Below are 125,569 nucleotides of genomic sequence, written 5' to 3'. Positions count from 1 at the left end.
AGTCAGAGGTTTCTTGGGACGTTTGAATTACATCTCCCGATTCATATCTCATATGACTGCAACCTGCGGGCCGATCTTCAAGCTACTTAGAAAGAACCAGCCTGTTGTATGGAATGATGAATGCCAAGAAGCTTTTGATAGCATCAAGAATTACCTGCTGGAACCACCTATCCTTGTCCCACCCGTGGAAGGAAGGCCTTTGATTATGTATTTGGCAGTGTTTGATGAATCCATGGGATGCGTGCTTGGTCAACAAGATGAAACTGGAAAGAAAGAGCATGCTATCTACTATCTAAGCAAGAAGTTCACCGATTGTGAAACTCGGTATACAATGCTTGAGAAGACTTGTTGTGCCCTAGCTTGGGCTGCTAAACGCCTGCGTCATTACTTGGTGAATCATACAACTTGGCTGATATCCAGAATGAATCCGATAAAGTATATCTTTGAGAAAGCGGCCGTTACTGGAAAGATTGCACGATGGCAGATGCTTTTGTCTGAATATGATATTGTGTTCAAAACTCAAAAGGCAATCAAAGGTAGCATTCTTGCCGATCATCTTGCTTACCAACCTCTTGATGATTATCAACCAATTGAGTTCGACTTCCCCGATGAAGAGATCATGTATTTGAAATCCAAAGACTGCGACGAACCGTTGATTGAGGAAGGTCCAGATCCCAATAGCAAGTGGGGTTTAGTCTTTGATGGTGCTGTCAATGCTTATGGTAAAGGAATTGGGGCAGTCATTGTATCCCCACAGGGGCATCACATTCCTTTTACCGCCAGAATTCTGTTCGAATGTACCAACAACATGGCTGAGTATGAAGCATGTATTTTTGGGATCGAGGAAGCAATTGACATGAGAATCAAACACCTCGACATCTATGGAGATTCTGCGCTCGTCATCAATCAGATAAAGGGTGAATGGGAGACCCACCATGCTAATTTGATTCCTTATCGTGATTATGCGAGACGTTTGCTGACATATTTTACAAAGGTTGAGCTGCACCATATTCCTCGTGATGAGAACCAAATGGCTGATGCTCTTGCTACTCTATCTTCCATGTTTCGAGTAAACCATTGGAATGACGTGCCATTAATCAAAGTGCAACGCCTTGAAAGACCTTCGCATGTGTTTGCTATTGGGGATGTGATCGATCAGGCTGGTGAAAATGTGGTTGACTATAAACCCTGGTACTATGACATCAAACAGTTCTTGCTAAGCCGTGAGTATCCGCCGGGTGCTTCCAAACAAGACAAGAAGACCTTGAGAAGATTGGCCGGCAGATTCCTGTTAGATGGAGATATTCTGTACAAGAGAAACTATGACATGGTATTGTTAAGATGTGTTGATGAACATGAAGCAGAGCAGTTAATGCATGATGTACACGACGGTACCTTCGGGACCCATGCTACAGGGCATACTATGTCAAGAAAGTTGTTACGAGCAGGTTATTACTGGATGGCCATGGAGCATGATTGCTACCAATACGCCAGAAAGTGCCACAAATGTCAAATCTATGCTGATAAGATCCATGTGCCTCCGCATGCTCTCAATGTTATGTCATCCCCATGGCCGTTCTCAATGTGGGGCATTGACATGATTGGAAGAATTGAACCGAAGGCTTCAAATGGTCATCGTTTCATCTTAGTGGCAATTGACTACTTCACCAAGTGGGTTGAAGCAGCATCTTATACCAATGTGACCAAGCAAGTGGTAGCTAAGTTCATCAAGAACAACATCATCTGTCGATATGGTGTTCCCAGCAAGATTATTACTGACAATGGTACCAACCTGAACAACAATGTGGTGCAAGCTCTTTGTGAAGAATTCAAAATTGAGCACCATAACTCTTCTCCCTATAGACCTCAGATGAATGGTGCAGTTGAGGCCGCCAACAAGAATATCAAAAGAATTGTCCAGAAGATGGTAACCACTTACAAGGACTGGCATGAGATGTTACCCTATGCTCTGCATGGCTACCGTACTACTGTGCGCAGTTCAACAGGGGCAACCCCTTTCTCTCTTGTATATGGTATGGAAGCAGTTCTTCCTTTGGAAGTGGAGATCCCGTCTCTCCGTGTGATCATGGAAGCAAAGTTATCTGAGGCTGAATGGTGCCAAAGCCGGTATGATCAGTTAAATTTGATTGAGGAAAAACGTATGGATGCCATGGCTCGCGGACAGTCATATCAAGCAAGAATGAAGACTGCTTTTGACAAGAAAGTCCATCCTCGAGAATTCAAGGTAGGGGAACTTGTATTGAAAAGGAGGATAAGCCAGCAACCCGACCCAAGGGGCAAGTGGACGCCTAACTATGAAGGTCCTTATGTTGTCAAGAAGGCCTTCTCCGGTGGTGCTTTAATCCTTACACACATGGATGGTGTAGAACTTCCAAATCCAGTGAATGCCGATATAGTCAAGAAATACTTTGCCTAGAAATGTGAAAAGAACAGCGTGGTAGGTCGAAAACCCGAAAGGGCGGCCTAGGCAAAAATGCGCTTCCCGGTGGATCGAAAACCCGAAAGGGCGGTCCAGGCAAAAATAAGGGACAAAAAAAAACAAATATGAAAAGCTCGCTGAGATTGTACACAACTCAGGCAAGAATGAGCGTCTCGATGAGCCGAAAACCCGGAAGGGCGGTTCATGCAAAAATGAGATTGAAACAAAAGGCAAGTAACTATATCTGGCCAACCACCGTCCCCCTTGGGGCATCTGCAGCTGTCAATGCCTATCTTCATCAAAAGCTTCTGTACTTGTGAATTCAAAGTTTCTAAGAACTGTCATGATTACTGTGTTCAATGTACCACCAACCAATAAAATTACCATTTTCCAAGCTTTGTAAATCCGTGGAGTCACGCCTTCGGCTGACCACCACTCTTATACATCAATTTGAGCCTGTGCTTTTGTTTGAAACTCTGTTTTCTTTTTACTTTCAAAGCTATGTACAAAAACATTTTCTTTCTATTTTGATAATGACAATGCTTGAAACAAACATTTTGAAAATTGAAAACTTTTTGTCTATTTTGAAAAGCAAACCTGAGCAACAGGGTACATTCAAATGAAACATGCATGAGTGAGAGTATGTTGATGTCTATTTCAATAGGTGTTACAAGCAGGTTCTCCTCCAGGATAGTCTATGGTCAATGGCAAGAATGAAAAAACAGAATGAAAATGCATGAAAATGAAAAGGCTCGCTAAGTTGAAAACCCGGAAGGGCGGCTTAGGCAAGAATGAGCACCCCGCTGGATTGAAAACCCGAAAGGGCAGTTCAGGCAAAAATGGGGCATTGAAAAAAACTTATTTCCCCGGTGGATCGAAAACCCGAAAGGGCGATCCAGGCAAAAATGGGATGCAAAAAATGAATGAATGAAAATTGAGAATATAGCATGCAAAAAGCATTGACCACAGATGCAATGTTTACAACTTACCCAGTACTGAAATGCCCAGCACAACGGCGTTTTCCCCAGTGGAGCCTCTCAAGATTCTATCTCCAGCAAGTTGCATATCTCCCTGCCCTCAGCTATGGTTCCGACACGTCTCCCAACGACGTCATCTCCAAAGAGGATTTCCAAGAATGTGTAATATAGCACGAGCCACTACGTGCCCAATACTCTAATGTCTTGTCTTCCCCGTAAAGTCGTGCCTACAAACTGCCAACAGTCATGCATTACAAGCATTCATACATGCATAATCATGCATAATACGTGCCCATGCATTTAATAAAACTGTTATATCATCCATGCATATCGCATTTCCAATATCAATATCAGTCTCAATTCAAAACTCATGACAGGTCCTTTGTCAAAACCTTGTGAGCCAATAATATCGGTCAATTTCTACCTTTCAAATCAAATCGACGTCAAGTCAATCTCAATCTATATTTTGTCAAACAAACTAATCCCCAGTGAATATGTTTCTGTTTGGTCAAGTGGCTAGTTCAAGTCCAAGAACAGCTGGTACCTATCGATTTGCTTATGTTATCGGTCAAGTGTCCAGCTCAATCCAAGAGCAGCTTGTACCTGTCAATATGTTTCCGTTCAGTCAAGTGACTAGCTCAATCCAAGAGCAGCTTGTACCCGTCTATCTGTTTCTGTTCGCTCAAGTGGCTAGCTCGATCCAAGAGCAGCTTGCGCCTGTCTATTTTGTATTTGTCTCCAGTGGAGTAACCAGTTCGCATCCAAGAACAAGCTCGCACCTGTCTATTTGCCTTGCTTTCAGTCGAGTAACTAGTTCGAATCCCTAAGAACAACTCGTACCTGCCAATTTTACATGTTTTCAGTCGAGTCACCAGTTCGAATCCGTAAGAACAACTCGTATTTGTCAATTTTCTCTTTTTTCCAGTCGGGTCACCAGTTCGAATCCATAAGAACAACTCGCACTTTCCAATATCCCCAAGTGAGTCACCAGTTCGAATCCATAAGAACAACTCATGTTTGTCCAGTAACCTCTATCCCCTGCGAAGTGACCAGTTCGAATCCATAAGAACAACTCGCAGTTGTCTGTTTGTTTCATCCCCGGTCAAGTGGCTAGTTTGAATCCAAGAACAGCTTGTACCTGTCCAACTTGTTTCTAGTTTCCCGTTACTCTGCTATTCACTATCTTTGTCAATGTCTACCAGTCCCGCAATGGATACGACATATTTTGTTGATTCCAACCCCCATGAGGTCTTGTATTCATAATCCAAATGATGCATGGCATGCATATTATTTGAATATGGGTAGGCGTATTTTTACGTCCAAACACAGTGCAAATGCTAATATTTAAGTATCTTCGTCCTGTCAAGCCAAAGACTCCGTCTCTTGACTCTCCAGACAAAGAAACTTAAATAGGGGCAGCTGTTATACCCTGTTTTTGGACCTAAAAATACTGGGTCCAATTTCATTTCAAACTTTGTCAATTGTCAAATTTCAACTGCACAGTTCAAATTGTCTCTGCCTCGCAGTATTTTCAATCACAATTTTACCTATGTTTTTCTTGCATAAAACCTTTTGAAATGTCTTTACTTGTCTTGTAAGTCATTCGAAAGTGTCTCTGAATCATTGCGTTGCTTTTTCTACAGTTTATTTCAAAATTTGCAAAAAGTCATACAGAAGGGTATTTTGGTCATTTCCTGCAGTGGGACCCATTTTCATCCTTGTGACTGTCTCTGAGTCTTTTCAGATTATGTTTTAACATTTCAGCAGTAAACCTTGCTAATTTCATTTCAAACTTGCGTCTGAGTCAGTGTCAAGTCTGTTTGAGTCAGTTTAGGTCGTTTTTAGCCCTAAGGGCATTTTGGTCATTTCACACGAAATTTTGGCATGGGGAGGTTACTTTGAAGTACCTCATTTAGGCCATTGGTTCGTTTTAGTCCGTTTTGTCAGTTTTATTTGTTGTTTCACTTTACGTTTGGTCAAATTACGTTTTTTATTCAAATTTTATTTTATTGCATTTTGGTCCCTCAATTGAGGTCCCAAAATTGCATTTTTGTCCAAACTTTTTTTATTTCATTTCAAGCTTTTTTTAATTTTGCAGTTTAGTCCTCAATTTCTCTGTTTTTGCAGAAAGGTCCAGAATCCATTTTAAGTCCAAGCTGCGCCATTTTCATACAAATCCAGGTGTCACTATCCTATTGGTTCCAATGCACACATGTCAAGCTATAAAAGGTGTACAGTGCCACACGTTTTTCCATTCATCACACGCCAACTCATAAACACAAATTCAATTTTCTGTTTCCAGTAACTGAATCAAAACAGAAAAAGTTTCTCAGATTCACCAAGAACAAAACCCTAACCGTTTTCCAGAAACCAAAAAAAATCATCAAAATTCATTGAATTTTCCATTGATTCTCAGAGATTCCTGAGGAATCAGCATCATAGAACCAATTCCTCTGCAATTCAAGCGCAGCTCCGTCACCGTTTGGCAACGAATCCAGGCGCGATCACAGAGATAACAGCGAGAAGAAGAGGGAAAGAAAACGAAGAAGATTGAACCGGTGGAGAAGAAGAAGAAGGTGAATCAGTGAAGAAACACCGTGTGGTTTCCAGTTTCAAAGCAACAAAGTCACAAAAGAACCAGATCAAAGTTTCCAGAAGCTCTTCCTACAGAGTCTCCGAATCGAAAATCACAGGTAAACAACTTCAACATCATTTTCTTTGAAAAAGCATGAATCAGTGAAGTAAAACAAACCGAATCCAAAGATTTCCAGAATTCAAAGCCAAGGCCGTAACCGTAAACACAAAACCTAGATCCATAAGGATCTAAGTTTTGAAAACAAGAACAAGCTCTAGAGAGGCAATGAACGACGAAACGATGTAGATCCGTAAAGATCTAAACGTTTTCTTTCAAAAAAGATCAAAATCAGTTTCAAAACCGTACGGAGTTTTTTTCCGATCTACGTCGTTTCAAGATTCGTTTGAAAAAACCAGTGCCAGAATCATACTTAGAATAAGAAGACGAATCAGAAAATGTAGGAATCTTAGAATTCTGGAAATTTCTTTGCCGGAACCCTAGGAGGTTCATCGGAGAAGATGAAGTTTCCGGTCACCTTCATCTTCTCCGGCGACATAGCCAGAAACCGGTGAAGGTGAGAGAAGAGAGAAGAGTGAGTTTAGAGAGAGAAGCTCTGAGAGAAGAGAGAGAAAGAATTTGTAAAAAATGAAAAAACCGGTGCTAGCATGTTTATATAGGCAACTGAACCGGACCGGTTCAAGACCGGTCCAATCCCTTCAATCCTGAGCGTTGGATCTAGGGCTTCCCCCTCTGGATCAATCCAACGCTCCCTGTGCATCCGGATCTTTTGGTTTTTTGGGCTTGGGCTTTATTTCTTTGCTTTTTACGTTTTTGTTTATTTTTTTGCTATTTGCACCACTTTTCTTTGCTGATTGAACCCCTGTATGCTTAAAATTTTCTCTAAAAAAAATCTCCAAAAATTGTCACATGTTTCTTGATATTTCCTTAGGGTTTTTATGACATTTTTGCACATTAAGGATCTACGAAATTTTTGTATAATTAATTCATAGCATTTTAATTCTCTTTGAATTATTTGTTATGGATTCTTCTTCACACATTTGTCCTTGATGTGAGAATATGTGATAAAAGCTACTTGATGTGTTAATATGAGAGATTTGTGCCTATAATTTCATGATTGATTTGTTGTTTTGATTTGGTTCATAAGTTCTTGATTTTATGAACAAAATATGCATATTTTGAAAGATATAAAATACCAAGTTTATTCTAGAAAATATGGCATGAAACCATGCTTGCATGTTTCCAATAATTCCATGCTATAACTTGAGATAAAGAAAACTCTTTCAAAATTTGTTAAAGCATGAGAATTAGAGGCCAAGAATGCTTTAGGTTTCATACCTAAATTTTTAGGGTTTAATGTCATTTTGTTAACTTTTTGTGCCATCTTGCATGCTTTTATTTCTTAGTACTTGTTATGTTTTTTTCTTTTCACTAACAAGTTTATTTCCATGTTTCATGCATCTCATTTAGCATTCCCTCCACCTTCTTTAGCCTAGCATTTATTTTTGCAAGTTTTAATTCATTTTAGAGATGTAATTTGTCATCATTGTTTTGTAGCTTGGCAAAGGGGCCATAGAATGTATTTAGGCAATTTTTGTAATATGGACTATGGACACTATGACGCACCGACACGCACACACTCACCCTGGATGTATGCTTAGGATTGTATGCATAGATGTATGCTTAGGATTGTATGCATAGATGTATGGCTAGGATTGCATGATTAGATGAACGCTTAGTTTCGAACACTTAGATAAAAAATCAACTTTTTTCTAAAACATGCAAATAACACTTGAAAACCTTTTTGAAAATAAAATGGAGTCAAAACTCCTTATTTCCCCTTTATTTTCTTAAGTAAAATCTTCAATCAATCTTAATCCTCCTTGGACTTTATTTTTTGCAAAATGACTAATTCTACCTCACGCTTTCTAAATCTTATGCCCTTGAGGCCTCTCATTTCCTTTCTTCAAAATCTCTTTTCAAACTTAAAATCAACCAACAAAAGCAAAAAAAACCATTTTTGAGAATGAACTACGAACGGTTTTGATCCCTTAAAAGGGTACGTAGGCAATGAGTCAAAACTCATCCAAGCCGAAATAAAAATCAAATTCTACTTCTTCTCACCCCCATTCTTCACTAATCATACATTCCTTTTTACAAATAAGCAATAAAACTAAAAGCGTAGAAATAAACTTAGGATAGCGGTTCTTATGGAATACCATAATCGCTCCGGGTGCCTAACACCTTCCCGTAGCGAAAACGACCCCCGAATCTAGAAACTTTTTTAAGGGTTTTTCTCCTTTTACCCTTCCCAAGAAAAAAGAGAGATATCAACGGTCGAAAGGTTCAAGTCCAATTAGTGGCTTGGCACCCAAAAACCATGATAACAACTACCAAATCAGAAAGAAGGTAAACTTAACGGGTAAAATCATACAAAACAAAATAGGGAAGCTAAAGTCGCACAATTGAAAAATTTAAGGGGTTAAAAGTGCAACTAAGACAAACATATATGGTAAAGTAGATATCATGATTAGTAAATATGAGACGTAAAGTTTAAGCATATTTTTTAACATAAACGAACCATCTAATTGTGACTATTGATTTTGAAAATTATTCCATTTTAAGTTTTAACGCAATTGAGTTAGTATGATGTTGGCCTTAGATCTTGGAGTATACTCCTCTGAAAGTCTTAAACTCGAATCTCTTTGATGACAATTTCAATGAACTGCCTTAATTTATTGAAAAAAAAACATTATTCCATTTTTTTAATATCTTTCATTGTCACTAATAACTAATTTTGAACATTTTTATTATTGTTTTAAAAACTTCAATAGATAAAAAGAGTTTCGAGCTATAAAATTAGGAGACATGGCAGATGCTTGTGTGATAACTGATAAGTGAGTTTTTTTTTGGTGTAATGATAAGTGAGTTGTTCATCCGTATCATTATCAAATTATATTTTTATAGTTGGTTAGAGATCACAATGATACTACATTTAAAGAGTCCTTAAATGAGTTTCATATGTACATACTTTATTGATTAGAGATCACAATGATACTACACTTAAAGAGTCCTTAAATAAGTTTCATATGTACATACTTTATTGATTACTATATTACTCTAATGGTAATATACTAAAAATAGTTGTTAAATAACTCTCACCAAATGTACTTTAATGTGTGTATTTAAAAACCAAAAATAAAATTGAAGAGAGCAAAAATCACATGAGTATGCGATGATGAGATAAACTTTTATCTATTTTTTATTTTTTTTAATTTTAATTGTTGAACTCATTAGTTGTTGAAGAGAGAGTAAATCTTTATATATGTGATAGTAATTAATAGGTACCTATTTTTTTCGTTCCCCATTGGGAATTCTTAATAGGATGAAGTCATTGTTAGATATGGATGGATCCGGCATCAAGCATGGTTGGCTATATCTACACCAAATTTTCCCCTTTTTTTACATATGAAAGATGTTTATAAAACTGAAATGTTAAAGAAATCTGACGACTTATTTTGTTCCAATTAGCAATTATTAGGGTTACAAATGAACTTAGATTAATAAAACTACTAAAACTATTATTTTGGGTGAAATATTACATAATATTTAATTTTATTGGTCAAAATTTTTGACACTATTATTTACACCACGCCAAAAGATTAGTCTTAATCCCTAAAAAAAAGATTAGTCTTAAATCCATTTCTTCTATTAAGTCAAAAAGTTTTCATCGGAGATGCTCTTATATTTTTAAACCACAAACTGATTTCATGACTTAGATAATACACAAATGGTTTTAATTCAATTAGACAATGTTAGTAATCCACTTGTCAATGGCGTAACTAATAGTGAACTATTTCAAAAAAAACTTTTTTTTGACGGGTCACAGATGTAATTTTCTTTTAAATAAACAAAATAACAATTGTTATTGAAAACTCACACATATAAATAGAGAAGGGGTGTTCGAACTCCAATCTAAACATCTAACTTAACAATTTTGGTATCTACCCATTGGGTTAAGATTTGTTGAAAAAAAAAACATTGTCTTAATTACTTTAATAATCACAAAAAAAAAAATTCAAGTATAAGAAGGGTATCTGTTTACTCTAAAATGGGGACAAAAAAGTCTTTGTATCGTAAAAAAAAATAAACATTTGGTTGGTAGTATATATAAATGAAAAAAAATAAAAAATAAAATAGTTGATCCCTAAATACACAATACGAAGAGGGCGAAGAACGAAAGAAGGGTTTAGTTTTGTCTCTGGAGCACGAGAGAGTCCGTACGTAAACCCGTTTTGTAAAATTAGTTTTTTGGTGACGTTGTGAGCGTGAGATCAAGGAATTAGTTAAGAGAATTTGAAATATTGGTTAAAGAAAATACGAAAACGACACCGTTACGCGCCATATCAATGGAAGAAAAGGAACAACAACACACAAAAACACTCATTTCTGCTCTCAATTTTCTCTCTCGCGACGTTCCTCTTCCCTCTCACCTTCTCGATTCCGTTTCTTCCATCTATCGTCTCAACAACAATGTCAATGTAATGCTCCTCTTTTTCTCTTCTTGATTCTATCGATTTAACTCTCTTCAATTTCGACGAGTTCTGTTAGATTTTACTGTTTCTATGGTGAAGTGTTTTCTTGCGATTTTTAGTGCTATGGATGAAATTTAATGTGCAATTGCTCTATCGCATGCTGAAATTCGGTTGAATTTTGATGAGAGAAAGTTTCTCTGTCAGTGTAGTCTTTTGATTACAGATTTTCCACGGTTCTTGAGTTTGATTAACTAAAAAAATTATATGAAATTCGACTTGGATCTGAATCAGTTCGATTTTTTTGTTTATTGTTTTGAACTGATTTTTGTGTAAATTGAATTGACCTAGAAAGTTATGTAGAAAGATATTCTGGCATTTTATCTGTTCATTATTATAGCTTCACTCCTATCGCTTTGTTTTGCACACTCCTAGTACAGTTCTTTTATTCATAAGTTGTGTGGCGCGGTTTATGTTGGTTAGAGTTTAGAAAGTTTTGATGAGAATTATACAACAATGTTTCTGTTTTTCGTGAATCCAGGGCGATGTAGAGAGTTCCGGAGATGATTTAATAACAGATCTTGAAGATGCATTATCGAAACAACGCCCGAAATGTGCATCAGGTTTCAAGTTGGAGGAAGCAGTGGAAAGCCGTCATCAAAACCAGATTCGGCATCGGTTAAATGAGCTTCAAGGTCAATGATTTTAGTAAAAAAGAATTACCTTTATTGCATATATATTTGCTTGTTTCTATATCCACTAAATGAAAGTGATATCTTATTAAGAATCTTTACAATTTTACTGAAGAACTGTACTACTGTTTCAAACCAGAATTGCCTTCAAGCAGGGGAGAGGACCTGCAGACAAAGTGCCTGCTTGAACTTTATGGACTGAAGGTAAATATTATTCTTGAACCTTTCTTCAATGCTTAGTGTACTGTGAGTCATGTCTAACCTTGATGTTTTTCTACTCTAAATCACGTGTAACTTCCTGTTGTAGTCCATCCCACATAGTGGGAAGAGGCTTGACAGTGATTGTTGTCGTCTATCTTCCACGAATTGATAGCTGAAATTCCTTATAGTATGTCACTTAATTGTCCTTCACTTATTATAAGCTATGGCATTGTTAAGTGTACTTTTGGTAATAAGTTCTGTAATGTTATTAGAGTCCATACAAATTAGTTTCGGTTAACAAAAATACAAAACAGATAACTGTTGTCATTCTGTTTTCTTCAATTGCCTCTAAAATACGACTTAGCTTGAGTAGTATAAGTAAATGCAACACCTTTATAGCTTACTCATCATTATGTAGGGCACAGCTTAATAATTTCGGGTGGGGAAATTAGTTAATTTAAAACACAGTTTTGGTCCTTACTTTTGGCAAAACTGATTTCTTCACTTTAGATATTACCTTTTTAATCCTTCAATTTTGTGGATTTTTGCCACCAAAATTCCTCTAAATTGAGGGATAAAAAAATATAATTTAAAAAGTAATATAAAGGGGTCAAATTTGTGAAATATATAAAACAGGGAGACCAAAATAGTGAATTTGAAAAAATAGAGTTACCAAAAATTTATTTAAGCCTTAATTTTTATATTTTCTCTATTTCAACTATAACCGAGAAATGACAAGAAACATGTCCTTGTTGGCAAGGACTTCTCTTCCGGCAGTTAGCAGAGTTGCAATCAAAGGTTCGGTCTGATGTGAGTTCTGAATACTGGCTCAATGTTGAATGTGCATATCCTGACCGGAGATTGTTTGATTGGGGCATGATGAGATTACGCCGTCCATTGTATGGAGTTGGAGATCCATTTGCCATGGATGCTGATAATCAATTGAGGAAGAGGCGGGATTCTGAGGTGATTTTCTATTTTTAAACCAGAATTGCCTCCCCTCCCCACTTTTGGATTTGAACTTTGCTTTTCATAGAACATATATCATAGATTATAGTTCATATCTATAGATGCTCAGGCTTCATTGTTGCAATCAGTTTTTATCCCCTTACTGGTCAACTCCTTTAATTGATCTTAGACTTCTACATTTTTTTTATACACTCTGGCTTGAAAAATTCGATATTATCTTACTGTAAATCTAGGATCATAAACATTGTCGCAATTTGAGTGTTATTTATCAATTCTTTCTACAAATAAAGAAAAAAAAAAGGTGGCTGGTTGAAAAACACGGGCAGATAGACACATGCAAACCCATTCATACATGCATACAATTATGTAGGAACAAGGAAATGTAATTTTATACTAGTTAAGTATACACGACTTAGTGTGTAGTGGTTTAGTTTATTTTTTCCTGATACATGCATGAAGTTTATTTTTTCCTGATACATGCATGATTTTCCAATATCTGAGCATGGAATGGAATTAGTCTATACCGCCTATCTCAAATAGATCCTGAAATGCAGAGACTGTCAAGATTAGAAGAGGTGGAGAAAAATAATATAGAGACTACAAAAAGAAGGTTTTTTGCAGAAATACTAAATTCTGTCCGCGAGCTCCAGTTACAAATTCAAGCTTCTCTGAAGCGGAGAAAACAGAGGAATGATGGTATCCAGGTACTCTTCCTCTTATCTTTCATTTCGTATTGTAAAAGATGCAATCAGGGTTTTGCAAGTGTTTGTCTTGAAGTCACAACTGATCTGTTTATATACATAACAGCTAACATCAACATAGTAATTTTACACTACTCTTTATGTCTAGACTTCTATTTTAACTCTACTCTTTTGAATAATTTATTTATTATTTATGTAATTAACTTAAATTGTAACACAACTCTGACCTATCATGAACATGTGATGAGAGACTAGTTAAAGAGAGATCTCAAAGAGGAAACAAGGTGCACATCGAACATTTATACCAAGTTGTGGTTTGGACATAATGATACTAATTAGTTAAAAAATGCTAGTGATAGTGTGTATGAAGAATTTTAAGGGGAAGGTGTTAGGAAATGGAAATAGAAAAGGTGCAAGTGAGTGTTGTAGAAATAAATTTCAAGTGTGTTAATGATATGTCTAAGTTCTTTCATTAACATAGGTTATATAGAGGGTGTATGGAAGAACTTTTTTGGGCTCATTGTATGACGTAAACACTTGTGTGTGTATTTGTAAGTGTCTATGGAAATATCTTATGATAATGATATGCCCATATGTTGTTTTCAGCTTATTATCATAAGCCCCCCAAAATAGCATATAAAGACAGATTATTCAAAGCTTATAAAAAAACTTCCCTCATTTCTTCTTCGATTTTAGAAACAAATTATATATATACGATAAGCACTCTCTTAATCAATAAGCACTTAATTAAGTTGTCTACCCAAACATCTTTGTATATGGTAATGATTAATGCTGGTACTGGTAACATTGTGAAGCTCTTCCTTCTCCCCGTGGGAGTTTTTTTAATTTCCAAAATATGTTGGAGAATTTAGAAATAGATAGTGCCTCTTTCATTCCTGGACAGTTATATGTAATTTTTCATGACATTTTTTCTCTTCTTTGCTGTTTGAAAGCTAATTTGTCATTAATTGAACATTATGGATTACCATAATTTTTTTGCAGGCATGGCATGGAAGGCAAAGACAAAGGGCAACCCGGGCAGAGAAATTGAGATTTCAAGCCTTGAAGGCTGATGATCAAGAAGCTTACATGAGAATGGTGAAGGAGAGTAAGAATGAAAGATTAACTGTGCTTCTTGAAGAAACAAATAAACTACTTGTAAATTTAGGAGCAGCTGTTCAACGTCAAAAGGACTTCAAACATTCAGATGGCATTGAACCCTTGGAAGATTCCGAAGCTGATTTACCTGAGTCAGATGCTTCAAAGAATGGAATTTATAAGGAATCACCTGTTGATGATGATATAGATGCGATAGATTCTGATCACAATGATGGTGACTCTAATGATTTACTTGAAGGTCAGCGCCAATACAATTCTGCCATACATTCAATTCAGGAAAAGGTAAAGCATTTGTGAATCACTTTATTTCTTGTTATGGACAGAAATGCAATGAAGTTTGTTTCCACAATTTGTTTTCTTCTTAGATGTTTGCCATTACAGCTGTTTGGGATAGATTTAGGTATTTGGCTTATATTTGGTGTAATGCATATTGTCTTTTTAAGTGGGGTTTCCTTTACGGTAATGGTGAAGGATTGACGGTCATTCGTTATTGATACTTTTTGTTTTCTTCGTTGTTTTGCTCTAATGTATACGAGGATTCCTTATCCTTCTAATTCATTGTGGTCTTTTTGCTGTCTTTATGTGTTTCTTCTTTACTTAAGAAAAAGAAAGTAAAGAAGTTATTTTTTTCAATTGTTTCTAGATAAAAGTTGTGGTACATTGGAAATATAATAAACTTAATTGTGTACAGGTAACTGAGCAACCGTCTATACTTCAAGGTGGAGAATTAAGATCATATCAGATAGAGGGGCTCCAATGGATGCTTTCTTTGTTTAATAACAACTTAAATGGGATTTTGGCTGATGAAATGGGGCTTGGGAAAACAATTCAAACGATTTCTCTCATAGCACATCTTTTCGAATACAAAGGTGTGACTGGTCCCCACTTGATTGTTGCTCCAAAGGCAGTTCTGCCAAACTGGATCATTGAATTCTCAACGTGGGCTCCTAGGTATGTCTAGCCAGAAATTGTAAATTATTTCTTTCCCTGCTCTCCTTGTGGGGAGAAGGGATAGAAGTTAGAACTATCTCTCTGTCAATTGTGCACATCATATATGCTTTCAAATCACTTGTGCCTTTTCTTTCTGATACAGCATTAAAACTATTCTTTATGATGGACGGATGGATGAGAGAAAAGCAATAAAGGAAGAATATTCAGGAGAGGGGAAATTTAATGTTATGATTACACATTATGATCTTATAATGAGAGACAAAGCGTTTCTCAAGAAAATTAAATGGATCTACTTAATTGTAGATGAAGGTCATCGATTGAAGAATCACGAGTCTGTTCTAGCAAAAACCTTGGACAATAGGTACAATTCTACATGATGAATATTGATGATATTGATTAATATTTTTTTATAAAATAATTAATATGTTCAATTCCCCTGTAGTCTTGGTTAGATATCCTTAAGTTTATATGCAATAATGCTAAATAACCTGTGCGTACCGAACTAAAGACAAAAGGCGATGAAAGTACTGTGGGATAGCTTTCAAAACCTTGCATAGCGCAGTCAAAGTATTCAAGGCTCTGCTCAATTTATTAGCTGACCGATAGGGTGGTATTACCTTTCAGATGGTTTAGCTCTTCTCTAATTTTTGGATTTTATTCGTGTGCAGCTATCACATCCAACGAAGACTTTTGTTGACTGGTACCCCAATTCAGAACAGTTTGCAGGAATTGTGGTCCCTGCTTAATTTTCTACTTCCAAACATTTTCAACTCCGTTCAAAATTTCGAGGACTGGTTCAATGCCCCCTTTGCAGACCGAGTTGATGTCTCTCTATCAGATGAAGAACAACTATTAATCATTCGGCGTCTACATCAAGTGTGTTTCTTTCTTCTAACTTCTAAATTTCTTCCTATTTCAACATTTATTGACTTGTTTCATTCACTCTTAGGTAATCAGGCCCTTCATATTAAGAAGGAAAAAAAATGAGGTGGAAAAATTTCTTCCTGGGAAATCTCAGGTCATACTCAAATGTGATATGTCAGCCTGGCAGAAGGTTTATTATCAACAAGTTACTGACGTAGGCAGAGTTGGTTTGGACAACGGTCTGTATCTATCTTTTATTTTTTTTTGTTACCCACTTCTCCTTTTAAACTCAATCAAATGCAACTTCCCCTCAAATACTTTTTGAATATCGGAATGCCAGATGTATTTGTTTATTCTCATCGCAATCTACTTGTTCCTTTGGTGGTTAGTTTTCAAAACCCATGAAGTTTAGTTATGTTTATTACTACAGTCTAGGACTCTATATAAAAGTGGTTTCAATAAATTATGTTCAAATAATTACGACTACAAATGGACTGAAATAAATACAAATCAAATCGTACTAAAATTATATAGAAATAAGTATGATAAAATAAAATCAAGGAGAATAAAATTATATCTCTACCGTTTCTCCTACAAATATTCTTGTCAGTTGCAACTTTTTTATGAATTAGTGAACTATGCTTGTTAATTCAACATAAATTTGGTTTGCAATCACTTTTTTTTGTATCTTGCTGTCTTCACTTTGTGCCAAAAAACTACCCATATAACATTTGTTGATTTCAAGATCCTTTTATGTTAGCCTGATACATTAGAACCTGCATTAAAAACTTTTTCCTAAATTTGTATCAATTTGTAGGTACTGGAAAATCAAAAAGTCTACAGAACTTAACAATGCAACTCAGAAAGTGTTGTAACCATCCTTACCTCTTTGTGGGAGACTATGATATGTATAAATGTAAGGAGGAGATTGTCAGAGCATCAGGTAAGTTTGAACTTCTTGACCGTTTGCTCCCAAAACTTCGCAGAGCTGGTCACCGAGTCCTCCTTTTCTCACAAATGACTCGACTCATGGACACTCTCGAAGTTTATTTACGACTTCATGATTTCAAGTATCTTAGACTTGATGGCTCAACAAAAACTGAAGAAAGAGGCTCTCTACTACGGAAATTTAATGCTCCTGACTCCCCATACTTTATGTTTCTCTTAAGCACCCGGGCAGGCGGTCTTGGTTTGAACTTACAAACAGCAGATACTGTTATAATCTTCGACAGCGATTGGAACCCACAAATGGATCAACAAGCCGAGGACCGAGCACATCGTATTGGACAAAAAAAGGAAGTTCGGGTTTTCGTGTTGGTTAGTGTGGGGTCAGTTGAAGAGGTGATTTTAGAACGTGCAAAACAAAAGATGGGTATAGACGCCAAAGTCATTCAGGCAGGACTTTTCAATACAACTTCGACAGGTTTGTAGTTCTTGATACTTGCTATATCCTGGTGATATCTATCAACAGTTACTTTTTGGCTAAAGTTGGAAATAGTTTCTTTTGCAAGTGAAAACTAAGAGAGGAAGGAAGTGGGTAGGTTTATTTTATTAGTTGCTTCAAATACAAAATGAACTACCTTTTTAATTTGTATGCGATTGCTAAAGTAATATATATTTGGGATGAAGGGAGTATCATGCTGAAGTATGAAGGGAGTGGGTAGGTTTATTTTATTAGTTGCTTCAAATACAAAATTAACTACCTTTTTAATTTGTATGCAATTGCTAAAGTAATATATATTTGGGATGAAGGGAGTATCATGCTGAAGTATGATTAATCATTTTTACCAAGTTCTCCTCACAGAAACTATTGATTCTTTCTCTGATCAAATACTCTCACACTTTACTTTCCCTCACTTTCTCTCAATTCAAACAAATCAAAGGTGGGGAAAGTTTTAAACTTTTATGCGACTCTAAATTATTCATTGTAATGTGCGGATCCACCATGTCAGTGCTCCTTAGGTCATATTGCTAAATGATGAAAACTATTTGAACATGTGGTGTTCTTATTTGTGCAGCCCAGGACAGAAGAGAAATGTTGGAGGTGATTATGCGTCGAGGTTCAAGCTCACTTGGGGCAGATGTGCCTAGCGAGAGAGAAATTAACCGCCTTGCTGCTCGATCAGATGAGGAATTTTGGCTGTTCGAGAAAATGGATGAAGAGAGAAGACAAAAGGAAAACTACAGATCACGTCTCATGGAAGAGCATGAATTGCCAGAATGGGTGTATGCTCCAATTAAAAAGGATGACAAAGCCAAAGATTTCAACAGTGGTGTTACTGGAAAGCGGAAAAGAAAAGATGTGATATATGCTGATACATTGAGTGAGCTACAATGGATGCAGGCTATGGAGAATGGTGGGGACATGTCAAAGCTTTCAGCTAAAGGGAAAAGAAGAGAGTCAAGAGACCACCTCTCATCTGACAGCATAGCACAAGCCAGTGATGATACAGGGGCAGATGAAAGCATATTACAGTCGAGGGCAAAAATTGTCCCTACAGAAAACGACAGAACTTGGGAAGATAGTTTCCATGTCACTCCTTCCTCAAAGAGATTCAAGCCTGAAGGAACAAATTTCCAGAAACATGCACACGAGGATGTCAGTGGAAGTGGATTGGACCAGCCTGTTTTCTCCTGGAATATTCACAAAAAGAAGAGATCAAGCCATCTTGGTCAGGGTTCAGCATCTGAGAGTAGAGGGCATAATTCAAATGGAAGAGCAAACTGGAACTGATCTGAGTTTAAAATTATTCATGGCTGCCAGAATTTCCCACAACTATTGAACGTGAAGTTCTTGTAGTGAAAATGATGAGAAACTTGTATTATGTAATAGTTTGTTCTTCATGTATACAACATTCATAGCAACTTGAATTAATTTTAGCGAGAATATTCATTACAAATTAAATAATTGCTAGACAGATTTAATATTTTTTTTTAAATCAATTGTGATGGAAAAAAAAATCTAACAAAGTGTTTGAATTCAAGTGGTTAGTAAACTTCGGTTAAAGACAAAAGAAAAAGAGAACTAACGTGGCAACTGCCAAGGTTATTCTCCACTAAGGGATTTCTGAAAAATATGCGAGTGTTGAAAATACAAGTAATGGTTTTTATTGTTAATTGTCAAGAAGTGCATATGACTATATGAGTTATTGTTTTTATTGTTAATTGTCATTGGCTTACCGTTTTTGAAAAGAAAAATGTGCCAAAACCATTGTTTTTTGGTCATGGCCGGGGTTTGAATCCCGAATCTTTCATATTTTATGCATTGTCCCAACCAACTGAGCTAAGCTCACAAGGATGATTGTTTAATTACCGTTTCTAACACTGGAATATTTTCTTATTTAAATTTTGAACAATGTTAAAACATCCTCTCAAAAAGATGTTAGTAAAACACGACCTTTGTATTTGCTTTATATATTAAAAGTAAATCGACAACACAATGCGGTGAACACTACAATGTCAGATAGTTTTGCTTGGAGGGTATTGGTACCCAACAAAACTCAAAAATACCAACAAAAAAAAAATCAATTCATTTTTATTGTCTGTATTTTTCAATACATTTTTATTTTTATTGTAAATACAACAATAAGAACTAAGTCTTATTCCCCTGTGTAAGGTCGGCTACATAAATTAAATTATGCCATAATGTTATGACTTTATTGAAAATAATAGAATAAAATTAAACATATTCTAATCAGTTTTGGAGTATCTATTAGAATAGCTCCAATACTCGTCACAGCGATCATGTAAATTGACCAACATAACACTGAATCTGATGATAACCAGGTGTTAATACACTAATGACGACAAGATTACGATATCTAGTCCAGAGATACCCACAATGGTTAGACCACCAAAATTAAAGTATCACCAAGATACGCATAATGATTCAATATTTTGGTGAAATGATGCATCTTGACGGTTACATATGATTCTGTGAATGAATAAACTGATACTAATGTCATAAGAGTTACTTCTGCAGTAGAACCAGTAAGCTACTAACAGTTACAATTCAATCAACTACAAGGTTCTTCATTTTGGATTCCAGTGCATCCTCCACACCACCCTCTTCGTCAGATTCTTCATCACCGTCTTTTCCATCAGGGTCATTTTCATCTAATGGACCAAGCTTGTCCGGAGATTTTTCAAATATAACCATTAACTCTTTAATACCTTCATCAGAAATGAAGTTTCCGTCAATGTCCAGACGTTCAAAATCAACCTTCTGCAACACAGTGAGAGCCAATTGTTGAGCCCCGTCTCTGGTTATTCTGTTGCAACTTAGATCGATTTCCTTTAATTGTGAAAGGCCTTCTAAAGCCTTACTTATCTGGATGGCACCTTCATCTTTGAGTTCATTCTCAGAGAGGTTCAACTTGGCAAGAAACTGCTTGGCTGCAAGGCAGTTTGCTATAGCAGGAGCAGCATCAACTGTAATATTGTTTCCACTCATCTCGAGAACTTCAAGGCGAGGAGCTGATGCCTTAAGAGCATTAGCTATAGCAATTGCTCCTTCGTCTTCCAAGTTCAGGAAGCTCAGGTATATCTCTCTTAACTCTGCATTCTTGGCAAGAGCTTTACTCAGGGAAACCCCACCCTCTACACCTAACATGTTGTCTCGCAAATCAAGCTTCCTCAAATGGGTGCAATCCCCCAAAGCATCAGATAAGGCAACTCCACCTTCATCGCCTATCCTTGTGGAGGAACAACGAAAATCCTCCAAGCAAGAAGAACGCTTCACAACCTCAGCTATAGCACGTGCTCCTTCATCTCCAGTCATATTATTATGAAAATGGAGAACTTTGAGCTTCTCTGTGGAAGGAATCAACTCAGAAACTGCTTGAGCAGCTTCTTCTGAAATTCCATCATTCATAAGATAAAGCTCCTCCAAACAGCTTTGTGATTTCAAGAGAGTTCCAAATGCTCTAACACCTTTCTCACCTAAAGCATTGTCAGAAAGGTTTAAATACTTCAAGACACTGCCTTCTAGAGTAGCCGAGAATATCCTCATGACATCAAGTGCTTCTGCTTCTGGTCTTCCAGCAATAAAATCTGACAGGTCTACTTCTTTCAACTGGTCCTTGAGGGATATGAAAATCGGCTTAGCGACTTCTGCTGCTCCTAATCCAAAACTTCTGTTGCTGAAGCATATTTTAGTGAAAGAATTACCCGGCTCCTTCAGTGGACTCAAAAGTTCTTGAGCCTCCTCTGCTTCAATGAAAGCCCTTTGGCCTTTAGATATATCAAAAACAGATTCACGAGGGACAGCAGCAGCATCAGAAATCACCGCTTCTTTGACACTGTTCTTACTAGGACCCATTTTAAGAAGTTCTAGGAGGAGCTTACTGCATTCTTTGGCATAAAGCTGGACTGCAGAACCTCCATCACCATCTGGCTCTTTCTCGTAATGTAGGTTTGCCGTGGCAAAAGCCTTGTCCTCAATTCTTTTAGCATTTTCTTCAGCCTGTTTCGGGTGCAAGGTTTCATACTTTTGAGTGAAAATGGATTTCGTAGTAAGATTGTTGGTCATCTTCTCCACAAGCGTCTGTCTAGTGTTCTGACTAGGAGGCCATAATTTGATTGAGAACGGCCTGTTCTGCGAATTCAGCTCCATATCAATCAAACCTGCAAAAACGATTCATGTAAAGTTATAAGTCATCATGATTATAAGTCACACACTAAAAATAAGTCACACGCTGAAAAAGTATCTGAAAAAATACGACACATTTTCGAAGCCCTTGCCCACTTTAGATATCAAACTGAAAATGTATCTAAATTCTGAAAGGTTATCAGTCATCATGACTATAAGTAACACACCAAGAATAAGTCACACTGAAAATGTATCTAAAAAAACAAGACACATTTTCGTCACTTGTTAAGTCATCATGATTATAAGTCACATATGTAAAATGCAGCTATGGGAGGTTAGTGTTAAGGACATAATACACAGATAACAAAAATTAATTTACGAATTGGATATAAAAAACTGCTCTGAAAAGTAGCTCAAGAAATAGGAGCAACGACTATAAAAACCCATCAAATAAGTAATTGAAATAATAATTAACAGATATCATACTGTATAGGCTGAATTGATTGCAATAATAAAGTAGGGCCTGTTTTTATTTCTCAATCATAATCCGTTGTTGTTCATGTGATAATCATAGCTAAATGAAACTAAGCAAAACAACAAATAAAATATGATGGTGGAAATTGGCATAGTCACACTTCAAGATGGTGGAAAGATATTATGACCATTGATGATGGTGATGGGATGAATTGGTTTAATACGGAATTGGCTAGGAAAGTTCATAATGGTTTAGATACTTATTTTTGGAAGACTAAGTGGAGGGGTGAGGTGGCTTTTTGTAACAAATATCCAAGGCTCTTTGCTATTTCAAACCTTAAAGATGCTAAGGTAGGGGAGATAGGAGTGTTGTCCGGCACGGGATTAGATTGGCTTTTCACTTGGAGGCGAAGGTTGTTTGTTTGGGAGGAAGACCTTCTTGCAAATTTATTACTCGATCTTCAAGGTTTTGTGACTTCAAATGGGACGGATGAGTGGTGGTGGAAGCTTGAAGAGGATGGTAGGTTTTCCGTGAGTTCTTTGTATAAGAAGCTAGAGGTGGTGGCGGGTATTGAGAATGAGTGGGGGTTAGAGGAGAAACATGTCTTTAGCCAAGTTTGGAAGAGCCCGGCTCCTTCTAAGGTGGTGGCGCTCTCTTGGAGATCTTTGCTTAATCGTATACCGACCCGTTTGAATCTTCTTTATCATCATGCTCTACCTCCAAATTTAAGTTTGCATTGTGTTTTGTGTGATTTGGAGGAGGAATCCACCAACCATTTGTTCTTGCATTGCAATGTAGTTAGCTCGGTTTGGGAGAAAGTCAAAAGGTGGTTTGAGATTGAATTCATTACACCGCCCAATTTGTTCGTTCATTGGCTTTGTTGGAATGCGGGGAGGACGACTAGTAAATTGTTTCAAATGGGTAGGCGTCTTGTTTGGCATACCACCTTGTGGGTTATTTGGAGGGCTAGGAATAACCGTATTTTTAACAATGTGGTAAGTTTAGCGGAGGAATTCTATTGTTAGTTGGATTACTATATTCGTAGTTTAAACTCTGACCATCACAAAAAAAAAAAAAAACATTAATCACATGAGAAATTTAATATTATGATTAACATACTCCCTCCAGAATAAATATAAACAAAAACAAAAGGTAGTTAGAAAATTGATATATGTGGATTAAAATTTTGCCACACACATTAATTTTTCAACCATCATTTTTGTTTATATTAATTCATTTTAAAAAAAGAGTTGATTTATTGTCAAAATAGGTTGGAGTGTCTCTAATATTTATGTCTTTACTTAATTCATTTTCTTTTCTTTTATGTTGTTGATAAATTTACTGAATTGATCGTCTATAAATCATGTATTTTGAATTTCTAGAAATCGTAATGCGATTGTGTGGTCACAATGGAATCATTTAAGTATGTGCTTGTTTGACATTTCACCACTGCTACCGTGTGTTTGAGAGCCTTGGAAATTGATAATAGAGAAGCTACAAATTGTATGATCTCTCGAAACGCACTTTTACAACAAATCCATCCTCAATACAAACATAGGCTTAAAATTGCACCAGAAAGTAGAATGGCTGATTGAAACGATAATTTAAACATACTTTAAACTTTCACCATTCTGGAGAAAGAGTGCACAAGGAGGGAGTTCTAATCAGAATGCTAAAGTGATTGGCCACAAAAATGGATTTGACACTGCATTTTTAAAAAAACTATAAGAAGGCATTTAGCACATGAGTATCAAATGCTTATATTATCTCATTTTCTTTTCTGTTGTTGATAATTTTACTAAGAGCACTGCTAAATACAGAAAAAAATGACCACGAAGGTGTCCCGAATAAATTGTCATGTTAAAAAATTTACAAATTAAATGGTCGTGATGCATTCACGAAACATTTTCTTGGGAGAAACAACATTAGCCTTTTTCTGAATTTATGTCTTTCACAACTCCATACTTACATTGTATATCATCGGTAGACATGACAACAAAACTCGCCCCCGCCAAACCCGATCGTCCCCGTCCCAAATTTAACGGGGAAAACCGATTTAACTAGATGCGGGTGTGAGAGAAATTTAGTTTTCAGTACGTAGGCGGCGCCGGGGGCGGGGGATGCTTACACCCGCCCCACACCCGTTTTTTAAAATTTACTTTATTAAGTTTTATAATCTTATTTCCATAAGCACCAACCAATTTTAATATATCATTACTCTTTAGAAACATATTTACTATAATTATTTTGCTCTTTTAAATTTTTTTTATTAAATATTTAATTATTAATATAGTTATTATTTTTTGTTGTTATGAAAAAATATGCATTTTTTTAAATATTTTATAAAAAATAGAGTTTTTGCGGGTGGAGCGGGGCAGAGAGACCTGTCTCCATTGGGGGCGGGGTTGGGTGTTCAATTTTTACCCGTTATGGTTTGGGGATGGGGGCGGGTGCATGGAAGTGGGGACAGGGACGAGGATGCGTAAACCAGCCCCCGATCCGCCCCATTGTCATGTCTAATCATCGGATAGAACTTGTGTGCTATTGAAATACCAATGTTATATAACATTGGCCAATGATGGCATGCCACATAACCGATGTAAGAAATGACTAAAGAGGAAAGAGAAAAGATATACATGTGAAGTGCTACGTGGCACACCCTCATTGGCCAATGTTATATAACATTGATATCCCAGTGATACACAAGTGTTATCCGTATATCACCGTGACAAAGGCCAAATTTTAGGCTATCATCCAAGCATTGCCATACTTCTTAGCGCTTACATCATTGCCACCCTTCTTAATTTAATTGAGACTTTCAGATAAGAGAAAGTCTTGCACGAACATAAGCTTTTGGACACACCACACATAAAAATATATTTTATTTTATTTTTTTGATAAGAAAAATACATTTTATTTAATTATTTAAAAAATAAATATGATCTAATTATTTTCTCTTTCTCTATCTTTTCTCAATTATGTATGTGTGCCTAAATTTAGTGACCAAACACTTGTGCCTAAACAAGTATTTTCCTTCAGATAAATAAGTGGTGTGGTTCACTTTCCGGTGGCATTTAGTATGGGAAAAGGGAGTTGTTTCCCACCATAGGAAAGTTGATTATGTCCATTGGATTAAATGAGTAACAAATCTTTATCCTACTCTCTCATACACTATATCGTTGTTTTACACTATCTTCCACCATCTCTCTTTCTTGTTTTTTGAATTCAGAATCATAAAATAACTTCTCAAATCCTTCTCCTAAGCTCATTAACACAAGCTTTAAAATTCTCGCCCAAAAGAATTAAGAGTTGCAACTTAATTTTAAAAATCAAAACTGCAACTACAGCGTTGTCTCAGGCGGTGGAGGAAAGACCATTGGTCCTATCCTAAATATATACCTGCTTCTTAGTTTGATTGCCTTTTTTAAGCTTTGACTCGACAAAATCTAAGCATCACACTTTTAGCATGGAGTTACCACTGATTATGGTAGATTAAAAGAATGAATTTCATCATTTTTATTAAACAAAAGCTTAAAAAGAGCTAGAGTGTCTTTGGATAAATAGCCTAATTAAGCACTTATAATATCTGAGTTTTCCAGCAGCAACATGGTGGTGTGTGGTGGTTGCTGTATCTGATATAGTGGTGGTTGTGGTATGAGTGTGTGGGACATGAAAGAGAGATGGTGGAAGATAGTGTAAAACAATAATCTAGTGTTGAGAGAGTAGGATAAGGATTTGTTTCTCATTTAATCTAATGGACATAATCAACTTTCCCATTGTGGGAAACAACTCCCCTTTTCCAGGCTAAACCCCACCTCACTTTCCTATTCGTATACTATTCAAACAACTTTCATCCCCACGAGGCCATGCTTCAGTTCTCATAACCCATGAGAGATTGTAAATAAGAGAAGGTAAAATGAAATAAAAGGATTGTACCAAAAAAATGAAAATAGATACTAAACCTGTGACGAATGAAAAAATTGATGTGATAAAAAAATGATGAAAAGTTGGCTGCTTTCACTGCAGACCAACCTCTTGTCTGGTGGGACGTTTCATTTTATTTTTGTCACAATTCTAACATTATTTATAGGAATCCCTTTTAAGAATTCTCAATGATTTACCAAATTTCTCAAACTCTAGTACAGTCCAAACTCCAAACCACAAGGCTGTGGAATCACATGCCCACAAAAAAACATATTCTAATCTCAATTACAGAAGAATACAAATTTGTGACTAAATTAACTTTTTTTTTATTACACTATAATAAAAATAGTAAGTACACCAATATCATGATTGTCGTGATTGCAGTATAAAAGACAAATATGAAATTCATTGAATTGAATATCCCATATAAACAAAACAGGATAATTAAAATTGATCATGAATTCAGCAACCCCATCTCCAATTTATTACAAAAATCAACAATAAAATTACCTAATGACCCTCTTCAAATCAAACAAGAAAAGAAGCAATACGTTTGACCATATCAATAGAACTCTGAGTTTCAGGATGATAAATCTGAAAACAATGTTCTTCACCTTCAACATGAACAAGTTCCACATCACCTTTCCAACCACTTTTCTTAACAGCATCATAGTACCAAATCCCTCTGTCTCTTAAATCATCATTCCCAGCAACAAAAATCAATATCTTAGGACAACCAATAATATCCAAACTTGGAGCATCAATAGCCAAAGGATTGATCAAAGGGTTATCAATCCCACCAGGTGCATCAGGATACACAAAATTCCATACTTTCATAGGTGAACTTTGTTCATGCCCTTCAACTGATTCTGACAAAACCGGCTTCGAACTCCAAAACAAAGGAAAAGCAAGTAATGCTCCTCTAATTTTCACATCACCAGGTAAAGTTTCAACACCATTACCAACACGAAGAAGTGCATTATGTGCAATATTTGCACCTGAAGTATCACCACCAATGTAAAAACGGTCAAAATCACCGTATTTGATTAACCATGGTTCAGCGTTATTGATGTTGTTGATGGAATGAGAAGTGATCCATTTGAGAGAAAACCAACCATCATCATATGCAGCAGGAAGAGGGTGTTCTGGTGCAAGTCTATATTCAACAGAAACAACAAGAACATTTGCTTGTGAAGCAATGATGTTAAGGTAACGTTGGTGAAGAAAAGAGAAAGCTGATTCAAGACAAAAAGCACCACCATGATAGTAAACTAAGATTGGAAGCTTTTGAGTTTGGTTGGTGAGTTTTGGAAGATGAATACGTGCAGAGATTAATGGGTTTTGTGAAAAGGTTATGTCTTTTGATGAGACACCTGTTTCAGGATCAAGAGGGATTGGTGGTACGATTTTAGAGCCTAAGAAACGTTCAACTGTTCCATCTTTGTAGACACGGAGAAGAGGTGGAAGTTCTCTGTCTATCTCTTTGGTTGAAGAAGCCATTGATGAAGGGAAGTGAAGAGAGTAGAACAGAGAAGGTTAATAGGTTACAGTGAGTAAGCTTAATATAAGTAAGACACAAGATGGTTCTTTTCAAAAGTCAAAGTTTGACAATATGGTCAAATGTGTCACCTTAATAACAATATTGTTATGGAACAGACTTGGTTGCTTCCTCGTGCAGGCCTACCTACCTACCCCATAATAATTTTAACTGAAAATTCATAAAATACTTTCTAGTATATTACATCAACCTATACATATATGTCTAATGTTATTTTAACCCATCATTATTAGCCTCTTTAACCTCTTGCAGACGTCGCAAGATATACTAAGGTTTTGATCTTTTGAGTGAGACTAAGTGGGTAGCAGAAATCAAACTTTGAATTTTTTTGTTTTCCTAGCCAAAAATTACATTACCTACTCGTCCAAAACACGGAATTGATAAAAGTATGGTCTTAATTTAAAACATTATCATAATTTGAATTTAGTTTTGATAACACCGTATTCGCTCCTAATATTTCTATATGCATCCTTATTGCTAGTATGGATCTCGCAATGGAAATATGATATGTTTTAATTCATGATCTTTGTAATTGTATCATCATCTGATGTGTTTGTTTCATGTTATTTTTGTAGATTCTTTAGAATAAAATGATGGAAATATCTATTCTAATATTTATTATAAGTTTATAAACATTTATTCCTGTATAAAATGTTCACTTGATTGTATTGAACATATTTTGACAAGTTATATGATATAAGATCTCTTCTTTAAAAAAAAAATCCTGTATAAAATGTTTATTGGAATAGAAAAAGTTTCTCAAAGAAAATGGTGGAAAATAAAATTCCTAAGAATATGAGAATAATTTTTAGTCTAACTACCTATTAACCTATCTATTATAATGGGTCATGTTCGAACCATTGTATTCTTTCTCACTTGGCTTCTTTGAAGCACAACTTTAAAAACTTAAAACTTCAACTGCAAACTCATTATGAATATTTTTGGTTGGGAGATTTAACTAAAATCAGAGAATCAAAGTTATTCAAAAGTAAATAAATTAGAGTATAAATTTGTAATTAAATTAATTGTGTTTTTAAAAAGCTTTTATCAATTGAATTGTAAAAGAAAAAAAAAGCTTTCATCAATTGGTTTTGTAAGTCTCATATTTGAACGATATGACATGAATACATGTTTATAAGTGGGGCAGTCCACATCTTATAGATTGTTTTAGTAAGATTATGTTAGACTCAACTATAAAGTCTAAGATGATATTAGAGTCTATCTGATATTTGTTAGGCCACTCGAATCACGCTTCAGATGTTAAGTTTCGGGCGTGAGTGAGACGTGTTAAAGAATCTCACATTAGAGTGTTTATAAGTGAGAACAATCCTCACATTATAACCTGATTTTGTATATCATAGTCTACATAAGATTTGTTGGACCATTTGCTATCAAATCTTTGCTATCGGTCACTCAGGTCACGCTCCAGGTGTCCACTTTTGAACAGTTGACAAAACAATTTTTTTGAGGGGAAGTGGGAGCAATCTTTGAACCCGATTTTATAAGGTTGAGTTAGATCCAACCCAAAATTTTATTAGTGCTATATTAATTTGTTATATCGTCTTATTAAATAAAAGTCTTGCTAACCGGTGCTCCAGAAACACTTGTTAAGGAATCCAAGAGTAAAATATAAACTGTTACGTTTGATCAAGTGAAGATTACGTAACTTTTTAATAAAAACTCACTTTTTCTAGTTTTTTAGCCGATACCCATTTGACATCGTTTAACCTTCCTATAAACTAACAAAATTCACATTAGTAGGTGACTGAGCGGATACCAATTTTTTTTTTTTTTTAAATAGCAACATTTATGTGGAGTGCAGCGCAAGTTATACTCTTGAAATTATCCTGAAAAACTGGATCAGTGATCGTATTTAAATTTATGATGAATCAAATTGATTTGATAATAAAATAAGATTATTTTTTTAATAAATAACATAAGAAATTATTTGTTAGTTTTTTAAATTAAAACAGGGTTAACGTGTAAATCCAAAAAAAAAAAAAAAAAAAAAAGGGTTAACGTGTTTGGTATTTTCCGTTGCTTATATATAGCAGTAATACTAGTACTGAGATTCAACACGCAACACGTATATTTTAGCTCAGTTAACTCTGCCGCCGCAACTCAACTCTGCAGCAAATCCAATGGTATGAGCCTTCTTCAATTATTATTTTTTCCTTCACTTTTATATTTTGGTTTTGTTTTGAATTGGATTGAATATGGCAACACATGCATGGTGTAATATACTAATTAAACTCCAGAATTAATCTGATTATTACTCTCTTAATAAATTAAGTTCTCTTGGCAATGCAGGATAAAGATGGTGATGCAGGTCAGAAACTATTAACCATGGAAGAAGCAATAGCGTTTGTAAGTGATGTAAAAGTTAAGTTTCAAGACAAGAGGGAAAAGTATAATGAATTTTTGAAAATCCTAGGTGATTACAGGGCTCAAATAATTGATATAGAAGGTGTCACAACAAGAATAGAGGATCTGTTTAAAGGGCATTCAGATTTAATTTTAAAATTCAAATACTTTTTGCCAAACCGATCTGGAATCAGTGATGACACCGAAGAAAAGGAAGAAGACTCTGAACAAAACCCACCTGATAGATTAGGGTCGCCAACTCAAGAAGTTAAACTTCTGTCTCAAAAGACTGATACAATATGAGGGAATTTGGAGGAGAAGAAGCAAGTATAACTTAGGATTCATATGCTGTCAATGTATTTCAAAAAAAGTGATTTGTTTATACCTTCAATTAAATAATTCGAAGAATATTTTTTATATACTACATCTAGGTTGAGTAAGTTTATTTTTTTTTATGTGTTACTAATTGAATGTTTTTTCTAGGATATTTGGAAAAACGACCGAGGTATTATTGGACCGAGAGGTTTAGATATGTTAGAGAAATGATATTTCTATAATCAATTTGTGATAACTATTGTGGCAACTATGTTTTTCATACTCACATCATGTTTTTATTTTCTCTATATATTGTTTTGATTTTCGTGTCGATATTTTTTTTTTTTTTTTTTGTAAACCTATGGTTGTCGTTGTCACATAAGTTATCATAAGAATGATTATTCAAATAACACATATATATAATGTTGTCTTAGTTTGAAATAATGGTTATTTATTCATTCGTCTAGGTTTGCATCCAAGACCTTCTGATGATGTATCCGACCCCAACACTTTTTAAATTATTGAAAAAATTGATTGTGGTAAATTATCTGGTAAGTTGTTGTGTTTGTTCCAAGTAAAATAAAAATTTGGTCAGAACCATCCAAAAACAATAGTGTAACAAGGAGTAACAGTAGGTTTGTTTTGGTTTTGAAGAGAGTAAAATGTGTACCAATAAAAACAGTTTGAAATAAAATAAATAATTGTAATGTAAAATATAATTATTTGGTTTGATTTTTGGATGATCAGTTATGAATGACATGAAATTGACCCAATAGATATCAGTTTTAATTAGTTTGCCTCTTTGAATTACTTCTGTTGCCGAATCCAAAGTAATTCTAGGGCAAAATCCATACCAACATTTTCCCAGTAGCTTCACATGGCATATATAACTTTGTTGACTATAAGTTCTAGTGACTTGTATCCTTTTTTTTTTTTTTTTTTTTTTTTCTTCCTTCATTGAGTTCACCGGGTTGTAGAGGTACCAACTCGATTTTAACTTGATCTTTCACTTAAATGTGAGTATTCGCATGACTGTCGTATAAGGCATGGAGATCATATTGCCAAGGTCTTACAAAAAAAAAGGTGGCAAACATCCATAAGAGTAACATCACACCAAACTTTGCGATCATAGAGATCATATAGCTTTTGTCGATGGAAAAGATACAAGCCAATTTTGAGATACTATTACTCCATTCCCTTTGTTGTTGACCCGTTGTAGCCCTTATGAATGTGGGTGGTCCAACTTTAATTTCTCTACTATATAGTTTGACACAACATTTTTACAACTTTCCACTAACGATGATTACATCACAAAAACCTTGCCTTTGCAAAGTGTAGCGAGTGTGGAAGATATCGTGTCTTAACGATGGTTCTTCTTTGATAGATTGTTGAGCGTAAGCTACTTCTAACTACCAATGATTCACCATAGTTCGTAGGAACGTAATCGTTAACATAAATTGGTTCTTCCATTTCATCTTCTTCTTCTTTAACAAAAATATAGGGGATATATGATCACCTTGCCAAATTCCTCTAGAAGCATGTAAAGTATTCATGCAAGACTTGTTCCAATTGATGGCCATACAAGTCAAATCAATGCAGTATCTGACCAAGAAAATAATATCATCTACTACTCAATGTGATCATAAAAACTTTCTCAAGATCCAAATATAAAACCATATAAGATGTCTTTCCTTTCATATAGTTAAGTGAGTAAAATGTTTTCTGAAGGATCATAATATCATCCAAAGTAGATCTTCCAGGAATAAATCTACTTTGATTTTGAGAGATAACGTACGACATAGTAAATAGTAATACAACGTCTTTGAGCCACTATCTTCAAGACAATTTTGTAACAAACATTGCAGAAAGCGATAGGGTTGAATGGGTTAACATTAGTTTCATTTTTTTGAAATAGTAATTAGTTGATGAAATTTTTAGTGAAATAATGTTTTTTTTTTTTTTTTTTGTGGTGGTCGAGGTTTGAATCCGGACCTGCATCTAAGCTCACGAGGACAGTGAAATAAATCAATTCAAATTTTAGTGAAATAATTTTAAAACAACTAAATCAATTCAAATTGTGAAACAAATGAAAAATGGTTTGAAAGGCTTAATTAAAACAATAAAAAAACCCAAAAGAAAAATTAATTAAAAATTTGAGGAACAAAAACTATGGGACCAAATTTGGTTTTGGTTAAGTAGCCCAGTGCTTGGAGTTCACACATTTTAATTGTGGAGAAACGGGGTGTCTGTGTTTCGAACTCCAATACCTATATATAATATACAAATTTCCTACCAACGAGGTAAGTTCACGCAAACTTATGGGACCAAAATTGCACATAGCTAAAACTAGATACCAAAATTTTAATTAATATTTTTTAGCGTTATCAATTGGTTTTGGATTATGTTTATTTTATTTTATTATGTCCTCTTGTATAACAAAAAGTAGCAACAACTATGTGGAATGTATCTCTTCAAAAAAAAAAAAAAAACTATGTGGAGTGGAGCGCAAGTTGTTATAATAATAAATAAATAAATTAATACTAACAAAATAAGAAAAATAGTTTCTTTCGTTACCCAGTAATTAGGGCACAACAAACTCAACATCAACACATCCAAAACCCTAGCACAGGCTCACTTTACCTCTGCCGACGCAAATCAACTTTGCGACAAATCCAATGGTATGCTGATCATTAATTATTTTTGTTTTCATTTAAATTTATTTTCTGTTTTGAATTTATTTTCTTATTAATTAACTTTCTTTGTGACCGATGAAGGTTTACGGTGGTGATGCTGGTCAAAAAATACTAAGCATGGAGGAAGCATCAGCTGTGTTTCAAGAGAAGATGGAAAAGTATGATGAGTTTTTGAAAGTTGTTGTTCGCGGATGACAGAAGGATCACAACCTGCAAAACAAGAAAGTAAAGAGTAAAATTTGAGGCGTGACTATGTCACAGAACTAAGGAAATATCCGCAGAATTGCGCAACTTCCTCAACAAGTTATTCTCAGGGGTAAGTGTACCGAGGCTATCAGGATACGAAAAATACACATTCTCAGATGACTCAGACACTTGGTATTTTTGTAAGAAAATTGAATGAAGAAAGGAAGAGCTTTTTTTTTTTTTTTTTTTTCCGTTGGTTAACGTTTCTTCTCCATAAAAGGCAATATATGGGTGTGTTTGGTAACCCAAAAAAGCTAGCTTATAGTTTGTTGGATTAGCTTATAAGCTCGTTAGATGAAAACGTGGTGTGTTTGGTAACAAACTATTTTCATGAGCTTATAGCGTTTTTTGAAAAGCTATTTCAAGTAGCTTTTTAGCTTATAGCTGGTAGCTTTTTATATTTTCTTCCAACTTTAACCCTATTAATTTAAATTAATTATTTTCTTAATTAAACAACTATCCATGTTCATCTTTATAACCGCCCCATTTTTTCCCTTAAAAAAAATGCCACATTGTTTTATTTTTATTTTTAAGGAGCACTTTATATATATATATATGTATTTTTTTAAGGAAATGCTTTATATTTTGCTATAACTAACCTGCTGTACACCACACAAAAAATAACTAGCCTATTTTTTTTAAAGGAAAAAATAACTAGTCTTTTGTACGTTATAAATTTTTATATATTCTGGTTCACATTTTGTTTCCACCTTTCTCTTATTTTTGGGATTCATAAAGCAGAGATCAAAATTGTCGGTGAATTTTTTTTTAGGATTAAAGGTCGAAGAATTTTTTTATGGAGACTAAGGCCAAAAGTTTGAATATTTATAGGGACCAAAAACATATTTAACTATAATTAAAAATATTAAAAAATAAACACATTACAAAAAAATGTGTGTGTCTATATGTATATTAAAAATAAAATAAAAAACATGTCCTTTTATGTCATTTTATACTTATCATCCACTTCAATAGCTAATTTTACCAAACACATTATTTTTAATAAGCAAGCTTTTCAACTATCAGCTATCAGCTAGCTTATAACTTATTTTTACCAAACAGAGCCTATATATTTATTAAATGTGAGAAAATTATTTTCAAAGATTGAGCACTCATTCAGATTTTCCACAACAGAATTACACATGTGTGTACACCAAGTCAATTTCATTTAGCACATTTAAAAGCACATTGAAAAACCAATTAAGTTTAACAAATAAAAGAAGTTTACACGAATTTTGCAAAAGAGAAACGTGATGACATTGAAGAAGTCAACAAATTTAATTTCCAAATAAAATTAATTAAATCAATTAGAATAAAATAAATAAATAAATATAAATAACTTTTGAAATATCTAAAATATACAACAATTCCCCACATATTTTAAAAGTTTTAAATTAAGAAAATAATTAGCCTGAGTCACCTTTGAGTGTAATGTATCAAACAGTGTAGCAAGTTATGGAACCTGTCCTAGACTAATTGGTTTAGCAAGCTATGGAACCCAATACACTTGATGTATGTTAGAGGTCTCATAATCACATTACACCCCCCACAATTCTTGTGTCATCGCTGTGTTGCGCATTTAGGCCGTGCGGGCGTGCGCGTGTCTGGTTTTCATGAGTGCTCTAGAGACCTGCCACGGTCTCATGCAAGCGGCCCTACTTCACACTCATATAGGTGATTCCATCTAGTGCATGCTACAACCACACACCACCCTAAAGGCTTATGGTAACCATTAAAGGCATTAAAAGCCTAACCCTCAAATTTTAATTTAATTAGCACTTCTCATTTCATTGTCATAACACTATAGGAAAAGGATAAAACAATTTAGTGCTAACATAACTAACAAGTGACTTGTTTTTTCCATTGAACCTTTTTCATGGGATCTCCAATCATAAAGATTGGGTTCCCATCACTCTAATCATAAGACGTCTCATAATCAATTAATCTCATATTTCGTCGAATCTATAAAAATAAACTCGATTTTCACAATAAATTTATACAAATTTGCTTATACGAAGTAAGCAACAACAAATTCATCAATAAAATAAAATAAATCTATTTATTTTATTGGTTAAAACTCAATTATCATCATTGTATTATTTGAATGCAATGGTTTATCCTCTCTAAATAATATCACATATGCTGTCAAATCAATTTTCCTAATATGGTTTATCAAGTCTACCCCAAGCAGTGACAACATCTCCACAAAAGAAAAACTAAATCTAAAGATAAAGTTACTATCCAAGTCTACTTAGAAAATGTTCAAACAACAAACCCCCCACATTGGATTAATATAATGCAATGTGTAAATTTATTGAACAGATTAACTTGAATGATTAGTGACAACACTCTAACAATGGAGAAAACAAATTCCCATAAATATAAATTTATATATAAACAAATTTTAATAAAAATAATTTTTGTGGTATCTCACAAATATCTCATGATTAATTCAAATAGCATCATTACAAAATCTTATTTGTACATCACATTTAAAAACTACATAGAAATGATCATATTTAGTATAGAACTTTGCCACATCCTTCTCATACAAGGATAATAAAAACAAGATAAATCAAGTTCATCATTGTTGCCATTTAAATATGTTAATGTTCAGTTCATTCCAATTTTAAACAATATCTCATGCATTCCTAGAATTAAAGCGACACTTTCTCAAATCACAAAAACTGATACCTTCACAACCATTACAAAGAAAGTCCACTTAAACGATGCATACTATGACAACCTTCCATTAATTCACATATACTTCAAAATTTTCACAAAATTTATACGTACATATGTCATTGAGGTGATATTAAAATATATCATTATCATATGGATAGAGTAATTCATTTTAAGCGCTTCGACGTCGTCTAATTATTATATCTCAATACCATAATATATATTTTAAAATAGTCACTGAAATCATATACACCAAAAGAGAGAATCAAATTCTGAGCTCAAGAAAAATTAACATGACATCACATATGATCAAATGAGCATTAAATCAAAGATTTATTACAATCAATAAAATCAAAATAGAAACAGCTCCATCACTTAAAACTCCATTCTGTATTTTTTTTTTCCAGTTCAATTTGTTAACACATGAATAAAAAATATTTCAATCACTAGACACAAACTATATTTGGTTGCATCGCAAACAACTTAAACTTAGCCATTATAATAATCTCAATTAAAAATAAATAAATCAAATGGAAGATTAGAATATCATCGTAATCCAAACAGATTCAACATATATACAATCATGATTTCAACACAAAAAATCAATACTGATTGGGAGGTTGAAAGCTTAGAATATGTACCTGATTCTTGTGAATGGTTTAAGAGAAGAATGGTTTGAATTACCGATGAATTCCACAACATAGATTGCACTGTTTCAAGTCCTATTTATCCATTCAGTGCAGTCACAAAGACATTGCAATCCCTGACTCCTTTAGCAGGCAAACTTGTTTGCACAATTATAATCGTCTCCAGCCATAATTCCTTAGATTGTTGTTCGCGGATGACTGAAGGATCACAACCTGCAAAACAAGAAAATAAAAAGTAAAACCTGCGTGACTATGTCACCGAACTAAGGAATTATCCGCAAAATTGCGCAATTCCCCAAGAGTACAACATGTTCTTCTCGGCGGTAAGCGTACCCGAGCTATCAGGACACGAAAAATACACAGGCTCAGATGACTCAGACACTTAGTATTTTTGTAAGAAAATTGAATGAAGAAAGGAAGAGCAAAGTATTTTTCTTTTCTATGTTAAAATGAAAAGCAACGTTTTTTATAATATATAGAAAGAATATATTTTTCCGTTGGATAACCGTTTCTCCTCCATAAAAGGCAATATAATATATTTATTAAATATGAGAAAATTATTTTTAAAATTGAGCACACGTTCAGATTTTCCACAACAGAATTACACATGTGTGTACACCAAGTCAATTTCATTTAGCACATTAAAAAACCAATTAAGCTTAACAAATATCGCCTATTAAATAGGTAGATTATTTCAAAAGAAGTTTACACAAATTTTGCAAAAGAGAAACGTGTTAACATTGAAGAAGTCAACAAATTTAGTTTCCAAATAAAATTAATTAAATCGATTAGAAAAAAAAATAATTTTTTTTTTTTTTGAAATATCTAAAATATACAAATTGTATGATTTCAAGGCTCTAAGAATTGATCAAGAAAGTGCCACATCAAAAATGGAGAAATTGTTTGAAGGACATTCGGATTTAATTTTGAAATTAAACACCTTGATGTTAAAAGAGATAAGAGATCTCTAATGACTAACGATTCTAAAGAAAAACATAAGATCAAACCGGATCGATTCAAGTTGGAGTTAATTGACCAACTTAATCAAATGCACGACAAACTTGAGAAATTTGAGTCGAAAGTGATGGGCAAAACTCAATCAAATAGGGTCAAGGGCTCAACATTTGACTAAAGCAATATTAGACATTGTGGAGTACATGAAGAAGCAAGGCCTGACAAACTTGAGTAAAAAGTGATTGGCAAACTTATCAAATAGGGTTGAGGGTTCAACATTCGTCTAAAACAACATTAGACATTGCGTAGAACATGAAGAAGCAAGTATAAACCTATTTAAGTTAGATTTCCGGACAATATGCTATGAACGAATGGTTTTTAATAAAGTGCCTACTTTCGATTGCCATAACACTAAGTTTTTTTAGTTCTATATATAGTGTGAGTAAGTAAGTATATTTGTGCACGGGTACTATGGTGGATTTTCCATAATCATGGTTAGCCCCCGTGATTTTATCAAGCTATTGTGATACTAAATATATGTTTGGTTTCACTTTTAGAGAGATTATAATTTATTGTGGAGGTGTAGAATTGATTTTGACATGTTTTGTTGTTGTCGAGTAGAATTGATTCTGCTTCTATAATTGATTATACTTGAAGCTAGAATTTGCAGTTTTAATTCTAGAATTGATTTTCATACACAAATTTATAGTTCAATTCACTTTTACATGAATATGAATGAATGTATCCAAACACTAATCACTTTTAATCAAAATCAATTCTCCTTATAGCACAACCTAACACACACTTATAAATGTGTAATTAGAATAGAGGTATCGTGGTTTTGAGTTTGGTTTGAAAAGAAGGTGACTGATCCGGCACAACTGTCCAAATTATTCAATTGGTGTTTCACATTTGTGAAAATTGGTTCCAGTAAATTTCAGTGTTTGTCCCAAGTAAGTTTGAGGTAATAGCACAAAGAAACCAGTTTGTCCTAAGTCCTAACTATCCACTTCCACTACAGGTCTGCCGCTCCAAACCCTAACAATGGTTTGTGCCTTCTTCACTCAATCTTCTTTTCATTTTCATGTAGTTATTTTCTGTTTTGTTTTAATTCAGAGTTAAACTCATCATGAACTATTTTTATTATTTTCTTAATAATGAATTATCTTGGCGATGAAGGATTACGCGGGTGGTTCTGGTCGGAGTGAAAAGAATGATGGATTTTTTAGAAATATTGAAGCTTTTCAAAGCTGTAAGAGTTGGAACAGGTGAAGCTGACACAGAAAGATCGAAGAAGCTGGAACAATTGGAGAATAATTATAATAATGTGAGGAATTTGTTTATGATTTATGTGAATTTGCTTTCTATGTGTAATACAGTTGGTCATGCTTTGATTACAAATAGAGAAATCAAAGTTATTTTAAATTTAGCAGTAGTTAGTTAATGTTGTGAGATTGTCTTTTAACCTTGATTTTTACTTGGTAGCAGCTAACTTTCGTTTTTTTGGTATATAACTTGATTAAAAATGAGTTTATGGCTTCAATTATTTGTGAATGAGATTTGAAGGTAAAGTGGTTTTTGTGTAGGACTTGGTGGCTTGTTTAGGTTGACTAATTTACGTAATAGTGAGCTCAACAATGAATTTGAGTGTGAAAATCACGTAAAACCTATCTTCAAGTTAGAATCATTTTTTAATGCAAAATCAGTTCTACAATAGAACATCCAAACATAGCTAACTCAATTCTACATCTCCTTAATAAATTTTTCCTCATCCAAAAGTGGAACAAATCATACACTTAATATGTATATTATATAGATAGATACATTAGATCTTGTGATTACTACTAAATGTTATCAGTTTGGTATATGGATTAAACAGGGAACTTTATATAGATAGTGATTACTTATAGATCTGTGGCAACAAGAAAAAATCATATCCTTTGTTGAATGTGATTCTGCTTCTAGCTAGTTCTTCAAGAAAAAATCATAAGCATGAATATCAATATCAATTGATACAATTGATATTGAGTTGTGCTATGACAATTAAGTAAGACAGGGATTACAGATTTCTGGTTAAGCAACTTTTTTGTACTTAAATGGGAGTTGTGCTATGAATATCAATTGATACAATTCTACGTACTTGTTGTATACACACTACTTGCTGTAGGTATCAGGTCAACCAATCATATCCATTTTTTAACAACTATTGAATGTGATTCATTCTGTTTCCAAATCTTATAGTGAAAATTATAAACATCTTTCCTGTATTATTTAAGACAGAAAGATCGAAAATTTCAAGATGAGTTGTGCTATGAAAATACCATCTGATTCAATCTCTATGCACTTGATGTAAAGTGTATAGTTTAAAGAATTCGCACTCAACAAAGTATACAATGGAAGAAAAAAAAAATACTGTGAAATTGACACATAACAGATAGATCAAACTAGGAATTTTAAAGATCAAACTAGGAATTGCTACATGCAGGATTGTAGTCAAACTTGTTATTGTTCGTCATCTTTCTCTTCATCTTTGAGTGCCGCTGCCGCTTCATCAACTTGAAGTTCATATTTCAACTCTAATCCATCATCACCTTGTTGTTCATCACCATCCAATGGAAGTGAGATTTTGTGTCCCTCTGGCAACCAAGTGTTGAGTCCCAAAAGTAAATCTTTATGGTCTTTAAACAACTCCATCAGTCCTTCTTTGAAAACTCTCATATCAATTCTTTTGGCATTGTAATCAACTACGAGTTTCAAGAATTCATCATACTTTTCCATCTTATATGGAAATGCAACTTTAACTGCTGTTGCAAACGACGTTGGGAATAGAAGTGGGATTTCATCTCCTGGTGGCAAGAAGATGTTGAATCTTGAAATTAAATCTTGATGTTCTTTCAACAACTCCATAATTCCTTCTTTGATGACTCTTCTATCAATTCTTTTGGCCCTGAAATCATGTAGGAGTTTCATGAAATCATCAAACTTTTCCTTCTTATCTTGAAGCACAACTTTTACATCCTTTATAAACTCCATTAATTGCATCACCAATCAAGGGTTTTGTTCTACTGGAGATGTTCATCTTGAAGGGAAGAATTAAGAAAACAAAGCAGAACCCAAAATTCAAAAGGTATAGAAGGAAGAGGTAAAAGGTCAAGTGATTATTTTGATTGATAACAAAGAAGATTGCAAATAAGTACACAAGATTTTATATATATATATATATATATATATATATATATATATATATATATATATATAGTCGCAAGAGAATCAACAAACTAACTACTTAGCAACGAACTCTAACTATTTTTAACTAACTTAGCCTGTGTTTCTATTGCCAATGCCAAATAGAAAGAAAAATAATTGCACTACAATATTTGAAGGGGAGAAAAGAACTAAAAGATAAAACAAACAACAATATTCATATAAAGAGACACGTGTGTGTTTTTATTTTCTGGTTTTTAAATAAAATTTTCACATTTAAAAGAAATATATATATATTTGTATCATCGACTTTAGCCAAGTCGAGGCCGAGACTGCAGCTAAAAATTGTAAAATATAAAATAAGTGTTGGTCTTAATGTTCATTATTTTCCACTTTTCAAAAACTAGTATTCTGTATTTTCCTGTTTTTTAAAATTTTGAAACATAAATTTTTCACATCTAAAATATTAAAATAAAACAAAATTGGAGGGGTATATGACGATTAATTAATTTTTTTAATGTTGCTATTTTGACTACTCCTACTCGTTACTCACTACCACTACGTATGTAAAATAGTCGTTAGTGTTGTGTTGCTATTAATCAAATTTTTCTTTTCACCTAGTTAACAAAATGTAGTGCTACGTGACAAAGTGGAAACTAAACAGAAACGCAAACGGGCGTTCCTTAATAAGTGTCTAAGTATGACCCAAAACATAATAACTTATATTTATCTTGGAGGTGGACATTTAATCGGATCAATATTCCGGTTTGTATGTATTATGAATGGTGTTGGAATCCGAAGGAATGTCTTAAGCGTTAGTTGTTTCGTTCCGAGTTTTTGAGGAGGTCTTGTTTATATTGGTTTGTGCTACTATTTTTGGATTGGTTCTGGCTGGTGCGCCGTGCGCGGCTGCTGTTTTTAGTTTGTAGCAGGAAAGTTCTGTTCAGTTTTTCTTCCTCTGATATGCTATTTCAGTTGTCAGGCGCGCCTCTATCCTCTGTTTGTGTTCGGTTCTGCTTTACAGCAGTAATTCTTTGACAGAATTTTTGGTTTGGGGTGGTTAGCAGCTATCTTTATTTTTTTGGGTTTAGGTTCCTTTTGTATACGGGACGTTTTTGTGGGTTGATGTTCCGCATATTTTCAGCACCTTGTAATTTTCCTGTTCTTGCTTGGTGTGTCTTACGCCGGCAAGATTTAATAAATTTGGCTGATTCAAAAAAAAAAAAAAAATTTGATTAGATTAAAAAATAATAAAATAAAAATGTTAACGCGTACCTCCATGCATTTTTTAAAAACATTAGCGAGTGTCTTGAAACACTCTTTTATATTTATAAGCTTTCTATGTGTAATATTTGCAACACTTGCATGGCGGTTGATTTCTTACTTTCTCACGCTTGTTTGTGTTACGACATATATAGCCAATTGGTAATATGCATAATAGCATATATACCTTTATCTTTGTAAACAGAATGTATCTCATACATTTGGTCATTATGGAGTGTACAAAAAGGTCACACTATGATTACAAATAGATAAATCAAAGTTACTTTAAATTTAGGGTGCAATAACTTGATGTTGTGAGGTTGCAACTTGTCGTGGTATTGTCTTTTAAACTTGATTTTTGCTTGGTAGTAGCAAATTTCATTTTTTTTGGTAAGTTTTATTGTTTTTGGCTTCAATTCTTTATGAATGGGATTTGGTGGTTTGCACTAAATTAAAGTGCTTCATTTGTGTTGTAGGTTGACTATTTTTTTAACAAACTTATTTAGTGTGTGCAACAACTTTTTGTTTCCCTAGATATAGTTTCATATTTGTTTGACTTGTTTCTATCAAAAACTTAGAAAGCTTAAGCTGCGTAGTGCATGATAATGGTTTTGGATTTTGTTTCATGTACGAGCACAAATGCTCTTTTATACGGCGTATATTTTATGGTGACAACTAGGGTACCCATAGAAGAATGATGAGTAATTTACCCCAACCAATACACATTAGCCACATAAGCACATTTTTAAGTGGTATACATGAACTATCTTGACCCCACCAACAAATTGCTCATTTTCATTGGTTGGTGAATAAATTACCCACCATTCTTCAAAGGTAATATAAAAAAAAAACCATATTTTATTACTCTGCACCAACTTTAACAAAAAGAAAATCTGTTATCCACCCATTTTTTATGCCATACCTTATTATTCATTTCATTCCAAGTGTTAGTTGATTACGAATGAATTGATTTTAGTGAAAAGTTAGTTGAATGTTTTTTTTTATTAAATAGTTTATGTTGGACATTTTTTTTTTTAATTATGTTGGATACATTTATGAAAAAATGAGTTGAACAATGAACTTCAGTGTGAAAATCACGAAAATCCTATCTTCACGTGATTTTGCTTCTAGCTACTAGCTCTTATAGAAAAAATGATAAGCCTCTTTGTATTATGTAATACATAGATTGCAGATTTCTAGATAAGCTACTTTCTTGTACTTAAATGTGAGTTGTGCTATGAATATCAATCAATTGATACAATTCTATGTACCAGGACAACAAATCATGATCCATCTTTTTTGTATTATGTAAGGCAGAAAGATTGAAAATTTCAATAATAGTTGAAAGAATTTGCACTCTACAAAGTATACAATGGAAAAAATTGACTGTGAAATTCACACTGAACAATCTAACAGATGCTTGTGTATTGCTATGCTGAAGAATTTGTTTCATACAACAATTCAAGAAAAGAGAAAAAGGACCAAAGAACCTGTCATTTTATAGATCAAACTAGGAATTTCTATACGCACGATTGTAATCAAACTTATTATTGTTCATCATCTTTCAACTCTAATCCATCATCACCTTGTTGTTCTATCACCATCCAATGAAAGTGAGATTTTGTGTCCCTCTGGCAAGAAGGTGTTGAATCCTGAAAGTAAATTTTTATGGTCTTTAAACAACTCCATCATTCCTTCTTTGACAACTCTTACATCAATTCTTTTGGCTTGGTAATCAGCTAGGAGTTTCAAGAATTCATTGAACTTTTCCATCTTATCTTCAAATGTAACCTTAACTTCTGTTAAAAACGCCATTGCTCGATCTTCGAGTGCTGATCGATCACGTTGTTGTAAATCATCATCCAATGGAAGTGAGATTTCATGTCCTGGTGGCAAGAAGATGTTGAATCTTAAAATTAAATCTTGATGTTCTTTCAACAACTCCGTAACTCCTTCTTTGACGACTCTTCTATCAATTCTTTTGGCGCCGAAATCTTGTAGGAGTTTCACGAATTCTTCATACATTTCCCTCTTATCTTGAAACACAGCTTCTACGTCCTTTACAAGCACCCTTGCATCATCAATCAAGGGACCTGTTCTTCTTGAGCTGTTCATCTTGAAGGGAAAAATTACGAAAACAAAGCCGAACCAAACATTAAAAAGTATAGAGGGAAGATACCTTGCTCAATTAAATTCAGTTAAATTATGATGAAATCACAATTTATGACAATGAACATGCAAAACAGAAGAAAGAAATTCCAAGAGAAGAAAGTGAGCACAAGAAAATTGGTTACCTTGCTCAGAGTTTTCAAAGACACTAAAACTGTTTTTATCACTACTCAATTTTTCATATGAAATTCACTAGTCATTCATTACTCCAGCTAAAAGGCTTTATATATACATCCTTTATCCACAAACCAAAATCAGTTACAACAGCATAACAACCAAAACTGATCGTAACTCACTTTCCAACTAGAATGTTGAGTGAAGGTGTGGATAGCAAGTAATCAAACTACAGAGTTGAGAATGCATGCTTGAACTAATATCAAATTGAACCATATTCAACAAGACATATGAATGTTCAGGTGGTAAAAGGTTAAGGAATTATTTTGATTGTGTTTACTGATATTTTTAGTATATGAAGAAAAAGTTAACTAAATCTGAAAATCAAATAAATATTTAATCCATGCGAATGTGAGTGTCCGAACAAGTAAATAGGTAAACTCATTGTAAGTGGGGTGATTTTGAAAATGTCGATCGGCTCTCTTAGAAAAATTCTCATTTTGAATATGCCATTATAAAATTTGCATATATTAAAAAGTTAAAAATAGTAAGTTTGTATTGGACCTTATGCATTTTATATTAAATGATTAAAAATTCTTCCACAATTTGAATCAAGTCAAAAAAAAAAAAAAAATTATCATCATCTAAAACAAAAGTTAAAGGGTAAGAGTTCTCTCAATTAGAATAAAAGTCAGAAATCTCTCACATTAGATATGTGCTTTGGTTTTTACAATTAATAAAAACTATACTATAATAAAGAAATAGATTTATGGTCAAGAATGTGCTAGACAATTTATAAATAAAAATAAAAACAATATGGCATATCAACATATTAACTTTGCGGGTTCAAAATGGCAAATCCACCATCCAAACCAAACATATTGAGTTTGAATGAGTTGATTGTGTTTGGTTAAAATGTGGGTTGGTTTGGGTGAGCGGGTTTGTGGGTTGATCCGTACCCATAAACCATGAACACTTTCAAAAATGCTCTCATAGTACATAAATAAAAACACTACGTGGAAGAATTATCCACGATTGTTAAAAACACTATACCTTTGATTAAACTTATTCATAGTATGCAACAATTTTGTTTTCTTAGACAGTTTCAATCCGTCACCACCCAATGGAAATGAGATTTTGTGTCCCGGTGGCAAGAAAGTGTTGAGTCCCAAAAGTAAATCAATTCTTTTGGCATGGTAATTAACTAGGAGTTTCAGGAATTTTCACCATACTTTTCCCTCTTATTTTGAAATGCAACTTTAACCGCTGTTACAAGCGACATTGCTTCATCACCTCGTTGTACATGTTGATCATTATCCAATGGAAATGAAATTTCATGTCCTGGTTGCAAGAAGATGCTGAATCTTGAAATTAAATCTTGATGCTCTTTAAACAACTCCATAACTCCTTCTTTGACAACTCTTTTATCAATTCTTTTGGCACCAAAATCATGTAGGAGTTTCATGAACTCGTCAAACTTGAAGGGAAAAATAAAAAAACAAAGCAGAACTCAATATTCAAAAGCCTTAGAAGGAAGGGATCATATGAATGTTCATGAGGTAAAAGGTCAAGTAATTATTTTGATTGATAAAAAAAAAAGATGGCAAATTAAGTATCTATAATAAAAATTTGATACTTTACAAATATAAATCGAACAACATTTTATCTTATATGATAACATTTGCATTTATATATTAATATATTAGTTAAAAAAGAAGATTACTTTGATTGATATAAATATGACGTCATATAGTGTAGTATTAAACAACGCCATCAATCCATCTTTGAGAACACCAACTATCGTAACACATCATGAAACACATGTTCTACTTCCATTACAAACGCCACTGCTTTACGAATCACGGCTTCATCTTCACTGCTGAAATTGTTCACCTAGAAGAGAAAATAACAACACTCTATTTGATTAAATTCAACAGGAAAACCTGAAGCAGGAAATGATGATGCTATGCTAGCATACGGTTGTTGAGATTAGCAACATGTCTTCCTCCAACTGCAATTATCTACGCACAACACAGTCATATTGGGCCCGTTTGTGGGTTAAAACATTTTTACCTTTCAGTAAAATAAAATATATGTAAGAATTATTCAAAAATTATGATCCGATTGAAAAAACGTATGAGTTATTGAAAAAAACCGATAGGGAATTATGTTCCGACTGAAATTTACACACAAAAATAGTCGATTGAAAGTTATGATTCCATCATAAGCAAATTTGAGATACATATTGAGCAACCATCAAAAGATTTTCTCGTTTAAAGACTCATAATAATATTTTTTTTGACAACATATAATAATATTGAATATGGTAAAAATAATAGTTTGAATCTCATATATAATAGAATAGGTTTGGTCAGCCTACAAAGACCTACGGTTTAGTTTACATCAGAATTATGTCTCATTAGACTTTTTAAAATAGAGAAAGTTAATTCTTTTTTAAGCTAAACAAGTCGTCATAAAAATGTCTTTTTAAGTCTACTTAAGTAGATTAGTAAAAAAAAAGTCTACTTAAGTAAATATGGATGATAATTTTTTATCACTATTATTATATTAAATTTATAATTGTGATTAAATTATATATTTGTTTACTTTTTTTCAGTAATTTAAGGCTATGAAATGGAAAAGAAATAATATGGATCAGTTGATGAATCAAATCGTGAAGGCCGGAGGGTTACTTAAATGTGTGAATCAGAATTATTATTATTATTATTATTATTTTGAAGGAATGAATCGGACATAATTTAAGATCTTAGGTAAAACGTTGAGTGAAAGATAATGATACTAAAGTAGATTTTAAAAATCAAGTTGTTTGGGCTCCAGTGGCAACGAGATCCTTCCAAGGACGTATCTGGGGAATACCGGGTTTGATTCCTAGGGGAACAACGTTTGGCCAGTGCGTATGCCTCTACGCATGAGCCAGATTAGTCGTTCGTCAGGGTTGAAAACCGGTGATAAAGCCAAAAAAAAAAAAAAAAAGTAGACTTTAAACACTTTTGAACATAGCAAATTAAGATTTGTCATATGAATATATTTTATTGTTTTCAGTAAATATTTGTTATGTTTTTTTAAAGAATTTGTTATATTATTATATAGTACGTAGCTTTAACTTTTTTTTTCCTCTAAAATAACATCTAGTAATGCACTTGTAAAAAAAATTATTAAACTTTTTGCTGTTTAGAATAAAAAAAAATAAAAAATTGCTATTGTAATTGAATTGCTTATGGCGTGATATCAGTTCATAGAATAAATTATATGATTTATACTGCTAATTACAACAATTCTGTAGTAGCACAATGGAGTTTTCTCAACCATGAAGTTGATATAGGTACCGGGTTTGACTCCCGGCCACGGAAGTTATTTTTTTAATATAATTGGGCTTTTAATTAAACAAAAATAAAAATGTGATGTTATACTTTTTTTTTTTAAAAAGATTTTGTGATGTCATACTTATTCATCTAATTTTTTAGTTTTCGAAATAAATGAACATTTTTTTACGAGGTTCAAAGAAACTTTTTTGTGTCCTGAGCTTAATTCAGTTTGTATAGACTAAAGATAATGAATATATACAGGGGGTTCAAACCCCAGCCACTACCAAAAAATAAAAAATAAACTTTTTGTTCTCAAGTTATAGTTGAATTAGAAACTCATAATCTACCATAAAAAAATCATAATAATTAATAAATAATAATATTGAATGTAAGTAATAATTTAGGGAAATGTTAACCAGTCCAGGGCACTGGTTAAGGAAACAAATATAGTAGTTTTGCATCGAAAACTGTGTAATCAGTTTCTCAAAAATAAAAAAAGTGTCTTTTTTAATTTAATTTTTCTTTTTTTAGATACCTTAACCAGTACCCCAGGACATCATAATTTTAATCTCTTACATTATGGAAGTAGGTTAAGTCAGCCTACAAAAACCTAGTCAAGCCTAACTTAGAATCAAGTCACTTTATTTTTAGCCAAAAGGACCATATACCACAAGTCATAAAAAACATTTCAGGTCTACTTAGGTAAACCTAAAATATATGGATAATATTTTACTATTATTATTATTTTAAGTTTTGCACTTTTGATTCAATTATATATTTTTTAACTTTTTCAGTAATTTAAGTTTATTAATTTACATTAACATTTTGTACATTTAAATGTCTTACTATAAAGTTATAAACTAGAATTAAAATATGATATCACATATAATCAAATTCTCTGAAATATCAAGTTAAATATTAAAATGGACAACCGAGATTATGTAAGACAGAGATTGAATATTTCAAAATAAGCAATTTTCTTGTAATAAAAAATGAGTTGTGATATGAATATCAATTGATACAATTCTATGTACTTGCTGTGTAGACACTACTAGTTGAAAGAAATGGCACTCTTCTAAGTATACGTACAATGGAAAAAATTTGCAGCTAAATTGACACAAGAGATGGAAATGTTACATGTGATGTAACTTGCATAGTACTCATCATGAAATTCATTTCATACAACAATTCAAGGAAAGAGCAAAAACACCAAAGAACCTGTTATTCTTCATCATTTTTCTGCTCATCTTTGAGTGCCACTCCATCACCTTGAAGTTCATCATCATTATGTTCATCTTTGAACTCTAATCCATCACTTTCTTGTTGATCATCATCCAATGGAAGTGAGATTTCATGTCCTGATGGCATGAAGATGTTGAATCTTGAAATCAAATATTGATGTTCTTTAAATAACTCCATAACTCTTTCTTTCACAGCTTCTGTATCAATTCTTTGGGCCTTGAAATCTTTCATAAGTTCTAAAAATTCTTCATACTTTTCCCTCTTATCTTGAAACTCATATTTCACTTTCATTATAAATGCAAGTGCTTCAGCTTCACCAATATTGGCATTTACTCTGGATCTTCTCATCTTGAAGGCAAATGTTAAGAAAATAACACTGTTTAATTCTTTCCAATTCAAAACAAAACCTAACCAAAAATTTAAAGGGTAAATGAGTACATGAGATTGTTCTGTATATAGAGTCACTAGAGAATCAACAAACTAACTACCTTCTAACAAAACAAACTACCTATTAACAAATTATAACTAACCTTTTTAGACTTTACTTTTATTAAATGGGCCGGTAACCATTGTATGAAAACATGTGGAGATTAAGTGAAATTGTATGATTGAGTGGAAAAAGAATGTGAGATAGGTTGTGGTTATAAACAGTGGGATGAATCTGAAATATCACTCTTTAAATTTTTCAATTTTGTAGGTTATATTTGGAGGAATGTTAAGAGATGTATCCAATGATGATGGTGTAAGAATTTGACAGGTGTTTTAATCGTTTGTTGGGTGCATCATCCGTTGCTATTTGATTATTAAAATATGGCTATTGTAAAACAATAATGCTTGTGTTAAATTATTTAATTTTGTAAAAGAAAATCATTTATTTATTTATGGGTTAAATATGTTTTTAGTCCCTATAAATATACCAACTTTTCGTTTTAGTCCCTCTAAAATTTTCCTTCAACTTTTAGTCCCTATAAAATTTTCAATCACTACTTATAGTCCCTATTTTTAAGTTAATTTTAGTATTTTTTAATGAAATTGTGCAGAAATGTGTAGAATATTGTAAAAATATTTCCCAAAAAAAATTAGAATTTTTTAACAAAACATAAATTTAATATGAATTTTTAACCATAAAAAATATAAAAATTCATATTAAATTCATGTTTTGTTGAAAAATTCTAAATTTTTTTAGGAGAGATTCTTATAATATTATGAATTTTTCTGCAAACTTTTATTCAAAAATGTGAATTCTACATATGAGTTTACTTTAAAAGAGGGACCAAAAGTGAAGATGGAAAATTTTTGGAGGACTAAAAGTTGAAGGAAAATTTTAGAGGGACTAAAACGAAAAGTTGGTATATTTATAGGGACCAAAAACATATTTAACCCTTTATTTATTTATGTAACGTGGTTGTTCATCTTTGATATACTTTGGATTCATAAATAAAACATTGTTGTGGGTTATGAATAAAAGTGGATTCAAAATAATGATTCAAGTAGGAAATATGAGGAGTTTTTGTAACTTAACTATATCATTATTTTTACTTTATTATTATTATTATTATTATTATTTGAACAAATTATTATTATTATTCTTATTATTATTATTATTAGATTAGATTAGATAAAATAAGAGAGTAGTAATTAAGTTTTTTTTAGAGGTGCCATATAGGAGGGTTGAAAGGGTAGTTTATCTTGCTGTCATTGTTGCTGAGAGTTAAGGTACATGAACCGCCTCAGTGTTGAGCGAGAGTTCCATCACTGCATCGAAGACCTTTAATTAGATTTAGAATTAATTAGAATATGATACACTTGTGCGTTGTTTTAATTTTTGTATTATCCATTTTGGGTTGATGTACACTCTTGTATAGTTTTACTGGGTTAGATTTATGTCCCCAATTTTTATGTAATTTTTTCTTTTTTTAATAATATTCATGAGCATTTCATAAAATATTAGAGTTGAGTAGCAATTTAGTTGAAAGCCACTCTTTTTTTTTTTATGTCATTTTGCTTTTGCCTTAAAAAAAATCAGTGGTTTCAACTTTCAAGACAAAAAATAATAGGATTTTTATACTTCAGTTAAACTTTTATATTTTAATTAGAACTTCGAAAAAATAGTTTAATTGGTGAATTTGTAGTGAAATCTTATTTACCAATATATAAAGGAATACACTCTTTCCACCCAAAAAAAAGAAAAGAAATACACTCTTTTTGGCTTGGATTTTTTCTTTTAAATATTACCCTTCATTTAAACTATTTTATCATTTTATTTAAATTATCAATTAAAAATTAGTGAAATCTCATTCAAATAGGAACAATCCACAACAACATGATGAACAATCCACAATAATATGAACAATATTGGACACAATGAAAAACTTTATTTTAACCTTATATAAAAAATATTGTGTTTTTGTGTAACATTGTTTCTTCCAATTTTACCATTCATTTAATTATTTTTTACAATATTATCGTTTCTTTTGTACAATACAATGTTATTGTTTATTGTCAAATAAAAACGGGAAGACATTTTCTTCAAAAAAAAATAAAAATGGAAAGACATGACACCTTAGTGACCGTCTTGGTCTTGACGCTAGTAATGTTTAAACAACTAAATCAATTATAATTGTGAGAATTTTAATATATTATAAAAATTTGAGAGTTATAAAGAAATGAGAAAGGATGAGTGGCTTAGTTAAAATAAGAGTTTTGCTAACGAGTGTCTTCGAAACACTCTTTAAAAATCTAAAATTTATAAATTATTCCTTCAAAACTTAAATATTACAAATTTCAATGTATTGAATCCACTCTTTATAAAGAGTACCATGTATGCATATGCAGGGTGCTCATCAGTAAATCCTCATCAGTAAATCCCTTAAAACAATGGGTAAATACATTGACTTATCTTGAGTTTTCACTAAACAACACAAGACTTTTTAATTTTGAAAAAACACTCACAACCCATCAAATTAAACTGTTAACACAGTTGGTGAGAGAAATAAATGCAGCTCTATAATCTACCACTTCTGAGGTTCTTAGAAGCGTGACATAGCTTTATATATTTCCCACAAATTCATTTGAAGGAGATTTTATTATTTTCCTTTGAATTATTTGCATTTTCCTTCCTCAAAACAGCACAGACTTTTATCGGAACTAAAACGGCACAAACTAAACCTTTCCCCCACAGACTCCATGATTGAATATGGAAGATTGAAAATCCATTAATTTGAAATACAAAAAATTGTAAAGGAGAAATAAAGGGAACTTAATGAGTGGAAGAAAGGAAAAGAAAGAAAATATCAGCACTGCCCGTCAAAAATGGAGGAGGAAGGTTATAATCAATGTCACATAATTCACAATTCCTATTGGCACGCTGTACGGGTTCGGGGTCGTGGTAAACGACATGAGAAGAATTTGGTACGCAAGTACCAATTCATGTCCACAACATGTCAAGAGAATTATGTGACTATGGTAATAAATTACGGTGAGTGGATCAAACAATTACAACGCAATAAGAGTTTGCAGGCGGAATACAATTTGCATTGTATGCACCAGGCTGCAAATAAGAAAAAGAACAACAACACAATAATCCTAAACAATTACACACTTAAAGTACAAGATATGTTTGCTATCCTACATAATATGCTTTCCTGTCAATGACTCACAAAATCTGCGAACTTAATTACACAATATTCTTTGTTGTCAATGACTAATAGAATCTGCACAGCACTTACATGTGATTATTACATGATTCTGAATGAATTGATTTTATAAAATTGACTTTAGTTAAAAGTGAGTTGAATGTAAAATGTCTATACACATTAGTTGAAGAAATAAGAATGAGTAATCTGCAAAGCATACAATGGAAGGAAAAAAAAATTACTGTGAAATTGACACTTAACTGATCAAAAAGTTTAACATGTAATGCAACTTGAATATTACTATCCTGCACTTTATTTCATACAACAATTCAAGAAAAAATAGACAAAAGTACCAAAAAACCTGTCATTTTATAGATCAACCTAGTGACATGATATTGTAATCAATCATCTTTCTGTTCACCTTTAAACTCCAATTCATCAGCTTATTGTTGCTGATCATCAAATGGAAGTGAGATTTCATGTTTCTGTTCATCTTCGAATGCTAATCCATCACCTCGTTGTTCATCATCATCCAATGGAAGTGAGATTTCTTGTCCTGGTGGCAAGAAGATGTTGAATCTTGAAATTAAACCTTTATGATCTTTTAACAACTCCGTCATTCCTTCTTTCACAGCTGCTCGATCAATTCTTTCGGCCGAGAAATCATCTAGAATTTTCAAAAATTCATCATACTTCTCCCTCCTATTTTGAAACACATGTTTTACTTCCATAACAAACGACACTGCTTCACCAATCTTGGCATCTACTCTGTGTCTCCTCATCTTCAAGGGAAATGTTAAATAAATAACTCTGTTTAATCTGTTCCAATTCAAAATTAAACCAAACCTAAATTCAAAAGGTAGAGAGGGAAGAGAACATAAGAATATGAATGAGTTAAATGATAACTCTGTTAAATCTGTTCCAATTCAAAACAAAACCAAACCTAAATTCAAAAGGTATAGAGGGAAGAGAACATAAGAATATGAATGAGGCAAATGAGTACCTGAGATGCGCCGCGCCGCCTCAAATGTATAGAGTTAGTAGAGAATTAACAAACCAACTACCTATTAACAAACTTAGGGTAAGAATAAAGATAATTACACTAAAATATTTGATAAAATAAGACTAAAGGGGGCCAACAAGAATCCGAATGAATTGGGCCACACAATAAATGAAAGTTAATCTGTAACAGACCCAAGCCCAACAAAGGGGCAGACCCTGTCGTCGACTCCATTGCAATTGATGCAACCCAAAATTTTAAGATGATATCATAGTTTCATATTCATTCAATGTGAGACATAGATTTTTCACTGAGTAGGATCTCAATTGTGGAAATGAGAAATTTTTCTTGAATGAATGGGTTCATTTTTGGGTCAACTAAAATTTACTCAAATTGTTGTTATAAAATATAATTAAAGATGTCTTTTTGGCTGTCAAAATAAATGATTTTTTTCGCAGGGTATTATTGAAAAGATATAAATGAAAGAAAAAAAAAAGATTAAAAGAAGAAGGGATGTAATGACCCCTCAAAACAAATCGTCTGCCTCAGTCCCTAGTAGATTAATAAATTCAGATAAATGAGTGATTCATTTATTGCTTAAAGTTGAGCTGGGGTGAACTTTATCCTTTAAGAAGCAACCTGATACGCCTTAATGCTGAGTCCCCTTCTACATCTTGAGAAGATGAGCACAATGGAGGCAGCAGAAAAGGACGAAAATTGGAGGAATTTGAAAGAGAATACCTGCATAATTGAGAATAAAAGATATTGTCCCACATGCCTTGTACTTATTGCAAAAAGACATAAACCTCTACTTTGTAATAATTTCATAAAACAATTCAAAACCAAAACAAAATGACCAAAGCTCCTGCACATTATTTGAACAACTGAGGACAGAACCCAATCATGACAGATCACTCTTACATGGTTGTGTTCTGGTGATACTTATCATTGTTCATCCCTGAAGATTGACACAGTAATAATCAATGAAATCAAAAAGCTCAATGTTATATATACTGATAACATTGCCCATTTTCTTATAGGTCTACTGCAACAATTAAGATCCATCATGATTGTAGGGATTGTTTCAATCATATCCACTTTCTAACTACTATTGAATGTGATTCTGCTTATAGCGCTTACAGCAAAAATGACAACCATCTTTCTTGTATTATGTAAGGCAGAAAGATTGAAGATTTCAAGATAAGAAACTTTCTTGTATTGGAGAGAGAAAAACATTGTCCCAAAAGGCCTTATGCTTAAAACAAAAAGGTTGATGTACCAAAAGTGAGTTGTGCATATCAATCGATACAATACTATGTCTATTTTATGGACTAACAAGTGCCCTTAGGGTACTTGTTAAGGAACCAAATATACTAAAAGTCTAAAACTATATTGGAACTTGTGTAACAACCACGTAAAGTGTAAAAAAATGCTCTTTTCAAATTCAAAATTTATTTTTTTTGTTTCCTAAACAATTGTGTAAGGAGCACCGGTTAGCATGACCCTATTTTATAGACACAGTTCAAAAGAATTTGTGGTCTGCAAAATATAACATGGAATATGATTAACCCATAATAATCATCTGTGAAAAGAAAACGAGTAGGTAATAAACTTTATAATTACACAATACACTTACTAATTAACTCACAAGTACATGATCACAAGAAATCATTATTATTAGTAATAGTAATTAGTAACACAAACACAACATCTCATGATGATTGCTACTATTGCAATCTAAAACAGTACAACACAAACACATAAAGGAAAAACATTTCCTTACTCATGAAGAAAGGAAGCCAAATGCTTGATCAATTTCTGACCACTCTCAGATTCAGGATGAAATATATGATAAACATGATCTTCATCTTCTTCTTCGAACAACTCCAATTTCCCTTTCCAACCACTCTTCTTTATAAGCTCATAATACCAAACCCCTCTCTCCCTAAGTTTATCTTTCCCAGCAACACAAACAATCATCCTATCACAACCAAGTCCATCCAAACTAGGTGCCCCTATGCCCACAGGATTAACCATAGGATTATCAATTCCACCAGGTGCTGATGGATACACAAAATTCCAAAGGTAAGAGTAGAAATCTTTAAGTTTAACATTTTCCAATCCAACAGGGTATGAACTATAGAATAAAGGGTGTTGTAAAATAGCTCCTAATAATTTAACATCATTGGGTAAAGCTTCAGAGCCAGCACGCATAGCGATGTTATGAACTATGTTACCACCAGCACTAGCACCACCAATGAAAACTCTGTTGAAATCACCATGGTTAATTAACCACGGTTCCGGGTTAACTGGGTTTTTCGCAGAATTAGAAGCAACCCATTGGAGTGAATTCCAACAGTCATTATAACAAGCAGGTAGAGGGTGTTCTGGAGCGAGTCTGTATTCAACAGAAACAACTATTGAATTTGCTAGTGGAATGAAGATGTTGAAGTGTTCGTGGTGCACTTTGGAGAAAGCGGACTCGAAGAAGAAACCACCGCCATGGAAGAAGACTAAGATGGGGAGTTTTGTGGTGGGGTTTTTGGGGAGGTAGATACGAGCGGAGATATTGGGGTTTTGAGAGATGATGATGTCTTTGGATGGTGAGTTTGGGTGGTTGGGATTGGGTGGTACCGTCGGTGGTTGCCGTGGACGGTCGACTGTGCCGTCGCTGTAGACTGTGATATAGGTAGGAATTTCAGAGATAATGTGTTTTGGTACATCGGTGGTTGCCATTGATTCAGAGATACTAGAGAGAAAATTCCATTATTATATATGGAGAGGATAATGTGTTAGTACTCTTAGAGTGGTATGTTTACATTGGATTTGAGTTAAAATTCTATTCATTTCCTGCAATAAATGAAAATATATCCATTAGTATATATGGAGATGATCTTAATTCATTGGATTCAATAATGTTATGATTTTAAAAGGTTATTATATTCATCACAAAGTCCATTGTATGATATAGAGTTAGGTGACATTGGTGATATTGGTCTGTCACAATGTTTGTGAAAGAGAGAAACACAAACATTATTCATTTCCTGCAATAAATGGAAATATATCTATTAGTATATATGGAGATGATCTTAATTCATTGGATTCAATAATGTTATGATTTTAAAACGTTATATTCATCATAAAGTTCATTGTGTGACATAGAGTTAGGTGACATTGGTCAATCACAATGTCACAATGTTTGTGAAAGAGAGAGAAACACAAACATTATGACATTGTGATTGGTCAATATCACCTAACTCTATATCACTCAAGTGCTACATGAAACACAATATTTACAGCTAACAAACAAATACTCCTCTTTATGAATGTAAATAGGCATCAATGATTGCGCTAAGTATGATACATGTGTTCATTTTATATCTGCCAAACGGATAATCCAGATTTGGAGACATTTATGGATGTTTTTGTCATCCTTCCACAAACCTCAAACTGAATATTTCCTCTGTCCCAAAATATTTATAAAAAAAAAATAATAAAAAAAAAAAAACTTACTTTTTTGTCGCAAAATATAAGCAAAAGATAAACTTTTATTCTATTTAATCTTTTCTTTTTAATCATTTTTTTTCAAGAATTTTTTTTGCTTATTCTCATGAAATTAAATGCAAATTACATTCAGTTTTCTATTTTTTTTCATTTTCTACATAATCAATAGCCAATGAAAATTATTTTACATCTTCCTATGAAACTTATTCCTAAAAAAACACAAAATTATACTCCAATTTCTTATATTTTAGTTTTCTTAACAAATGTTATTTGATTTTTTTCCTTACAATTTAGGATGGAGTGAGTAAATTATTTAAGGGATTTAAAATCAATTCCACTAGAACCAATGTAATTTGGTGTTTTACCATAATTTTGTAATCATGCAAATGTAAATTGAATACTGAGAAAAATCAAAATTACATTATAGCTCTTACAGCAAAAATGATAACCAACTTTCTTGTATTATATAAGGCAGAAAGGTTGAAGATTTCAAGATAAGAAACTTTCTTGTATTGGAGAGAGAAAAACATTGTCCCAAAAGGCCTTAGCTTAAGGCAAAAAGGTTGATCTACCAAAAGTGAGTTATGCATATCAATTGATGCAATGGCTCTCTTTCTCAAGGTTAAAAAGCTAGCTTATAGTTTATAGTAGATAGTTCATAAGTTCATTTGACAAAAAAATCTTGTTTGGTAACGCTCTTTTCACCACGAACTTATAATTTATTTTTCAGACGCTATTCACATTTGAGGTTATAGCTTATAGCTTATAGCTTATCGGTTGCCCCTACCAAATATACCAAAACAATTTCGGAACTTGTGTAACAACCATTAAAGTGTAAAAAAGATATTGCTCTTTTCAAATTCAATTTTTTTTTCTTTTCTTAAGCAATTGTGTCACGAGCATCGGTTAGCATGAAGATATTTTATACAAACTTTTTTGAAGAATTTGTGGTGTGCAAAATATAACATGGAATACGACGATTAACCCATAATGAACTTTATAATTACACAATACACTTACTAATTAACTCACAAGTACATGATCACAAGAAATAATTATTATTAGTAATAGTAATTAGTAACACAAAAACATCTCATGATGATTGCTACTATTGCAATCTAAAACAGTACAACACAAACACATAAAGGAAAAACATTTCCTTACTCATGAAGAAAGGAAGCCAAATGCTTGATCAATTTTTGACCACTCTCAGATTCAGGATGAAAGATATGATAAACATGATCTTCATCTTCTTCTTCAAACAATTCCAATTTCCCTTTCCAACCACTCTTCTTCACAAGCTCATAATACCAAACCCCTCTCTCCCTAATTCCATCTTTCCCAGCAACACAAATAATAATCCTGTCACAACCAAGTCCATCCAAACTAGGTGCCCCTATACCCACAGGATTAATCATAGGATTATCAATCCCACCGGGTGCTGAAGGATACACAAAATTCCAAACAGAATAGTGGAAATCTTTATCAGAACTCTTAAGTTTAACACTTTCTAATCCAACAGGGTATGAACTATAGAAATAAGGCTGTTGTAAAATAGCTCCTAATAGTTTAACACCATTAGGTAAAGCTTCAGAGCCAGCACGCATAGCGATGTTATGAACTATGTTACCACCAGCACTATCACCACCAATGAAAACTCTGTTGAAATCACCGTGGTTAATTAACCATGATTCCGGGTTAACGGGGTTTGGGGCAGAATTGGAAGCAACCCATTGGAGTGAGTTCCAACAATCATTATAACAAGCAGGTAGAGGGTGTTCTGGAGCAAGTCTGTATTCAACAGAAACAACTATTGAATTTGCTTGCGGAACGAAGACGTTGAAGTGTTCGTGGTAGAGTTTGGAGAAAGCGGATTCAAAGAAGAAACCACCGCCATGGAAGAAGACCAAGATGGGAAGTTTTGTAGTGGGGTTTTTGGGGAGGTAGATACGAGCAGAGATGTTGGGGTTTTGAGAGATGATGATGTCTTTGGATGGTGAATTTGGGTGGTCGGGATTGGGTGGTACTGTCGGTGCTTGCCGTGGACGGTCGACGGTGCCGTCGCTGTAGACTGTGATATAGGTAGGAATTTCTGAGATGATGTGTTTTGTTGCATCGGTGGTGATGGATGCCATTGATTCAGAGTTGTTAGAAACAGGGGAGTGTTTGGATTTTTATAAGAGTAGTGATTATGTGATGACAAGTCCAACCTGATCTGGTTAGAACACGCAATAAAATTAGTACTCCCTCGTCCCTAATTATAACACCCTTTTGAGAATTTTTTTTGTCCTTTTTATGAGACCCATTTGTTATTTCCAACTACATTAATTATTTATTTACATACATGCCCCTATTTATTATACATCTTTTTCTTCAATCAACAATAAATAACATGTTGAAAACATAAACTAACCTTCTTTCTTAAAGGATAAAATTGTAAAAACAATAGTGATTACAAACAACTTTAATACAAATATCCACTATCTTAATTCCCGTGATTTTGGCAAAAGGGTCTTATATATAGGGACAGAGGGAGTAATATTCTATAGATATGTGTGTAATAACTTTTTAAAGCATAATAATTGACTTAGACCGTTACAATATTCATTTTTTCAATTCTCAGCACTCCACATCATTTTCTCTCTTTTAATTCAACACACATTCAATTTTTACTTTTCCAATGATTTTTTCATTCAACACTCTACTCCACCATCTTTTATTTCTTATTCTCTTATTTAATTTTATATTTTTGTTTTTATAATTACATAAAATGACAATTATCGATTATAATTAAATTAAAATAAAGAAACACTTAACAATTTTTTTCTTTTGTAAAAACAAAATTTATTTAAATAATTTATTTATTTTTTTAACTTAAAATGCAATACAACAAACTAAGCACGCGACACACAAATAGCTTAAAATGCAAGATAACAAACAAGCACACAACACACAAGTAATTTATTTAGTACGATACAAATCATCTTCAATCACGAAACATTCCAAACTTTGTTCATATGTGCTTCACTAGATCTGCTTGCAATTCGTGATGAACATTTGGATCACGCAACTCAGATCTAGCACGCACATGATTTGCAAAAGTAGGTAACACCTCGGTCGAGTATGGTTGCGGTGTACTAGAACCACTTCCCTCAGATTGCTCAAAATCGGTCCAACGTTGAGCATATGTATCTCGTTCATCCTCAACAATCATATTATGTAATATGATGCATGACCTCATGATGATACCCAAATCAGCTATGTCCCACAAGCGAGCTGGTTCACGAATGATTTTAAATCGAGCTTGAAGCACTCCAAAAGCACGTTCGATGTCTTTCCGACATGCCTCCTGATGTTTTGAAAATAACTTATCGGGTTCACTTTGAGAAAATCTAATTGATTTGACGAAAGTTGGATAAGAAGGGTAGATACCATCAGGTAGATAGTATGCCATATTATAGGGACGTTGATTCACAAAGAAATTCATCATTGGAGCCTTTCCCTGTTCCACATCATCAAACACCGGTGACCGGTCTAGAACGTTGATATCGTTCAACGTTCCTGGACATCCAAAAAAGGCATGCCAGATCCATAGATTATGAGATGCAACTGCTTCAAGAATAACTGTGGTGGTTCCCTTATCCCCCCCTGGTAAATTGACCTTCCCATGCTTTAGGACAATTTTTCCACTCCCAGTGCATGGAATCAATACTCCCGATCATCCCTGTGAAACCCCGCATTTCACTAACATGTAGTATTCTTTGAAGGTCATCTTGGGTTGGTGCTCTCAGGTACACTTGCTCATACAATCGTATGATTCCTTTACAGAATCTACGTAAGCACTTCAATGTTGTAGTACCTCCTATTTTGATGTATTCATCGACCGCATCTGCTGCCACACCATATGCTAACATTCGCATTGATGTGGTACATTTTGCTAACGGTGATATACCTTCTTTGTTGGCGGCATCAACTCGCTGGGTGAAGTAGTTATCACTAATTGAAAGTTCTCCAACGATTCGAAGGAAAACGTGTTTTTGCATCCAGTACCGACGACGAAACATTGCATCGTCATATGTAGGCTCATTGGCAAAGTAGTCGTCAATGAGTCTTTGGTTTGCTGCTACATGATATTTTCTACTATGAGATCCACTACCTCCCTCTATTTTTTTTACGACACTGAATAAATCGGTTGACGATATAAGTGTCTTCAACATCACGTTTTTGGAAGTAGGCTTCAACATCGGTTGACGATAGTTATTTTGGAAGTAGATATGAATGAGATTTGTGAAATTGGAAGTAGATATGAATGAGATTTGTGAAATTGAAAGTAGATATGAGTCCCTATATATAAGTACATTGTGTGGTGGACACTGATGGATTTGAAATAAGTTATTGTAGGTGAAATAATGGGCACACAGTGGGCATAATTATTAAAGCAAATAGTAGGTGAAATAATGGAGACACAGTGGGCATAATTATTAAAGCAAATTGTAGGTGAAATAATGGGCACACAGTGGGCATAATTATTAAAGCAAATAGTAGGTGAAATAAGTCATTGGGGACTAGACAACACTAGGGACCATCACTGAGGACTAGACAACACTGACAATTATTAAAGCAAACATTGGGGTCTAAACAACACTGACAATTTTGACCGAATACAAACAAATATTGGATTGCAATTAATTTCAAAACAGCTCACGCTCCAACTTTTCCAACAGCTCTTTTTTCCGGTCATCGAGATACTCTTCGGAACTTAACTTTACATACAGTTTCATTTTCTTCAATCTGTTTTTCTCCTGTTGCACCAAGGTGAACTCTTTCAATTGTTCAATCTCTTGCACCTTGATTTCTTTGAATTCAATCCACTCCTTTTCCACTTCCTCCAAGGCAGCAGTGTCCTTGCTTTTCTTTTTACCTTTTTTTTAGCTGCCTCCCTACTGATTGGACGAGCACTAGATCTTACAGAGTCGTCGTGAGATCTCTTAGATCCACTACTTCCTGACACAACATTTCCTCCCATTTAACTACCATAACGTGGTTGATCACGGAGAGCATGTCATTCTTCCTTTAAAGTAAATTGAACATTCTTCCCACATGCATATAATTCCTGGGCTTTTGCCAAAACATCATCTTCCGACCAACCGCTTCCTTGCAAACGCTTAGCGCCATCATAAGCACCAATCCATTTATTTATTAATTTGCTCATATAATTAAAACAGTTTCGGCATGCAACTACATCGCGTGGAGAATCGAATGAGCAATGCTCATTACAATACTCAGCAACTTTACCCCAATATGCGTCACTTGTCTGGTTTCTCCCGACAACACTGCATATTCCATATTTTATCCACCCACTAATTAACACCAACTTTTGTTCAGTGTTTCATGATGGTTGCTGGTTTTTCTTGCTCTTAGGAGTTGTATCCTCTGGAATTGGAGTGACTTCATTAGCTCTTGTCATTCCACCACGATTTATTTGTGATGAAAATTCAGGATATTCACCAACACTCTGAAAAATTTCATTCACCATTGGCATATAACGATTAAATGGGGGTGTTTGAGATGGATTTCCCATCATAGATCTATAATATGGATGAAAGTTGTTTGGAACAGAGGATGAGTGATTGAAATTTGAGGCAAAATCAAAATTAGGCATGTTTTGAGGATGTTGGTTGGGGAATTGATTTGGGTTTTGAGGATGTTGGTTGAGAAATTGATTTGAGTGTTGATAATTGTTGGGATTTTGGTAGCCAAATGAGTAATCAGAAGAATTTTGGGTGTTGAATTGATTGTTATTGAGATCCATTTCACTGAATAAAGACTAAAACTTCAAAAGAAAAGCTAATAATAAGATTAAGAGAGTGAAAAATTTGGTTTTTTTTTCTGTGTCCAAATGAAATGATTCAAGTCTCTATTTATAGATAAAAAAAAAAATCACGAATTTTGTTTAAAAAAAAAAATTATTTGCAATGAAATAATTGAGTCCAAATTATTAAGAAGATAAAAATCCAAGCAGCCAATCAAAACATGCCAAGTGTCACATCATTTATCCATTTCTCTTTCTCTCTCCGCGCTTCCAGTCTCTCACGCGCCTGTTTCATGCAATCGCGTCGCGCCACGTGTCTGTGCGGGCCAGGCTTTCAACTAGTTGAACTTGTTCATCATCTCTTTCCTCCAACTCGGTTTTTTTTTTCCAATTTCAACACCCCCCACTACAATGATTCAACATGTTGAATGACACTTTCAACAAGCCATTGCACTTGGTCTTAGATTAAGCTCAATACGCTTGTAAGAGAATCCATTTTAAAAAAATTTCCTTTTTCCATAAAGAGTCATGCTAACGAGCACGAAAAAAGTGAGTTAAGATCCGCTTCATTTATAATTCTCTCCATTTTATTTATTTGTTGAGCAAAAAATCTTTAAAAATGTATAAAATAATATGCAGATGGGACCCATTTAATGGAAGCATTTACTATCATTTTTTTGTGTACATCTCTCTCTAAATTGTATACTCTATTTAATTTGATAAATGAAGAGGATCTTTACTCGAGAAAAGTAGAACACGCAGTAAAGAAAGTTACTACTACCTCCGTCTCTAATTATAAGACCCTTTTTATAGGATATCTTTGCTATTTCCAACTACATTAATTATTTGTTTACATATATGCCCCTATTTATTATACATCTTTTTCTTCAATAATCAACAATAAATATCATGTTGAAAACATAAACTACCTCTCTCTAAAGGACAAAATTGTGAAAACAATAGTGATTACAAACATCTTTAATACCAATATCGATTATCTTAATTCTCGTGATTTTGACAAAAAGGTCTTAGATATAGGGACAGAGGTATTATATATCTTTAGGAGTTATCCTCTCCATATATAATTCTCTTCATTTTTTTCATTTTGGTGAGATAAAGACAAAAAAAAATTGAAAAAAATATAAAAAAATTAATGCAGGCGGGACCCATTTAATGGAAGCATTTACTATCACTTTTTTGTGTCCATCTCTCTCCAAATTGTATACTTCATTTAATTTAATAAATGGAGATGATCTTTACTCATATCTTTAGAGAGAAAGCTGAAATAAGAAAGTTTGAAGTTGAAAATAACATTTTTTATACTTTTGAGGATTTGACGGTTCCAATGTTACTATATTTGTTTCCTCAACCAATATTTTGGGTACTAGTTAAGGATGGGAATAGGCTAGGTCGAGCTAGGATTTGCAAGGCCTGAGCCTGGCCTGTCAAATTCTTTGAAGGTCTAAGTCTGGCCTTCTGAAAGTGAAAGTCTGATACGACCTGCTAGTCTGTTTAAAAGTCTATTTCATATGAACATCTTTAAATAAGCAATGTGATCTAAGTTTAAATAGACTAGCGAACTAATATATCATTTATATTAAACTCTCTTTTGATAATCAACATGAGTTTTTAAGAAATTTGACTATATATTTGATCATATTTCAATTCTAGTTTATAATAATATGTTTAAATATGAAGAAAAAAAATTAATGTATACTAATAAGCTTGAATTATTGAAAAAGTTAACAAATTTTTATTTTAATTCAAGGTAGAAAATATAATATAATAATAAATAATATTATTCATATTTACTTCAATATGCCGACCTAATATGCCTAAGAGGCTTTTATAATAATTCGTTTTTTCAATGGTCGGTTCTTGTATGAGTCTCTTATTGGTTTTTATTCTTCAGGTGTTCTGCCTATATACGGCGCCTTTCGTTTGCATCGTTTCACTGGTCTTTGTTCGTCTTGAGCAGAGATATAGTTTTTAATAAAATTTGCTAATTCAAAAAAAAAATGGCATGTGGACTAACCTTTTAAGTTAAATAGTCTTCTAAAAAAGGTTAGGCCTCCTCTATTTAAGAAAAAAGTCTAGCCTAACTGATAAGTGTCAAAAAAGTAGTATTTCAAATGATTATTTACGGCACGTTTGTTACTTGTTTCACAAGTTATTCAGGGAAAAGCCGAGAGAAAAGTGATTATTGATCTATTACGTTTTATTCATCTTACTCTACCCATTTATGCAGGAATTGAGTGCCAAAACATCAAGCAAGGACCAAAAAGAACAAAAGTGGGCAAAAGCTACTTCGCCATGGCGAGCAGAAATCCTGCCAGGCAAAATATTTCGCTAGGCGAGTAGTTCCAGAGAGTTGGAAAAACAGGACAAGAGTACTTCGCCATGGCGAGCAGAAATTCTGTCAGGCGAAAAAAAAGGCGATTTTATCTGATCAAAGTGATGTGGTAGAAACCCACTGGAAAAGAAAGCTCAAGTCGCCATGGCGAGCCAAACTTCGCCAGGCGAAATGTCACTTTTTCAGCATATGTATAAAAGCTCATTTCTGTCATTTCAGACAGAATCATCAAAACATAAGCCACTTAAGGAAGAGAGAAAACAGGGGAAACATAGAGAGATCATTAAGGAGCAAGGGGCACAAGGATTGAAGGGATTCACAGGATCATTGAGACATCATGGCTTGCTTCTATTCCATCTCTTCTTTTCTCCCTGTAAGGTTACCATGACAATGAGTAGCTAAACTCTTTTTGTTGGGATTAAATGTAGTTAACTTTATTAGTATGTATTCCCTTTGATTTAGATGTTGTGTGATTCTAAATTATCTTAAGATATTGATGTTATTCTTGTTTTTCATTTCTATCCTATGAATTTGAATTGTTATTGAAAAATACTTTTTGAATCTAGTTGAGAATAATCTTCTATCAATGCTTAGGTTCTAGACATGGAACTTAGGTTTGATAATCACTTTGAATATTGAAACTTAAAGCTTTCGTATCATTGTATAGTTTGGGAAATCAACTATATAACAATATAATTGACTATTGAAAAGTTTAATAGTTTAGGAAATCGACGATTAGACGACTCAATAAAAATTACGACATCATTTGGACACGAATGATGTTGTTGAGCAATATGTGATAATATCAATTGATAATTAGAATTCGCAACACTAATCTTAGAATACGTATATGTAGGTCGATGAAGTTTAATCTCAACATAATCATTTCCCTGTTAACTCTCATATCTCTCACAAGTCCGTAGTTTTATAGTTCATGAAACAAAACAGTATCGAATCCTTAGCTCAGAACGATACCGATTGTTGAACGGCTTAGAATATCACATCAGTTCATGTGGAGACGATAACAAAAATATTTACTTTTAATACTACATCACTAACCTGACCTGTTGTAGGCTAAGTCGTAGGCTGGCCTGGCCTATTTCTATCCCTAGTACTAGTCAGCATTTTCTTTTCCATAAAAATATTCAACTTTATTACTTTAAATGTATATTCATTATCGTGGAAAATATGATATACTCCCTCTGTTGCATAATAATTGAGACATTTGTAAAAAAATATTGTCCAAAAATATTGATTCATTTCACTTTTCAAAACAACATTAATTACTTTTTTTCAATGATAATTCTAATTAATACTACATTCACCACGCCAATTCAATATATTCTAATTTATATTTATGATAAAGAAGAATGCACCAATACTTGACAAAAACACTCAAAATCATTCCTCTCTCTCTCTTTCATTTATATACTTTTGTTAATATGTGTGAAATGGTTAACTGGTTCACTTAAACTGGGACGGAGGGAATACATGTTGGCTCTTCTTGATAAATATATTATATGTGTTTGTCTAATATGTGTGGGTATCTCGGTATTCTTGATAAATATAATATATGTGTTTGTCCTATACTCCATCTGTTGTCAATTATAAGCAAATTTAACTTTTTAGATTCATTCGATTAATTATGTATGTGGTCCATAATTAATGATGTATGTGATCCATAATATGAACCACATACATCATTAATTGAATGAATCTAAAAAAATCAAATTTGTTTATAGTTGACAACGGATGAATCACGTACATCATTAATTAAATGAATCTAAAAAATTAAATTTACTTATAATTGGCAACGGAGGGAGTATGTGTGGATACCTAGGTATCTACTAAATGGACAATCCACACATTTTGAGATATTCATAAATATGTTTGTCATCTTTATTCATAGAGCTCAAAATCAATGGGATTTGAATCCAATTCCACTAAATCAATGTAATCTTTGTATATTTTTTTTCTTTCCATAAATTGGTAAACTATATATTCTTGTATGTAGAATATTTTATTTTATTAGACACTAATTTTTCTTTCGACATAGGTCGATAATGATTCAACTAATATCCAACAAGGCGGCTTGAAAAAGAATTTTTATGTCAATATTTGGACAACTTTTTTTGGATAATATGTAAGTAAATGTGTATCAACACTTTATAAGTCCCAAAACTTTCCCTAGTGGATGATATATAACTATTAGTGAGTTCCAATTAAGAACAAATTGTTTGGAGAATTTGAATTTGAATTCTGGCCGAAACAATTATTGTTTAGACTTCAGACTAAATTCCAAAAACAATATAACATAACATAAGTACAGATTAAATTCAGTTGGTCATATTCTCGTAGTTACTATATATCATTTTAGCATGACTGCAAAGTTCGTCGTCAATATCCTTCTTTGAATAACATAGGATTCATAATTTGTCTTATACTAGGGTATTTGAAATATCTTAAAACCAGTTGCATCACATTAGCTTGAACTATAATTTTATAATTACGCAAATGTGAATTGCATACTAAGAAAAAACAAAATTACAATATAAGGTATATAAATCATACGGAACGTAGGCTAATTACAATAGACGGTATATAAATTATAGTACATTTATGAAGATGATTCCCCAAAGCTTCTTATACATTTAAAAGAATAATTATGGAAAAAATAAAGAGTAAATTACACTCCCCTCCCCTCCCCTCAAAGATGCTTGAATTACATTCCCCTTCCTTCTTATGTTAAACTATACACTCTCCTCCCTTGAAAAGAAAAATTTATATTCTCCTCCCCTATAAGATGTTTGAATTACAACCGTCTCCCTTAATAATTAAATATGCAATGCACTTTAATCTATTTTTAACTTAAATAAATATTTTTATGATATATATTAATTTTGAACCACCAATTAAGAAAAGAAAATTCATTTCTTTATAATTTAAATATGAATGATAATTAAATTTAAATATTTTGCTATTAGTTTTATATTTTAGAGTATAAAATTAACTTTTAAATAACCATACTTTATTGTATTTAGTTATTTTTCACATATTTTTATTTTATTTTGGGTTGTTTCATATTTTATTTTTGGGTTTAAAACTATATGTTAATGAAATTGTGAATAAAAAATAGCGAAAAATATGTATTCAAATTTTAGTTATATTAAAATAGCCCGTAATACTATTTTTTTTCCAAAGTGTGTTAGATTATAATTTTTTGCTAGATTATTAAAAATAATTTTTTTTATTGAGGGATTAAAGTGTAGATTTTAACATAAGAGGGAAGAGGAATGTAACAAGCTTCTCTTAGAGGAGGGGGATGAAATATTTTTTAATATATTTTGAATAAGAGGAGAGGTGAGTATATATTTTAACTTAAAAGGAAAGGAGAGTGTAATTTAAACATCTTTAAGAGAAGGGGAGTGTAATTTACTCAAAAACAAATTGTTGCCTCTAAACAAATGGGGTCATGTACGATTGCACATCCTAAACGTCAAGAGGGCCTCCATTGGATAGTAACGATATATGTTCTCTTTTCATATGTGCACGACCATCCGTCGGTTGAGTATTTGATGGCAATGTAATATCCAACAAGGCTTGAAATAGAATTTTGATGGCAATGTGGAAACCTTGTTTTGTATAATATATAAGTAAATGTATCAACACTTTATAAGTCCCAAAACTTTCCCCAACTCTAGTGGATGATATATAATAAGTACCACTAGTGAGCTTCGATCAAGAACAAATTGTTTGGGAAAATTTGAGCTTGAATTCTGGCCGGAACAATTATCGTTGTTCAGACTTCACTTAACTTTTGACTAAATTCCAAAAAAATATAACATAAGCACAGATTAAACTCAGTTGGCCATATTCTCTTAGTTACTGTATATCATTTTAACATGACTTCAATGTTTGTTGTCAATTTCTACTGTGAATAACATAGGATTCATAATTTGTCTTTATATTAGGGCATTTGAAACATCTTAAAACCAGTTGCATCACATTAGCCTGAACTATAATGTTATAATTATGCAAATGTAATTGCATACCAAGAAAAAACAAAATTTCAATATAAGGTATATAAATCAAACTGAACGTAGGCTAATTTTGTGGTGTTATGTGCAGCGGCAAAGCTACCCATTATTTTACAAAGGGATAACCATTTTTTTTCTGCTTTCAATAAACTTAAATGATATGGTTTTCACATGATAACTCAGATAACCAAATGATCGAAGCATATGACCACAATTTTACAAAGGGATAACCATTTTTTTCCTGCTTTCAAAATTACCCAGCTATAAGTTTATAATCTACTCTCATTATTTAATTAGTACAAGCAGCAGAGGTTGCGGGTTTAGGGACATATCTCACCCATGAGTTAGAACCAAACCTTTTTCTACCCCCACTAGGCTATGGGCAACAACAATCTTAGTTCTTTTAATAAAAATTACAGTACAATTGGACAGATTAGATAAAATGTCTATGCAATCTAGAATAATATTTTACATCTCAACCATCCAAATAAGACCTTGGATAATTCTAGGACTCCTCTATGGTCTCTAGATTCAAATTCAGATTCCTTAAAGCATCCTCCATCCACATTCAAATTCAGATTCATCACACCTGGTGGAGGGGGACACCAAAATTCAGCATCAGATCTCACTGTAACTGTAGCAATTGCAGAATGGTTTGAACAATTGAGCTCTTAAGTGAACTCCAAAATTGAAATAGATATTTGGATAGGATTCAATTGCTGATTTTGGAACACCATCTGGTTCCTAACCTGCCAAATCTTCCAAAAGGTGATACAAAAAAAATTGAGCTGATAGTTAGTCTTTTTTATCAACTAATCAGACATCTGGACTTTCAAGCACAAACGAGTAAGAACATGATGTCCTTAGGGAATTTGATTGACTCTACTAGCATTGTCGAATATAACTATATATAACCAAAATTTTACAAAGGCGTAACCATATGTTTTTCTTGCGTGCAAAATTGGTCGTATATAAGTTGACCATACTCCTAGCTACCTAATCCATCTGCCTTCATACAAAAGCCACTTTTAGTCAAAGAGTCTTCTAAAGAGTTAGCTTCTACGTTGATATGACAAAATGAAACACTCTTCAAAACGGTCAAATGGATCTTCTTATAAAAACAGGAAACTAATTCATAAAAGTTCAAATTACATTGTATTATGTTCCTAACATCATTAACCTAAATAGTTCATTCAAGCCCGGCATAAATTAAATATGCATCAATAACATAAGTCAGAGGCAATAATTAATACTTTAATTGATTAATAACTCAAAGTGTATTTACTTAAATCCTCCTATTTTATTAACCCAAGATTTTAGTTTCATGGATGCAAGGATGATGAAACTTCTTGTCCATGGTCATCAACTAGCCAAAAGCACCATTCCATCCTACTAAAAATATCCATAAGCATGGCCCATGAAACAAGAGTTAACCGGCCACTAAAAGTGATTAACAATAATGGTTATTGATTTTTGGGGTCAATCCAAATTCAATTCTATGAAAAGAAAACATTTGCATCTGACCCATTCTTGGTTGTAAAACGTACTGATTACCAATTGTGGAAAAACAAGATTCAAAACACAAGAAAACCTAAATGTAAACCTTCAACCCATGATGAAGAGATAGAGATCACCTTCAACCCATGATGAAGAGAGTGAATCAATTGTGATTGGGAGGAGGCCAAGAGATTGAGTTGTCGACGCAAGTGAGGGAACACGGCGGTGAATGAGACCAATGTCCATGAGGAAACGAAGAGAGTGGGAGGAGATCGAGCGGTTGGGAGGAGACAAAGACGATGGGCTTCATCCCCGAACTTAGGGAAAGAGGGATCGAACTGAGAGCAAGGGCACAAAGTTTCAGATTTTTTTAATTTTAATTTTGTTTTGTTTACTTTTATTTTAAATAAAACAAAAAAAAATCCACTATGACAAATGATGCCACATAGGATGTGTGTATGGTTCAAAAAGGGTGTCTACCTAAAATTATCCTTGTTTATGGGATCAAAATTTTCGAAATAAGGTATAATACATCTATCAAACAAATTAATATCTTTTGACTTTCTCACTTCTACTAATTTTTGACAAATAAGCACATTTGTGGTAGCTAAATATATTTTATTGGGTAGCTAATTACAAGATATGCCAAATTATTCAAATAAGAGTAAAAAGAATGGGGCAGCCAAAGCTACTGCATAGATGGTACACCTAGTGAGTAGAAGCACTATCGAGGGTACACCTGAGTGATGGATGCATCATCAACAGAAACTGCAACCGATTGGCTTTTAGATGTAGACTTGTCTGAGCTATCAAAATCTTTTGTTGCAAAGCTTTGATCAGTTTTGCTACTAATATAACCCGCTGGTCGTTGAGGTGGTTCAAGAGTAACAGAATGGCTACTTAGCAGTAAAACTACTGTCTGCATCGATGGTCTTTGATCTGGATCTTCTTGAACACAACATAACCCAACATGGATGCATCTTGTTACTTCAACACTTGTGTATGAATCTCTCAATGTCATGTCCAGTAACTCTAATGGTGTCCCATCATTCCATTTTTTCCAAGCCTGAAAATAATACGCTTTGTTTATTTAGGTATGAATCAAGAAACAGTCCCGTACGTGCAGCTGAGATAGTTAAAGTAGTTGGAGACATTTGATGTGTTAGGGTTCAGGATCAAACCCGCAATACCATTCTTCTCCGCACGAAGTGTTTTGAAATCAAATCAAATAATAGTAATAGTAAGAAATGAACAATAAATTTTGGTTGCCTCCAAAATTTCTATTCATTCATTACTTGATACTAAAAAATGTTCAGTTAGATCAAATTAACTCACATAGCTCAAAAGGTCCTCGGCGTAGCCTGATTCGCGAAAGGATGTGATCTTCTTTCCGGTAATTATCTCGAGAACGAGGACACCAAAGCTATACACATCTGTTTTGATAGAAAATTCTCCGTGCATTGCATACTCTGGAGACATGTAACCCCTGTAAAGAGAACAAATCCGTATGAAGTATGGACATGGATTTCAATCAAGAGAAAATGTTTGACCATTAATATTTGAGAAGCAAAAAAAAATGACTCATGCTCATATACATGCAAGAATTCTTATACATTCAATCAAAATGTTAAATCTACTTACAAATTGTTTCTTTTTTTTTAAACCAAATTAATAATAGCAGAGAACAACCAAACTAAGAAATAGTAAGGAAATGAAGCTTACAATGTTCCAACAACTCTGTTTGTGATTCCTCGAGTTTGATCAACACCAAATATTCTTGCCATCCCAAAATCTGAAATTTTGGGATTTAAATTCTCATCTAATAATATATTACTAGCTTTAAGATCGCGATGTATGATTCTAAGTCGAGAATCTTCGTGAAGATAAAGCATTCCACGGGCAATTCCTTCTATTATCTTGTATCGTCTTGGCCAATTTATCTGATGTGCTTTTTCAGGATCTGCGTATTATCATAAAATTAAAGCAACTTAAATTTAACAAACAAATTGGTTTCTAGCATGTTTGGATGTTTTTTGGGAAGGTCCCAGCAGATAGAACTATACCTTTTATCACTAAAGGTATAGTTCATTAATATGGAAACATTCTCAACTTACAATGAAACATCCAAACATGCTAGAAAATAAGAAAATGTATTTTGATGCACACACCAAATAGAAAATAGTCTAGACTTTTGTTGGGCATGAATTCATAAATGAGCATCTTTTCTTCACCATCCAAGCAAAACCCAAGAATCCTAACAAGATTTCTGTGTTGTAGTTTGGCTACCAAAACGACCTCATTCTTGAATTCTTCTATGCCTTGACCAGAACTTCTTGATAGCCTCTTCACAGCAATCTCTTGTCCATTAAACAGCATACCCTGAAAGAAGCTCTGAAGTTAAAACTCCAAACTAGTATTCCTCCGGTCTTTAATATAAGCAAAAAAGAAAATATATGTATGTACAAATGTAGATCAAATACCTTGTAAACCTCGCCAAATCCTCCTTCCCCTAATTTATTGTCACCACTGAAGTTGTTTGTGGCCGTTGCGATGGTATCGAAATCAAATTGCAAGAATTCTACCCTGGAGATTTCAACTGCCGGAAAAAAAATTACCCCAGTAAAGTAAAGCCTCTAAAATATTTCATAATTTAACTAAAACTTTCAAAAAAATAACTAGAAAACATTCAATTATTTTGTACATGTATTTCATTATCCGTTGCAACTGATACTAAATGAGGGGAAAAAAAGGAAAAGTAACAAAACAAAGCTAATTTTCAAACCATACCACTTTCTTGAGGCACTGAGTTGAACTTTATTCTTTTCATTTTAGATATGATCCAGCAGACAAACAATGTAAGCAACAAAATGATCACAATAGGAGCTACTATAGCAACAATTAACACTACTGAGTTCCGTGATTTTTTTCCTGCAAAAATTGAATCAACTTAATCATAATCACCAGCTAATCATAATTTTCATGTGAATCATAAATGCAAAGAATGGAAAGTAAGCAGGACTTTGAAAAAAAGTTTCAGGATAAATGAGCTACACCATCAAAATCAAATTATTTTTATGTCTTTGCGACCGTAAAAGATGAATTATATCAGATGTAAAAATGCAATATAGTATCAGAATTCACAGTACCTTGTGGATTTGGCCTCGGTTCATCTGGAGCAGGCACATTCAACTCATGATAAAATGGATACAACTCATACCTAATATTACAACTAGGAATAAGAACTCTTGCTCCTTGTTTTCCACTACAGCAAGATGGTATATAATTAGTTGCTATTTTGAGGCACTTTTCGCATCCTGAATTTGACAAATCCGGTGTACACTGTGCAAGTGTATACAATGTTTGAAAACTAGAAAAATTTGCCACTTTTGTTCCAAACTTCTTGTCACCTCCACCATTCACCGCCTCTACCGCGGCAGCGTTCATTGTATCCGCTAAAAGTTGCATGAACCGGTTCTGCTCCATCACAGTTCCAGTGTTCATGAGCGCAAGCACTGGAACTTCTGCAGCTACGTTGAAGAATGAAACGTTTGAGTAACGTATCATGCATTCAGCTAACCAAATAACTGATTCTTTTGCTTTAGGACATTTTTGAGGGATTTGATTGGATGCTGCAGAAACACAGTCTTTGCATTCTTTTTGTGTGCGATCTCCACGGCAGAGAAAGGCACCGTACACGGTGTTTACGGGGTTGTTGGCGCCAACTGTGGTGTAGTAGAAACCATTTTTGTTTGTGGAGTTGGATGAAAGAATAGAAAGAAGTTTGTTGAGGTTTGTTTGGTAGGTTGTGTTTGAAGAAAAAGTGTTTGTGTTTGGACAGTAACTCTGGATGAAGGATAGGTCTGTAGCTGCTTGAGTTGTTATTATGGTTATAATTAGTGTGAAGCAAAAGAAAACATAGACAGTGGTAGAGAATTTGAAGTGGTGCAGCATTTGTTTTTGATGGATCATGTTTTTTGCTCTTGATGTTCTTTGATTTTTCCTTGTTTATAATTGTATTGTGTTGCGTGTGAGTTGGTGTAAGTGATTGAATGAATCTGTGACTATATACTGCATAGATAGTAATTGTGAACATAAATGTTGACTAATAAGAACTGCCACAAAATGTTAGGAACATGCTGGAGTTGAATTGGTAAATGACTTTTTCCTTCTCCCAAGAGTTGGCACAGAAGTCTTTGTGGTGAGTGTATGTGCTAAAAGGACATGTTGGGATACAAATCTGTTTTTTTTAGCATCATTACTTTTGTTTATGTTGCGTAAATATATTGATATATTGGATTAAAAAAATAATGCTGTCCTTTTAACTCATGAATCATGATATACACGAAGACTTTGACAGTTTGACTCAGCGTCAATGCAAACCTGTCCTTTTCCTGCTAACATATTTCCACATTTCTTTTGCTCATACATCATGAATCTTCCTCGTGCAAAGGCACCTCATCGTTGTACCCTGCTATCTCCTGGTCATGTTCACACAGCTTCGACCCTTTGTTGATTGGATTGACTGACTTTAGATTGGAAGGTCCTTCAAGGCAATTAAGTTATTGGTTCTAAGGTTGAAAATATATATACGAATATGAATAGAAAAAATAAAGCTATGAAAGATCAGATATGGATGTTGACTATTGAATGCACCTTGGTCTTGGCATTTAATAGAGATTGCTTCATCCATTTTACAGAATAAAATATGGTATTCATACATCCAATGCCCGTGTGGCTATACAAGAGTGTCCGAATGCAATTATTTGAGTACTTAACCATATGCCATTAGTTCAAATCCAACCCTAATAATGCAACAACATTAAAACTCTTGAAGAACTTTACCGTCCACTGTGGTCTCAACCCAACTTGAAAGTTTAGTCTCTACAGTTACGTGCAGGTGTTGCCTATTTTACACCAAAAAATGCTAAAGTGGCTGTAGGTTTTAGCATAGCACATAAAAAAAAATTCTATAACCAGTCCGATGTCTTTTATATTATCAGTAAATATCCAAAAGTGTTAAGCCTTCTTTCAAAAAAAAAAGTGTTGAGCCTTTTACAACATTGGACATGTCATCATCTCCAGTAATTACGATTTAAATCATGTATGCATGTGTGTACATACACAACGAAAGTACTAAGTCAACTAAACAACTTGAGGTCAAAACCATGGTATCCAATGTTAAACTCAATCCTCCTTTCCACGGTAAATGTCAATTAGATATCTATTTAAATGTGTGCCAAATGTCTTTGTAGAGAAAGACTCGACAACGTGCCTCCTAGCTTCATTGCCCATTTTTTCTGCTTCCTGGGGATCATTTATCAAGTTAGCCATTGCTGAGGAAAACTCTTGTGGTGTAGGACTGCAAAGGAAGCCTGTTACACCATTCTTGATCGACTCCACAGGACCACCGCTGTTACATGCAATTACCACTTTATAAGCTGCCATTGCCTCCAAAGGAACAATCCCAAAGTGCTCATTCTGTTTCAAATATCATTATGTAAAAATTATGTTCCTACATTCAGATTTTATCAATTTTCAACGATCATACTTCACAAGGTTGCACATACCTCTGGGGTGTAAAGGACACACAGGCATTCTGAAAGAAGAGCATTCCTTTCATCTGTAGAGCAAGATGTGACAAATTTTATTTTATCAGAGACCCCCTCCTTTTCGGCTAAATCTTTTAGCTCTTCTAGGTACTCTACATTCTCCTTCAACCGTTTATCAAAGCCACCTGAAAAAATTTACGACAATAAATTCTGTACTCACAAATTGTAAACATACACAAATGCTCAAAAATGAAATAGATGAAAAAAATATCGGTGGTTCAAACATAGGACTGAGCTACTCTGCGAGAAAAATAGTCATGTATAAGTAGAGATGCAAAATGTCGGAAGAAAGACTTCAAATATAACTAACCTAAACACAAAACAGAAAGGAAACAATAAATTTAATGGTCTCTACTGTTTTACAAGCACAGACAAATATTCTTTAAAAAATACCAACTTTTATCCACTAGGTTGGGTCAACTACAACCAAATCTTAACCAAATCTTAAACTCATCACAATAAGTTGTGACAATCATTGCAGACCCATATAAATATCACCAGCTTACAACACAAGGAACATTTTCATGGATATTGATCCTTCTGCAAACTGTCCCCAACTTGTACGGCAGAGCACTTGGCTTCGTGATGACCAATAGTTAGAAGCAACTACCGTTGGATCACATCCAGAAAGCTTAGTGAGAAAAGTGCTTAAATCATATTATTACAAGTGATAAATTCCTTTCAACAATATTTGATCATTGCCTTCTGCTCAAAGTTTTAAAGAATCCACTTCATTGTTAATAATTTTTTCTATTTTACGTCGAAGACTGGGTTAATATTTATACCAAATGACATTTTCAAAATCTTCACGGCAATAATATTGTCATTCACTATCCTAGAGAAGTATCCGTGAGTTCCATTGATAAACAAATCCAAAGGACTCGTATTTCTCATTTCTTAAATTACTACCGATGTCGACGTGTCAGTGTCACGTCTGGTGTCCGTGTCAGTACTTCATAGCACAAGATAATTTACCTACAAACTGAGAAGATTTGCAAAACATTCTCTTGAAATAATATGAACAGAATAGAATTATGACACTTAACTTCAAACCAAAATATAAATTCTGTTTACATTAATAGATTGTATCTTGAAGACACCTTTGTATCAAACTTGGTCTAAGGCACAAACATCAAGATAGATACTTCCATGACAATTTATGATGCACATAGCGTCACCATAATATCTATCAATGCGAACAGAAATACAAAATCATAAGCAAAACATGCTCACCGGCAACAGTCAAAGAAGCATTTGTAATAGCTTGATGCTTAAGAACTCTGTTGGGCGAGTAAAGCATAGCAAAAGCTGAAATTGCTAATTGTATGTTCTTCTTCCTTTCAAAGCGGTTAATGGAAAGAAAGTTTGGCCTACAACAGAAGCAACAACATAAACTGTGATTCTCTAAACAAATATTTTAAAAATGGTTATAAGAACAAGCTACATGCAAGTCATTTAAAAATATTATACAAATGGTTATAAGAATAAGCTAGATGCAAGTCATTTACTTAGTGGAAGTAGGTTCATTGAATTGATCCACATTGACTGCTGGGTAAAGGACAGCTGGTCGAATTCCTTTAGCATCTAGATGTTTAAAAGTATTTGCAAAAGTAGATGCAGTGAAGTTGCTGTTAACAAGTATTGAATCGGCCATTCCTGCAATTCGGCAATGCATGATTCAGTATATGCATGAGAAGATAAGTTTGGAGGATAAAAGAAAAATAGAACAGGGATACAAAGTCAAACCAGTTGTTATTTCTTCTAAATAGTCTATGGGTTTCCTATATATCCTCCTGAGGAAAGTTGAATGTTGAGCCAGTAACAAGTCTGGAAAATGACAGTAGAATACAACCTACCAAACAAAATGAGCTAACTGAGATAAATTGAAAATACAAAACATGAATACACACACACATATTTTGCTACCTTAGTTGACCTTTTAAGTTTCAAGATGGGGATAACCACAGAGACCTGGTCTGCCAGTATTACATCAAATGAAGGCCACAGGAAAAGAACACAGAAAGCAACAAATAGGCACCGAAGGTATGCACATAATGCATGAAGACGGTAGAATATATGACGGGGAAGAAAGGAACCATAGACAGTAACTGGAAAGATACCTGAAATCATTACAAATCAAACTATATCTTAATGGCAATGTAATTTCTCAATTAAAGAAATATATAAAAACAAATGCGACACACCAAGATAAACAGATACAGAGATAGACTCACCAGCAATGGTTTCCTCAAAGCATCTATTTTTATCGTGATGTGCAGTAAAAATATGAACTTTATGACCACGAGACGCAAGTTCAACAGCTGCATCCACGACTAATCTTTCGGCTCCACCTACAAAACGATTACAAGGTTATGTGAATCAACTATAGGTATTTAAAATAATCTAGAGAAGAACATTGTAAAATATTGTTTCATTGAATCAATTTAAAAAAATAATGGAAATCCAATCCAAATTGTTGATTTTTGTTTGAATGGAATAGAAAAGAATTGGGGACACCAGTTATTACCTATGCCAAGATCTGGGTGAATAATAGCAATGTTCATTTTTGAATTCGTTTCCTTGGCGGCCATATTGAGTAAAAGTTGGAATTATAAGATGTAAACGACAGTTGCAGAAATTCACCTGATAATACCTGCAACCATAGGGTGTGTAAGGAACCAGCAAAATTAAAGTATTGCAGATTGAAACACAGTCCATTTGTCGAAAGATCAATACAAAAGAGATATGGTTATATTTGAAATTTATTTAATCATACAAATGGGCAGACTACAATATTATTATCAGACAACATTCACTGTTTACACAATCAGGTGCAAAATAATTTGAGTTGATTGCAAACAATTAAAAAAAAAACTGAAAATAAACACAACTACGGTGATCAAATCATGTTTCTAGCTATGAGAATAGAAAAAGGAAAACCTGGACGGACGGACGGACGACCAGCTCCGCCTGCGTTTGTTCGCCGGCCAGTTCAGACCCGTTACTTCGTGACCCGGATCCGGCACCCGATCCTAAAAGGAAGGAAGAAGAAGAGAAGGAGAACAAAATGAAAACGATGCAACTGTTGCAGAGTAAATTGATTAGAAAATTACCAAGGTGTTGTTCAGTTCGAACTCGGCCTCTACACTCATCTACATTTGCTACCAATTCTTAGATTAATTAATTAACTAATCAATCGATGCTGAATTTTTTTTATTTTAATTTTTACTAAAACATTTATTTATTCAAATTCAATTTAGTATTTTATATTTTTTTAATTCATTTCAGTCTTTTATTTTGTACCTGCTATTCATTTTAGTCCATAATGAAATAATAAACTTATATAAAAAGGATTAAAACGATTATAAGATAAAATATAAAAGACTAAAACGAAGCATAAAGGATTGAAATGAATTTAAAATAAGACGAACGGACCAAAACAAATAATAGATAATCCTTGTGAGTTTGGATCAGTTGATTGGAACGATGCATAAAATATGTAAGGTACGGAGTTCAAACCCGACTACCAAAAAAAATAAATAATGGATAAAAGATAAAGGTTGAAGAATATATTTTTGCTTTTTTTTATCAAATCGATCAACTACATATTTTCTTCATCCATTAAAAATGTTGCATCATTAATTATATTTATCTTTATTTTAAAATTATATTATATTGGGAAAGGGAAAATAGTGGCACTCCAATTTACAACCGCCTTCAAGGGAATGATTCTTGGCGTTACAAGATTAAATCCTTAGCAGTAATCTAATATACCATGAACAATTTATTGTCGGTTAATTACTTCCTCCAATCTTATTATAAGAAAAAATGCACAATAACTGATGTATTATAGACCAGATAAGTGTATTTTTTGTTTTATAGGAATAGGAGGAGGGAGTATAATATTTGTTAATAAAAGCATAAGTGTCCCTCAAAAAAAAAAAAAACATAAGAGTGAATCATCTCAAATATTAAGTTTGTTGTGTGTTCTTTCTTGCTCATTAATGATGGCAACTAACTTATTTGCAAAAGAGTAGTGATATATCGACAATCATTTATTGACAACTTTTATTTTCTCTTTTTTCATTGGTCTATAACAATAGAGAGAGAAAAAAGAAAAGAGATAATAAAAATATAATGCGAGTATGAAAGAGAAAGTTGTCAAAAAATTGTACGTTTTTCTTTGCAAAAATTCTGCCTCGGAGGAAGCATTTTAATTCTAAGTTTGGGTTCAAAAGCTTTTAATTAAGGGAGCTTCTACGGTGCAGTCATAAAACTGATTTTTTTTGAAAAAGTTAATTTTAATCTTAATGTTTGATTCATTTTTAAATTGTTGATTACTAATTAATGATCAATAGTAATTCATCTAATAATGTTTGCAACATCTTGGACTTACAGATACTATTTTATTGTTGGCATCTTTAACATGCAAACATAGTTGTTGATATCATGTGATAGTCTTAAGTGTTACACTTTATGGGATGTTACAATTAAAACAAGGTAGGATAAAATTAGATTAAGTGTATTCTTGTTAATCTGATGAATTGATGATACTATGAGGACTGAACTTTCGATGCCACTGTACAAACAGTGGGGTGTTACTCACAACACTTTTGATAGTATAATGTTAACTTCACCAAAAAAATCATTCTCATGACTTCACCAAAAAAGTCATTCTCATGACTTCACCATAGATTTTTCCATTAATTTAACACATATACAATGTTGATCGACTCTATAAGCTGATTTGTTGGTATCTACTATCAAGCAAGTGTGGTATACAACATCAAGTGCCTCTTTCTCTCAAAAAAAAAAAAAAAAAAAAACACATCAAGTGCTTCTTAAGGCGATTTTTATAGTTTAAAATAATAGATGTTATCTATCACATTTTTTTTTTTTTTTAACAAAGTTATCTATCACATTTTAACAAAGCAACATAGCTCCTTCCTTCAAAAAAGGAAAAAATAGTTAGCCTAGTGGCAACGATACACACTAGTGTTTCTAAGCCACTAAGGTTGATTTTGTTGGCCACAATTTTATTTTTTTGAGATGATCATTTATACCAAATTGAAAATGGGTACTTCAACCCTAAAAGAAAATGGGAACTTCCACCCTACACTTTTTTTTTCTTCCACCCTACACTTCTTACACACCCTCTACATTTCCTGACAAATATTCTTCCCCATTTCATTTGAAATCAGCTTCCCTCTTCGACCACCCACACACAAACTTCCCTCTCTCCTTCTTGCTATCTGCAGCCGGCCTTCACCTCCCTCTCCTTTTTCTCCAACTACACCCCTCTTATTCTTCCTCTCTACTGGGTGCAGAAAGTTCTCGTGTCTCCTTTTCTTGATGCATTTCAAGATATGTTCCCTAGACCGATGGTACTTTTTTTAACAAGCACGCATACCAAAAGAAATTGTAAAAAATTTAGCAGTGACACCAGCAGCATGCCTTGGGCCATACAAGTAGAGTATTTGCTACAGCAATTTACAACAGTTCCATGTCAGACGACAGGATTTAACGGCCTGGCATAAATTACCCAGCAGTTCAATTTTCGTAGACAATTATCTAATATCCAATTGTCATATATACAACGGGGAACAATTGCCATATAAGGAATGGAACCATCACAATATTGCAGAAGAAAAAACAATGTTCGTGAAGGCCGTATATTTACTATATCTATGATTGTAATAATGCTAGAGACAGAAAGGGGCTTACACCACATCAAAGAAAAAAAAGAAAGAGAACATGCACTACTCTCTGGTGTAATATTTCTATTAGTCGACCTGTATACCATAAAGAAGACCCCCTTCCTGGTACAACACTAGGAATAACATCTACATTCTGTACATCACAATTGGTTAGAGGTCAAGAGAATCGCTGCACATTACAGTCTATGGGAGTTGACATTTGTAAGAGCTTTAACAAAGTAATTGCGGATCTCTGGTATTATACGCTGAATCAGAAGAGAGTGCCTGCAAACAATTGGTGCCACACACAATCAAGAAGCTGAAGATTTAAGCATGAGACTATTTTAAATATCATATGATTTAAGCATGACACCATTCTAAATAAACTGTGCATTAAACAACTTGCTGAAACTGATTCGGCTAACCAAAGGTTGGTTTCTACAGTCACAAAAACTATCTATAATAAAGTTTAGCATCCCTTTGAATGAATTTTGTCTAAAACAAGCAGATGTAAGAACACAATAAGTCGTTGTGGAAGAAAAGAAAAGGACGTGAGATGCCAACTATATATTGAGCACACATCATAATATGTCCCTCCTCGCCCAAAAAGAACTGGAAAAAAAATCAGTGCACGGTACTTCACATTTAATATAAACTACCAAGGTCAAGAACACGAGTCACCAAAACTACAACAAACATGAAGAAAGAGCACTACTAAACAAGGTACCAAGTTATTAGTTCAGTATAAATTTTCAACATCGAATAGAATTGAAGGAATCAGATCAATACCCTGGCCGCGCGCTCAACTTATCAAAGTGCTCCAAGATAAAAAGAATGCATGCATGCCTCAACGATAATGCATTGAAGGCTTCTGAAAGTTCATACATACTTGACACGTTCTCTAGTAATATATCCTGAGAGACGAGAACATCGGGACATGAGGCACCAACTTTTCAAACACATATATCAAGCAAGACTTATTTTCATGAGAAAGAGAAGAGTAAATAATGTCCATACAACCAATTTTCCTAGCTCACCTGTGCAATTGTGTACTCACAGAGTCTCTTTAGTCCATCTAAAAGATATTGATCAGCTGCTCGAAGAAGGTCTTGAGCAATATCTGGAGTGATATCAACTGATCCAGTATATATAAATCTGGACGATGGTCAAATAAACAATAAGATATGTTATTCACAGATTATTAGAAACTTTCACATTAAAACTTTTACAAAACATGACTGCAGAATTTTTTAGACCTCATCATCAACTCAAAAACTTCCCATCTAATATTTGGGATCTCTATGTCCCTTGCATCCTTCTCCTGTCATGCAAATGCAATAAAACACATTCGTACATCAGTGAAATAAATCAATCACTTTCTGCTTTGAATAAAAATACAAATTTTGATGGTTATACACTTCAATTCAAATCCACCATTCAACGCAACAGCCAAGTTTGCAGTAAAAGTTGTCAGGAGGTTGAAAGAGCATGAAAATAAAAACATTTTATTGAAATAAAGTAGCTAAATAAAACACGTGAAGTCAATAATTGTTTACTTCTATTGGACAATTTTTTGTAACAAGTAAAAATAATAGTTGCTTCTTGCGGTATGCTTATCGAGCTTCTTTAGGGAAGGGAAAAATATAATTTGGTGTGGGAGCTCAGCGTATACTCACCCTATAACCACCATCAAACATTGCACGAAATGCATCTGAAGATGCCAGTAGACAAATTCTATGAGCATAAAAACGTTTGCCTGCAACAAAGAAAAGAGATTAACCGGTTAACAGTAAATGTCAACTGAAGATACAGTACCATATTTTAAGAGAAGGTAGCCATCCAACAGTTTTAAGAATGAAACACTGTGGACAGAAGGGATAATCACCTTCAACCAAAAATGTAACATCGGACAATGTAGCATTGTTTACATACTGCTCTCCTAAGTAAACCTGTAAGAAGAATAGTTTTTAATTATAGATAATCCAGCTTTTAGAAACACCTCACTCCATAATTACTTAGACAAAGCGAGATTGAAGAGGGAGCTCAGCACCCAAATTCTAATGCAGGTTGGAAGGCATGGAAAATAGCAAGACATTGATAATAACGTCTGTTTTGTTTTTTGGTAAAATAATAATGTCTGGTTATTAGACCATCAGATGCTCATTTTTAAATGGACCATATATTTTTAGCTAGACATCATCACTCATATTCACATAAACTTAAAATGTCAACACAGCAGTCAACAAATATCATACACAAATAATAATGTAAATCCATTAAGATGTCCTTGTATCGACCACTCACTACTATACACGACATGTGACACTGATATTAGAAAAACTTAAATACAAAAGTACATAAACAAATGGTAGGATTTCTATATGCAAAATGTGTGTTGAAAGGTCATATCAGTGCAAAAAGGGTTGATAGAAAAAAAGGAAACAACATTTTCCTCGGTTGAAATCAAAAGGAAAAAAGAAAAACTGAAGATTTCGAATACATGAAGACTGATGCCTATTGACATCATAAAGACTCCTTTCCTAAAAAGGATTGATATAAAAAAAAGGAAACAACATTTTCCTATGTTGAAGTCAAAAGGAAAAAAAAGAAAAAAAACAGAAGATTTCGAATAATTGAAAACCGATGCCTATTGACATCATAAAGACCCTTTTTTATTATTAAATTTGAACATAAAGATTGTGAGGATTGGGGAAAATACAACTGGACTTGAACCTGTGGTGTTGGAGAAGGAGGAGCAGCGTCTACAGGAGATAGGGCTGAGGCTTTATTGGCCAACTTGCATAAAGCCACAGCACCATCAAGTTGCTGTTTGGAGCTGGATGAGCTGAGAAGACTGATAAGCAACTCAAGACCTATATGGAAAAATGCTTAACTTTGAAATGTAACAAGTACAAAAAGGAATTTGTACAGCATGAAACAACAGTAATCAAACCCATGAAAGCATTTTACGAAGATGCATTTACCATGGTGTTCAATAAAAATTCTTCTTTGATCATCTGCAGGGCAAAGATGTGCAAGAACCAACGCAATTCGCCTTTGAAAACCCCTTTCTGAAACTCGCATAAGATATAACAGATGGTTCAACACCTATAAGAAGAAAATTGATGGATTACAAGTTTGAACACAACAACCAATAGAATTGATAGTTGATATACTAGTTCCATTCTAATAATTTCTCATGCTAGTTACAACAAAATGCAGAAAGTGATATTAGTATGATGTCATACACGACCGTGAATCTTCTCCTCTAATCTTTTCAATGTCTTGGCAACACAATCTTTAGTCGCCTGCAATAGAAACCATATCCACATAGGTCAATATATGTCCAAGAAGAATCTATTTTCCCCCATTCGATCCCTAATGCTATAACTATTCACATGCAATCATGAAGTATTTTAGTTCCCTTTTATACAGGAATCCAAGGATAAAAGCAGAAAGCCTGAAACAAAAGCTAAAACTAGGAATAAAGAGAAAACTTACTTGAACAATAAACTCTCCTTCTTGTAGTCTTTGAACTCCACCTACCCTAATGAAATCCGACACATTATCCTGCAGGGAAAAATAAAACAAAAAAGGGAATAGTTAATTACTATATTTGAAGTAACCATTATTTAAATTTAAGAGTGGAGATGTAAATCATTGTATCCAAGTGGGGTGGTTGAAATGGAGGAAGTCTTCGCATCTTTATGTGATAAAAAGATGCAGCTCATGTGAAAGGGAAAATTTTGTCAAACAGTTATAAGACTGACAATGTTGTATGATACGGTTGATGGGCTCTAAAATGCCAACACGGGAATAAACTCAATGTATCAAGGATGAGAATGCTGTGTTGGATGAGTGGAAATATTAGACATAAGGATCGGGAAAAGTAACATTTGAGAGAGAGAGTTGGAGTAGCACCTATTTGTAGAAAATAGGTGGCTTAGAAATGTGTGTAGAAGTCCTTCAGATTCAATAGAAAGGAGAGTAGATATGATGGAGCATAGCTCAATCGCTAGAGACAGAGGAAAGCCAAGAAAAACTATGGGCAAAACATTGATGACTGCTCTTTTGGCCCCCCTATTTACCCTTAAAGCCTATAAAACAACGTTCGGGAGATATCTCCCGAAGGGCTTATAAACACAAAAGTCGTTCGGGAATTACGAACCAAACCGCTTTGGGGGGCCAAAAAAGCAAAATTCCAAAACATTTAAGATTTAGAGGTCAATCATTTGGCTAATATGATGACTTGTGATATTATGGAATCGTTTGATCCACATAGCCGATCCCGCCTAGCGAGACAAGGCTTGGTTGTTGTAGTAAGACAGAAGATGTCCACTTCATTCGGATTTTCAGTTATATCATACCTCATTCTCTGCAAGGCCATAAAGAGCAAAAGCAGCATTATGTTGCAAAGACCCATTTTTTGAGTCAAGAAGCTTGAGCAGTGGCACTAAACCACCATTGTGTGCAATACCCGCTTGGTTATGTGTGTCCTGAAATTGGAAGGAAAAAAATATCAATCATGGCAAAGGGGATGTTTATATGTTAAAAAGAACTCTGCCTATAAATGGAAACATTGTATAGCACTAAGATGAGTTATGTTCTTAGGTATGAGCCCGCTGGATACATCAATTAACGAGAAGATGGAGGTGTACAAGATGAGTTGCAAATCTAAAAAATTATTACGGAAGGAAAGAAAACACTGACATGTTTCCATGAATCTAAAAGAGAATCACATTCCCAACTTACACAATTGAATTATAAACAAGGAAAGAAAAAAAAATAACCTGGGCCAATCTCCCCAATGCAAAGGCAGACATTTCTCTAAGTTGTACATCAGGAGACGAAAGCATCTCTATCAAAGGTCGGACAGCACCTCTCTGTACAATGTGAACCTAAACAAACCAGGTGGAACGTATGGTAAGAACTGTGAGCAAGGAGATATAATGTATGATGCACTATCACAGGAGTAGCACCTATATAATCAACTATTCTAGAACCATGGAGTTGTTATTTAAGCAAGATGTAAAAAATACAAAACAACCAAACATGGAATTGTAGTTGTTGAACAGTTACCCCCAACTAATGTTCAGTTGTTTTATTCAACAAAAAAAAAAGTATGTTGTTGATTCTGTTCTTTCCATCTCTCTTAACTACTCAAGATACAACCGTAAAAGTGGAGTGAGGGATTCATCCCAGCTTAACTCTCTCTTTACCCCTCAAGTACAAGTACAAAAATAAACAATAAAAGAAAGTGAACCAAACTTGAAAGTTTGACTTGGAGATTTTGAAAAATTACTCCTAACTAAAATTTTTCGTTATCCCTTCCAATTGTGAAGTTTATCATTACCTTGCAGTCTGAATCAGTTGCTGCAAACTGTCCAAGTAACAATGCCGCTTCCCTCTGACTTTCAGGGCAGCGTGAGCTATTAAAAGAAACATTATTAGAATGCATTAATTGAAATATGTTGATTTAGTTATAAATCACAGAAATTATTGTCAAGAAACAAAAAAATTGGGCATATAAACAAATAAAGCCAAAACAAATTCAAGATACAGGGAGAGGGAAGGGGAATTGCAATAGAATGGGCCCGGCAATAATAGAGTCCAGAGCTGATATTATACCTAAGTAATCCAATAACTGGTTGTAAAGCACCTGCAAATAAAACCTCTTTCTTTATATTAGGAGATGAGTGAACTAGATTTCCAATCACACCAACCTGTAATACAATCCAATTCATTGCATATGCCAGATGAGAGATGTATATAGACAGCTCAAAATTATTGCAAAACCTAAAATTTATCATTACAGTTTCCTTATCCATACCGCTTCATAATGAATAGCAGCATCTTCAGAACGCAGCATTAGAATCAGAGTCGGAAGAGCATCACATTCAACAATCTGGCAAATCATCATGTTATGTAACTAATTATCATATTCAAAACTCAACTTTCAACAATGACCACTGCCTACCTGAATTTTATTTTCATCATTTTTAAAAGCTAGAGTTCGCAGTGCACCAGCAGCTGCTCTTTGCACCTTTGTATCAGCAAATTCCAGCAAATGAACAAGTGGTGGAATTCCACCTTCCATCCTACACAGAAAATCCATATAATGTTAAGAAAAAAAATCCAAACTGAGTCTAAATATACGATCGTGCATGAGAGGCAAACCTGACATGGGTTTTAATGTTGCTATTCTCATGTGCGAGATTAGTAACAGCATCCGCAGCCCTACGAATGAGACTATTAATGGCACGAGAAGTCAAACCATTATTATGCCTCTTTAAAAGATCAACAAGATGTGTTAAGGCACCACCGTCCACAATTAGTTGTTGATGTTCCGGCTGTAGAAAGCATTTCAAATAAGATGTTAGCTGAACAATTATATCTTTTTTTAAAGGGCAGCTAAAAGTTAAATGGAATATATGATATATGCCATATATATAATACAAAGTCTGGTGAAAAGGTGACACGGTCCTCATCATGGAGGATGTTGGCAAGTGAATTGATAAAGGAAATCACATTCTACTCTATTCACATCTCATAATCAAAGCTAAAATCAATCATGTAATTGGCATAACAGCGTACATACACGAATGTTTAGAACTCTAAAATCCCATAGCAAGAGACACCCTCACCGTAGTCTCAGACCAGACCACCCAATTTATTATTTAAACCTATGAGAGACATTCACTTTAATTGAACATTTTAAAAGAATTTACTGTCTCGTAATTGGTCATCCAAAAACTCATTTGATTTTTTCGCTTGGTTAATTGACCATGGATTTTTCTCTTAGTATTTCAAGTTTTTGTTCAATGCATTCAGATTTCATTATGACTGTATATGGTCACTTCCTTGGCACATTACTGTGATTTAGTGTAATTGGTTTCACAAAGTAGAGTAACAAAATTGATTTCACTTCACATCAGATGTGATTTCGGTTAAAATAGTTGCTATCAGAAAAGAAAAGAAAAAATTATTGTGACTCCAAACCACTGTTTGAGTAGAAGTGAAAAGAAAAAAGGAAAAAAATCAGTATGGGGTTTAAAATTTACACCAAAGTTTACAACAAACAAACTTTCAAGGGAAAGACATGCAAATATTAATCATTTTACTTCAGACTCTATTATAACCAAAATTAATTTTATAAAATCAGTTTTTTATTTAAAATTAAGTTTACCCAAGTACATGCATTAGTGATGTATCCTCTCTAGAATGAAATATGACAAACCAACGGTACATTCAAAACAGATAAAACTGAAAGTCCTGACAGTGGATGTTGATATAAAACAAAATTTCCATTCACCCTCTTGAATACAACATAACTGTGGATTAAAAAAAAATCCAATATGACACACTCAAAAATCCATATAGATCATTCAATACAGTATGTCCTGTTTAATAGGAAAAATAAAACAAAACGGAATAATTTGCTATACTCTCCTTAGCTAAACTCTTATACTAACATAAGATATTAGAATGAAAATACATAACATTTTTTGTGTCTCACCGTGCTTTAATTTTAAAAGCACAAAACAAAACTAGAGCCAAATTCCGATAAGCTACTTTTCCTCCCACTCTAATATGCCAACTTCATTTTCTCATTTCTAACATTCTACTTCATATGGCTAACAATTCACTTGGATAATACTGCCATAACAAAAATTGAATAACATTTCTAAGAAGATGCACTATTACTACTCACTAATTGAATTCAACCTAAAACAATTCTTCAATCAATTTCATTTTCCAGAATCATACAAATTTGATAAAGAAAAATCATATTACCTTGACGGCGAGAAGTCCTAACGCGAAGGCACTCCCTTTCTCAACTTCATGCTCAAACGGCAACGGCTTCTGAACGCAATCAGTCACCGGCGGCGCTTGAAGATGCTTAATCAGAGCCGGAATCGCACCTCCTTCCACAATCACATTCACCACTTCCTCTGCAAACAAAATCACCAGTAAATTCACACACTCGTGCAATTCAACCGCAATTCAACAAGATCGGAGACATAGATTTACCATTCTTCGCGAGATCGGCAAGCGCATGAGTAGCACGCTTAGCCGCGGCTCGATCGGCTTCATTCCACGTGAAAGTAGACTCGAGAACGGTGACCTGATTAGCAACTTCGACGAGAAGTGCCGCACGTTCGTCGGCGGTAGGCGGTGCCGACGAGATCTGACGGTCTTCCGGTAATTCTTCGTCTAACTTACGTTTTTGCCCCTTCCTCTCGGAGAGGCAGTGACCTTGGCGTCTCTGAAACTCCATGAAAGAGAGAGAAGAAGGGTGAAGAAGAGTGTGGTGTTGGTTGGCGCTATGGTTAACAGAATGGAATGGAAAGAGAAAATCAGATAGAAATGGCGAGAATTGGAAATGAAGATTTGAATGGATCACAGAACTGAAGGGGTATTTTCGGTAGTTACGGTAAAATTGAAACCACCGCCGTTATTACAAAAAAGAGAGATGTGGGTTTTGCACAGGCTCAATCTGGATATTGAGAAGGGGAAACCAGTCACTATCTGCACTCCCTATTTTCTTTAACACACCCGTTTCATATTTGGATCTTTTTTTGAGTGAACCATCAAATTCGTCCCTGAATTTTCACGCGTCGGCCAAATTAGTCCCTCAATTATACGAAATTTCAATTTCATCCCTGAATTTGTCAAACGTCCATCAAAAAGGTCCCTCCGTTAACGGGCTCCGTTAGCCATGCTGACATGTCGTCTGGCATGGTGTGCTGTCCTGTACGCGTGGCAAGAAGGAAGCCACGTGTTCAGGGACGAATTTGATTGATTTGGAAAAAGTTCACTTTTCATTTTTCAATTTAATTTTTTCGTGCTTTTCCCATTTTGCCCCTGCATTACATATTCCTTCTTCTTCACATTTTACTCAGAACCATCAAAAACATCCTTGACTCTTCTCCTTCCCGCTAAAACGTTCTCCATTTTCACCCCTCCAAAATCATCCTCATCTCCATCGATTCTGGCGTGTTTGAAGTTCCTGTGTTCGACCGTGATCAAAGGTAACACCTTTCCTTTTGTTTATCAAGATTCTGGCGTGTTTCGTTTTGGCACCGTTTTTGTTCGTTTTTGTTCGTTTTTATCATTTCGTTTTGGCGTTTTAAGATTCTGTCTGTGATCATTTCGTTTTCATTTTGTCCTTTTGTTGCGTGTTTGAGACAAATGGTTTGGTATGATTATTCGTTTTTAGGGTTTTTGGTAAAGTTGTAAAAATTTGAAAATTTAATTTTTTTTCCTGGTTGGTTACTAAATTTGATGAACATTTAACTTTGTAATGAAGGAAATTACACGTTTGTATTTGAGTTTTGCATTTTAGTTTTGTATTTTTTTGTTGTTTTGTTTGTGATTAAAATCAAGGTTGCCGAATTCTGCATCATGGTGGTGAGCATATAACACTAATACTGCATCATGGTGGTGATTCTGTGTTGTTTTGTAGGATGGAAGAGCATATAACACTAATACTGCATCATGGTGGTGATTTAGTGCGAAATGAGAATCGGAGGCTGCAATATGTTGGCGGTGAATTCTGTGTATGGGAAAAGATATATGTTGATGAGTTGTGTTTGTGGGACATTGAGAAGATGGTGAAACATTGCAAAAGCTACTTCAAGGTATCTAAACTAGGGTACATGAAGCCGTATGAGGGTGTTTCCAATGATCTGAACATCTGCTTGACTCCATTGACAACTGATCAACATATTTTGGATATGGTGCAAGCTGCAAGGTCTAATGGTAATGAAGTTGAAATATATGCACAACATTTGGTAGATAATGAGGAGGTTGAAATTGTTCCATTAACAACTGAAGAGAGGGAGGAGGTTGAGAGAGAAATGGAAAAATGTCTGAGAAGTGCAAAAACAAGGGAGGAGGAACCAATTAAAGTTATGGAGGTTGACATACTAACTGCTGAGGAAAGAAATGTGGTAGAGTGTTTGGTTGCTAGTGTGCAAACTAGGGTTGGTAATGAAGAGGAAATTGTTGATGATATGCAGGAGGGAATGGAAGAAGACAATGTTGGTGCTACTCAAGGAAGGGAAGAAGACAATGTTGGTGCTACTCAAGGAAGGGAAGAAGACAATGTTGTTGATAATGAAGGAGGAAATGTCACTCAGGCTGAAGAAAGTCAGCCTCAAGAAACAGTCACCCAACAAGAAACTCAGGTTGAGGAAAATGTCACCAAAGGAGCTCAGAAAAAGGCAAGGAAAAGCAAAGGCAAGGAAAAACAAACTGCTGCACCAAAAAGAAAAAGACCAGTGAGATACTCAAGAGGGACTGGGGTGACCATTAATGATGATGGCCCACTTGTGTTTGATTCTTCTAGTGATGACACTGATTTTGAGGCGGATTATGTGGCTGGACATAGAGACTCTCACTGTGAGGTAGGTAATGGTAGCCAGGTTCACATTGAAATGTCTGAGCCTAATGAAGTATGCAGTGATAATGACAGCTATGTTTCTGAGGAGTTAAGGAGTCCAATAAGCACTGATGATGAAGGTGATGGAAATAGGAATATAGTTTATCCTCAATTTAATGAAAATGCTGGGTTTGGTGATGTAAACTTGGAACTTGGAATGGAGTTTGCTACTCTTCAAAAATTTAAGGATGCTGTTAAGGATTACACCATTCACAAGGGAAAAGATATTAAGTGGCTGAAGAATGATAAGAAGAGGGCAAGGGCTGAATGCAAGCATGAAACATGTGGTTGGGTAATATATTGTGCAAGGGATGAAAAGAGGAAGTGTTTTCAGATCAGAACATTTGTGAGTAAACATGATTGCCCTACAGATTTCAAGAATAAACAAGCTAATAGGAAATGGGTGGTTAAGATGCTTGAGAAAGTCTTAAGGTTTGATCCTGAAATAAAGCATAGAGAAATATTTGATTTGTTCAAGAAGGATTATAAGGTGATTCTTGATGACAACTTGATTTTTAGGGCAACAAAAGAAGCAAGGGATTTGGTTGAAGGCAGTGAAAGGGAGCAATATGGTCTTTTGTGGGATTATGCAAATGAACTGCTGAGGAGTAACCCAAACTCAACTGTGAGGATGAATACAACACCAATGCCACAGTCCCCTCCACAATTCAAAAGATTTTATGTTTGTCTGGATGCATGTAAACAAGGTTTTAAGGCTGGATGTAGACCATTGATTGGGTTAGATGGATGCTTTCTTAAGGGGTATTATGGAGGGCAACTTTTGTCTGCTGTGGGACAAGATGGAAATAACCATATTTATGTCATTGCTTATGCCATTGTGGATGTGGAGAATAAAGATAACTGGAAATGGTTTTTGGAATTATTACATAAAGATCTTGGAGATTATGAGCGTAATGGATGGAACTTCATCTCAGACATGCAAAAGGTATGAATAACCATCTTAGTCTTTTTCATCTTTCATGTTATGTCCCTTTTTTTCATGCATTCTGATGTATAGTAATAGCTGAAAATAGTAAGTAAAATAATGCAGGGACTATATTGATATTTATTAATATAATTCAGGGACTAATTTGATAGTAAGTTGTATAATTCAGGGACTAGTGTGATAGTAAGTTGTATAATTCTGGGACTAGTTTGATAGTAAGTTGTATAATTCAGGGACTAATTTGATGGATAGTGATATATATTAGGGAATAATGATTCTGTAATTGTTAAAATTGGCAGGGTTTGATTCCAGCCATGCAAGAAGTGATGCCTGGGGTGCCACATAGATATTGTGCAATGCATCTATGGAGGAACTTCACAAAACAATGGAAGGAGAAGGAATTGAGAGGGGTGGTATGGGAGTGTGCAAGGGCAACAACTCCCACTCAATTCAACCGCATTATGGAGAGGGTGAAGAGGCTTAATCAGAAGGCATGGGAGTATCTTAACAAATGGCCAAAGGAAGCATGGACTAAAGCTTATTTTAGTGAAAATTGCAAGGCAGATAACATAGTGAACAATGCTTGTGAGGTTTTCAATGCAAAGATCTTGAACTATAGAGGGAAACCAATACTCACTTTCGCTGAGGATGTTAGGTGCTATGTTATGAGAAAAATGAGTCATAACAAGATGAAGCTTGATGGGAGAGCTGGACCACTATGTCCTTGGCAGCAAAGTAGGCTAGAGAAAGAAAAGCTTGCCAGTCACAATTGGACACCAGTGTGGAGTGGTGATAATCCAAGGCAAAGGTATCAAATAGAAAATTACTCCAGAATCAAAGTGGATGTTGATATATTTAAGCAAACTTGCACATGCAGATTTTGGCAGTTAACTGGTAAGTGTTTTCTTTTATTTTTCTAGCTAAATATGTTTTATTTTTATACTCATTCTGGTGTTTTTGATTTGAACTGGAATATGTTGGATTTGAATGCAACAGGAATGTCATGTATGCATGCTTGTTCAGCCCTTGCATTGAGAGGTTTAAAGCCAGAAGACCATTGTCATGCTTGGTTGACCCTTGGATCTTATAGGGCAACATACAACTACTTCATTCAGCCAGTTAATTCCCAAATATATTGGGAATCAACTCCTTATGAAAAACCTGTGCCACCAAAGGTTAAAAGGGCTCCAGGAAGACCAAAGAAAGCCAGAAGAAATGATGGTAATGAGGAACCTGTTTGTGGGAGTCAGATGAAGAAGACATACAATGACACTCAATGTGGGAGGTGTGGATTGCTTGATCATAATGCAAGAAGTTGTATGATGCAAGGTGTTAGTAGGAGACCAAAGGAAAATCCTGGCAATGTAGATGATGTGGATGAAAATGCTGGCAATGTAGATGCTGTGGATGAAAATGCTGGGAATACTCCTAATGAAGTGCCAGAAAATGCTCCTAACTTTGTGCCTGGAAATGCTCCTAATGAAGTGCCAGAAAATGTTGTGCCAGCAATTGATCCTAATGAAGTGCCTGCAAATGTTGTGCCAGAAAATGCTCCTTACTTTGTGCAACATAATGTTGTTGCACATGCTGGACAGGTATGACTTTTAATTTTTAAGGATCGTTTTGGCAATTAGTATATTAATTGAAGGACTGATATGATTGATTCTGTTATGATTTTAGGGACTAATTTGATTGAAATTGAAATTTCAGAGTCTTGCACCAAGGAGGTATGGCCTTAGAGGACCGGTTCCTTCAGCTAATAGGCCAAAGAATACACCAATGAGGGGTCCTGCACCAGCTCATCCAACTCCTGCTGGCATGATTAGGGTTCCATATCCAACCTATGGTCCACCCGGTTCGACTCAACCTCAATTCATGGAGTTTATACCAACTCCCGGATTTCCCAAGAAGTGATGCTTCCTGAAGTTTAATAGATGTTTTGGATTTGTAATATGTAGGCTTATTTGAATTATGCCCCATAGTTGGGTTTTTTTTTGCTTAACTTGCCATTTAAGTCTTATGACTTGTTAATGCCCCAAAATTGGGTTGCTTTTGCTTATGTAATTTCTCAGAATTATGACTTATTACCTATGACTTTTGCCTATGTAATATCACAGTTTTAATTTCTGTGTTCTGTAATTTCAAGGATCAATTTGATATATGATTAAAATATTCAGGGACTAATTTGATGGTTTTAAATATGATCTGGGGACGAATTTGTGTGTTCTGAATCATCTTCAACCTCTTTTCATAACCATTAAACTTATTATTCAAGGAAATTTAGGTGATATTAGAATGTAGATTATAGATTGTGTAATTAGGGTTCCAATTTTATACAATTGGGGAAGACAAAGTCGTTGGGGAAGAAAAGAGTTGTTTGGGGAAAAAATAAAAAAAAATTCTGCAAATCAATCAATTTAGTCCTTCAAAATGTTTGGAATTATCAGCCAAATTAGTCCCTGCCTACGTGGCGTATGACATGTAAGAGGTTAACGGCCACGTCAGCACCGTTAACAGCCCGTTTGACCAGAAGGACTAAATTGATTGACAATTAACAAATTCAGGGATGAAATTGAAATTTCGCATAATTGAGGGACTAAATTGGCCGACGCGTGAAAATTCAGGGACTAACTTGATGGTTCACTCATCTTTTTTTCCAAAATGCAAGACCATTTAAAAAAGGTGGATTCTAAGGTGAGGGATCAATTAATTCTCTCACGAATGAAGCACAAAGAAAATACCATAAGATGTAATCAATGGATCACATTTGTTAGAAATCAAAATATGATGTGCATATTTAATACTAGTACTCCCTTCACAGAGTAACGATCAAACTTGATGTAACGATCAAACTGAGCTAAGCTCACGGAGAAAGTATATGTTAAGCAAATTGAGAGAATATTTGTCCTTTCTAAAATTTTGAATACTAAATTAATCGATAAACACAAATTCAAAGACCGACAAACTTATTTAAAAATTGTTAAGTTAGAATGGAGTGAAGAAAAGTTAATAAATACTACCTCCGTTTCTAATTGTAGGACCCTTTTGCTAAAATCACGAGAATTAAGAAAGTGGATATTTGTATTAAAGTTGTTTGTAATCACTATTGTTTTTACAATTTTATCCTTAAGATTGAGAGTTAGTTTATGTTTTTCATATGTTATTATTGCTGATTGAAGAAAAAGATGTATGTATAATAAATAGGGACATGTATGTAAAGAAATAATTAATGTAGTTGAAAATAGCAAATGAATCTTATAAAAAAGGACAAAAAAAATTATCAAAAGAGACTTATAATTAGGGATAGAGGTAGCACCACAATATTTCAACGAGCACCTAACATAAGGACATCGGTGGTGTCACTATTGAAATTGCCCGTGTAAATATTACTCAAAAATCATGGAGTGATATATGAATATGGTGTACTCCTCCACTCATGTACTTTCAATTTGATCTAGAGATTCATCATCTACAAAAGGAAATATTATTATTAACAAAAAAATGTCAACAATCTCCATCTACACACGGTTAGGTTAGCCATTGTTGAGGGATTAGTCTAATTCTAAATTACTAGACAAATTCTATTGTCATTGTCACTATCCTATTGTTGTCATTAAAAATGCACTCACTGTTGACAATTGACAATGATTATAAAATGGAAAATAGTAGTAGTAGTAGTAGCTGCCAAGTGCCAACCAAATCAAACAAGCAAAAGTCAAAGTGAACTAGTCTTTGCCCATCCCACTAAAATAAATGCCGTCCTTCATCACCCTTCAACCCAACCCAACCCAACCAACGGTAACCAAATCAAACAAAATCAAAGCAACAATGAAAAACCAATTCTGTTCTGTCCTTTGAACCTGTCTTTGTTCTGACCAGTTAGTTTCCCGCGTCATCATTAATTATTCTTTTCTTTCCTTCCTTCTTCCCTCCCTCCCACTCCTTCTCCAAATTCTCTTTCCTCAACACCTTTTCATAACAAACTTAACTTACTATTACTCTTTATTCTCCAAAATTTTCAACCATGTCCATCCTCTTCTTCCTCCTTCTCTTCATCTCTTTCCACACCCCCTCTTTTTCTCAAACACCCCCCAAAGGCTTCCTCATCAACTGCGGCACCCTCACAACAACCCAAATCAACAACCGTACATGGCTTCCCGATTCAAACTTCATCACCACCGGCACACCCAAAAACATAACCACCCAAGTCCTTCTCCCAACTCTCAAAACCCTTCGTTCATTCCCTCTCCAAGTTAAAAAACACTGCTACAATATTCCTGTGTATCGCGGTGCAAAATATATGATACGTACTACTTATTTCTACGGTGGAGTCAACGGTGTTGATCATCCTACGCCGCCGGTGTTTGATCAGATCATTGATGGAACGTTATGGAGTGTGGTGAATACTACGGTGGATTATGCTAATGGAAACTCGAGTTTTTATGAAGGGGTATTTTTGGCTGTGGGGAAGTTTATGAGTTTTTGTATCGGGTCGAATAGTTATACGGATTCTGACCCGTTTGTTTCTGCTTTGGAGTTTTTGATTCTTGGAGATTCCTTGTATAATACCACTGATTTTAACAACTTTGCTATTGGTTTGGTTGCTAGAAATAGCTTTGGTTACTCCGGACCAAGCATAAGGTTAGTTGGACTTGGACACTGTTTTCTTCAACTTTTGTCAAGTTTTGATGATATTAATCTTTATTTGGTTGGTACTTGGTAGATATATAGAATATAGATCATTATCATTTAGTTGTGGTTATACTGTATCTGTAAAATTTCCTAAGTTTTTGTTGTCCTATCCTATGCTATTCTTTTTTAGTGTTTTACCATGAAATTCTCCTCAACTAATTATATTCTAACCTAATAGAGTATTTTGACTTGAAATTGATAGTTTAATTTCTAAAATTAACGAAATGATTCTGATAGGTGCTTGGGTATAATTCCTAAATCTAATCAAGTAGAATGGGATGCTCGGTGGAGAATTTAAGTGGCTTGGTTCTTCTCCCTTGATAATAACTAGCTTTTAAGGGAGGGTTACATGATTGAGGATCTTCAGTTTCGAGACCCTTTTAAAATTTATCAATTTCAGGGATAAAATCTTTAGACGTGACTAAGACCATGTTTGAATTGACTAATATGAGCTTATTTGTTGTGTGACTATTTGGGAGAGCTTATAGAAGCAACTTATGACATGTTCATTAGTGGTTTTCAGCTTATTTCAGCATAATAGCATCCTTAAGAATAGAGTCTAAGGGTGTGTTTGGATGGGGGATTTAGAAGGGGAAGAGAGGGTAGGGTTTAATTTTCTTTTTTAAAGTACGGACACTATAAAATACATTTTTTTAAATTGAAATAAAAACATGATAAATAATCATATATAATACTTAAATCACGCTTAATTTTTGTTAAAAAAATGTTTTATATTGTTACAGCATATGAGATATTTGAAGAGGATTATATGGATTAATTAATTTCATAACATAATATTAGAAGTTTAAATGTTTAAGTTGTATTAAATTTACATTACATAGCTTAATTTCCTTGTTTTTCCTCAAAAAAAAAAAAAAAAATCATTTCCTTGTTCATCTTTTTTAGTAACCTCTAATTTTGGGTTTATGATTATTTGTTATCAGATATCCTGATGATCAGTTTGACCGTATCTGGGAGCCATTTGGACAGAGTAATTCAACCAAAGCAAACACTGAGAATGTTTCTGTTTCTGGCTTTTGGAATCTTCCACCTTCAAAAGTATTTGAAACACATCTAGGATCTGAACAATTAGAATCCTTGGAATTGAGATGGCCTACCGCGTCACTTCCAAGCTCCAAATACTACATCGCTCTATACTTTGCTGACAACACTGCTGGATCAAGAATTTTTAACATAAGTGTAAATGGTGTGCATTATTACCGTGATTTGAATGCGATCGCTTCAGGCGTTGTTGTCTTTGCCAACCAATGGCCTCTTTCTGGTCCTACAACAATAACTTTGACTCCATCTGCTAGTTCATCCTTGGGCCCCTTAATTAATGCCGGCGAAGTCTTTAATGTGCTGTCTCTTGGAGGAAGAACTTCCACTCGAGACGGTATGGCTTATGATTCCTTGTTTCTTTGCTTGTTTAATCGTGAACATGCGAGGTTTTGATATTGGAAACATTCTCTTCTTGACAGTTATTGCTTTGCAAAGGGTAAAAGAGAGCCTCCGAAATCCTCCACTTGATTGGAGTGGTGATCCTTGCGTGCCTCGGCAATACTCATGGACCGGTATCACATGCTCCGAAGGGCTCCGTATCCGTATAGTGACTTTGTAAGCTCAGATTTGAGTAGTTAGTTATTAGTGTATGCTCCCTTTCAATTTTATATGTGCTGTCTAAATGAATTGCTTACTCATGATTTCCTGTTGTTTTCAGAAATTTGACAAGTATGGATCTTTCAGGATCTTTATCGTCTTTTGTTGCCAATATGACAGCTCTCACTAACATGTAGGTTCTCAGGTTGAAACATATCGGTTCATGAAATGTAATATTTAATTTTTTTGATCCTTAAGGTATTTCTTCTTTGCAGCTGGCTTGGGAATAACAGTTTGTCTGGACAGATCCCTAACCTCAGTTCACTAACGATGTTGGAGACATTGTAAGTTTTTCTATGATGGTTTATCTTCGTAGCACATTTTTAATAACATTGTTGAATGTTGCCAGTTTACAATTTTTTCATTCAATGAAAACACATATTCTAGTCAACTCTTCTTTTTGTCATCAAGTAACTTCTACAGTAGTGTTTTATAGCACATCTAAATGTTTAAAATCTGACATAAATATATTCATGGAGTTCTGTATTTGAATATTGTTATTGTGTTTTAAGGCACTTGGAAGAGAATCAATTCAGTGGAGAGATTCCCTCATCCCTAGGGAACATCAGCAGCTTAAAAGAAGTGTAAGTGATTGTGGCCGGAAGCTACTTATACATTATGATTATTATGTACTGTATCATTATATGAGTGATACATATAATCTTACCATACTTGTTTAAATTAGGGAGCATCAGAGCTGAAATTGTTAATAACTAATTAAGTTTCACGATAATTGATTCGTGGTATTTTGTTGTAAGCAGATTTTTACAAAACAACAATTTAACTGGTCAAATTCCGGCAAATCTCCTTAAACCAGGACTGAGCATCAGGTAAATAAGTAAACCTTTTCACCTTGCCATCATGAGTTCTACAATTGTTGGCTTTCTGACTTATGCATATATTTACCAACAGAACTTCCGGAAACAATTTCTTGTCACCTCCAGCACCTTGAGGGATTTGCTTAGTCCCTACTATGGTAGAGATAAAGAATTTTTTCTCTTCAAGATTTTTTTGTGCTTAGATTGTTCTGATTTTGGTGGAAGTTCTTCGTTTTCAACTCGTAAACCGAAGATCAAACTTCAATTCAACCTTCTCTCGCTGTAGAGCATACAGCTTTATTGTTTTTGACTTGGAGTGTACTTTCATATTAGTGGAACAGATTCTTTCAACTTTGGCTCTCAGTTCCTTGAAAGTTGGAATGTTCTGTGAATTTGTATCTTGCATATCATTGTATAGGCATTATTTATTATTTGATTAAAAAATTTAATGCTGTTTTTTTGTTTGTCATTTTTCATAATCATTTCATGTTCTGTCAGGTTCCAATGTACTTCCTCATATAATCTTAGAAAACTCAGAATGTGTTTGAACAAGTGATGAAGATCAGATTGAAGTGGAATCTGATAGAACAAATAGAATTGACTTGAAAAAAAGAAGCTACCAATTTATCGAATATTTTTATGATGGAGTGAAAAGAATATGAATTTCATTCCATATCCTCAAATTGAATGAAAGGGAAGAGAAGCTGAGTATTTAGCAGAATAAAACAAAATGTATTTCACTCTGAAAATATCTTAAACAAAAATGCCTTTATACATGATCAATTTTCCAATTGTGAGTAAAGATAAACCATTTTATTCATTAAAATAAAGTCATTTAAAGTGATTGACAAAAATATTCCTTACAAGTCACATCCCAATGATTAGAATTTAAATTTAAGGCCATGCATATGAGCAAACCTAGTTTATATGCCGACCCATCCCTAAAACTAACCCTTTGTGCTGCATACTTCTCTGATGTTAGCTTCCTTTTTATTCTTTTAACTTTGTTCTGATGTTAATGTATCAAACTTCATTCAATCGTATACTCTTAGTTATAGCCAATCGATTACTGTTTACATTTCTAATGCAAAAATAATTGTTACTTGTGACATATGAAGCACACACATTGACATAGACACACACACACGACACTCATATGTCAACAACTGTAATAATTTTAACAAATGAATTAATAGAATGTAATTACATGTGTCAGTGTTGTGATGATATTGGACACCGAACTCTCTTCCGGTTAATGTTAAAGAGCATGTGGCTAACAACTTTTGTGTTTCAAATCAAAAGCTTAGACATCTTCAAAATGAACTGACTTGGTTAGGTGTACCCTCAAATTTAACCAGACATCAAACTGACGAAATCTCTAGATCACGATTCAACTATTTTAAACTGCTTAAATTTGAATGAAATTGCCATCGATCCATTCAAATAATTGCTTATTCAATTGATTGAGCCGTTGGAATCAATTTTTAAAATGTAGTTCTGTATATTCTATTTCCCTAGAAAGTCTTACCACTCATTGATAATTGATATAGCATCCTCTGATGAAATGTTAGTGGCTGATAGATGCCCATCATCATGTGGGACTCACATGCTGAGAAACTCTGCATTCATCATGTGAAATTTCTCCTTCTTAGCAGAAGTATATTATTGGAATCTAGTGATCTCAACCACAATGCAATGCATGCACAATCCAATGATTATACAAGTCAGAATTTACATTCTAATAATATCTCAGATCCATCCAAATTAACACCTATTCTCTTTTTTTTTGGTACAAAATTAACACCTATTCTACAAATCCAACATTAACATAGTTTGTTGAAATAATTAAAAACAAATAAAACAAATTAACAAAATAAACAACCTTATTTCAAAACCCTGAGGATCAAACTTGAACTGCATAATCTTTGAACTTTGTTTGAAATTTACCTCTCTAATATTTTGCCCTTCTTGAGTGGAAATAGTGGAGGCAAAGCACTGTTTTTCATCTGTGTACAAATTGGCACATTAATCATTGGTCTAATTCTAATAGTAGCTGATCTTGTTCTCTCCAACCCTTTCTTTATCCTCTTCACATGCTGATTCTCTTTGTTTTTAGAACCTTCTTTAGCAGCTACATCACCGAGCGAACTCCCATTCGAAGAAGAAGATGATGAAGAAGAAGATGGTGATAAAGAAGAAGCTCTTTGTTTCTTCAACCTTAGTAACTCTTTCCATAAAACAGTGCACTTTGGTGGCCTTGGTGATGGATCATCATCCACAAACCAATTTACTCTACTATTATTATTATCTTCTTTGTTGTCCACTACCACCTCAATCACTTCCTCCTCTTCTTCTTCTTTGAGGTTGATCTTGTTGAGTTTCTCTAGATGTTGCATCTGCCAAAAGGGAAGGATTTTTCCTTCAAAGAAAAGTTCATCAGCTGATAAAACTGTGTTTTTGTCACTTATGTTGATGTTTGAAAGAAACTCAAACTGATCTGTGTTCTTTGTTTTTTCATGTTGTTCCTTCTCTTGATCTCTTTCTGTTCTGTAAAGAGGGTTTGGACTAATAGAGATGAAGTTGTTTTCATCTAGAAACTCTGCTGAGAAAGATATTCTAGGGCTAGTAGGTGCATCACTAGATCTAAGGTTATTACCTTGAACAGGTTCAGGTTCAAGAGAGACCATGTTAAATTTTTGATGTTTTGTGAGTACTGAGAGATGAGAGGACATTGAGAGATTCTATCATATGCATGAGACTTGTGATGGTTTATAAAAGGAGAAGAAAGTGGTTTAATGTTATGTTACATTCAATTTTTTATTACTCCCTCCTTTTTAACAGTCAGAAATGTGAGATTATAAAAATGAAATGGTCTGGTTAACTAGAAACAAGTGACTTATGGTTCTGTTTAGAATATAGGGACAGCACATGTATGCCTTGGGAAGTAAAAGACAAAAGCTTTTCATTAGCTATTTTCTTTTCAAGCAAGCCTAAACTCTAAAATACATGTGTATGCATCTTATATTATGCACTCACACACAAGAGAGTGAGATGGCTTTCTTAATGTGAGAGAGAAATAAATCACAACCATCAGATTAAATCATATTCCATAATCAAGATATAAGCAATAAATGGTCAAGATTAAAATGGCAGATGAATAATTTTTTGGGTTTTCCTAATACACCCCTCGCATTCAACCCTATTGAATTTGGCACGTGGATAATTTGATGAGCGACTCATGATAGACTCTGATATCGTATTAGATTTTTATATTTGGACTAATTTATCCTTAAAAAATTAGCTTGTAAGGTGAATGTGTCACTCTTTTTAATGCGAGACTTCAGTTTTTTTCAATATTTGCTATGGTTATTTTTGGCCTTGCATCAACCTAAATAATTATGTACTTACGTTCTCTTAGATTTAGTGTGGTACTATGGTCAATGCCACTTGCATGTTAGAATAGTTATTGTTGAAAATTGACTCAAAATTGATGGTGAAGTCTGGAAAAATCGTGGCACGTTTGCAGTGCAACGTGGCACGATTGGATGGTTCAGGTTTGAGTTGTCACTGGAAAAATCGTGGCACGATCTAGGAGGAGTGTGGCACGATTCAGGAGGAACGTGACACGATTCAGACGGATAAGGTGTAGTATCACCTGCTCCAACGTGGCACGATGGGCTCGAAACGTGGCACGATGCTGCGTTTTTCTGAACACTATTTAAGCACTTCATGACCCATTTGTTGGGTAAGCTTGGTGAATCTCATGGAAACCAAAGGAGGGAACTTTTAGGGTTTTAGATACTAAAGGTTGAGGGTCTTTGGGTGAGGTTCAAAGCTTCAAGATGTGAATCTTGGAGAACCAAAAGATGGGGCTCTTGGGAAAATGGTGCCTTTTGGGGAAGATTCATGGGTTGGGAAACACATGATTGGAGAGTCTTTTGTGAGCAACTTAGTGAGTCTTGTGAAACCAAAAGAGAAGATCCTTAGTGAAATCAAAGACTAAGGGTTGGTTCTCTTTTGGGGGTTAGATTCTAGAGTTGGGAAATAATTGTAAATGCCTTGGGAGAGTGAAAATCATGAGTGTCTTGTTCATTGGTGAGATTGGAAAAATGGGTAGAAATTAGGGTTGTTCTTTGTGAGCTTGTTGAAGCTAATTTCTTGTAACCCATTTGTATCTCTTTGTAAGAACTCATTGATAGTGGATTGGAGAGATCAATCTCTCCTCCAGAGTAGGTCATTGTTGGACCGAACTGGGTGAACATTTCTTGGTGTTGTTATTTTTTTTCTTTTACTCTCTTTATCTTGTTTATCCTTTGGTTAGATTGTGGTTTTGCTATGCACTTGGTTTATAGACTAGGTCTATATTATTGTTGTTGCTTATGGTTTACTTTGGTTGTTGGTTGCCATTGATACCTGCTCCACACATCATAGTTTATATTGGTGTGAAATTTGAACCGAATTCACAACAGTTATAAAGCAGTAAGAGATAGGTAGAGTTAAAACAAAGTCCTAAAACATAAATTTGAAATGTCAAAAGAAAATAGTTTGGTTAAAAATATATAACAAACATTGAATCCTCTCAACTGCTTAAGCTTAAGTAGTAAAAAAAAAAAAGACTACAGACAAAGTCAATTTTATTTTAACATTATGGAGATCAAGTGAATGTATATATGCCTTTCTGTCTAAGATCGCTTAGAAAGTATTCAATGGTCTGTGCATTAAAGAAGTACACACATCACAAAAGACAAGGAGATTACGTTATATTAAACCATAATTAACAAATAAGCTTAATTAGGATTCCCTTTCTCTTGCTTAGTCAAAGGACAGGAATAAGATTGTTAATATGACTCCCCCTGCATGCAGGGATTTAACATGGAGAAGTCCTAAGCATGTGGCCACATGACCATAATTTCTAACCATGTGACAACTGAGGTTAAAGATTGGAGATATTTATGAAATGACCAAAACATCCTCTATAGAAGTTGGTCACATTGTTCTAAACAAAGAAAAACCAGTTGTGTGTATCATGTTCATCTCTTAGAAAAACTTTCGTTAAGATTTGTTCAGGTTCTTAATTAGTTCCTGACAGCTAATAAACATTGGAGTAAATCTTTCAATTATTACTTATTGGCTACTTTTGTTAATAAGTACATTATCCTTGAACTATGTGTGGTCCTGCCTTAGACTATTATTGAACTCGACAATAATGTTATATGACAGCAGTGTGATAAAAAAAACAAAAACATAACAAAAAAACTTAAACATGTGATTTCTCATTAATTTATAGTACTACTGTGTCATTATGTAAATCTTTAGCAACCACAGATACTCCTGCCAATTTCAATAAATTTCATGTGAGGTTAATCATCTCTTGCTTTTTCTAAGAAATAGGACATCTCAAGATTTTCCTGTTTAACTCAACTACATGAAACTTAGTATGTGTTTAGTTGTGCGTTTAATTTCCGTCACCAAACGCACGTTTATGGCTCTTTTACTGCAATTTAAAGAAGCTCCAAAATCAAGCTTCTGTGGCAATGTGGTTTTTCACCACGGAAATGTTAAACTCACCGTTAAAGCAAACACATGCTTAATCGAGGGAACTGCTTTGTAAAGTAAAGATGAAAACTGTTTGGTCGCCAAGTCTCTCATGGTGAGTCACTCATTGTCAAAACACCATACTCGATATACAAATTTTGGAGTGTAAGATTAATCAAGGGAACTCTCACCACATAAACATATTAGGCTTCATGAAAGATTCCTTTTACAATAACTATAAATTAGTATTAACTAACTAACTATAGTACTTACTTAGGTCTGAAACAATCAAATGTATCCGATCTAAATATATTAGACTTTTTATTTATATTTAAAATTTAAAATAGGAGTAGTAACCAAGTAACATAAAAATTACTTGTGGGGTTGAAATAGTCCAAAACCTATATTCTAATACTAGTGGATGGACTAAGACCTTAATTCAGAAGATTTTATCCAACATGTATGAGAATGGAAAGTCAAGGTTTTAAACTCCTCAAGCTATTATTGTCAACAACTGAGCTACAGCTAGTTATTTACGGTTAAACTTTTTCACCGTTGCAGCAAATTCTTCTCCGAGTCTGCAAAATAATAAACCAAGATTTTGACATGTATCACTCATGTAGGGCCCTTATATGTACTAGATAACTTAGTCTGTAACAGACAAGAGTAAAGAGCTATGAAACAATAACTTAAATAGTACCTTCTAATTCAGCTATTGGGATAGTGAAGCATGTGTTTGATTTAAGAGAATTAGGGACCACACATTTCTTGTCTTTTTCTTGCTTTGGAACTAACATTTAGGAGTTGGAACTGAAACTAGTTGCACATTTTAAGAGGAAATAAACAGCTACTATAGTACCTATACAGAGAAGAAAGAAGCCAATGTGGATGAACTGTAGTACTAGGAAGAAGGGACCATAAACCAATAAGGTAACAATTCTATTAAAGAAAAGAGGATTCATGTCAATCATAGCTGTTTTATTAATAAATAAAAGACAGAGTAATTGTTTGATTTGACTAAGATCCAAGTTAGTGTGCACGAAATAAACTGAGCTGGATCTGGATGTTTTGTGAAGGACTGAAATTAGGTGGATTTTTAATAATAATGTTCTTTACCTAAATCAAATGTCATATTTTTCTAGCCTTGCATTTTTAGCCCCAGGCTTTATTTTGATTATTGTTTGTTACTTCTGTTACAAACTTTGTGTCACTCTCATGCATGGATTTGGTTCTTCATTAACTTATGATTGACAAATTGGAAACACTAGCTAGGGATGACAATAGGACGCACTAGAGATATGTATAGTGGTAAAATCACTCATTGAGTGTGATTCGAAACAGATGTTGTATGTGTGAATATTATGAGTTTGGAATTAATCTTTGTTAGTGGATTTTCAAGCGTATTAATTAATATTGAAAATGATTCTCAGACTGTTGTAACTTTGTTTTTTTAAGGTGTCCGACCATGCATCCTTGTTATTATTTATAATTGTGAAATCCTTTGTATAGTTTGATTAAATTCTTGGTAATAGCAATAGATTATTCTTGATTTTGCTTCTTTTTTCTTTGTTAGCCGATTACACAAAATGAGCTGCTCTTCTATCATTCATAATTGGATTTATTTTTCCCAATGTGTAAGAGTCACAAATTGAACTCCTGACCACCGTAGGTAATAGGTTTTACCACTCGAACCAATCTAACATAGGTAATATTGAAAATATTTCTGAGATCTAATTTTATGAACAAGTGAATAAAATACGGGCCAACAAGAAAGAAGCCAAACTCATAGTTTTTTTTTTTTTTTTTTTTTTTTTTAAGGAAAACTCAATAGCTTATTGTCTGCATGGGATCACATAAATAAATGGTTTAAAATCATAATTTTCCTGACCAAAAAAAATCATAATTTTAGGCTTCTTTTATAAGTAAGTAAGAAAATACGAATCGCTGATTAATCGAAATAGGTTTTTGAAAAATAAATAACTCTGATAATTCCTATACACATCTAAAACTTTTCCTTCAAAACAAAATGGTTACTAAAACCTTATGCAATTTTCAGAATAAGAATAAAGGTGTATGAGTATCATGTTTTTTGTTTTTGTTTTTTATATATGTTCAATCTATCGAAAGTAATCTTAATGTTTTTTGTTTTTGTTTCTTATATATGTTCAATCTATCGAAAGTAATCTTAATCGAGACGTATATTGTCAGACATTAAATATATAGATATTTCTCTTAGTCGCGATTCAAACATTGATTCAGATAGTTGTGAGAATTTAATCAATTTTGCTAAACTCAATTTTGTTGGTGTACATGAGGTTTTTTTTCTCCTTAAATAGTCTAGTAGCAAAACTCATACACATTAAATAAAGAGGAGAAGGTCATTGGAGTTCCGACTCGTGTCCAACACTCAAATATCCATGAAGTCTTTTAATATATGAGTTGCACTTACGGTGTATATGATATTTCATAAATATGTGATTGTAATATACATGTTATAGGTACGAAGTGATGGAACTCATGACCACTTATTTAATGGGTTCAACTTCTTTAAAAATTAATTTGATTCATTATTGGTCAACTATGAGTGATGTGATATATTTGATAATTGATAAATAAATTACATATATCGACACAAGTTTAAATGATACTACATACACCACTTTTTTATTTAGTTTTCAGTTTTTTAACTGATATTCTTATTGAATTTTATCAAATTTAATAAATTCCCATGTCATGTTTTTTGGTCAATTAACAATTTGTTTGTTTGTTTTTTTTTTATTACCGGTGATTACCAATATGACAGAGACCTGAATAAATGGACATTGACTGGTCAGTGTTAGAAGACATGGAATAGGAACAACATCCACACAACATAATTTGGACAAATCTCAACCGTCTTCAACCAGACTACCAAGTTAGGCTTGTTAGGAGTGCGTCACATTACATTGTCTTCCAAGGTATCCAGATAAGATGAACCAACAAGAAACAAATCCCACTTTCAAAGGCAAGAGTCGTGAGAGGAATAAAAAGGGAGAGGCACTTTTTTCAGACTATGGGAGTGTATTTGTTGACTGACTCATACACTTTCAAAACTTTTAATAAATAAATTATAATCATGGTTTGTGTTCTTGTTACAGTATGATACTATGATTGCCAAAAACACATGGGACTAAAACACTCCAATTATAAAGAAACTATCATTCACTTGGAGAATATTTGGATGAGGCAATTTACATAGTCATTTCAATTCCCTTCATTTAAAACTGTTGTTTGAATATAGTAATGAAATTATCCATCCATTCATAAATTGTGCCGAGCAATTTTTATGAATTAATTTTTTTTAGGATACGGCTATAGATAGTATCATGAAAAGTGATCCAAAATATAATTTAAATTATTTTTTGGATCAAATTTAAAATTTTAAAAGTTGAGGGATCGATTTATAAAATATAAAAATGAGGGGTCGATATGTAATTTAAAAAAATAGGGCTATGTTTTCCAACTCCAAGTCTAGCAAATTGTGCATCGTATAATAAAGTGATAAAAAATTTGTTTACAATGAGATTATGTTTCATCCCTCAAGAAAGAAAAAAAAGAGATTATGTTTCAATTCATGCGCAAAAAAAAATGCGACATGTTTAGGAAAGAAAAACAAATAGTATTAGCATCGGTCCTCGTGAGCTTAACTCAATTAGTAGAGAGTATAATATACTAGATCGTCCATCCGAGCTGCCGCACGGGTCATATATAGTTAAAAACATTACTTGCAATTCATTATAAAAATTCTTTTTTTTTTAATGAAGTTATTATTTTTACATCTCTTTATTCGATATAAATTATTTTTACACCCCTGACTCAGGATCCTGGATAATCCGCTGCAGTTGACAACAACTTAATCGTTTCTCAATTGACGTCGTGTCACAAACTTTACAAGTTGACTCATGAGCCTAAGATTTCTTTGAAAATCCAAATATTGTGGTTACATCCATGTCCTGTACATTCAACTTTCAAATATTGAGCCTATCAAATCATTGATGCAAAATTGAAAACGGTCACCACTCGAAACTCAAAAGAAATATGATATTTGAATTTTTTTTAGTCTCTAACTCAACTATATAAATTGGTTTGTAAGATGTATATATAAAGTCACAAACTAATAAGTCACAAACCAATAAGCATGATCAAGTGTCACCATTCTCCCTTTATTTTAAAAAACAATACACAACGTCTATAAAGTCACAAACTAATAAGCATGAACCATGAAGGTCTTATAACTGTTGATCCAAAAAAAAACAATGAAAGCATATATAATATTTGTGAGCAATCTTTAGTATGTGAGAACATGACCATGTGATCTGAATCCTTTATCACATTCACCTTTGAATCCTTTTGACCCATGCGACAGATAGATAAAATGACAATGAAATAAAAAGAGTTCATGAACCTCAAATTGCTTGAAATAAGCAAAAGAGTATAACCAGCAAAATAAAATAGCGAATATATGAATTAAATAAAGACCATTAGAAATTTTACTGCAATTTCCATTAAGAATCCCAAACGTTGAAGTATAATCTTTCTATCAATAACATTTAAATGGGAAAATATAAAATTTAAATACTTCTTGTAATTTTTTTATAGATATTCATGAACTCTTTTGTATGGTAAATGTTATTACACATTCCTTCAAAACTTTTTCTACATAATTAATTCTTCTTGAAATACATTTTTCCTCATTGATTTTCCTAGAAATGTAAAAAATAAAAATGTGTTAGATTCTCATTTATTCAACAGGTTTAGTCTCTAAACAATTCAAAGACTAATTTATACTGTCAAATTGTGACAAACAAATTAAAGTGAAATTGATAAAAGCCATTGTAATATTTGTCTATCATAATAAAGTGAAATTGATAAAAGTCATTGTGATACTTGTCTACCATAAATTATCAGTAATAACACTAATTGTTTCATAAAACATGCAACACTATTTATATAAAAGATTATGCAGTAGGAGGAGGATTCTGCATATCTTTCGATGCCTCATCAAGAGACCATCCTTTCATAATCAAGTGTTATCCATCATTCAATTCAACATAGCCTTAACAAACCATTACCAATCCATAAATGATATTTGAGGCAAAGCTTCACTACTCCTAGAACATGCCTTTCAGCCCTTGCCATAAGCCCATAATGAGCTAATTTCTACAACTGAATCAGCTCCATGACAATTTAAAAAAGCGGCAGCAAACTTGAAAAATTCCTTTAAATAGTAAAGCAACATTCTGACCAACTCCTTTGCTGCATAATTTTACAGGTAAAAGTTGTGATCTTTTGCCTTCAATCCAAAACTACTTCAAGAAGACATCTTCTATTTTGAGTCCTAGTCCTGTAACTTTTAACTGCTAAGACTTTAATTTTACAAAATAATTCAAACATTCAAACATTGCAATTGATTTTTGGGTTCAACTGTAACAAACAACAAAGCAATCCAATGTAAAAAAAGTAATGCAATTTGATAATGTATATATAAAGGGAGGAGAAGAGGACTTTCATATAACAAAGCTAGATGTGAGGATAAGAAATTAGCAAAAATGTAGAGAGTGAGAGAGGGAGAGAACAGGATCAGCAACTCAAAGTTGCCATTGGCCTATCAAACTCTATTTTCCACCATCTTATCCATTCATAGAAGTCCATCATCTTTATCCTCATTGTTCTTCATGTAATATTCCTAAGCATGTAAGATGTAGTGAAATGCTACAAAAACTTGCTACGAAACCAAGACATGCATTCTTTTTTGATTTTAATTGGTATACATTTACTATGTCAATTGTCATCAATCATAAATGGTACTTCAAAAAAAACAAAATCATAAATAGTACTATTAGAACTAAAAACAATATAAAAAACTATGAGAAAACAACACAATTGGTAGACCAACTAACTAACTAACTAAAACAAAACACAATCAGAAAAATAGTATGTCTCTAGTATTTCAAAAAAGATGTGCATTTTATAAAGAGATGTCGTAACAAACTATTCTTTTGAGGTCCTAACGTCAGCAAAAAACTTTCCCGGTGAACACAATACCTAAATAGCCGGTTAAGAGACAAACAAATATTGTGAGTTGTATTAATTCATGGTTGTCCCAAAATGTCCAGCTCAAAGTGCACATGCAAAGCCAATAGCCAACAAAACCAACAAAAAACATGTGATCACAGACACTTAGATAAGACTACATATGATTTTTTTTCAACAAAGTTATGTTTCATAGATTTGAAGGCACACAAAATAAACAAAAACGAACTCAGTATATTGCTCATCACATATATCATGTTTCTGCATTTATAAATAAACAAAAATAATGTGCAGACCTCAACCTTTCTAATTACATAGTCAATCATCCTTGCCACTTCAATAGAAAGATTAGGCAATTTGCATTTAGCACATTAAAAAAGTGGGGAGAAAGAATCTAGAAGGGCAAGAAAACAATGACCAAGAAAAGATAGAAAATAGCTAAGGATACACATGATTTAAAGGACTTGCAAATGCACTTGCATGGAATGCTACGGTTAGCCAGTCTTTTGACAAAATTCTACGCCATCCATTTGTGAGCATGGTGGTGGTGAAACTTCTCTTAGTGATTTGTTTGATTTGGATTTTAGTGGTGGTAGAGATAGTCGGAGAACACGACGTCATAGCCGCTGTTAAAAAGATGAGGGTGTACGAAGTAACTGTCGGGATGAAAGAGAGACAAATGTGAAATGAGGTTCAATGTTTTATGAGTGAGCATAAAATGCAGGGTTGAAAGACAAATATATAAAACAATGTCGATAAACTTTAAAAGTGATAATATGATGTGCGGTCAATTAATGTATCAAATGAGATGATCCACTTGTATTACTTGCAATAGCAACAGTGAAACACAATAACAAACATGTATAATTTCGCTTATAGTATTTCATCTACATCATAGAAAGTCACCTTTTATATTTTTGTTGTTTTCCTGCTTCAATGAATGAACACCCCCCGATTTGTCTAGCAAGAGTGTCATTGATAATGCTTTGTAATGCTCTGTTTGATGAATCACTCAAGCTTGGATGGATTTCATTTAAAGCCTTCCAAAAATAAAAATACTACTTCAGAAAGCTCATTAATAGAATTAATATGACTCTTCATTTTCTGTTGGAACAAAATTTGATAGCCCTAGGAGCAAATGAAACACATTTGCAAATATTCTATATAATTATCTATTAACACAATTAAATTTGTTGTCTTGTAAGTACAATTCAGTTGATATTTACATGGACGTTGATACACAAGGACTTGAGTTCAAACACAAGTTTCTTCGTTTCTATATATTTAGGTGTGTGAATTTAATCACAAAACTAGTTAACAAAAAAAAACTTAATTAATTTTATTTCTCATTAAGTTCAAGTCAACGGAAAAAAAGGTTAACGAAAATTATTTTACTCAAAACTTCTTTTACCCGATATTCATCATTGAATTAAGTATCAAATTCTTCAATATTTGTGTTTTTGCAATTTACTTGGTTGAGTACAATTGTTTTTCATGCTACATGGTGGGAAAGAAGGGATTGAATTTTTGGCGATTTTTTTATAGGTAGGAGCATATAGAAGAGTTTAAATTGAGGTACAGAACTATAAACTAATGAAGGAGGACTTGAGGGGTGAGATGGAGATGATGTACTGAAAGGAGAATGAAAAAGATAAGAGTGATGAGGGGACAGGTGTACAATTATACTCTTTCACTATTTTTCTTCAAATGTTTATATCTCCATCAATAAAGATTTTGACTTATCTTTATATGTAAAAAAGAAAATAAGAAAATGGACTCTTCGTTGCCATGTGTCAACCATTTATCAAATTATTTTGAGTTCTCCACTTTATTATGACTATCGTTGATTTTATTTTATTTAGGTTTTTATTGTTATAATTTTTACTTCACGTAAAAGGAACTTACTCGTCATCTTCCTCTATTACTGCGAAATCGGCGTTCAAAAGCCGATAAAGATTTTGACACATTTGAACCAAGGACTTTCATAAGTTTTGGTATAACCACATTTTCAATTACATTCCCAATACACGTATTTCTCCATCGCTATTTTACCTATTTTCTCAATTTCACCAAGGGTTTGTTCGTTTTGAAGGCATAGGTGGACTTGCAGATACGAGGCTCGTCGATGGGACAAATGTAGTCGAATTGAGTGGAAAACTCACAAAGGATGACATGGTATGATTTACATACCTAGTCATTTTTACTTTTAAGTGTCAATATTTTTTTTTTCCCTATAAGATCTATATACATTTTTCTTCTTTTTTTCTCTATCGTTGCATCTATTCATCCTTGAATTAGGTATCAAATTCGTTAATATTTGTGTTTTTGCAATTTACTTGGTTGAGTACAATTGCTTTTTATGCTACATGGTGGGGAAGAATGGATTGAATTTTTGGCAATTTTTCATAAGTTTAAATTGAGGTAGAGAACTATAGACTAATGAAGGAGGATTTTAGGGGTGAGATGGAGATGATGTACTCAAAGTAGAATGAAAAAGATAAGAGTGATGAGGGGACATGTGTAAAATATTATACTCTCTCACTATTTTTCTCCAAATCTTTATATCTTCATCAATAAAGATTTTGACTTGTCTTTATATATAAAAGGAAATAAGAGAATGGCCTCTTCATTGCCACGTGTCAACCATTCATCAAATTATTTTGAGTTCTCCACTTCATTATGACTATCTTTAATTTTATTTTATTTAGGTTTTTATTATTATAATTTGCAATTCGCGCAAAAGAAACTTACTCGTCATCTTCCTCTATTACTGCAAAATCGGCGTTCAAAAGTCGATAAAGATTTTGACACATTTGAACCAAGGACTTTCATAAGTTTTGGTATAACCACGTTTTCAATTACATTTTCTCAATACAGGTATTTCTCCATCGCTATTTACCGATTTTCTCAATTTCACTTAGGGTTTGTTCATTTTGAAGGCATGGGTGGACATGTAGATACGAGGCTCATCGATGGGACAAATGTAGTCGAATTGAGTGGAAAACTCACAGAGGATGACAGGGTATGAGTGTCAATATTTTTTTTCCTATAAGATCTATATGCATTTTTCTTCTTTTTTTCTCTAGTGTTGCATCTATTTCATCCTTGAATTAGGTATTAAATTCGTCGATATTTGTATTTTTGCAATTTACTTGATTGAGTACAATTTTTTTGTATGATACATGGTGGGGAAGAAAGAATTTAACTTTTGGCGATTTTTCATAGCATTTTATATGTGTATTTTTTTTTTTAATAAATATATGTGTATGTTTTTCCCATTGATATTGATTCTCCATTGATGAAATTTTATATTATAACCTCTTTTGTTCGATTTTATTAGTTTTATAAAATAATCATAAATTTTAAACATTTGATTGCATACTAGTAGTATCAGTTTCCCCTGTATTTTCATAATTAACTTGTAGTTTTTGTTTAGATTTTTTAATTTAAAGTTTTGTGCTTAAAAATTAAATAGATGGTTCATTCATGTCTAATTTTGTTTAAAAATCATGATTTGACTTGGACAAGTGTCAATACAATTGTTTCTAGCTAGCTATTTTCTTGTAAATTTATATATTTTTATTTTAGGTTTTAATGAGATCTTTTTGACATAATTACTTTATGATTTATGTTCAAGGATGAATAAACTAATATATTAACATATTGATATTATGGATTTTAACATAATTATGATTTTACAACGAGTTTCTGCAAAACAAATCACAACCATAGTTTTACAACAAGTATTTCTAACACTTAAATATGTCACTAATAATCAAAAGTTCATTAAAAGTTTATGTTAGTTAGCATGCTTACTTTGTGTTGTGTTTTAGGCCTCCGTTCAAGGAATTAGGATTTGGTGTTGTAAATATTACACGCAGTAGCACATCTCAAACGTAAATATGAGATCAGTCGGTCCATATTTAATCACGGTTTCACACAGTAAAATAATCTCAGCCATCAATTTAAAATTGAATGGCCTAGATCAGTTACAACACCCTGCTGTAACAACGAGGAATCTGATTCCCCGTTCAAGCTAGGTATAAGACTTTTTAGACTATGACCTTTGATATACACGACTTGGAGGATATGAAGTATAATCTACTTGAGATTGAGGGTGAAGTTAGCACCACTTGTGAAATTGAAGCCAATGTTAAGAATAGAATGATCATTTTTCTGTAGTTTGATTCTCTCACTTATGAAGTTTTCAAGCAAGGTAGAATTAATTAAATGTCAACCATTGATCTAAATCTATATATTTATTTATTTGATACTAATACATTTGACTTTTACCCAACAAATATCACTAGGAACAAAGATTAGGTATCCAAATCTTATATAGAAGGGTGAAGTAAAAACACTTTGGTAGGCCTAACAACGAAGAAAACAAAAATGACAAGATTGTCAACTCAATAAGTTATGGGACAAAGGTGATAAATTGCATGTGCCAAGTTTGGTTCCTAGCTTGAAATCGTTACTCCCCATCAAATACCAAGTAAGTAACTAGACTTTAATAATTTTAAAGTATTGTTTATAGGAAGATCAAAATTACCTACACAAATTCGATAAATATCTTCAGCCAAAATAAAATGATTCATATTTGTCAATATTTTGTATTGTTCTTGCATATGCATGATTAATGTTAGCTTAGGTATATTACATATTTGAATTATTTCGATATATTGAATGTGACAAGAAAATAAAAAGATTTATGTTCTCTTCTAGTAGCGTCTACAATGTTTTTTCTCTTTAGTTGCAATTAAAAGTTGTCAATGTCATGTTAGGAGCTTTTACACACCGGTTATTGGAAGTTTGCAACAAGCGTGTGTAGAAGAAAGAGAGGAAGAAACAAGGGAATGAATATGTAAAGGGTGGAATCCATTTGAGTTATTAACTTAGTTTACCATTTGAGTAAAACTTAGGACAACTCTAACTAGTTGAGTAACTGGTTATGATGACTACTAAAATAACGCAAGAACACGATTTTAATTTTAGCATCAGTTTTTCAGATTTGGATTGCCTAAAGCAATTTCTTACATGTCCTGCATTTAGGCATCATAAGTTTGTTAAGCGAGAGAAAATGTTAAGTGTGCAAGTGCATTTACGATATGTTGTAAAGACAAAAATACCCCCTCCCCCTTTTCTTTTTTTGCCTAAATACATAAAAAGTTGAAAATTATATTACTTAGGTTGCATTTGACCGCTAAATAGTAAGCATTGGACAAAACAACACAAGAGAGACCAACACATTACAAGGCAGAACGACACATGACAAACATTTACGATATTGAATAATTTTTGATCTTATACAATTTTTATGTACAAAAGACTATTTTGGTATTTTAGACAACTAACACGTGAGACAAAAAGTTGTACTAGGTTTTAATGAGAGAAAAAAATTTAGTTTTTGTCTTGTCACCTACCTCCAGTTTGTCATGTCCCATAAACAATTTTACAAATTAAACACCATACAACTGAAGTTGTCATGTCATGTCATTTATTTTTTAGCAAATGAAACACACCCTTAAAGAATCCAAATCTAGAGTTTTTTGTAAATCAAATTGTCATCCTTCAAAATAAAAATCCTTTATTTAGATATATATCCACGAGTATAACAAAAGAAGCTAGACTCGAAGAATCACATTTAGAAACTCAAGTGAGAAATGAATATATCCAAAGATAAAAAAGAGTTAGTAAATGAAGGGTGGGATGGGCCATGAATTACCAACTAAACCTAACCCAAGTTTTAAAACGTGGATAATGCGTTGCCGTTTTAGATTAATCCATATTTACTTTCCTTTTTCTGACCTTGAAATACAAGCTACCCCTTCTTTTTCAAAACCCTAATTCCCCTTTTCCCATTCCAATCACCGATCTCGATCGATCAATTCATCAGATCCACTTCGCTGCTTCCTCAGGTATGCAATCTTCCATATCCTATCATCTCATCATCAATTTGTTTCAATTTTCTGATTGTTTGATTTCATAATTCACACACACCAGTAAAACTCCATCTTTGATTTATCTGTTTTTTTCATCGATCGTTATGGAATCAGATGCTGCAATTCATGCTGAAATTGTGTGCTTTTTGGTGGTAAATTTGTGGGGAATCCTAAACATTGTATAATTAGGTAGATGGTTTATTAATTGATATATCAAAAACTTAGTTATTTTAAATATTAATTGGACTTGTTATATACTGAATCTGTTACAGTGATTTTTTTTTTTTTTTTTGCCCCTTTCTTATAATCGATCATTGGTTGTTGGAGGCATATGGTGAAATTGTAATGTCCTGTATTTTTCTGCAGCACATGAATGTTATTTGAATGGAAAAGTTATGTGTGTTTTCATTAACGTTATGTAGGAGAGATTATAGTTGTTTTTAATTGTATTTATAATTTTGTTGGGTTATATGATTTTGCAGGAATTATGTCTTTTGTTCGGAATTTTCAAGCTGAAGACTGTAATTTAAACGGTGGTTATCGGTCCACCTATGATGGAAACAACACTGATAGGAAAAGAAGCCGAAACCATTATAATCAGAGGAATTATAACAACTACTATGACAATCACAATCAGGCCAACTTTGGCTACTATGGTGGCAACTTCAACCAATGCAATGCTGACTATTCTAATTATGCCAATGTTGCCTCGTCATCTCTGAAGAAGAGAAAATATTCAGCTCCTGTTCGTGGAGAAAGCCAGAAGTTCACTCTTCCAGCCACAGTCTATGACAGTATCCCTTCATCCCGCAATTTTCAAGCTTATCCTGCAAGATCCATTGCTTATAACTCTACCTCAGCTAGCCTGAAGCCCGATTTCTCTATATTTGATGATGATAAGCCTATCTTTATGTCAAGGGATGATATTGATAGAAACTCTCCATCAAGAAAAGATGGCATTGATGTGCTTCATGAAACACACTTGCGGTATTCTTATTGTGCCTTCCTTCAGAATCTCGGAACAAGGCTTGAGATGTAAGATTCACATTGCTAGTCACATGGATATAGTCATTTTAGGAGATTCAACTAGTTATATTTTTTTATGTTTTTGTTTTGTGGATTAGTTTTAATTTATTGTTAAGCTAACATTGTATCATGTTTGTTTACAGGCCTCAAACTACCATTGGGACATCCATGGTTCTGTGCCACCGTTTTTTTGTTCGGCGATCGCATGCTTGCCATGACAGATTTGTGAGTTTTTTAACTCTGCCCTAGTTCTAAATTCATGCTTTACTTTTCCTACGAAATGTTTCAGTTAGAACTACAACATGCATGCAATTTGTTCTACTACTAGAAAATTCAAAAAAAATTTGTTGCTCATATCTATGAAGGTGTTAGTGCTATGTATTTTATTTCAATTAACTTAAGAATGGTCTGCTGTGTTTTTATTAATTTTGATCTCTGTTGCAGTTGATAGCTACTGCTGCTCTTTTTCTTGCTGGGAAGTCTGAAGAATCTCCATGCCCTTTGAATAGCGTATTGAGAACATCCAGTGAACTCTTACACAAACAAGATTTTGCTTTCTTATCCTACTGGTTTCCTGTTGTGAGTATACTTCAAACTACCCTAAATTCTTTCCTCTTTTGTACTATGCTTGTTATGTTTATGAAATTACCCATGACTATGTATGCTGAATCACTGTAAAGTTCAAGATGGGTACAATTATTGAATATAATGTCAGTTCAAATAAATCAGCATTTCTCTTGGATTGATCCATAATCCTTATACCTCTTGTTATCGGTTGATACTCGTCAAACTTTGGTTGTAATTTTCATTGATATTGACTTGATTTGTGTTTTCTACAGGATTGGTTTGAACAGTATCGTGAACGGGTGCTTGAAGCTGAACAGTTGATACTCACTACTCTAAATTTTGAACTCGGTGTACAGCATCCATACGCACCTCTTACATCTGTTCTGAACAAATTAGGTCTTTCAAAGACCGTTTTGGTGAATATGGCGTTAAACTTGGTCAGTGAAGGGTAAGTTTTCTTATTTTAAATCTTACAACTTTATGATTGCAGCAGTGATGTTTGTTTATACCGTTTATCTCTGAGGGTAAAATTAGTTCCACTCAAATGAAACTTGTATGTGATGTTCTGAGCTGGTGATGGTGCCCTATTCAGGTATCCCTTTTATTGGTTCTGACTAGCCAGTTATCTAACGAGTGACTTGAATGAAAGCCTAGTCTAGGAAACAGAACATGGGGCATTGAGTGATAAATCTCAAGAAATTATCATGTCTAGAGGTGTGGAGATCTTGTCGATAAGGAAGATCCCTTGGCGGCCCTCCAAAATTTTGGTCCAAAATAATGTTGATTCACAGTATTTTTCAATAGCCCAACTTCTCTGTGTAGTTATTTGTCATGGGATATTGATTGTTTTGGCATGCATATAATTGCAGGATCTTCACAAGATTATCATGCTGGCTTGTATGATATTCTTAGCTGGCGGATTGATATGCTGTTCTTGGAAAGTTTTGTTTTACATGTGAAGTTGAATTGCTGATGTTAATGGATTGCTTTACCATGAATATGACCCTATTTTTCTTTGGGCTAAACTAGGAGCCCTATGCCCCCAACAGATATTTTCTGTTAAACCCTCATTGTGTTGTTGTTTGTGCTGATTACAGTTGGCCAAACAGGGCTGACGACAAGCTTTAGTGACCTGGATGACATGAAGATGATAAATAATTTGTTTCAAAAGCCAACCAAAAATAAGCTGACAGTATGAATTTCAAATATGGTTCCGGTCTATGGTTGTCATAAACGAGTTTTGGTTATTCGTAACTCATAACTCATTAATCAAAACCACTCCTTTCCACCAGAGTCAATTTATGTTGTGAAGCAGAGTTGTCAATTGCGGTTTGCAGAAAGTAGCAGTTTGTTCAAATTCCTCTATGCTACTGTGCTATCTTGCCGCTATTTGACAATGCTTTGTGCTAAATAATAGTGTGTTGTGGGACAATTGAGATTTGTTCAAATTCTGCCACACAATAGCACTACTATTTGACAACAATAGTAGGAAGGAAAATGGGTTTTTATTCTGCTTCAGGAATGCTTTTTATATAAAAATAAAAATAGACCCTCTGCTGCCTGATGGCTGTGTTTGTGTTTTTTTAAAATAAAATTGAAGGAAACTTTCTACTTCGGTCTATAAATTGATTTGATGGACAAAATTGTTCCCGGGCAAAAAACTGGTTTAATGTTGAACAGCTTGACCTTTATTTTTTTTCCCTTTCAGATGGTCCTGTTAATGCCATCTCTTACACTTTCCACCTGTTCAAATAGTTGTTTCTTTGTTCATTTACATACTTGATTTACTTTCATTGGAAAAAACAATTGAATTATTTTGAATTCTGTTTTAACTTTAAACATTACTAGGGATTCATTCTTGATAGTTGGATATTGTTGTCCATGTTTTTGATAATCCTCTGTTTGAATTGAAGTTTTAATATGAATGATGTTGAAAATCTGAAATGCCACTTGGTTAAATATAGGTAACCGAAGTTTTAGCCAAAATTATGAATGTTGTTGAAAATCTGAAATGCCATTAGGTTAAATATAGGTATTTTACATTTGATAGTAGATGTCTGAAAGATTAGATGCTTGGCACTATCAATCAATGATTTGTGTCTTGGTAGTTTCCTGTGATTGTGTCATGATCTTATACTTAATGTTATGCTTTGTAGTCTTCCTCTTAGATTTGAAATTTGTTCAAATTGTTCTGGGAACACAATTGTGCTTCTGTTTTCAAAAGAAAATCTGGTTGTGTCAATATCGTTATTTCTTTGTTTTGGATCAATTAATGTATGCACTATTTTTTTTTTTTTTACAGAAAAAATCATTTTATAGGAAGGAAAAAAACCCAGGAAATGCATTTGTTATTGATTTGCCATTGTGTCCAATCCATAAATGTCGTAGCTGGTTTATATTATTCACATTATCTTCCACAATATATGTTGTCAGTCTTGTAAATTCAAGCCTTAACTTGGAAACTGCTCACATTTTCCTTTCATCTCATCATTTGGCATTTAGTGGTAGACATGTATTATACTTCAAATGAGTCAGCATCAACATGAAATATCAATACTGGTGGTACCACACTGTTATGCATTTGTATTGAGGGTCTAATAAGTTGAATAGTCGTGTATAAAAAATGAGTTTGCTCCCTTATGAGTTCAAATACTCAAAATGTACTTAAAGATCTTTGTTGGATGGATTGTGAACTGTGTGGCCTTCTTTACTCTCTTATTCTGGGTTTGGCAATGTAGATTGTAACATGATTATATTGCTTGAGAGTAGTTTTGCACAGGTGCTACTATGTTGTGAATTGATGCCCTTCTGATCTCTACCCTTCTCTTGTATTGGATTTTATTGATAACAACTTGAACCTTCAATGAACTCACTGGATATTATAATGTATTGTAATGTACTCCATAATTTTCATGTGCTTTGGCATTGAATGATAAGGAGGGTGGGAAAAGAGAAATTTTTTGTCTGCCGTTCTATTTAATTGTTTTCCACCTCAGAAAGGGGAGTCTGTATCTTAGATGGATGCAACATGTGGTTTTTTAGCTCAGTTTGTACCTCCCCTGATTTCAGATCTGGAGGCTTTCTTGTGGCGGTGTTCTGTTGCCACAAAACGGATCTCTCTACTGTTGAACCTAATAAAAGTGGTAGGGGAATATGGGGAAGTTTTAAGATCATTCTAAAACTGAACTTGAAAAATTGTCCTCGTGTCTTTCATATATACTTCGTAATCAAGTCATCTAGAGGGTTTTTGCTTCAGTATTTTCCTTTTGGGCATAGACAGTTCAATTTCTCCTATTCCCACACAGTGGTTGGATTTTGGGTTATTCTGTTGTGTGTGGAATAAGTTGCATTCATTATAAGTATCCCAATGTACATGGTAGCAAGGCTCTCCAAGAAAAAATCTTGACAAGAGGTGGCATTGGCCTTAGCTTCGAAAATTCATTTGTTTGGAATGAGCAGCCCTCAATGCATGCTTTCTTATATTTTCATTGCATAAGTTTCTGGAGTTTAGAGCCTCCCACAGCAGAGTTGGGTCTGGAAGTCTGATAAGTTCTCTAAATGTGTGTAAGATAGTGCTAATAGTTTGGTACTCTTATCAACAATCCTACACAGATTCTTGGCATAGTATTCTTCCTGAGTTGCTGCTATTATAGTTGGTAAGGAACATGGTATGAATGTTGAATACAATTCACAATTTTTAGTTCATATTACTGTTCATTATGATAGCTGACATGATCAGCCATGGTTGCAACATATGCTTTAGTTGTCCGAGAGAATCTTCTTTTAGTGTTGCCTCGAATGGTTAGTTTGTGTACTTATGTATGTATCATTGTCTCTGTTTGTGTTTAGCAATGTTAGTGGTATTGATGTGTTTCCTTGCTGAAGCTGATTTTTTTTTTTTTGCAGGCTTCGTAGCTCTCTTTGGCTTCAATTTAAACCTCATCAAATTGCTGCTGGAGCTGCTTACCTTGCTGCCAAGTTTTTGAACATGGACCTTGCTGCCTATAAGAATATCTGGCAAGAGTTTCAGGCAACCCCATCTGTTCTTCAAGGTACACTACACTCCTTTCCTTGTTATAATTGTCATGTAGCAGCACTAGATAAATAAATTGTAGTTTGGTAAGATTTATGAATAACATATTTTATTAGGTCAAATTCTTGCACAGAAAAAATACCAGCTATCAGGTGAACAATTTGTTTTTCGAATAAAAAAGGGATCTTTATTTGAGGTCAAGCCTCTGATTTCTTTTGATTATATCTTATAATGAAGTGTCTGTTTTACTTATCCATTTGAAACTTAGAAATTCGTCCTAGTTTGAAGTTATACCATAGCTTTGGCATCTTGTATCACCTTGTCAGAGAATTGTCTTGAAAATTTGTGACTGACTCAAGTATTTTGAATATGCTTTTATTAGTTACTGATATCAATTCTCACATTGATGCAGATGTCTCTCAGCAGTTAATGGAGCTCTTTTAGAAGATAGAAGAAATGCTGTATACCATGATTTCAGTATAGAGTAGATTTTAAATACTTAACATACTTGAGAAGTAGAATTACTACAGGTCATCAGTGTTGTTTCTGGTGTTTGGATCCTACCCGTGCATGCACATAAAAGAGTTTGAAACTTGGAATATGCGATTATTTGGTTTGGATGTTAATTTTGTTGTTTGTCTAGGCGTCATTGGAAATAAGATAATTAATTTTTTTATGTTTGTCTTGGCATAATTGAAAATAATTTGAAGCTTCGAATATGCGATTATTGGAATGATTGGTTGAAGCTAAGGTGTCAACCATTAACCTTGTACGACGGCAGCCTTCTTATCTTATTAGTGTCGATCCCATATAAGGATACGGGTTACGACACTTGTTAAGAATTCAAAAATAGAAACAATTGATAACTTTCATGTAAATAAAGTTGCTTTTTAATGTTTCAATTTGTTGAATACACAAATTTCATATGCTTTAAGTGCATTTGTTAACATTTTCCATATGATAATTAAGCCCCACACGGACACCCAAAATGAGATTCTAAAATTTATTAATTGGATAATGGAGAATTCATCGATAATTGTTAAGACACTTAAAATCATTTTTCTCTGTTTTTCACTTACTATTTTCTTTTTTATGTGTGAAAGGAAAAAAAGCTCACTTATAACGAGACATAGGGGGTAATTTTATTTTTATTATTAACGCAAAATTTTAATAAAAATCCCAACCCATCTTTATCTTCGATAAACTCAAATCTTCATTTTCCATTTTCTTAAAAAAAAAAAAAAAATTAGATTCTTCCAAACCATTAACCTCAAAATCCATAAACTCACCAAGCACAAACAACAAAAAGGAGAAAAAAGAAAATTAAATGCTACACAAATTTAGCTCTGTTGTCTCTTTTTTCTTTCTAGATTTGCTTTTGTATTTTTTCAAAAATGAAACCATGAAAATTGATGAGACATGACTTTTAGTTTTGGCTTTAAAAAGAGAAATATGTTTTTTTTTTTTTTTCCTTTCTTTCTTGATCTCATGAAGCATTTGAATTTAATTTAGAATTTGATGAAGTGGATGAATATGTTGGGTTCCAATATTTAATTTAATATTGATTGAGTTTTGATTAAGAAGAATATGGAGATGCGTGATTTTCTATTTGGGAGTATTTTTTAGCAAAAAAAAAAAGTTTTCTAAGAAGTACTATTGAGTTAGAGATACTTTTCTAATTCTTCTAGAACCCTAAACCTTGTGGCCGTGATGATGGACTAGTTTACTTTGACTATTTTATTCAAATTATTTTTGACTATCTAGAGTGGAATAGCAATGGTTTTGACTTCTTTTTAGTTTGTGATATTTGAATTTTGACAATAGGTATATTCGGTTCTACGGATAAAATTTTAAAAAATACTCCCTCCGTCCTTATATAAGCATCCT

General features: G+C 33.7%; 17 protein-coding genes and 4 long non-coding RNA genes across 27 annotated transcripts; 7 read left to right on the top strand and 14 right to left on the bottom strand.

The window, feature by feature from the left end:
* Positions 1-10,222: 10,222 nt before the first annotated feature.
* On the top strand, positions 10,223-18,947 carry LOC11414682 (probable ATP-dependent DNA helicase CHR12). 2 transcript variants are annotated; one of them, XM_003592401.3, is made up of 12 exons: positions 10,223-10,551; positions 11,084-11,237; positions 11,374-11,438; positions 12,213-12,401; positions 12,959-13,108; positions 14,108-14,506; positions 14,916-15,175; positions 15,318-15,536; positions 15,844-16,051; positions 16,125-16,278; positions 16,857-17,462; positions 18,058-18,947. In XM_003592401.3, the coding sequence occupies exons 1-12, from the start codon at positions 10,420-10,422 to the stop codon at positions 18,771-18,773; spliced, it is 3,252 nt and encodes a 1,083-aa protein (XP_003592449.1). In that variant the 5' UTR covers positions 10,223-10,419; the 3' UTR covers positions 18,774-18,947. The 2 variants fall into 2 exon arrangements, with proteins under 2 accessions (XP_003592449.1, XP_024626308.1); XM_024770540.2 differs by lacking the exon at positions 10,223-10,551 and having other exon boundaries at positions 11,176-11,237; positions 12,196-12,401.
* An 837-nt stretch (positions 18,948-19,784) lies between these two features.
* On the bottom strand, positions 19,785-21,836 carry LOC11413176 (RAN GTPase-activating protein 2). The gene is made up of 2 exons (XM_039831375.1): positions 21,782-21,836; positions 19,785-21,664 (listed from the first exon to the last, which is right to left on the bottom strand). Exons 1-2 carry the CDS (start codon positions 21,834-21,836, stop codon positions 20,052-20,054), a joined length of 1,668 nt encoding a protein of 555 aa, XP_039687309.1. The 3' UTR covers positions 19,785-20,051.
* Positions 21,837-26,313: 4,477 nt separating this feature from the next.
* LOC11413175 (2-hydroxyisoflavanone dehydratase) lies at positions 26,314-27,576 on the bottom strand. The gene has a single exon (XM_003592398.4). The coding sequence runs from the start codon at positions 27,526-27,528 to the stop codon at positions 26,557-26,559; it is 972 nt and encodes a 323-aa protein (XP_003592446.2). The 5' UTR covers positions 27,529-27,576; the 3' UTR covers positions 26,314-26,556.
* A 2,037-nt stretch (positions 27,577-29,613) lies between these two features.
* On the top strand, positions 29,614-30,551 carry LOC11414099 (uncharacterized). The gene is made up of 2 exons (XR_003008795.2): positions 29,614-29,730; positions 29,897-30,551. It is a non-coding gene; the product is annotated as an uncharacterized lncRNA (long non-coding RNA).
* A 2,224-nt stretch (positions 30,552-32,775) lies between these two features.
* LOC112417552 (uncharacterized) lies at positions 32,776-36,962 on the bottom strand. Its single transcript, XR_003008140.2, has 2 exons — positions 36,528-36,962; positions 32,776-33,168 (listed from the first exon to the last, which is right to left on the bottom strand). It is a non-coding gene; the product is annotated as an uncharacterized lncRNA (long non-coding RNA).
* Positions 36,963-38,325: 1,363 nt separating this feature from the next.
* Positions 38,326-38,964, top strand: LOC112421069 (uncharacterized). Its single transcript, XR_003011034.2, has 2 exons — positions 38,326-38,534; positions 38,667-38,964. It is a non-coding gene; the product is annotated as an uncharacterized lncRNA (long non-coding RNA).
* Positions 38,965-39,989: 1,025 nt separating this feature from the next.
* Positions 39,990-40,520, bottom strand: LOC11417708 (paired amphipathic helix protein Sin3-like 4). The gene has a single exon (XM_003592395.1). It carries the CDS (start codon positions 40,518-40,520, stop codon positions 39,990-39,992), a length of 531 nt encoding a protein of 176 aa, XP_003592443.1.
* Positions 40,521-43,535: 3,015 nt separating this feature from the next.
* LOC11427883 (paired amphipathic helix protein Sin3-like 2) lies at positions 43,536-44,069 on the bottom strand. The gene has a single exon (XM_003592393.3). It carries the CDS (start codon positions 44,067-44,069, stop codon positions 43,536-43,538), a length of 534 nt encoding a protein of 177 aa, XP_003592441.1.
* A 4,715-nt stretch (positions 44,070-48,784) lies between these two features.
* LOC11416202 (paired amphipathic helix protein Sin3-like 1) lies at positions 48,785-49,153 on the bottom strand. Its single transcript, XM_003592391.3, has one exon. The coding sequence runs from the start codon at positions 49,151-49,153 to the stop codon at positions 48,785-48,787; it is 369 nt and encodes a 122-aa protein (XP_003592439.1).
* A 3,987-nt stretch (positions 49,154-53,140) lies between these two features.
* Positions 53,141-56,276, bottom strand: LOC25485225 (2-hydroxyisoflavanone dehydratase). Of its 4 annotated transcripts, none has more exons than XM_024770521.2 (4): positions 55,224-56,276; positions 54,080-54,181; positions 53,444-53,504; positions 53,141-53,222 (listed from the first exon to the last, which is right to left on the bottom strand). In XM_024770521.2, exons 1-3 carry the CDS (start codon positions 56,174-56,176, stop codon positions 53,501-53,503), a joined length of 1,059 nt encoding a protein of 352 aa, XP_024626289.1. In that variant the 5' UTR covers positions 56,177-56,276; the 3' UTR covers positions 53,141-53,222; positions 53,444-53,500. The 4 variants fall into 4 exon arrangements, with proteins under 4 accessions (XP_024626289.1, XP_024626294.1, XP_039685901.1 ...); XM_024770526.2 differs by having other exon boundaries at positions 53,178-53,259; XM_039829967.1 differs by having other exon boundaries at positions 53,222-53,286.
* A 1,621-nt stretch (positions 56,277-57,897) lies between these two features.
* On the bottom strand, positions 57,898-59,179 carry LOC11422286 (2-hydroxyisoflavanone dehydratase). The gene has a single exon (XM_003592390.4). The coding sequence runs from the start codon at positions 59,077-59,079 to the stop codon at positions 58,105-58,107; it is 975 nt and encodes a 324-aa protein (XP_003592438.2). The 5' UTR covers positions 59,080-59,179; the 3' UTR covers positions 57,898-58,104.
* A 1,058-nt stretch (positions 59,180-60,237) lies between these two features.
* On the bottom strand, positions 60,238-61,188 carry LOC112418667 (uncharacterized). The gene is made up of 3 exons (XM_024775131.1): positions 60,606-61,188; positions 60,377-60,505; positions 60,238-60,293 (listed from the first exon to the last, which is right to left on the bottom strand). Exons 1-3 carry the CDS (start codon positions 61,186-61,188, stop codon positions 60,238-60,240), a joined length of 768 nt encoding a protein of 255 aa, XP_024630899.1.
* Positions 61,189-71,169: 9,981 nt separating this feature from the next.
* LOC11414098 (cysteine-rich receptor-like protein kinase 25) lies at positions 71,170-74,923 on the bottom strand. The gene is made up of 7 exons (XM_003592388.4): positions 73,790-74,923; positions 73,431-73,571; positions 73,124-73,239; positions 72,812-73,022; positions 72,366-72,603; positions 71,979-72,129; positions 71,170-71,709 (listed from the first exon to the last, which is right to left on the bottom strand). Exons 1-7 carry the CDS (start codon positions 74,610-74,612, stop codon positions 71,368-71,370), a joined length of 2,022 nt encoding a protein of 673 aa, XP_003592436.1. The 5' UTR covers positions 74,613-74,923; the 3' UTR covers positions 71,170-71,367.
* Positions 74,924-75,600: 677 nt separating this feature from the next.
* Positions 75,601-79,421, bottom strand: LOC11420245 (alpha-1,3/1,6-mannosyltransferase ALG2). Its single transcript, XM_024770512.2, has 10 exons — positions 79,366-79,421; positions 79,193-79,284; positions 78,780-78,905; positions 78,487-78,603; positions 78,179-78,372; positions 77,999-78,104; positions 77,761-77,908; positions 77,486-77,622; positions 76,211-76,377; positions 75,601-76,121 (listed from the first exon to the last, which is right to left on the bottom strand). The coding sequence occupies exons 3-10, from the start codon at positions 78,841-78,843 to the stop codon at positions 75,828-75,830; spliced, it is 1,227 nt and encodes a 408-aa protein (XP_024626280.1). The 5' UTR covers positions 78,844-78,905; positions 79,193-79,284; positions 79,366-79,421; the 3' UTR covers positions 75,601-75,827.
* Positions 79,422-81,707: 2,286 nt separating this feature from the next.
* Positions 81,708-90,393, bottom strand: LOC11409016 (ARM REPEAT PROTEIN INTERACTING WITH ABF2). Its single transcript, XM_003592384.4, has 19 exons — positions 89,980-90,393; positions 89,743-89,900; positions 88,126-88,298; positions 87,926-88,046; positions 87,779-87,853; positions 87,577-87,671; positions 87,302-87,377; positions 86,739-86,846; positions 86,316-86,444; positions 85,450-85,518; positions 85,197-85,256; positions 84,933-85,056; positions 84,682-84,821; positions 83,834-83,897; positions 83,625-83,704; positions 83,205-83,269; positions 82,986-83,103; positions 82,738-82,862; positions 81,708-82,233 (listed from the first exon to the last, which is right to left on the bottom strand). Exons 1-19 carry the CDS (start codon positions 90,224-90,226, stop codon positions 82,146-82,148), a joined length of 2,115 nt encoding a protein of 704 aa, XP_003592432.1. The 5' UTR covers positions 90,227-90,393; the 3' UTR covers positions 81,708-82,145.
* A 1,022-nt stretch (positions 90,394-91,415) lies between these two features.
* Positions 91,416-94,258, top strand: LOC120579362 (uncharacterized). Its single transcript, XM_039831365.1, has 2 exons — positions 91,416-93,338; positions 93,638-94,258. The coding sequence occupies exons 1-2, from the start codon at positions 91,416-91,418 to the stop codon at positions 94,256-94,258; spliced, it is 2,544 nt and encodes an 847-aa protein (XP_039687299.1).
* Positions 94,259-94,339: 81 nt separating this feature from the next.
* LOC120577904 (uncharacterized) lies at positions 94,340-95,425 on the top strand. The gene is made up of 2 exons (XM_039829818.1): positions 94,340-94,933; positions 95,049-95,425. Exons 1-2 carry the CDS (start codon positions 94,346-94,348, stop codon positions 95,250-95,252), a joined length of 792 nt encoding a protein of 263 aa, XP_039685752.1. The 5' UTR covers positions 94,340-94,345; the 3' UTR covers positions 95,253-95,425.
* Positions 95,426-97,082: 1,657 nt separating this feature from the next.
* Positions 97,083-100,986, top strand: LOC11420244 (putative leucine-rich repeat receptor-like serine/threonine-protein kinase At2g14440). The gene is made up of 8 exons (XM_003592383.4): positions 97,083-97,979; positions 98,975-99,426; positions 99,512-99,647; positions 99,751-99,822; positions 99,905-99,973; positions 100,202-100,273; positions 100,451-100,519; positions 100,602-100,986. The coding sequence occupies exons 1-8, from the start codon at positions 97,363-97,365 to the stop codon at positions 100,639-100,641; spliced, it is 1,527 nt and encodes a 508-aa protein (XP_003592431.1). The 5' UTR covers positions 97,083-97,362; the 3' UTR covers positions 100,642-100,986.
* Positions 100,987-102,169: 1,183 nt separating this feature from the next.
* Positions 102,170-103,396, bottom strand: LOC11420243 (uncharacterized). Its single transcript, XM_003592382.3, has one exon. It carries the CDS (start codon positions 103,237-103,239, stop codon positions 102,451-102,453), a length of 789 nt encoding a protein of 262 aa, XP_003592430.2. The 5' UTR covers positions 103,240-103,396; the 3' UTR covers positions 102,170-102,450.
* Positions 103,397-110,928: 7,532 nt separating this feature from the next.
* On the bottom strand, positions 110,929-113,266 carry LOC120577928 (uncharacterized). The gene is made up of 2 exons (XR_005643882.1): positions 113,021-113,266; positions 110,929-112,770 (listed from the first exon to the last, which is right to left on the bottom strand). It is a non-coding gene; the product is annotated as an uncharacterized lncRNA (long non-coding RNA).
* Positions 113,267-117,778: 4,512 nt separating this feature from the next.
* LOC11416201 (cyclin-T1-3) lies at positions 117,779-124,454 on the top strand. Of its 3 annotated transcripts, none has more exons than XR_005643880.1 (7): positions 117,779-118,032; positions 118,539-119,091; positions 119,226-119,307; positions 119,527-119,661; positions 119,922-120,097; positions 120,519-123,701; positions 124,095-124,454. XR_005643880.1 is itself a non-coding variant. In XM_024770471.2 (7 exons), exons 2-7 carry the CDS (start codon positions 118,544-118,546, stop codon positions 124,124-124,126), a joined length of 1,119 nt encoding a protein of 372 aa, XP_024626239.1. In that variant the 5' UTR covers positions 117,782-118,032; positions 118,539-118,543; the 3' UTR covers positions 124,127-124,454. The 3 variants fall into 3 exon arrangements, 1 of the variants encoding a protein (XP_024626239.1); XR_005643881.1 differs by having other exon boundaries at positions 120,242-123,701; XM_024770471.2 differs by having other exon boundaries at positions 117,782-118,032; positions 123,556-123,701.
* Positions 124,455-125,569: the final 1,115 nt, after the last annotated feature.

This window comes from Medicago truncatula, chromosome 1 (assembly GCF_003473485.1).
Source record: "Medicago truncatula cultivar Jemalong A17 chromosome 1, MtrunA17r5.0-ANR, whole genome shotgun sequence".
Lineage (NCBI taxonomy): Eukaryota > Viridiplantae > Streptophyta > Magnoliopsida > Fabales > Fabaceae > Medicago > Medicago truncatula.
Note: the sequence above shows the minus strand (reverse complement) of the source record. Positions and strands in the feature narration are given on the sequence as shown.

Bases quoted from the DNA above. Each gene is read 5' to 3' on its own strand.
- LOC11414682 (XM_003592401.3), top strand. From the start codon at position 10,420: ATGGAAGAAAAGGAACAACAACACACAAAAACACTCATTTCTGCTCTC. The intron at 11,238-11,373 runs GTCAATGATTTT...GTTTCAAACCAG, and splicing joins TCGGTTAAATGAGCTTCAAG to AATTGCCTTCAAGCAGGGGA. The intron at 17,463-18,057 runs GTTTGTAGTTCT...TTATTTGTGCAG, and splicing joins TTTCAATACAACTTCGACAG to CCCAGGACAGAAGAGAAATG.
- LOC11413176 (XM_039831375.1), bottom strand. From the start codon at position 21,836: ATGACTGATAACCTTTCAGAATTTAGATACATTTTCAGTTTGATATCT. The intron at 21,665-21,781 runs GCAAGGGCTTCG...TCGTTTTTGCAG, and splicing joins CAGTTTGATATCTAAAGTGG to GTTTGATTGATATGGAGCTG.
- LOC11413175 (XM_003592398.4), bottom strand. From the start codon at position 27,528: ATGGCTTCTTCAACCAAAGAGATAGACAGAGAACTTCCACCTCTTCTC.
- LOC11417708 (XM_003592395.1), bottom strand. From the start codon at position 40,520: ATGGAGTTTATAAAGGATGTAAAAGTTGTGCTTCAAGATAAGAAGGAA.
- LOC11427883 (XM_003592393.3), bottom strand. From the start codon at position 44,069: ATGAACAGCTCAAGAAGAACAGGTCCCTTGATTGATGATGCAAGGGTG.
- LOC11416202 (XM_003592391.3), bottom strand. From the start codon at position 49,153: ATGAGAAGATCCAGAGTAAATGCCAATATTGGTGAAGCTGAAGCACTT.
- LOC25485225 (XM_013614407.3), bottom strand. From the start codon at position 56,176: ATGGCAACCACCGATGTACCAAAACACATTATCTCTGAAATTCCTACC. The intron at 54,182-55,223 runs GTAAGGAAATGT...TCAATTATGCAG, and splicing joins TTGGCTTCCTTTCTTCATGA to GTATTCTCTTTCAAATTCCT.
- LOC11422286 (XM_003592390.4), bottom strand. From the start codon at position 59,079: ATGGCATCCATCACCACCGATGCAACAAAACACATCATCTCAGAAATT.
- LOC112418667 (XM_024775131.1), bottom strand. From the start codon at position 61,188: ATGTTGAAGCCTACTTCCAAAAACGTGATGTTGAAGACACTTATATCG. The intron at 60,506-60,605 runs GTCAATTTACCA...TTGGATGTCCAG, and splicing joins TTGTCCTAAAGCATGGGAAG to GAACGTTGAACGATATCAAC. The intron at 60,294-60,376 runs GTATCTACCCTT...TCAAAACATCAG, and splicing joins GGCATACTATCTACCTGATG to GAGGCATGTCGGAAAGACAT.
- LOC11414098 (XM_003592388.4), bottom strand. From the start codon at position 74,612: ATGATCCATCAAAAACAAATGCTGCACCACTTCAAATTCTCTACCACT. The intron at 73,572-73,789 runs GTACTGTGAATT...CAATTTTTGCAG, and splicing joins ACCGAGGCCAAATCCACAAG to GAAAAAAATCACGGAACTCA. The intron at 71,710-71,978 runs GTGAGTTAATTT...TATTATTTTCAG, and splicing joins CCGAGGACCTTTTGAGCTAT to GCTTGGAAAAAATGGAATGA.
- LOC11420245 (XM_024770512.2), bottom strand. From the start codon at position 78,843: ATGGCCGCCAAGGAAACGAATTCAAAAATGAACATTGCTATTATTCAC. The intron at 78,105-78,178 runs GTAGCAAAATAT...TTTGTTTGGTAG, and splicing joins AACTTAAAAGGTCAACTAAG to GTTGTATTCTACTGTCATTT. The intron at 76,378-77,485 runs GTGAGCATGTTT...AAATTTTTTCAG, and splicing joins TGCTTCTTTGACTGTTGCCG to GTGGCTTTGATAAACGGTTG.
- LOC11409016 (XM_003592384.4), bottom strand. From the start codon at position 90,226: ATGGAGTTTCAGAGACGCCAAGGTCACTGCCTCTCCGAGAGGAAGGGG. The intron at 82,863-82,985 runs GTGAGCTAGGAA...CTCGTCTCTCAG, and splicing joins GTGAGTACACAATTGCACAG to GATATATTACTAGAGAACGT. The intron at 82,234-82,737 runs GTATTGATCTGA...AATTGTTTGCAG, and splicing joins AAGTTGAGCGCGCGGCCAGG to GCACTCTCTTCTGATTCAGC.
- LOC120579362 (XM_039831365.1), top strand. From the start codon at position 91,416: ATGGAAGAGCATATAACACTAATACTGCATCATGGTGGTGATTTAGTG. The intron at 93,339-93,637 runs GTATGAATAACC...TAAAATTGGCAG, and splicing joins TCATCTCAGACATGCAAAAG to GGTTTGATTCCAGCCATGCA.
- LOC120577904 (XM_039829818.1), top strand. From the start codon at position 94,346: ATGCATGCTTGTTCAGCCCTTGCATTGAGAGGTTTAAAGCCAGAAGAC. The intron at 94,934-95,048 runs GTATGACTTTTA...TTGAAATTTCAG, and splicing joins TTGTTGCACATGCTGGACAG to AGTCTTGCACCAAGGAGGTA.
- LOC11420244 (XM_003592383.4), top strand. From the start codon at position 97,363: ATGTCCATCCTCTTCTTCCTCCTTCTCTTCATCTCTTTCCACACCCCC. The intron at 99,427-99,511 runs GTATGGCTTATG...TCTTCTTGACAG, and splicing joins AAGAACTTCCACTCGAGACG to TTATTGCTTTGCAAAGGGTA. The intron at 100,520-100,601 runs GTAAATAAGTAA...ATTTACCAACAG, and splicing joins AAACCAGGACTGAGCATCAG to AACTTCCGGAAACAATTTCT.
- LOC11420243 (XM_003592382.3), bottom strand. From the start codon at position 103,239: ATGTCCTCTCATCTCTCAGTACTCACAAAACATCAAAAATTTAACATG.
- LOC11416201 (XM_024770471.2), top strand. From the start codon at position 118,544: ATGTCTTTTGTTCGGAATTTTCAAGCTGAAGACTGTAATTTAAACGGT. The intron at 119,092-119,225 runs GTAAGATTCACA...GTTTGTTTACAG, and splicing joins CTCGGAACAAGGCTTGAGAT to GCCTCAAACTACCATTGGGA. The intron at 119,308-119,526 runs GTGAGTTTTTTA...TCTCTGTTGCAG, and splicing joins ATGCTTGCCATGACAGATTT to TTGATAGCTACTGCTGCTCT.